We start from the raw sequence: 116553 nt of genomic DNA on the forward strand, positions 1-116553 counted from the left end.
AAAATACAGCTGAAAACTGAAGTTTTCACCTGAAAGGAAATCCAGGGCATGTTAAATAAATACATTTAATAATATTAAATAAATAAATAAATTTATATTAATTTATTAATTTAATTAATAAATCTAATTTAATTATTATTTATTAATATTTCTAAATTGATACTTATATTAATATTTATTAATATAAGTAATAAATAATTTTATTATTTAATTAAATAATAATTAATAATAATTAGTTATATTATATAATATTACATAATTATATCATGTGTAATGTAATTCTGTAATATATATTATATATTATATATTATATATTATATATTATATATTATATATTATATATTATATATCATATATCATATATTATATATTATATATTATGTAATGTTATTTTATTATATATTATATAATAGAATAATTATTACAATATAACTATTATAATTAATTTATGATTAATAATTATTATTAGAAAATAATGATAAATAAATTGATTTTAAATACATACATAAATTTAAAAATCAGATATCAGCTGATGCTGCTCTCCACCCCAGGCACTGCAGAGATGGACCAGGTTTGTTTTGAGCACCTTTATCCCTCACCTAGAAAATCCTGACCTTTTCCAAGCTGCTCTTTTTGGGATGATTGTGCCCTGTTCACTTCTCTCAGTAGGTAATGATTGAGTTATTCTGAGATCCACCGCTCTCTGTGCATTTCCCACCCACAATTATTGCCCAAAGAGCCGGAAAACAAAACAGAAATCAGGCACTGAGAGCTGCGTTGGGAAAAAACCTCAATGCTGGGATTAAAATCCAACCAACTCCGGGCTCAGTACATTCTGTACCCACTAGATGGGGCAAAAAAGCCGCATTCTGATAAAAAATCTCTGCAGGTGCTCCTGTCACTGCTTTCACCTGGCCCTGAGTGGAGAAAAGATTTTAGAAATGTTTAAAAATTCCAGAGAAACTTCCACTGAGCTCCCAAAGAGAAACTCGAGGTTCTGATACCCTGGGGTGGTTCTGTCTCAAACCCTTCCTAGAAAACACCTGGAGGGTGAAGCTCAGCCCTCAGGGAGGTTTGGAAGGCTGAAATCCCATTGCCAGCATCTCTGGAATTCCAGGGAGGTTTGGAAGGCTGAAATCCCATTGCCAGCATCTCTGGAATTCCAAACCTCACCATCCCAAAGCATTCTTTAGGAAAATAATCAGAAACCAGGGCTGGGACACAACAGCTGATGGAAAAATTCAGCGTTCTAAAAGAAATCAGGGAATTCAACCCTGCTTTGGGTTTGGGACAGAGCCTGAGTTTAGAACTGGTTTAAACTCTGTGGAGGGCAAAGGACAGGCAGGGCTTTTCTCTCTGGGGAGAAATCTGGTTTTTTATTCATCAAAATGTCACCATCTCACGGCAGCTCCTCTTCTTGCGGTCACCAAGCTGGGCAGAATTCTCTCAGTGCACAAAAACAGGGGGGAAAAAATTCAATTAAAGTGGGGAATTATTCAATTATCCCAAAAAAATCTTAGGGAAGGGGAGGATCAGGGGAAAGCTGCATTGAGCAGGGTGTGGGGAGGAGGCAGAGGAAATCCAGTGTGAGCAGCCAACAGCAGAGGGAAGGGCAGCACCAAAATCCAGCCCTGATCCAGCAGGGGGAAAGGTTTGGGGCATTCCCTGCTGGAGCATTCCCTCTCCCCTCGGAGCGCTGATCCCATTTATTTCACTCCAAATACTTAAGCAGAGGCTGTCATTTAAATCCAGACTGAAGTTCAAAGTCATGTAAATCCAGGTTTAAGTCCAAAGTAATTTAAGACCAGGTTTAAGTTAAGTTCAAAGTCATTTAAACCCAGGTTTAAGTTCAGTTGGACTGCATCAAGATCTATTTATAATCATCCACGTTTTTTCTCTTCTCAATTCAACTATTCCATCAGCTGCTCTTTGTCACAGTGCCCCTAAAATAATCCAGGTGTCAATTCTTAATTGGCTTTAAAAGGCCTTGGAACAAGAGATTGTTGCCATTTTGTGCCTTGCTGCAGAACTCATGGCTGTGAGATTGTTTCAATGATAAGAAATAATAAATAAACACCTGAGTGTGAACATGAATTATCATCTCAAGTGCCTTCAATCCAGACCTGACTCATTCTCCCAGTTTGAGGTTTTGGGATTTTTAGTGAGCTGTGGATGGCAGCGAGATGGAGGGCACAGGGTTTGTCCTGGGTTTTTCTTCTTCCTTTTTCTTGGGTTTGGGCGGCATTTTGTAATTGGGCAGAAAAGTCCACATTGGAGGCTCTTTGGGATCAGTTATTGGGTTAAAAGGGTGTCATTTCTTAATTGGATGGTTTAATCTTAAAAGACTTTGGAACAAGAGATTGTTGCCATTTTGTGCCTTGCTGCAGAACTCATGGTTGTGAGGCTGTTTCACTGATAAGAAATAATGAATAAATACCTGAGTCTGAACATGAGCTACTGTCCCAAGTGCCTTCAATCCAGACCTGACTCATTCTCCCATTTGAGGCTTTGGGATTTTTAGTGAGCTGTGGATGGGAGCGAGATGGAGGGCACAGGGTTTGTCCTGGGTTTTTTTTTCTTCCTTTTTCTTGGGTTTGGTGGCATTTTGTAATTGGGCAGGAAAGTCCACATTGGGATGAGTTATTGGGTTAAAAGAGGAAATAATCCAGGTATCAGCTCTTAATTGGATGGTTTAGTCTTGAAAGACTTTGGAACAAGAGATTGTTGCCATTTTGTGCCTTGCTGCTGAACTCAGAGAAGTGAGACATTTATACTGATAAGAAATAATAAACACCTGAGTCTGAACATGAATTACTGTCTCAAATGCCTTCAATCCAGACCTGACTCATTCTCCCAGTTTGAGGGTTTGGGATTTTTAGTGTGTTGTGGATGGCAGCGAGATGGAGGGCACAGGGTTTGTCCTGGGTTTCTTCTTCTTGGGTTTGGTGGCATTTTGTAATTGGGCAGGAAATCCACACTGGGGGCTCTTGGGGATCAGTTATTGGGTTAAAAGGGTGTCATTTCTTAATTGGATGGTTTAATCTTAAAAGACCTTGGAACAAGAGATTGTTGCCATTTTGTGCCTTGCTGCAGAACTCATGGTTGTGAGGCTGTTTCACTGATAAGAAATAATAAACACCTGAGTCTGAACATGAATTACTGTCTCAAATGCCTTCAATCCAGACCTGACTCATTCTCCCAGTTTGAGGGTTTGGGATTTTTAGTGTGTTGTGGATGGGAACGAGATGGAGGGCACAGGGTTTGTCCTGGGGTTCTTCTTCTTGGCTTTGGTGGCATTTTGTAATTGGGCAGGAAAGTCCACATTGGGATCAGTTATTGGGTTAAAAGGGGAAATAATCTGGGTGTCAGTTCTTAGTTGGATGGTTTAGCCTTATCTCTTGTACCAAGAGATTGTTGCCATTTTGTGCCTTGCTGCAGAATCATGGTTGTGAGGCTGTTTCACTGATAAGAAATAATGAATAAATACCTGATATACAGGTATACTCTGAGTAGTAAAATTAAACATATGTGTGCACTTTTGGGACTGTCTCAATCAGGAAATCGGATTTATTCTGTCTTTTTTTTTCTTTTTTTTTTTTTTTTCCAATGCAAGGTTTATGCTAAATATTATCAATCCAGATCAGAGTTTGGACTGAGAGTATTTAATTCTCTGCAGCACTCACATAAAGGAGAGAAGCAGCTGAAATCAAAGTTCTATGGAAATTTATGCTCCAAAGGATGAATGTAGCATTTGAGGAAATGATTGCAAAGAGTTCCACATGGAGCCACAGACGGGGGAATTGAATTTACACTGAGCAGCCTCTCGCTTTTAGCCACTCGTCTAATGAGGATTTAAATATGAAATAAATTGCAGACACTTCCAGCAGGAGCAGGATGTTGGATGATGCTCATTCATATTGAAATGGCAAATAAAAGTTCCTCTCCAGCTACAGAAATGTGTTTATAATGGACACACACGTACGTGGGGAATAATCCTCTTCTCTGATCATTGCTGAAGTGATGTTTTCCAGGTAAAAATCTTATCCCAAACATTAAAAATCTGCCTCCTATGTCTCTAAGCCTGTTTGGTGATGACATTAGAAATATTTCCTTTTCAAATTGTGTTTCATTTCTGCCATGTGCTGCTTTATTATTTCTGTTCCAGTGAACTTTGTGAAAGTTGGCTGAGCGTTTTCACAGGAGCACTTCCAGGCTCCAATCCATCCAAAGCCTGTTGTGCACAAAGAGAGGAAAGTTAAACTGCAAAAATAACTCAGGAAAAATGAGGAAAGGCCCCAAAGCTAAACTGCAAAAATAACTCAGGAAAAACCGGGAAAGGCCCCAAAGCTAAACTGCAAAAATAACTCAGGAAAAATGAGGAAAGGCCCCAAAGCTAAACTGCAAAAATAACTCAGGAAAAACCGGGAAATGCACCAAAGCATCACCCACTGATCCGAGCTGGTTCCTGTCTTTGCCATCAAATTAAATCAACCCTCGTATTATTTTAATATCCTCATATAATATTCTCATATTGTTCCGAACAATTCTACAATTTCAATTCCAATTCTACAATTTCAAAGAATCGGGATGATTTCAAACGACCACAGACACCCCACCCCCTTTCCTTTCCAATATTCTGTTAAACAAAAAGCAATTTATTATTTTATTTTTTTTTTCCTCCAGGGAATCCAACGAGGGCCCAGGAATGCAGCTAAAAAAAAAAACCACAAAAAATGAAATGAAATTAAATTAAATTTTAAATAAAATAAAATAAATAATTCCAAGCAAAAGCAAAAGGAGATTTGCAGACTTTGCACAACCTCCACACATTTCTCTGTGTGGGGGAGTTGGGGAAATCCCAGCAGATTTCTATTGTACCACGTTATTTCTTGGCTCAGTCCCCAGCAAATAAATGAGGGTGGAAATAATCTGGGTTCACACCAGGGATCCACGAGATAGCACAGCCAAGGTTCTGGATCTTTCTTCCACATGGGCTGCAAGTTGGGGCTTTTTTATTCATTTATTTACTCAGTTTTTCTCCTGCTAGCAAAGGGAGAAGCCCAGCTCAGAAAAAATGGATTTTATATCAATAAAAGTGGTTTTTCAAACCAATAAAAGTGGTTTTTATACCAATAAAAATGCATTTTTATACCAATGAAAGTGGTTTTTTACACCAATAAAAGTGGATTTACACCAATATTTTAATTGGCCTGTGGTTTTAGCTGAATCCACCTTGTCCCAGCTGCTGGGCCAAGCAGGAGAAATTCAAATAAAGATTTTTATACATAAAAAACCCAGCCCTGCCTGGCTGGGAGAGGGGAAAGCCTCACTTGGCAAAGCCTCCATGGCTTGCTTGGTTTTTAATGAGCAAAAAAGTCAAATCCTGCCCTCAGAACCAATCTGGGCTGAATCAGTGCCCAGCAACAAAACCCTTCCTCTCCCAGCAGCGCCAAAAAACAGCTGAAAATCTTTTAAAATTAATGTATTCTCTTATTTCCCTTTTATTTCTGTTTTATTTCTCTTTTATTTCTCTTTTATTTCCCTTTTATTTCTCTTTTATTTCTCTTTTATTTTCTGTCCTGCCCTGCCCTGAAATACCTGAAGGCCATTTTGCCTCTTTATTCCTGCTCAGCTCCATAACTCTAAAAGCCCAAATGAAGGAATTGCGATGAAATTAAAATGGATTTTTTTTTTATTTTAAATGGATTTTTTTTATTTTAAATGGATTTTTTTTTTTTAAATGAGGAAAACACACTCCAGAATTGAAGGAAACCTGAGCTAGAAAAGCGAATTCTCAGTGCCCTGCTAATGGAGATTGTGGTGCTTTTTTCGCCCCACACAATTCCACATCTGGAGCTCCAGATCCAAAATAAAATAAAATAAAATAAAAGCTGGAGATGGAGAAAAAATCCCCAATCCCGAAGCCCTGATAATTCTCCCAGAGCCCAAAATAAACTAAAATAAAATAAAATAAGAGCTGGAGATGGATAAAAAATCCCCAGTCCTGAAGCTCTGATGACTTTCCCAGAGCCCAAGACCCAAAATAAAATAAAATAAAATAAAATAAAATAAAAGCTGGAGATGGAGAAAAATCCCCAGTCCTGAAGCCCTGATAACCCTCCCAGAGCCCAAGACCTGAAATAAAATAGAATAGAATAGAATAGAATAGAATAAAATAAAATAAAATAAAATAAAATAAAATAAAATAAAATAAAATAAAAGCTGGAGATGGATAAAAAATCCCCAGTCCTGAAGCTCTGATGACTTTCCCAGAGCCCAAGACTCGAAATAAAATAAAATAAAATAAAAGCTGAGGATGGATAAAAAGTTATCAGTCCTGAAGCTCTGATAACTCTCCCAGAGCCCAAGACCTGAAATAAAATAAAATAAAATAAAATAAAATAAAATAAAATAAAATAAAATAAAAGCTGAAGATGGATAAAAAATCCCCAGTCCTGAAGCTCTGATGACTCTCCCAGAGCCCAAGACCTGAAATAAAATAAAATAAAATAAAATAAAATAAAATAAAATAAAATAAAATAAAATAAAATAGCTGAAGATGGATAAAAAATCCCCAGTCCTGAAGCCCTGATGACTCCCCCAGAGCCCAAATCTCGTGGCAAATTTTGAGGTGAGAGAGAAATGGGGGGAAATTCTCCTTTTCCATCCCTCTCTCCATTATCCACCTGCTCTGGGGACCCAAATTTTACCCAAATTTTGCAGTTCTGAGAGGAGGGCGGGAATTTTCCCTGTGGGAATAAAGGAATAAATTCCAGCCCCAACAGGTAGCAGAGCTGCACAAAAAAGGGATTTATTCCCCAATGCTCTCAGGAATGTTGTTCTGCCACTTCCAGCACCCACAGCCCAGAAAATGAGCTGCAGTTTGCGGTTTTTGGCTGCTCTGAATGTCACAAAAAATTCCGAAATAACAATGAAAATTATAATTTCCCCTCTGGTTTGGTGCTGCTGAGGCAGCTGTGGATTTTCCTCAGCCAGAAATCAAATTTCCTTGGCGCTTGGAAACTCAGGAAAATGGGGAAGAAAAATTAAAAAATTCAAAAAAGGAGGTGAGAGGGGGAGGGGAACTGCTGAGTTTAATTTTGAATTTCAATTTCTTTTTGGTTTTTTAGCTTATGTGGGCAGGGAAATCAACAAATGAGGGTGGATTTGGCAAGGATGGATTTGGGATAAGGGGAAAAGCAAAGGCCCTGCTCCATTCCCTGCTGCTGGGAATATTCCAGAATATTCCCATCGGTGGGGAGCAAAGCATTCCCATGGCAGCACCAGGAGGGAGATCAGGCTGGGAAAAAATGCTAAATGTGGCTCAAAAAGCCCTAAATTTGGCTCAAAAAATCCCTATATTTGGCTAAAAAAACCCCTAAATTTGGCTTTTAAAAACCCTAAATTTGGCTCAAAAACCCCTAAATTTGGCTTTAAAAACCCTAAATTTGGCTCCAAAAATCCCTAAATTTGTTTCAGAAAACCCCCTAAATTTGGCTCCAAAAATCCCTAAATTTGGCTCAAAAACCCCTAAATTTGGCTCAAAAAAATCGCTAAATTTGGCTCAAATTCCTCAGAAACCTGAGCTCTTTCTATGGAAATCTCCCCTCCCTGGCTTTTTAAAACTCTGTCCCCTCAATTCTGCCTTCAACCCAGGAAGAGAAATTTAAAAAAAAAAATTAAAATTTCCTAAAATAATAAAAATAATAATTAAAATATATACTATACATTATATACTGTACATTATATATCATATATTATACATTGCACATCATATATCATATATCATATATCATATATCATATATTCTATATTCTATATTCTATATTATATGTTATGTATTATATATTGTATATTATATATTATGTATTGTATATTGTCTATTGTATATTATATATTGTATATTACATATTACATGTTATATGTTATATGTTATGTTATATGTCATATGTCATATATCATATGTCATATATCATATATCATATATCATATATCATATATCATATATCATATATTATATGTTATATGTTATGTATTATATATTATATATTGTATATTATATATTATATGTTATATGTTATGTATTATATATATTATATATTGTATATTATATATTGTATATTGTCTATATAAATAACAAAAATAAATATACATAATTACATAAAAATAATAATAAAAATAATCCCCTAAAAATGCATTTTCCTGTAGGTAAAGGGATTCGAATTGGAGTTCACCCAGGAAAATTTCGGATTTCCCAGCCAAGGCTCTTGGGGCAGGAATTTGTGTTCCTTTTGTGGCTTTGGGCACCCAAAAGTTGTTGCCCTGAACAGGAAAATGCTGAGCAGCAATAAAAGAACACAAATGGAAATATCTGGGATCAGGCCAGCAACACAAGGCCATGTGAAAACAAAACTAAATTAAAAACCAAACCAGAAATGTTCTCTGTGAAAATCTGACAGCAGTTTAAACAAACTGAATATCACAGCTTTCACACCAGCCAAATCATTTTGTATATTTTGATTATTTCACTGAAATTATTGTTAATTTTAGAGGCTGCAACACATTTTTCTGGGTGCTTTCCTTTTTTAAAAATTTCCCTTTCTACTTTTACTTTCTTCCCTTTCCCTGTTTGATCCCTGTGGCAGCTTTCATTTTCAGCTTACAATCAAAAAAAAGAAATAAAAAGGTGGGCGGCAGCTTTATTTCCAGGCACACATTTGATAGCTGGGGGTAGAAAAAACCACAATTTTCCTAAAAAAATTAAGTTTCAATGTAAAAAAGCCCATCCAGGTGAAGTTAAAGATGCAAGGACATGATTTTGGCAGGCTTGGAAAATAATTTCCAGCCAGTCTTAATTAAAAAATAAATTTATTTCTGTTCCTTTTTTGATGCAGCAGCTCACCCAACCAAACCAACCTCAATAGTGCAACTTCCCTGGTGTGGATTTATTTCTGCTGGAATTTATTGTGTGAATCCCAGGCAGAGGGAAGAGATTCCCATCTGGGCAGAGTCCCATAGAAAAATCTCATTTTTATTGTGATTTCCTGCTTGAGTAACTCAGCTGGAGCACAGGAGGGAGGCCCAGGGAGAGAAATGCAAACATTTCCTGCTGCCTCAGATCCCTGCGCTGGGATCGGGAGGAATTTGGGATTTTTATTTCTCCTCCAGGGTCTTTGTGGTGCTCCCAGTGAGGTTGGGATGAGTTCGTGGGGGCCAAACCCTCCGAATTTGAGCCCAAAAATTGTTATTAATGCCCTTAATTCTCCTCCTGTGTTAAAATGGAATGGAAAATATTGTTATTAACACACTTAATTCTCCTCCTGTGTTAAAATGGAATGGAAAATATTGTTATTAATGCTCTTAATTCTCCCCCTGAATTAAATTGGAGGGCCTGATCCTGATTTCACAGCTGAAATCCACAGCTAAATTCATTTCACCTTCTGGCTTTAATAAAATCCTCACCAATTAATAGTGAGGGTAAATTAAAGAGTCTCAGCAACATCAGAGGAGTTAAAAGTGATTTTAAGAGAGGAACAAGAAGCATTTTTAGTTTGGTTTTGGTTTTTTGTGCTGTGTCTTTCCTGAGATGGAATTTCCAGGGTCTTTGTGAGGTTGGGATGAGTTCATGGGGGCCAAACCCTTCTGGGGGCTCCAAATTTGAGCCCAAAAATTGTCATTAATGCCCTTCATTCTCCTCCTGTGTTAAAATGGAATGGAAAATATTGTTATTAACACACTTAATTCTCCTCCTGTGTTAAAATGGAATGGAAAATATTGTTATTAACACACTTAATTCTCCTCCTGAATTAAATTGGAGGGCCTGATCCTGATTTCACAGCTGAAATCCACAGCTAAATTCATTTCGCCTTCTGGCTTTAATAAAATCCTCACCAATTAATAGTGGGGGTAAATTAAAGAGTCTCAGCCACATCAGAGGAGTTAAAAGTGATTTTAAGAGAGGAACAAGAACCATTCTTAGTTTGGTTTTGGTTTTTTGTGCTGTGTCTTTCCTGAGCTGGAATTTCCAGGGTCTTTGTGAGGCTGGGATGAGTTCATGGGGGCCAAACCCTTCTGGGGGCTCCAAATTTGAGCCCAAAAATTTGTTATTAATGCCCTTAATTCTCCTCCTGTGTTAAAATGGAATAGAAAATATTGTTATTAATACCCTTAATTCTCCCAATGTGTTAAAATGGAATAGAAAATATCTTTATTAACACACTTAATTCTCCTCCTGTGTTAAAATGGAATAGAAAATATTGTTATTAACACACTTAATTCTCCTCCTGTGTTAAAATGGAATAGAAAATATTGTTATTAACACAATTCTCCCAATGTGTTAAAATGGAATAGAAAATATCATTATTAAAACCCTTAATACTCCCCCTGAATGAAATTGGAGGGCCTGATCCTGATTTCACAGCTGAAATCCACAGCTAAATTCATTTCACCTTCTGGCTTTAATAAAATCCTCACCAATTAATAGTGAGGGTAAATTAAAGAGTCTCAGCAACATCAGAGGAGTTAAAAGTGATTTTAAGAGAGGAACAAGAACCATTCTTAGTTTGGTTTTGGTTTTTTGTTCTGTGTCTTTCCTGAACTGGAATTTCCATGGAATCCTCAGTTCAGGAATGGTTTTTCCCTGTGGATAAAGAGCAGAAAATCTCCTGGCACAGGAGCAGAATGAGCAGGGAGATGGGAGGGGAATTGTTTTATTCTTTTTTCCCCTTCATTGATACGACAAAATGGAAATGGGCTGTTGGTTTTCCCTAATGGGAAGAATAACAACTGCACTGATAGATTTGTCATTGCCAGTATTGATTTCCTTCCCCAACATCAACTATTTTTAAAAATGCCTCTTCAGGGCTTTTTATTTGCTGGCAGGGTTGGGATATCAGGCTGGGCCTGCAGGAGCAGGGTGAGGCTGGCCTTAAAAGTGAAAGGAAAAGTGGAAAAAAGGGAAAGTCAGGGGAAAAAATAAAATAAAAAAAAGTTTGATTTGGGTCACAGAGAGGATTTCCTAAAACAAGAAAGAAGGGAAATAAGAGAGAAAGAAAAAGAGAGAAAGGAAAGGAAAGGAAAGGAAAGGAAAGGAAAGGAAAGGAAAGGAAAGGAAAGGAAAGGAAAGGAAAGGAAAGGAAAGGAAAGGAAAGGAAAGGAAAGGAAAGGAAAGGAAAGGAAAGGAAAGGAAAGGAAAGGAAAGGAAAGGAAAGGAAAGGAAAGGAAAGGAAAGGAAAGGAAAGGAAAGGAAAGGAAAGGAAAGGAAAGGAAAGGAAAGAAAAGAAAAAAAAAAAGAAAGAAAGAAAAAAAGAAAGAAAGAAAGAAAGAAAGAAAGAAAGAAAGAAAGAAAGAAAGAAAGAAAGAAAGAAAGAAAGAAAGAAAGAAAGAAAGAATTTCTACATAAATAAATATTATTTCTATATAAATAAAAAAAATTCTATATATATTTCTATATAAATAAATTTCTATACAAATAAATATTATTCAATCATATTTCTATATCAATAAATATATTAAACAAATACATGAATGAACAAACGCAAAAAACATTGCAAGAAAGGCAGAGCGGACAAAAACAAACAAAAAAAATTCATTAAATCAAGAAGAGATTTCTAATGAAGGGAAAGCGAGCCAAAAAACCCCACCCTAAAGAAATAATAAATAAAAATAATAAATAAATAAATAAATAAACATAACGAGCATACTAAAGGGCAAAACAAACAAAAAAAAACCCGAACAAAAAAAAAAAAAAAAAGAAGAGAGAAAAAAAAAAGAAAGACCAAACCGCGCGTGCACGTGCTTTCATTTTCCTTTTTTTTTTTTTTTTTTTTTTCGCAATTTTTAAAAATTGTTTTCGGATTTTTTTTTTTTTTTTAAAGGAAACCTTCCTTTCTCCCGCCCGCTCCCGCGCATCATCCCCCACCCACCCTCGGCGGGGCGGGGGCAATCCCGGCCGCGCTCCCGCATCCCTCCCTCATCCCTCCCTCATCCCTCCCTCATCCCTCCCTCATCCCTCCCTCATCCCTCCCTCATCCCTCCCTCATCCCTCCCCTCATCCCTCCCTCCTTGCCCGCCCTCCCTCCCTCCCTCATCCCTCCCTCATCCCTCCCTCCCTCCCTCCCTCCCTCATCCCTCCCTCATCCCTCCCTCATCCCTCCCTCATCCCTCCCTCATCCCTCCCTCATCCCTCCCTCCTTGCCCTCCCTCGCTCCCTCCCTCATCCCTCCCTCATCCCTCCCCTCATCCCTCCCCTCCTCCCTCCCTCATCCCTCCCCTCATCCCTCCCTCATCCCTCCCCTCATCCCTCCCTCCATCCCTCCCCTCATCCCTCCCTCATCCCTCCCTCATCCCTCCCTCATCCCTCCCTCCCTGCCCGCCCTCCCTCGCTCCCTCCCCGCGGGCCGTGGGCGGTGTCGCGGCCGCTCGGGGCCGTGCGTGGCTGTGCCCGCGCTGCCCGCAGCCCCTGGCGTGCATGGCCGAGCGCGGGCGGCGATGGCAGCGCGCTGATGGCCCAGCTCGCCATGGCTGCCCGGGACGAGCTCTACAGCAAAGTCATCCCGCGCCGGGGCCGCCAGCACCGCGCCGGGACCATCAAACATGGCTCTTCGCTGGACATCCTGCTCTCCATGGGCTTCCCCAAAGCACGGGCGTGAGTCGCTGCCCCGCGGGGCTTTGCTGCTCTTTCCTCGCGTTTCACCGAGCGGGAGAGGCGGAGGAGCGGCGGGCGGCGCTCGGCTGAGCGGCTCCGGAGAGGAGCGGGGCCGGACGCGGGGAGGGAGAGCCGGGGAAACGGGGATCGAGCTCGGGGAGAGGCGGGGATGCTCGGCTGGAGAGAGGATGAGCTCCTGGAGAGGGGATGAGCTCTAGGAGAGGGGGATGAGCTCTCGGAGAGGGCTCCGGAGCAAGGGGATGCTCGGCTGGAGAGAGGATGATCTCTCGGAGAGGGGGGATGCTCTTCCGAGAGGGAAATGAGCTCCCAGAGCAGGGAGATGCTCTGTCGGAGAGGGGATGAGCTCTCAGAGAGGGAAATGAGCTCCCAGAGAAGGGAGATGCTCGGCCGGAGAGGGGATGAGCTCTCAGAGAGGGAAATGAGCTCCCAGAGAAGGGAGATGCTCGGCCGGAGAGGGGATGAGCTCTCGGAGAGGGAGGATGCGCTGCTGGAGCAGGGGGGATGCTCTGCCGGAGCAAAGAGATGCTCTCCCGAGAGGGAAATGAGCTCCTGGAGAGGGAGGATGTGCTGCTGGAGCAGGGGGGATGCGCTGCTGGAACAGGGGGATGTTCTCCCGAGAGAGAAATGAGCTCCTGGAGCAGGGGGAAGCTCTACCGGATCAAGGGGATGCTGTGCCGGAGCAAGGGGATGCTCTCCCGAGGGGGAAATGAGCTCCCGGAGCGGGGGAATGCGCTCCTGGAGCAGGAGGATGCTCTGCCGGAGCGGCCCGGACAGCGGGGGATGCTGTGCCGGAGCAAGGAGATGCTCTCCCGAGAGGGAAATGCGCTCCCGGAGCACGGGGAAGCTCTGCCGGAGCAGGGGATGCTCTCCCGAGGGAAAAATGCGCTCCCGGAGCACGGGGAAGCTCTGCCGGAGCACGGGGATGCTCTGCCGGAGCAGGGGATGCTCTCCCGAGAGGGAAATGCGCTGCCGGAGCCGAGGGATGCTCTGCCGGCAGCGGGCAGTGCTCTCCCGGATGCGCTCCCGGCCCTTCTCGGAGCAGCCAGGGAAGCGGGGAATGCTCTCTCGGCAGTGCAGGATGCGCTCCCAGAGCCGGGGGGATGCGCTGTCAGGGTGGCCGGGGCAGCAGCGCGATGCTGTCCCGGGCTGGGGGCGATACGGACTGGGGATGCCCTCTCGGAACGGCCTGGGCAGCTGGGAATGCTCTCCCAGAGCTAGGAATGCTCTCCTGGAGCTGGGAATGCTCTCCTGGAGCAGGGAATGCTCTCCTGGAGCAGGGAATGCTCTCCTGGACCAGGGGATGCTCTCCCGGAGCAGGGAATGCTCTCCCGGAGCAGGGAATGCTCTCCTGGAGCTGGGAATGCTCTCCCGGAGCTGGGAATGCTCTCCTGGAGGTGGGAATGCTCTCCCAGAGAAAGGAATGCTCTCCTGGAGCTGGGAATGCTCTCCTGGAGCTGGGAATGCTCTCCTGGAGCTGGGAATGCTCTCCCGGCGCAGGGGATGCTCTCCTGGAGCTGGGAATGCTCTCCCAGAGCAGGGAATGCTCTCCTGGAGCTGGGAATGCTCTCCTGGAGCTGGGAATGCTCTCCTGGACCATGGGATGCTCTCCCAGAGAAGGGAATGTTCTCCTGGAGCTGGGAATGCTCTCCTGGAGCTGGGAATGCTCTCCCGGAGCAGGGAATGCTCTCCCGGAGCTGGGAATGCTCTCCTGGAGCTGGGAATGCTCTCCTGGAGCTGGGAATGCTCTTCTGGAGCTGGGAATGCTCTCCCCTAGCAGGCTATGCTCTCCCGGAGGTGGGGATGCTCTCCCGGAGCAGGGAATGCTCTCCCGGAGCAGGGAATGCTCTCCCGGAGCAGGGAATGCTCTCCTGGAGCTGGGAATGCTCTCCCGGAGCAGGGAATGCTCTCCCGGAGCAGGGAATGCTCTCCTGGACCATGGGATGCTCTCCCGGAGCAGGGAATGCTCTCCTGGACCATGGGATGCTCTCCCGGCGCAGGGAATGCTCTCCTGGCGTGGCCTGGGGATGCTGCAGGGCTGTGGGACCCTCGGGATGCTCCGCTCGCCTCCTCCGGCCGGGCAGGAGCCCCGGGCACTCCGGGTCCCTGTCCCCACGTTTGGCATGGCCAGGGAGGCACCAGAAGGTTTTGCCGCCCAAACTGAAATTGCTTCAGCTCGGACACCCGGGGGATTCGCTTTAATGTGTCCAAATCACCCTGAAAGCAGCGGAGCGCCAGAAGCGGATTTCCATCCCTAGCCCGGAGCGGTTCGGTTTTTCTTGCCCAATTCACGCCCCGTGTGTGCTTAGGCTTTAAATTAATCAGGCAGCAAGCTAATGACACCTTAATGAGGGAACAGCGGCTGCTGAGGTGGGACTGCTCGCTTTGGGATGCAAATGAAACCGGTGGGGATCGGGATCCTTGAGCTCCCTAAGTTTTCAGTTTGGGGATCGGGATGGCTCCTTGAGCTCCATAAGTTTTCAGTTTGGGGATCGGGATGGCTCCTTGAGTTCCCTGAGTTTTCAGTTTGGGGATCGGGATGGCTCCTTGAGCTCCCTAAGTTTTCAGTTTGGGGATCGGGATCCTTGAGCTCCCTAAGTTTTCAGTTTGGGGATCGGGATGGCTCCTTGAGCTCCATAAGTTTTCAGTTTGTTGTTGGTTCCCATCAGAACTCCGGCGTTTTGCAGCTTCCCTCGTCACAGTTTGTTTTTATTTTAATATATATATAAATATAGACAGGCACATGCAGTTTAAGGGCATATGTTCCTGGTGGATTCGTGGGATTGCGTGGATCCACCAGCACATGCAGGAAATCTTATTTTTATTTTTTTGTTTTTTTGCTGCTTTGCACTCCTTCTGGCTGTCAGTTATCTACTGAGATCAGCACACAGCTTTCAGACACACTGAATGCAAATGAAGAGCAGGGCAGAGCGGTGACTTCATGCTTGGAAGAAAAGATGGTTGGGGAAAAAAAAAAGATGTGTATCTTTCATTGGAGCTGGGATTTTAAAATAAAACAGCTTGATCCTATGAATGAAAGTGGTTCTTACCTGCACAACAGTGCCATCAAGGCTGCCAGGCTCTTACTGACTCAGGAGCTGGGTCTGTGGGCCACATTCCTGCCCAGAAAGCTCTGGCATTTGTTAAAATGAACTCATTGTTTCATCATGCAAAACAGAGGAGGTTAAACACAGGCAGCAAGCCAGAAAAAGGAGCAAAATATCCTTAAATACAAAAAGTGCTTATTGGAAGTACAATCAGGCAGATGGGTAAAGCTGTATTGAGTTCAGGATAAACCTGTGTGACAATTCTGCAGAGCAGAGGTTAAACAGAGGGAACAAGCCAGAGAAATGGGTAAAATATCCCTAAATACGAAAAGTACTTATTGGAAATACAATCATGCAGGTGGGTAAAGCTGTTTTGAGTTCAGGATAACCCTGTGAGACAACTCAGCAGAGAAAGTTAAACATAAGGAGCAAGCCAGAAAAAGGAGTAAAATATCCCAAAATGCAAAAAAAAATAGGCAGCCAGGCAGGTGGGTAAAGCTGTTTTGAGTTCAGGATAAACCTGTGTGACAATTCAGCAGAGAAGGTTAAACACAAGGAGCAAGCCAGAAAAATGGGCAAAATAACCCTAAATACAAAAAGTACTTATTGGAAATACAATCAGGCAGGTGGGTAAAGCTGTTTTGAGTTCAGGATAACTCAGTAGAAGAGGAAAGGTTAAACATAAGGAACAAGCCAGAAAAATGGGCAAAATATCCCTAAATGCACAAAAAAATGCAGCCAGGCAGGTGGGGAAAGCTGCCTTGAGCTCAGGATAACCCTGTGTGACAACTCAGTAGAGCAGGGAAGGTTAAACATGGGGAACAAGCCAGAAAAATGAGCAAAATATCCCTAAATGCAAAAAGTATCTATTGGAAAAGCAGTCAGGCTGATGGGTAAAGCTGGGTTGATATTGAGTATTGTGTGATAGCTCAGCAGATCAGAGAAGGTTAAACACAAGGAGCAAGCAAGAAAAATGAGTAAAATATCCCTAAATACAAAAAGTACTTATTGGAAATACAATCAGGCAGGTGGGTAAAGCTGGGTTGATATTGAGTTCAGGATAACCCTGTGAGACAACTCAGCAGAGCAGAGGATGTTAAACACAAGGAGCAAGTCGGGAAAATGGGCAAAATATCCCTAAATGCACAAAAAAATGCAGGGTAAAGCTGCCTTGAGCTCAGGAAAACCCTGTGTGACAACTCAGTAGAGCAGGGAAGGTTAAACATAAGGAACAAGCCAGAAAAATGGGCAAAATATCCCTAAATGCAAAAAGTACTTATTGGAAATACAATCATGCAGATGGGTAAAGCTGTTTTGAGTTCAGGATAACACTGTGAGACAACTCAGCAGAGAAAGTTAAACATAAGGAGCAAGCCAGAAAAAGGAGCAAAATATCCTTAAATACAAAAAGTACTTATTGGAAATACAATCAGGCAGATGGGTAAAGCTGTTTTGAGTTCAGGATAACCCTGTGAGACAACTCAGCAGAGAAAGTTAAACATAAGGAGCAAGCCAGAAAAAGGAGTAAAATATCCTTAAATGCAAAAAAAAATGCAGCCAGGCAGGTGGGTAAAGCTGCCTTGAGCTCAGGATAACCCTGTGTGACAACTCAGCAGAGCAGAGAAGGTTAAACATAGGGAACAAGCCAGAAAAATGAGCAAAATATCCCTAAATGCAAAAAGTACTTATTGGAAGTACAATCAGTCAGGTGGGTAAAGCTGTATTGAGCTCAGGATAACCCTGTGAGACAGCTCAGCAGAGAAAGTTAAACATAAGGAGCAAGCCAGAAAAAGGAGTAAAATATCCTTAAATGCAAAAATAATGCAGCCAGGCAGGTGGGTAAAGCTGTTTTGATACTGAGTTCAGGATAACTCAGTAGAGCAGGGAAGGTTAAACATAAGGAACAAGCCAGAAAAAGGAGTAAAATATCCCTAAATGCAAAAATAATGCAGCCAGGCAGGTGGGTAAAGCTGCCTTGAGCCCAGGAAATCCCTGTGTGAGAGCTCAGCTCTCTGCTGGGACAGGCACCACTCGTCCCATCTGAAGGAGCAGCGAGCTACAAATAATTCATCATTAAAATTCAGGCAGAAAGCAAAACGAAAATAAACCCATTAAAATCCAAAGTGGTGCCACCAAGGGCAGGATGAGGATGGAGCACAGGTTTGGGAGCTTCAGAGGGAGCAGTGCATGGCAAAAACGCATTTCCTAAAGGCCCAGAGAATGGTTTTTAACACTCAGCATTTCTCTGGATGTGGAAATGAGAATACCACAATGACAGCGACATAAAATCATCATCTCCCTCCAGAGAGGGTAAGGAGAGCAAAAACAAAAATCATCATCTCCATACAGAGAGGGTAAGGAGATTAAAAACAAAAATCATCATCTTCATACAGAGAGGGTAAGGGGAATTAACCTTAAAGCCCTTGTGAGTTTTCCCCCAAAATCTCCCACCTGTGTTTGCTGCCCCAAAGCCACAGCTCCAGCAGGGAATTCAGTGAGATGGGAATTCAGTGAAATTGGGAATTCAGTGAGATGGGAATTCAGTGAGATGGGAATTCAGTGAAATAGGAATTCAGTGAGATGAGGATTCAGTGAAATTGGGAAATTCAATGAGATGGGAATTCAGTGAGATGGGAATTCAGTGAGATGGGGATTCAGTGAGATGGGAATTCAGTGAAATGGGAATTCAGTGAAATGGGAATTCACAGAAATGGGATTTCAGTGAAATGGGAATTAACAGAAATGGGAATTAACAGAAATGGGATTTCAGTAAAATGGGATTTCAGTGAAATTGGGAATTCAGTGAGATGGAGAATTCAGTGAGATGGGAATTCAGGGAAATGAGAATTCAGTGAGATGGGAATTCAGTGAGATGGGAATTCAGTGATATGGGGATTCAGTGAAATGGGAATTCAGTGAAATTGGGAATTCAGTGAAATGGGAATTCAGTGAGATGGGAATTCAGTGAGATGGGAATTCAGTGAAATTGGGAATTCAGTGAGATGGGAATTCAGAGAAATGGGAATTCAGTGACATGGGAATTCAGTGAGATGGGAATTAACAGAAATGGGATCTCAGTAAAATGGGATTTCAGTGAAATTGGGAATTCAGTGAGATGGGAATTCAGTGAAATGGGAATTAACAGAAATGGGAATTAACAGAAATGGGATCTCAGTAAAATGGGATTTCAGTGAAATGGGAATTCAGTGAGATGGGAATTCAGTGAGATGGGAATTCAGGGAAATTGGGAATTCAGTGAGATGGGAATTCAGTGAAATGGGAATTCAGGGAAATGGGAATTCAGTGAGATGGGATTTCATTGAAATGGGAATTCAGTGCAATGAGATTTCAGTGAAATTAGGATTTCAGCTCTGTGCACACAAACAACAGCCAGGCTGGTGCTTAAAAAGTGGTGCCCATCTGTTTGGGTGGCTTATGCAAAACAAACCCCCAAGCTGTCAGAGCAGTCTGTCAGGCGTGGCACCAAACACCATCGCTGCCCGGCTCTGCTGCACCTGGGGGCGCTCAGGGGGGACACACAGGGGGCTGAAATCTGAAATCTGCATTGCCAGGGTGAGCTCCTGGGCAGGGCTCACAGCGCCTGGCTTCACCCTCTAGGTGCTAAAATGATCAAAAGTGGAAGGCTAAATGTGATTTCCGAGTGTTGCTGATAGCTCAGGTAAGGCAGAAATTGTTAAAATAATGGAAGGTGAAAGGCTAAATGTGATTTCCAGGTGTTGCTGTCTGGTGTCCCTGCCCCCAGGAGTTTCTGGTTGAAGCAGGCAAGGAAGGCAAAGCTGAGGTTAAAATTCCCATTTTGCAATTTGGGCACCAAGGAAAACATTTTACCCTTGTTGACACAATCAAACCCCCCAGTGCTCCAATGCCCTAAACACAACAGGAGGATTCTTCCAGAAAGAGATTTCGTACAAATAATATTTCCCAGTCGCCCTGAAATATTATTTATCATCCTGTTATGAATTTCCCATCAGTGGTTCCACCTAATTGTCATCCAGTCTGCCTGCCAGCCCCTCTCACTGTTGTTTGTAATCCCTGAATAACCCTGAGAGCAGAGAGAAGAAAAGCACAAAGTAATTTACAGGCCATCAAACCCACAGGGGATCACTTACAACCCCTCTGCCTGCAGAAGCAATTATTAAAAAATCCATAATGTGTCTATAAAAGGCTGAAATTGAAAAAAAAAATTAGTGGTGGACTGCAGTTTCATTCAGGGTGGAAGGAGATCTTTGGCCAAACTTGAATTATTGAAACTAATTTCAATAAGTTTCAGTTATCCTGCATGGTGCAGAAATCAACGTGGCTCCAGAATCTGCAAGTTTTCAAAGTTCGATGTCGGCCTTTAAACTCCTCCAAAACATCCTCAAAACCAATTAAAGTTCTAGCATGAGGAAGGATAATCAATTCTGCTTTCTTTGTTTTAATTCTGGGTTCACAGAATGGGTATAGAAATGGATATAATGCGTGGATATATAAATTTAATTTACAGGCCATTAAAACCACAGGGGATCACGTACAACCCCTATGCCTGTAGAAAAAGTTTTTTAAAAATCCATAATATGTCTATAAAAGGCTAAAACTGAAAAAAAAATTAGTGATGGACTGCAGTTTCATTCAGAATGGAAAGAGATCTTTGGCCAAACTTGAATTATTGAAACTTTTTTCAGTAAGTTTCAGTTATTCTGCATGGTGCAGAAATCAATGTGGCTCCAGAATCTGCAAGTTTTCAAAGTTCCATGTCGGCCTTTAAACTCCTCCAAAACATCCTCAAAACCAGTTAAAATTCTATCATGAGGAAGGATAATCAATCCTGCTTTTTTTGTTTTAATTCTGGGTTCACAGAATGGGTATAGAAATGGATATAATGCATGGATATATAAATTTAATTTACAGGCCATCAAAACCACAGGGGATCACTTACAACCCCTATGCCTGCAGAAGCAATTATTAAAAAATCCATAATGTGTCTATAAAAGGCTGAAATTTTAAAAAAAAATTAGTGGTGGACTGCAGTTTCATTCAGGGTGGAAGGAGACCTTTGGCCAAACTTGAATTATTGAAACTAATTTCAATAAGTTTCAGTTATTCTGCATGGTGCAGAAATCAACGTGGCTCCAGAATCTGCAAGTTTTCAAAGTTCGATGTCGGCCTTTAAACTCCTCCAAAACATCCTCAAAACCAGTTAAAGTTCTAGCATGAGGAAGAATTATCAATCCTGCTTTTTTTTGTTTTAATTCTGGTTCACAGAATGGGTATAGAAATGGATATAATGCATGGATATATAAATTTAATTTACAGGCCATCAAACCCACAGGGGATCACTTACAACCCCTCTGCCTGCAGAAGCAATTATTAAAAAATCCATAATGTGTCTATAAAAGGCTGAAATTGAAAAAAAAAATTAGTGGTGGACTGCAGTTTCATTCAGGGTGGAAGGAGACCTTTGGCCAAACTTGAATTATTGAAACTTATTCATCCTGCATGGTGCAGAAATCAATGTGGCTCCAGAATCTGCAAGTTTTCAAAGTTCGATGTCGGCCTTTAAACTCCTCCAAAACATCCTCAAAACCAGTTAAAGTTCTAGCATGAGGAAAAAGAATTAATCTTGCCTTTTTTTGTTTTAATTCTGGTTCACAGAATGGGTATAGAAATGGATATAATGCATGGATATATAAATTTAATTTACAGGCCATCAAAACCACAGGGGATCATGTACAACCCCTATGCCTGTAGAAGAAATTTTTTAAAAATCCATAATGTGTCTATAAAAGGCTGAAATTTAGAAAAAAAAAATTAGTGGTGGACTGCAGTTTCATTCAGGGTGGAAGGAGACTTTTGGCCAAACTTGAATTATTGAAACTAATTTCAATAAGTTTCAGTTATTTTGCATGGTGCAGAAATCAACGTGGCTCCAGAATCTGCAAGTTTTCAAAGTTTGATGTCGGCCTTTAAACTCCTCCAAAACATCCTCAAAACATGTTAAAGTTCTAGCATGAGGAAAAAGAATTAATCTTGCCTTTTTTTGTTTTAATTCTGGTTCACAGAATGGGTATAGAAATGGATATAATGCATGGATATATAAATTTAATTTACAGGCCATCAAACCCACAGGGGATCACATACAACCCCTATGCCTGTAGAAGAAATTTTTTAAAAATCCATAATGTGTCTATAAAAGGCTGAAATTGAAAAAAAAAATTAGTGATGGACTGCAGTTTCATTCAGGGTGGAAGGAGACCTTTGGCCAAACTTGAATTATTGAAACTAATTTCAATAAGTTTCTGTTATCCTGCATGGTGCAGAAATCAACGTGGCTCCAGAATCTGCAAGTTTTCAAAGTTCCATGTTGGCCCTTAAACTCCTCCAAAACATCCTCAAAACCAGTTAAAGTTCTAGCATGAGGAAAAAGAATTAATCTTGCCTTTTTTTGTTTTAATTCTGGTTCACAGAATGGGTATAGAAATGGATATAATGCATGGATATATAAATTTAATTTACAGGCCATCAAACCCACAGGGGATCACTTACAACCCCTATGCCTGTAGAAAAAATTTTTTAAAAATCCCTAATATGTCTATAAAAGGCTGAAATTGAAAAAAAAATTAGTGATGGACTGCAGTTTCATTCAGGGTGGAAGGAGACCTTTGGCCAAACTTGAATTATTGAAACTAATTTCAATAAGTTTCTGTTGTTCTGCATGGTGCAGAAATCAATGAGGCTCCAGAATCTGCAAGTTTTCAAAGTTCAATGTCGGCCTTTAAACTCCTCCAAAACATCCTCAAAACCAGTTAAAGTTCTAGCATGAGGAAGAATTATCAATCCTGCTTTTTTTGTTTTAATTCTGGGTTCACAGAATGGGTATAGAAATGGATATAATGCATGGATATATAAATTTAATTTACAGGCCATTAAAACCACAGGGGATCACGTACAACCCCTATGCCTGTAGAAGAAATTTTTTAAAAATCCATAATGTGTCTATAAAAGGCTGAAATTGAAAAAAAAAATTAGTGGTGGACTGCAGTTTCATTCAGGGTGAAAGGAGACCTTTGGCCAAACTTGAATTATTGAAACTTATTTCAATAAGTTTCAGTTATCCTGCATGGTGCAGAAATCAATGAGGCTCCAGAATCTGCAAGTTTTCAAAGTTCCATGTCGGCCTTTAAACTCCTCTAAAACATCCTCAAAACCAGTTAAAGTTCTAGCATGAGGAAGGATAATCAATTCTGCTTTTTTTGTTTTAATTCTGGTTCACAGAATAGGTATAGAAATGGATATAATGCATGGATATATAAATTTAATTTACAGGCCATTAAAACCACAGGGGATCACGTACAACCCCTATGCCTGTAGAAGAAATTTTTAAAAAATCCATAATATGTCTATAAAAGGCTAAAATTGAAAAAAAAAATTAGTGGTGGACTGCAGTTTCATTCAGGAAGAAGACCTTTGGCCAAACTTGAATTATTGAAACTTATTTCAATAAGTTTCAGTTATTCTGCATGGTGCAGAAATCAATGTGGCTCCAGAATCTGCAAGTTTTCAAAGTTCCATGTCGGCCTTTAAACTCCTCCAAAACATCCTCAAAACCAGTTAAAGTTCTAGCATGAGGAAAAAGAATTAATCTTGCTTTTTTTCATGTAATTCTGGGTCACAGAATGGATATAATGCATGGATATATAAATGGATAAAATTCAAGATGTTCCAGCTGCTGCACACAACTCTGAGATGCTGTTTCAGAAGAGATCCAGGCCTAAGAAAATGAAGATAATTCCCTGGTCCATTACTCAGGCTGGGTAAATCACTGCCCAGAACACTTTAAATTAGAGATAATTTGCTTTTTCTGTCTCTGATAAGCAGAAGAGGTGACACAGGTGGCAAAGCTTTCCAAAACTAAATCTTCCTTCCCCTGATGTGGGCCTGGAAAAAGGTTTAACTCTGTGTCCATGAGGAGGAGAGAATTCCCCTGGACCTGGGCAAAACCAGGATTTGCCTTCTCAGGAAGGAGGAGAATTTACAAGCATTAAAGGTTTCATTCTTGCTGAAGGAACAAAGCTCAGTTCTCTGGTGTTTGGGAAGGGATTTTAGCCTGCTAAAACATGTTTTGCTTGGTAACAGACTTAGCAACACCACGGGATTTCAGCACAGCAAGGCTGGAGCTGGATTTGGGAAATGACGGTGTGAAAGCGAAGAGTTGCTCATAATTTTCGTTTTTCAAGTGGTTTCTTTTCCTTTCCTTCCCAGCTTTGCCTTCAGGGTGTTTGTTTGCTGCAAATATTCCTGGCTGAAATTCATCCTGTGCAAAGAGCCAGCCCGAAACCAGCCCCAAGCCCCTCTTGAGCCCAGGAATTTATAGGGTTTCCCTGATTCCCAGGATTTTCCTGGGAAACAAATGTGGAAGATTTTCTTGATTCCTAGGATTTTCCTGCAAAACAAATGTGAAGGATTTTCCTGATTCCCAGGATTTTCCTGGGAAACAAATGTGGAGGATTTTTCTGATTCCTAGGATTTTTCTGGGAAACAAATTTGAAGGATTTTCCTGGGAAACAAATGTGAAGGATTTTCCTGATTCCCAGGATTTTTCCTGGGAAATAAATGTGAAAGATTTTCCTGATTCCCAGGATTTTCCTGGGAAACAAATTTGAAGGATTTTCCTGGGAAACAAATATGAAGGATTTTCCTGATTCCCAGGATTTTCCTGGGAAACAAATGTGAAGGATTTTCCTGAGAAACAAAATTTGAAGGATTTTCCTGATTCCCAGGATTTTTCTGGGAAACAAATGTGAAGGATTTATTATTTATTTATCACTGTATTATCTATATTATATTAAAGAATACTATACTAAACTATACTAAAGAATACAGAAAGGATACTTACAGAAGGTTAAGAAATAATAATGAAAACTCGTGACTCTCTTCAGAGTGTGACACAGCTTGGCTGTGATTGGCCATTGAGTCAAAACAATTCACATGAAACCAATGAAAAAATCACCTGTGGGCAAACAATCTCCAACCACATTCCAAAGCAGCAAAACACAGGAGAAGCAAATCAGATAATTATTGTTTTCCTTTTTCTCTGAGGCTTCTCAGCTTCCCAGGAGAAAATCCTGGGCAAAGGGATTTTTCAGAAAATGTGACAGTGACAGGGAGAGCCTTGCACAAGTGACTCAGCTCTGTGCCCATGTCAGGGTTTAGGGGATGGAGCTGGAGCAGTCTGAGCTGCTCTGGGTTGTGTTTTGTGTTCCTTAATTTAGAGATCTAAAGTGATAAACCACAGAGGACTCTTTATTTCCACTGTATAATCTGAAAGCTGAGGCGCAGAGAAGCTCAGATATCAAACCCACAGTTGGGCTGAGACTTGCACCTGAATCTGCGGAGTTTCAGTCCATTCATACAAGACTTAGCACAGCAACTCTTTCCATGACACGGTACAACGTTATCAGAGGAAGGGAAACCTCTTATCAGAGTCAAAGGAGAATTTCTGTGATAAGATCTCACTGTAAAATGATAACGGCAGCAGCAGGGCTTGGTGTCGCCTCCTCAGTGATTCAGGATGCCGGACACAGAAGTGCCATTAATCAAAGGGACACAGAGCTGCCATTAATCAAAGCTGATGGCTGGGAGCCCTGGAAAAATCTGATATTTGGGGCTGATATCCACAGGGAAAGAGTTTAAGGACAGAGCACCCCTGTGTGTCAGTGTTCCCAGGGGTCTGAGGATGAGGGAAGAGACGAGGATCTGACTCCATGATCCAGAAGTCTTGATTTATTATTTTATGATATATATTACATTAAAACTATGCTAAAAGAATAGAAGAAAGGATTTCATCAGAAGGCTGGCTAAGAATAGAAAAAGAAGGAATGAATAACAGTGTCCAAGCCAGCTGACTGTGATTGGCCATTAATTAGAAACAACCACAGATGCACCTGTTGCATTCCACAGCAGCAGATAATCATTGTTTGCATTTTGTTCCTGAGGCCTCCCAGCTTCTCAGGAGGAAAAATCCAAAGGAAAGGATTTTCCATAAAAGATGTCTGTGACAGCCCTGCACAAAGATTGCTCAGCCAAGGTCAGGGAATCCCTGCAGGACTTGCTGGCCCAGAGAATGAGCTTGTTTGTGTATTCAGGAGGAAAACAAAAATCAAACAAAAATCAAACAAAAATCAAACTCCTCTGTGGTGCCTGCACACCCCACACTGCACAGGGACCCGGTGTTGGGGTGTTGGAGCAGCATCACCCCGTGCAGAGAGCAGCATTCCCGGCATTGCTGAGTTCCGCTTTCCAAGGCTCCCTGGCTTTGGCAAACGCTGACAGAGATGTCAGAGAGTTTCCTGCTCCCCGAGCACTTGGTTTGTTTGGGTATTAAAATTACATGGTGACAAGAAAACATTTCCCTGGGCTTCCGTGCCTCTGATGATTTCCTTGTCTCGGAGCCAAGGTCCTGAACTCGATCCTGCCCTCTGCTCCAGGAAGGAGCTCGGAAAGGGCAGCCCAGGCCTCACATGTCACTGAGGGAGCCTGAAAAACGGCTCTGAGCCTGCTGTGCCAAAGCCCCAGGCAGTTTAAAACCTGATCCTTAGCATGCAATTCCCTTTCAAGCTCCCTGTCAGCTTGCAGGGATGCAGATGTCAGTGTTATCTTTTATTTTATCCCTTTTTCTTTCTCTTCACCTATCTCCAGACCTGATAGCGCTGTCAGGAGCCAGCTCAAATGTACTGGTGAGATTCTCAAGACAAAGAGGGGCAGGGAGAAGTCCTGGATTTCAGGTCAGGGATTTCAGATATCCAGCATGTTTGAATGGAGCCTTGTTGGCATTAAATGCTGATTTTCCTTCCTCCTTGGGCAGTGTAAAGCCCTCTGGAAGTTCATCCCTGGATTATTGGTGCCACTTTCCTATGGAGCAGCCTGTGCTCAGAGGGTGCTGCAGGGCCCTGAGAGTGGTAGAAATAACAGAGCAATTGCATTGTTTGAAAGATCATGAGAAAAAGAAAGGAAAGGAAAGGAAAGGAAAGGAAAGGAAAGGAAAGGAAGAAAGGAAAGGAAAGGAAAGGAAAAAAGGAAAGGAAAGGAAAGGAAAGGAAAGGAAAGGAAAGGAAAGGAAAGGAAAGGAAAGGAAAGGAAAGGAAAGGAAAGGAAAGGAAAGGAAAGGAAAAGGAAAGGAAAGGAAAGGAAAGAGGAAAGGAAAGGAAAGGAAAGGAAAGGAAAGGAAAGGAAAGGAAAAAGGAAAGGAAAGGAAAAGGAAAGAAAGGAAAAGGAAAAGGAAAAGGAAAAGCAAAATACTTAAAAAACCCTACAACCATGGTGCTTTTAAATATCAACTGCTAACCCTGCTGGCTCCTGAGGACACTTTTGTGTTTTTAAGTCACTTCAGAAAGTGAATTTGGGCTCTCAGAGTTGAAAACAGCGCCCTGGGTTTTAACTAAGAGCTCATCGTGGATGCACAGCATGTGCAGTGCAACTGCAGGAAGAATAGAGACATCCGTGTGTGTGTCTGTGTGCACCAGCCTAATTATCCCCAACAAGCAGAGTCATCAAAGGAGCTGTGCCTCAGCAGCTGACAGAGATTTGGATTCCAGCTCCAAGGCTCTCTGCAGCCTTTGTGCTCCACAATGGGCCCCACTGCCACGCCAGGGCTCCCTCAGCCTGCTGCTGCCTCAGCTTTGGGGTTTTCTGTTTTCCAGGTTCTGTGCTGCTTTAGTGTGTGGGTCTGGGTTCACACCAGGGGATGGTGAGCTCTGTGCACAGAGCAGGGAGACAAAACAATTCCTGCTCCAGCTGGGCACCAAGGACAAATGATCCAAATCTCAGCCCAGGAGCACAAACACCGTGGGCTGGAGAGAGAAAAACAAGCAGGGTGGGACTGGATGGGCTAAAGCTGGAATGGGACAATGAACTGCAAGGTGCAAATGGAGCAGAGCTGATCCCAGGGAGAGACCCCGGGAGTGCTCGTGCATTTTGGGGCCATTTTGGGTCATCTTGGGTTCATTTTGGGACCATTTTGGGTCATCTTGGGTTCATTTTGGGACCATTTTGGGTTCACCTTGGGTTCATTTTGGGACCATTTTGGTTCATCTTGGGACCATTTTGGGACCATTTTGGTTCATCTTGGGTTCATTTTGGGACCATTTTCGTTCATCTTGGGTTCATTTTGGGACCATTTTGGTTCATCCTGGGTTCATTTTGGGACCATTTTGGTTCATCTTTGGTGCAGCCCTGGCTGGGCTCTTGTGCTGCCCAAGGTGCATCCATTGAGGTCTTTTAATAAATCCCTGCTTTATTCTGTAACTCTGCCCAGCCTCTGCTCTAGGGCAGCCTGCACAAGGCATCAAACCCCTCTAGAAACAAAGGAAAAGGAAAAGGAAAAGGAAAAGGAAAAGGAAAAGGAAAAGGAAAAGGAAAAGGAAAAGGAAAAGGAAAAGGAAAAGGAAAAGGAAAAGGAAAAGGAAAAGGAAAAGGAAAAGGAAAAGGAAAAGGAAAAGGAAAAGGAAAAGGAAAAGAAAAAAAAGAAAAAGATTCCTGGGTGTTTTTCTGTCCCCACCACATTCTGTGCTGCCTGGTGGTGCACAAAGGCTGAGACTGGGCTGCAGAAAAGTGGAGAGAAAATAAAAACAGTAAGAAATTGAGGGAATTGCTGGAATTGCTGTAACAGAGCAGCTGACAGCCTGCATAAATTGTATTTGAGACCCCTTGGATCTCTTGTCTGTGTGCTTCCCTTCAGACCCACTCTGAACATTTCTCCTGAAGTTTAGCAAGTCCCGGCAGCCAAAGGTGGGGTTTGAGGTTCTCCTGAGCCCACAGCTCATGGTACAGAGCTCAGAGACACCAACCTCACACACCTGGGAGCAGGAGTGCTCCTCCATTCCCTGGGAAGCCTCAGAATTCCCATTTCCCACAGAGATTCCCAAAAAACAGAGTTGCATGTGCAGGTATGACAATGATCTGCCAGGTGTGGTCAGGATCGGAATAAAATTTAAACCAGTAATTATAAACTGAGCCTGGAATGAGGGAGGGGAGATGGGTTTGATGTCTGTGCATTCCCCAGACACCAAATCTGTGCCCTTGGGGCTGAGATCTGGCACTGGCAGCTCCTGGCAGGCCAGGCCCTGTCACAGACATCTTTTATGGAAAATCCTTTCTTTAGGATTTTTCCTCCTGAGAAGCTGGGAGGCCTCAGGAACAAAATGTAAACAATGGTTATCTGCTGCTGTGGAATGCAACAGGTGCATCTGGGATTGGTCTCATGTGGTTGTTTCTAATTAATGGCCAATCACAGTCAGCTGGCTCAGACAGAGAGTCTGACCCACAAGCCTTTGTTATCATTCTTTCTTTTTCTATTCTTAGCCAGCCTTCTGATGAAATCCTTTCTTCTATTCTTTCAGTATAGTTTTAATATAATACATATAATAAAATAATAAATCAGCCTTCTGAACCATGGAGCCAGATCCTCGTCTCTCCCCTCACCCTGTGGACGCGGTCACACCGTCCCTGCCAGCAGAACACCCTGGGGATGCTGCTGGAAGGCTGGGGCTGAGCAAACCTTGGGATGTCTGCTAAACCCAGAGACTGGGAACTGTGACAGACACCCCCAGGCTGGCAGGGAAAGAGCTTTGAACTGTGTTTCACTCCCACCCATCACCCCTGGCAATCTCAAACAGGGCAAGTGCCACTTTTCACCCTTCCATGGATTACTGGCGGTGCTCGGCTCCCCATGACTGTGCAGAATTAATCACCTGGGGCTGCTGACTGTGACATCACTTGCTGGGGGTGTTTGAGGGAGATTTCTCATCCCCTGATGTGTAAAAAATGACAATTTTCCTTCCCCTGTGCTCAATGAAACCCAGCAAGCTCTTCCACGGCTCAATGGGATGAGCAAACCCTGGAATGGCTGAGAAACACCAAACATTTCCAGGCATTGAATGGCACTGGGCAGACCTGAAACAGATGAGGTGGTGCTGTTTTCCCTCTGAGCTGTTCCCCATTTCACCCCATTTTTGCACTTTCATGATGCAAATTTCAAGCTGAGGCGAAACCCCCCGCGATCGTTTCCCCCCTGTGAGCAGAAATCTGATTTTTATGCAGCATAAGGAGGGAAGGTAAACATCCTCCCTGCTCCAGGAGCCGACAAAGCTGACACAAACAGGAGCCAGAAAGAGCCTCTGGAGGGGAGGATGAGGAGAAGGAAGGGAGAAATCCCAGCATTGCCTCCAAAATCCCTTTTTTACCCATTGCTGCGTAAATCCACAGCTGCATGAGGAGCAGCAACTCCCAGATAAGCACCACTCCCATTTTCCAGACAAATAAATGCAGCTTGAGACAATCCATGGAGGCCCCTGATGCCAGAGAGGGCACCTGAATTAACATTTGCCATCCACAAAGGGCTGTCCAGAGCTGCAGCTCTGAGCGGTGTCAATGATGTCCTGCTCCCTTCTCCCACAATTTTATTGGATTTCTGCCTCAAAATCGATGGTTCCTCCTGAGAGGAGCCTGCCAAGCCCAGGAAGTGTCAGCTCACAATTCATCAGCCAGGGATAAGCCAGCTCCATTCAGAGAAATCAGCTAACCCAGATTTGGAGCTGCTTCTTACTCACATGGGCAGCAGGAGCAAGCCTGGCAGCAAATGGAGTTTACAGCTGCACCTTAAAAATCACATTTCTGTTCCTTTTACAGAGCTGTGTCACAAATGCATTCATTTCTGAGGGGCAAAGCCTTCCAGGAGTGTAAATCAGCCTGGCAGCGTTTCCTTTGTTGGAGCAATAATAACACCCAGCAGCTGAGCATCTTCCCCAGAAATAACCCAACTTTCATTCCTTTGAGAAATGGGGATTTTATACACTCAGGGAAAGCCTGGGCATAAAAAGAGTCAGCACCAAAGGGAAAATATAAACCTCAGGTGTTTCACTGCACATTTATGTGTTGGGGAAACGGAGGATTTAATAAATAATGACTCCAGATTCCTGCTTGGAGCTGGGGCACATCATCCTGCTTTTCCATTTTCATAATCCTGCTTTTCCAGGTTCATAATCCTACTTTTCCAGGCTCATAATCCTGCTTTTCCAGGCACATAATCCTGCTTTTCCAGGCACATCATCCTGCTTTTCCAAGGACATAATTCTGCTTTTCCATGCACATAACCATGCTTTTCCAGGCTCATTATCCTCCTTTTCCAAGGACATAATCCTGCTTTTCCAGGCTCATAATCCTGCTTTTCCAAGCACATAATCCTGCTTTTCCACGCACATAACCCTGTTTTTCCAGGCTCATAATCCTCCTTTTCCAAGGACATAATCCTGCTTTTCCAGGCTCATAATCCTGCTTTTCCAGGCATATCATCCTGCTTTTCCAAGGACATAATCCTGCTTTTCCAGGCTCATAATCCTGCTTTTCCAAGGACATAATTTTAAAGCGTTGCTTAGATTTGGTGAAAAGAGTGTGATTTGCAGGAGATTTGCTGCTCCCCCTGGAATTGCCTGTTTTTCCCCTGAGATAAAATTCTCAACTTGCAAGGGAAGGTTGGCCTTTATGAGGATTCTTAATTTCATCACCCAGCTTCCCAGAGAAGCTATCACAGAGAGGATTTAACTCCCTGCAAACATCCTGATTTTGGGGGATCAATGCATTTTCCCCATCTTCCTGCCCCAAACTTGCTCACAGGGAGGATTTAACTCCCTGATTTTGGGGATCTATGCATTTTCCCCATCTTCCTCTGATTCCTGCCCCAAAGCTGCTCACAAAGAGGATTTAACTCCCTACAAACTCCCTGATTTTGAGGATCAATGCATTTTTCCCATTTTCTTGCCCCAAAGTTGCTCACAGAGAGGATTTAACTCCCTACAAACTCCCTGATTTTGGGGATCAATGCATCTTTCCCATCTTCCTTCCCCAAAGCTGCTCACAGAGAGGATTTATCTCCCTACAAACTCTCTGATTTTGAGGATCAATGCATTTTTCCCATCTTTCTTCCCCAAAGTTGCTCACAGAGAGGATTTAACTCCCTGATTTTGGGGATCAATGCATCTTTCACATCTTCCCCATCCTTCTTCCGCAAAGCTGCTCACAGACAGGATTTATCTCCCTACAAACTCCCTGATTTTGGGGATCAATGCATTTTTCCCATTTTCCTGCCCCAAAGCTGCTCACAGGCAGGATTTATCTCCCTACAAACTCCCTGATTTTGAGGATCAATGCATTTTTCCCATTTTCCTGCCCCAAAGCTGCTCATCCTCACTGAGATCAGCCCCTGGGAATTCCTGGGGATGGGATGAGGTGCTGGAAATGCAGACTCTGCCTGGGATTCAGCTGGACTCACAAATTCCTGCTGGAATCTGCTAGCTTTTCTGGCACTTTCTGGGTTTACAGGAGTTTCTGTGGCTCCTCTGGAAGTGCCTCCCACGTGGAGGAATTTTCTCCTCGCCCTGGCTGTGTCCTGCCAGGTTTGTGCTGTGACTCAGCCTGACCAAGGGCACAGGCACTGCTGAGATCCTTCTCCATCTCCTCCTGGGCAGCCCCAGGGAGCAGCTGCTGATTCCTCTGCTCCTTGTGGGTGTTCACACAGCCCCATCTGCTGCAAAGGGAACGTTCAAAGGGCAGGGCCGAGGCTGCCCAGGGAAAATGTGACAGCAGGAAGGGGAAAAATGAGGAATTTTTCACAGAAAGCCCCAAAGAGCCTGAGGGAGGCTGGCAGGGCTGGGTTTGGCAGTAAATTCTGGGATCACAAGGCATGGGGACAGGATTGCCATGTCTTAATATTTCCTCCTTCTTCTCACCCCCACCAATCTCCGTGACAAATGCAGATCAAATCCTCCTGGAGCTGCTGCTCCTCCAAGCAGAGCAGCTTTGCTGAGGTGCCATGGGATTTCCCTGCATGACAGCTCAGGAATTTTACAGAATTGCTGTCAGCAGCTTGTTCTGGGGGAGAAGGAAGGCAGAGATGTCACCTCAGCCCCTCCCCACTGCCAGGGGGGCTGTGCAGGGGTCTTGGTTTGGAAAGCCAGGAGTCTGCTAAGGAAGGCAGGAGCCTCCCCTGAAATGGAGAATGTGAACCCTCCCCACCCCTCTGAATTGCTATAAATTTGAAATTAAGGGGCTGTTAGGCAAAAATATGGGAGCAGGAAATAACAATTCTTTAATAGGGAAGGAAAAAAATAAAAGGATAAAATAAACAATGCAGTGAACTAAAACAACACTGACAGAGTCAGAACCCAACCTGACACCCTGTGGGTCAGGCTGTTGGCAGCAGTCCCATTGGAATTGTGGCTCAGCCCTCCTGCAGTGTCAGGGCTGGTTCTGCTGGAGCAGGGATCCTGGAGAAAGGTGCAGTCTCTGCCTCTGGAGATCCAGGGGAAGAGGCAGCTGCTGTTCCTCTGGGGAATCCAGGGGAGAAGCTGTGCTGGTTCCAGAGTCTCCAGATTATATCTGGGTAGGAATGTTTGAAATCTCCAGATTATATCCAGGTAGGAATGCCTGGCTCCTCCCTCTGCCGGGAATAGGACACACAGAGCAGGGACAGCCTGGTGCCACCCCTGCCAGGGTCAGGGACACAAAACAAGGCCAGCCTGGTGCCACCCTGCCAGGGACACAGAGCAGGGACAGTGGAGAAGCCGTGCTGGTGTTCCAGAGTCTCCAGATTATATCCAGGTAGGAATGCTTGGCTGGTGTTCCAGAATCTCCAGATTATATCCAGGTAGGAATGCTTGGCTGGTGTTCCAGAATCTCCAGATTATATCCAGGTAGGAATGTTTGAAATCTCCAGATTATATCCAGGTAGGAATGCTTGGCTCCTCCCTCTGCCGGGAATAGGACACACAGAGCAGGGACAGCCTGGTGCCACCCCTGCCAGGGTCAGGGACACAAAACAAGGCCAGCCTGGTGCCACCCTGCCAGGGACACAGAGCAGGGACAGTGGAGAAGCCGTGCTGGTGTTCCAGGATCTCCAGATTATATCCAGGCAGGAATGCTTGGCTGGTGTTCCAGAATCTCCAGATTATATCCAGGCAGGAATGCTTGGCTGGTGTTCCAGAATCTCCAGATTATATCCAGGCAGGAATGCTTGGCTCCTCCCCCTGAGCTCCCATCTCCCAATGGGATGCTGTAGTTCTTATCAGTGACATTCAATAGCTGTTATCAGCAGGTGTGCCCTCAGAGGGAGGAGTGACTGTGGTCACTCAGAGAGAGATAAGGCAAACTGCCCACTTGACAAAGACAATCTGCCATACAGATGGTAACAGAACACATCTTGCGTTGCAATCTGGAACAGCAGGGTGGGGAGGGATGAGAGCAGGGAGTGCAGAGCACCCAACCCAAACCCAGCACCCAAAACTCTCTCATACCTCTGTGGGAGTGGGGAGGACACTCACGGGGCTGTTTTATCCCTTCTGACAGCAAAAAGTCACTTGGAAACCTTCTCAGATCTCACAGGAAGGTGAAATTGTTGCCCGAATGATAAAGGACACAAAACTCGGATAAGTTTTGTGCGGCGCTTTATTGAAGGGCCGGGGCCTGCGGACTAGCGTCCCCAAAAACAGAACCCCAAAATTCACACATGGGTGTTTTCCTTTTATACACAAGCAATTCATAACAAAGTCTCCAAGAAACAGTGGCCCTTCGCAAAGTCTCCAAGAAACAGTGGCCCTTCGCCAAACTACGGACCCTTGTAATACATTCCCTAGTTCACGAACAAAATCATAAATCTTCTACCTGTCCTATTGTATGCTATCCCCAAACCGGTTAGTCTTCTTACTCTCCTACCCTGGCTTAATGTTTATTAGGTTTCTAAAGCTACTTGCCAGGGTTACACAAAACTCAATCATCACATAATATCAACGGCTACAAAATTATTTTTACAAACCAATTCACACAAAACTCATAACTAAACTATAATAAAACATTTTGCTAAATTTCATTTCTTTTCCAACAAAATGAGCAACACAACTGAGCCACCAGAGCAGAAAAAGCACCTTGCCTGGTTCCTGGAGCCAGAGCCTGCTCCAAGTGCAGGGTGCTGCCTTCTCTTGGCTTCAGGAGGGCAGTAACTCCCTGACTCATGGGTGTTCTGGAGGATAAATCCATCAAAGATGTGAGCTGTGACAGGGATGGGGCACAGGAGTTGGGTCTGGACCACAGAAAGGGCAGGATTCCACAGAAAGGGCAGGATTCCACAAAAAGGACAGGATTCCCCCTTGGATCACCAAAAACCAAAAAAAAAATCCCCTAAAAATTTAACTTAGCAGTATATGGGAGGAAGTTGTGTTGCTGGGGTTTGGGTTTATTCACTGAAAGGAACTAAAAATTTCTGAAATCTGAGGGCCTTGCTGTGTGTGGAAGCCAGGGCCTTTGTGGAAGTGCAGGAGGGATGAGCTGAAGCCAGCAGCCCCTCTGGGAGCCTTGGCTCAGGGATGCTCGGTGTCTCTGCACATTAAGCACCTCCCTGAGCACAAAAGCATTTTAAGGTTTTTGCCTGAGGACACAAAGAGAGGCTCTGGCAGCACTGGGTGGTTTGGATTTGCCATCAGGCCATAAATAACCCCAAAATGTGCTCTTAGGTGGAAATTAGCTGCTGTTCCAGGCATCCACCTCAACCCTCCACCCACTGGATATTATTTCAGTTCTGCTGCAGCACATCCCCAAACCTTGCAGGACTTTTGATGTGACTTTCATTTCGGTAATAAACATGAAATTTTGTGGTTTTTCAGGCTGGATGTAAGTGATGGTGAGGAAGCAATCCTTTTTCCATGCTGCTTTATCTTCCCCTTGCTTGCAGCACATTAACTCTGAGTGTCAGGAGCACGCAGGGAGTTTATTTGTGGAATATCTCTTTAATCACTGAAGGATCTGAAGCAGCTGAACAATTTAGATGAGCTTAGGAAAACGGGATTGAGTGTTGTGATTAGATAATTGTCCCTTTGCTTCAAGGTGTGACTCAAAGCAGAGACAAGTTCTTGGTTGCAATGAAAATTCCTGAAAATTGTGACTTTTGTGGTGGTGGTGGTGGTAAAACAAGCAGAGAATATCGGCAGCATCCCAGCCAGGTTTGGGAGCTGCTGAGGGATGGTTAAGGGAAAAATATTCCTGTCATTTTTGCAGTTTGGGGCAAAGTCTTCGAGGTGTGAGTCAAAGCAGAGACAAGTTTGTGCAATGAAAATTCCTGAAGACTGTGGCTTTTTGGTGGTGATGATAAAACAAGCAGAGAATATCAGCAGCATCCCAGCCAGGTCTGGGAACTGGGATGTTTAAAGGGTAAATATTCCTGTCATTTTTCCTGCATTAAACATCCTGCTGAGGGATGGTTAAGGGATAAATATTCCTGTCATTTTTGCAGCTTGGGGGCAAAGTCTTCGAGGTGTGAGCCAAAGCAGAGACAAGTTTTTGCCATGAAAATTCCTGAAAATTGTGGCTTTTCTACTAGTGATGGTGGTAAAACAAGCAGAGAATAACAGCAGCATCCCAGCTGGGTTTGGGAGCTGGGGTGTTTAAGGGGTAAATATTCCTGTCATTTTTGCTGCATTAAACATCGTGCTGAGGGATGGTTAAGGGATAAATATTCCTGTCATTTTTTGGAGTTTAGGGCAAAGCTGGGCAAAGGGAATGCTCCCGGGTCCCCTCATGTGGATCCCACCTCAGGGAAGGAACCCAGGATGGATTTTGGTGACAAAGGATCCAGAGGTGCTGCTCAAGCTCAAACACACGAGCAGCTCCAGGGTCACTCAGCACAGCCAAATTCCAAAATTTGGAACAATTTTGGTTTTTAATCCAGTGCAGGGTGGACTCTGGTGCTGGAGTTACCATGAGCTGAGGGCCATTCCACAGCAGAGCTGCTCGATTCTCTTATCTGGATCAGAGGCTCTCATTTCATTTCCTCCTGGGTGTTGGCCAAGGTGTTGAGCTGCTGAGGGATGTTTAAGGGATAAATATTTCTGTTATTTTTGAAGTTTAAGGCAAAGTTGGGCAGAGGGGATGCTCCCAGCAGCCACAGAGGCCCCCACATGTGATCCCACCTCGGGGGATGAACCCAGGATGGATTTTGGTGACAGAGGATTCAGAGGTGCTGCACAAGCTCTGAGGTCACTCAGCACAGCCTTGGAGCAATTCTGTTTTCAGTCCAGTGCAGGGTGGGCTCTGCTGGGAGCCCTTTGGTGTTACTGTGAGCAGAGCTGCTCGATTCTCTTATCTGGATCAGCTCTCATTTCATTTCCTGGGCGTTGATCAGGGAGGGTTTTTCTCTGCTGTCTCGGTGCATCCTGTTTTGGGCTGAAATGTGCAATTCCATGCCCTGGCTCTGCTCACTGCTGGGCCCTCATCTCCTGCTGGAGGAGCGGGGTTTGAGCACAGGCATTGCCCTGGAGGAGCTGGGGCTGTTCTGCCTTCGCTGCGGGGTGAGGAAGGCACAGAAATTTCCAGCAGCTTTTCTGCCATCAGCAGGGTGATAAGCGTTATCTCCTTCCCCCTCCACGGCGAGGGGAGTGCAAGGACAGAAGGATGAAGCTTCTGTTTCCCAGACTGGCTGTCAATTTTTCGGGTTTCCACGTGGCAAAGCAGGCGTGTGTGAGCTCTGCCAGGTGCACCCTGCCCTCCTCCAAAACCCTTCCACGGCTGAAATGGGAGCATCCAAAATCTGCACCTGCTCCTGGCTCCTGAGCCTGCCCCTTGCCCAAAGCCAGACCCCCAGTCCCATAGAGCACACAGCCTGGGATGGGATGCCTGACAGAATTCAGGAGTTGTTTTGAGGGGTGGTTTGGGGCTGGATTTTAAAAAGGATTCAGGTTTCAGACAACAACTCCATCCCCTCCTTGGTGATTCTCTCAGCACTGTCTTGGCTGCTCCCACAGCCACGTTCTGTACTCTCCTGCCTGCCAGATTTGGCTGCATATCCGAACTGGCTCCTCTTGTACCTGTGGTGTTACAATGTCGCAGACATCTTTTATGAAAAATCATTTCCTTAGGATTTTTCCTCCTGAGAAGCTGGGAGGCCTCAGGAACAAAATGCAAACAATGGTTATCTGCTGCTGTGGAATGCAACAGGTGCATCTGGGATTGGTCTCATGTGGTTGTTTCTAATTAATGGCCAATCACAGTCAGCTGGCTCAGACAGAGAACGGAGCCACAAACCTTTGTTATCATTCTTTCCTATTCTATTCTTAGCCAGCCTTCTGATGAAATCCTTTCTTCTATTCTTTTAGTATAGTTTTAATATAATCTATATCATAAAATAATAAATCAAGCCTTCTGAAACATGGAATCAGATCCTCGTCTCTTCCCCAGTCTGAAAACCCCTGTGAACACGGTCATATTATAATGCATCTTATAATTCAGAAAAAAAACCCTAGGTTTATATTCAGCCTTGTTCAGGTTAACCTTTCTCTTTCAATGCTGCTGCTTAAGATCTGGAGGAGGCAGGGGGATCTAACAACCAGCACAAGAGCTTGCTTTCAAAACGCAGATTGCATTATAGGAAATGAGAGGCACTAATCAAAGGAAGTTCTTCATTCTCGTTATCAGCTCTCCCCGTCTCGTTGTCTCGTTTCTCACGGCAGAGCACTTCTGTGTCTGCAGCACAGCCCCTCTCAATTCTCCTCATCCACAGCCACAATCACCTTCCCTGAGCCAGCAGGGATTTTTTATTTTTTTGCCTTTACCTTTAAACAACTCATTTTCAAGCTGAGCCAAAGACGCAGCTCCTCTCCCTCAAAAATCAATGGCCATCAGAGCTTCCCTTTGTCTGGCCTCACTGCCTTGGAGAGGAATCATTCCCTTGCATTCAGGGAATTGATTTTCCTGCCTGCCTTGTGTGCTGCTGATATCCCAGGCAGCTCTGGAAAGGTGATAAGCCTGGCCAGGAGATTGGCAGTTGCTCAGGAGGCCAAGCTGGGCAGGGAAGGTGGAAATGCTGGCAGTGATCGGTGACAATGAATCTGTTGTGCTGGTGGCTGAGTGGGATCTGCTGGGGCATGCAGAGAAAGACTTGTAGGTTCTGATTTAAGGAAGCCCCAAACATGCATTTACATGGTCAGAAGGCCAGGCTGGGAAGGGAAGGTGGAAATGTTGGCAGTGATCGGTGACAATGAATGTCCTGTGCTGGTGGCTGAATGGGATCTGTTGGGCCTTGTGGGTTCTGATTTAAGGAAGCCCCAAACATACATTTACATGCCATTGATCTCAGTGAATGGCACAGACTGAGGTAAAGGAATATTTTGTTTCTGCCTCCCTGATCAAGCTGGTTAAGAACAGAATCATTTCCTCACTCTGCATGTGTGCACACAGCAAACACCCAACAAACCCAGTGCTCAGGCCTCAGGCCTCAGAGGATGCTGTGCTTTGCTGGCACTGCTCAAAGTTAGCAGGGAGCACTGAATTAACTTTGGGGTTGACTTTCAGGAGATTTCTGAGTCCTGAATGTCCTGTGCTGGTGGCTGAATGGGATCTGTTGGGCCTTGTGGGTTCTGATTTAAGGAAGCCCTAAACATACATTTACATGCCATTGATCCCAGTGAATGGCACGGTCTGAGGTAAAGGAATATTTTGTTTCTGCCTCCCTGAACAACCTGGTTAAGACCAGAATCATTTCCCCACTCTGCATGTGTGCACACAGCAAACAAATCCAGGCCTCAGGCCTCAGAGGGTGCTGTGCTTTGCTGGCATTGCTCAAAGTTATCAGTGAGCGCTGAATTAACTTTGGGGTTGATTTCAGAAGGCTCCTGAGTCCCAGTGAGCTCCTGTGTCACCCCAGCAGGCTCCCCACGCCAGGGGACACCTCTGCAGAGCTTTGGGGAACACAAAGAGCACAAGTGGAGGTGGCCATGGGCACTGGGAGCTCCCAGCCAGAGCACAGCCCGCCCCAGGGCTGGTTCAGCACACTGGGATCTATTAATTCATTATTTAGTTATTATTTCTTTATTAATTCATTATTTATTTATTATTATTCAGCTCACTTGGTGATTTATTAAAAAAAAAATATGGATATTGATCTAGTACTGATATCCAATGTGATGGACAAAAACTCTCGAACAGTTTAGAGTTAGAAAGTGTGTGTTTATTGTGGGATAACTCCCAAATACACACTGCAATTTACAGGTGATTACAGAGCCCTTTTATCTATACAAGTATGGAATTTATCTGTATAAGTACTGACTACCCAAAATACAAATGCATGTTCATAACTTTGATACATCCCATTCCCAATATGAATATTGATCTAGTACCAATAGCCAAAAACTCTCAAACAATTTAGAGTTATAAAGTGTGTGTTTATTGTGGGATAACTCCTAAATACACACCGTGATTTACAGGTGATTACAGAGCCCTTTTATCTATACAAGTATTGAATACCCAAAATACAAATACATATTCATCACTTTGGTACATCCCATTCCCTGCTTCCTATGGTAATTAGTTCAAAAGCCACTAAGCATGGTAATTAGTTCAAAAGCCATTAAGCATGCACAGTTTGTTCCTTGAAATGGGTCAGTGGTCCCTTTCATGGGGAGGGGTCCCAAAATGAGGAAGTCAATGAAGTCTTCCTCATTCTGACCTTTCTACCTTTTCAATGCAAATCTGACAAATGAACCCTTGGTAGAACTCCCATTCCCATCTTCAGTTGGTTTCAGAGCAGAGGAGGCCACAATTGTCTGATGTTCCTAAAAGCTCTTTATCAGTTTCTGTATTCTTCATTATAAACCCAGCTAACCCAACATTGTGCTGACAAGCAATCAATTATTAGTTAGCTACTAACTCTTAATTGATTTTAATTAACTCCAATAAAGCCTATCTCTAACAAAAATCTTAGCTTCTCTAAAATCTCTAAATTCCTTTATTTATTATTTATTTATTTAAGTTTATATAATTAGTAATTGTTTATTTTTATTATTAAGTTTATATAATTAATATTTATTTGTTTATTTATTTAAATTTATGTCTCTTTCCTCCCCACCCCATTAACACTTCCCAGCCCTGCTCCTCACCTTTGCCAGGGGGTTTTGTGCAGATATTTTCCCTTTTCGGGGTCTCTGCTTTTGCAGAATCTCACATTCCCATGGAGTGGTGGCTCAGAGCACTGAACACACCCCAGGAACATTCCCTGGCTTGATTTCCATCCCTTCCCTGTCCCAGGAGCACAGCAGGAAACTGTTCCTGCTCGGGGGCAGGAAACAAAGGTCAGATCAGAAAAGTGGAGCTGTAATTCTGCCAGCAGTGCTCATTCCTGGGGTCAGCTCTGTCACAGCTCTGCTCTGCCGACAGGTGACCTGGCTGCTGGCCCAGCCTAGGAGAAAAGAACTGTTGAAATACAGGATTTTTGTAGATTTTCGTGAATTTTTGTCGACTTTTTTGTGTCTTCCTCTCCCCCGCTCTTTGTGACGCGCTCAAAGGAGAGGAACAACAATTCTCCTTCTCCTGAAGTGTGCAAGTTTTGGAACTGCTCTGACCTTTCACAAGTCATGATCTTCTGTTTTTTTTGGATCATTTCTGACTTTTAAATACCTCCACAATCTGTACAAGCCATAAGAGAGGGGCAGAAGGCACTGCAGGTCCCTCCTCCCACCCCAGCGCTGATATTTGGGTTTTCTCCCTGCTCTGCCTCCCCCCAGTCCCAGGGAAGCTGCCAGCACCCAGCACTGGGGCAGTCTGGCTCCTGAACATGGGGAGAAAAAGGAAAATGCTTCTTCCATCCCTGCAGCACTTCTGCAACTCTCCAGCCCTCCCAAAATATCCTAAAAATCAATCCCAACACAACAGATCTGTAATGCCGAACATCCCCGAGGTTCCCTAGCTGTGAAAATACACAGAAAATTCCTTTTTTTCTGTCTGTATTCAGGAATATGCAGACATTTATCCACACAAACAAGGTTCCCACAACAGATATTTGAAGTGAAGCAGCCATTTGTGGCCAATGTGTGGTTTGCTTTCTTCTGTATTTCCCCCCCCCCCTCTCTACAGCACAAAGCGTCAGAATTAGAAGTAGAAATCATGAGACTTTGTTGGTTTGGAAAAGAACATGAAGCGTGACAGCAAACATCACGCAACAAAACTGAAAAATTCATCTGAAACCCCGTGAATTGTGGCGGAGGGTCTGTGGGGGGAAATGATTCAGCCACCAGGAAATTGTGTGCAAAAACTGCCACTGGAAACACAAACCAGGCCTACAACACGTTTGTAGGTCTTGCTGACCACACTTGTAGGAGCTTGATGAATAAAATCTCACCTTTGCACGTTTATTAACGTTTCTGTTGGCCAATCCTCATTTTAATTTCCCTCTCTTCATGCATTTGTGCTTTAATCACAATGCGTGCCAGTAAGTTCCACCGCTCAGTGCGTCATCTTCAAAGCACTCCAGAGGGTTTGCTGCTGCTTTTAACACAAAAACTCTTAAGCTCAGACCTCAGGCTGTCTGAATAAAGATCTGCATCAAGTCCAGAGGATGCCCAAAGCTCCTGAGCTTTTATTTTAGGTGGCTTAAGCCACGTCTAGAAGCATCTAAACCTGAGTTCTGGTTCAGCAGAGAGGACTGAGTTTTACTGGTAAAATAATAAAGACCTAAAACACACTTGTAGGATCTTGATGAATAAAATCTCACCTCTGCACGTTTATTAACGTTTCTGTTGGCCAATCCTAATTTTAATTTCCTTCTCTTCATGCATTTGTGCTTTAACCACAATGTGCCACACCATGCACCATCTTCAAAGCACTCCAGAGGGTTTGCTGCTGCTTTTAAGCACAAAAACTCCGACCTCAGGCTGTCTGAATAAAGATCTGCATCAACTCCAGAGGATGCCCAAAGCTCCTGAGCTTTTATTTTAGGTGGTTTAAGCCACGTCTAGAAGCATCTAAACCTGAGTTCTGGTTCAGCAGAGAGGACTGAGTTTTATTGATAAAATAGGACTGAGTTTTATTGGTAAAATAAAGTCAAACTTTCTGCTTTGTCTCTCTCCCCAAAGATAATCCAAATACTCAAACACCCGTGTGGGTGCTCTCTTATATTTTTATTAAGAGACCTTGCAGAAAGCATGGGCATGGCCTTAACTCTCCTCAATGCATTTGGAAGAGTTTAGTTATTAATCTTTGTGTAAGTTTTGACAGTTGGGTCAGACTGATTTAAACCCTGGCCTTCAGCAGGGATTAACAAAGCCATGGCTCATCTGGGCTGGGCATTTCCTTGGTGTGAGCTCAGGCTGGAGTGTAATTCAGATTTCAAGGATAATTTTACAAAGACACACGAAATCAACGGGAGCAGAGATCTGGTTGCAATTAAATCATAGCAAGCACAGTTTAAAATCTACAGTTCAACCTTGCTGATTTTTGAAGGGAAAGATCTGAGGACACAAGTTACTGCAAGCAAGACCTGGGTGGGTATTATGGAGCTCAATTCCCTCTTGATGGCAGGCCAAAAGGCATTTAGCAGAAGTGGGAAATCCCCCTTCCCCCTTTTGAGATAACAAACTTATCTCAACATCTCAGTGTGAGAGTCTTATCTGCCTGGTATTCCCCTGCCCTCCTGGCTGCCAGCACTAAACCCTGCACTCCCAACCATCCTGGCTCTGCTCTCAGCAGCCCTGGGAGGATGAATGGGTCTCAACTGAACACAAATCTGAATTATCCTGGCTTTTTCTTCCATCTCCCACCTCGGCTGAACAGCAATCATTATCATCTACAGCCCTAAACTCACCCTCCTCAACTTCTCCCTATACGCTGTAATAACTGCAACCGTTTTCCTCACCCTAAACACAATCAAAGTTTTAAAGCTATCGACCCTAATAACTGCATGTAAAACACTCTGAGCTCAGCCTTGCTGGAACAGCCCAGAAATTATCCAGGAGGAGCAGGAGGGATCCATTCCCAGGCAGAGCAGGGATGTGGCTCTGCTGAGGTGTGACCGCGCTCACAGGGCTCTGAGGATGAGGGAAGAGACGAGGATCTGGCTCCATGTTTCAGAAGGCTGATTTATTATTTTATTACATATATTACATTAAAACTACACTAAAAGAATAGAAGGAAAAGTTTCATCTCAGAAGGCTGGCTAAGAATAGGAAAAAAAATGATAACAAAGGTTTGTGGCTCGGACAGAGAGAGAGCCAGCTCTGCTGTGATTGGTCATTAATTCCAAACATCCACACGAGACCAATCACAGATGCGCCTGCTGCATCCCACAGCAGTTGGGTAATGTAGGTGGTGTCATTTTTAATATTTTTTGTTGGTTTTCTTTTGCCCAGTCCCTCGCCTGTCGGGTTTTTAGTGAGGATGGATGGTTTGCTGCTGTGGACAAGGATGGAGAAAACATCTGAACAAAAGTCAGGGCATCTCCCACCCTGCACATTTCAGAATTCCTGGCTGTGAGCAGCGCAGAGTTCAGCTTTTAAACTGACAAAAAATATGAGAAAATATAGTAAACTGCCCTGTTTATTTGGCAGGGGGTTGGGTAATGTAGGTAGTGTCATTTTTAATATTTTTTGTTGGTTTTCTTTTGCCCCCAGTCACATTTCAGTCCCTCGCCTGTCGGGTTTTTAGTGAGGATGGATGGTTTGCTGCTGTGGACAAGGATGGAGAAAACATCTGAACAAACATCAGGGCATCTCCCACCCTGCACATTTCAGCATTCCTGGCGCAGAGTTCAGCTCTTAAACTGGCAAAAAATATGAGAAATTATAGTAAACAGCCTTGTTTACTTGAGAGGGGGTTGAGGTATGTAAGTGCTGTCATTTTTCATGTTTTTGGGGATTTTTTAGCCCCAGTCACATTTCAGTCCCTTGACTGTCGGGTTGTGTGTGGTTCAGTGAGGATGGATGGTTTGCTCCTGCAAACATCTGAACAAACATCAGGGCATCTCCCGCCCTGCACATTTCAGCATTCCTGGCTGTGAGCAGCGCAGAGTTCAGCTTTTAAACTGACAAAAAACATGAGAAAATATAATAAATAACCCTGATTATTTGAGAGGGGGTTGGATGATGTAGGTGGTATATTTTTATTTTTTTTTTTTTACCCCCAGTCACATTTCAGTCCCTCGACTGTCGGGTTTTTAGTGAGGATGGATGGTTTGCTGCTGTGGACAAGGATGGAGAAAACATCTGAACAAACATCAGGGCATCTCCCACCCTGCACATTTCAGCATTCCTGGCTGTGAGCAGCGCAGAGTTCAGCTTTTAAACTGGCAAAAAATATGAGAAAATATAGTAAACTGCCCTGTTTATTTGGCAGGGGGTTGGGTAATATAGGTAGTGTCATTTTTAATGGTTTTTTGTTGGTTTTTTTTTTTACCCCCAGTCACATTTCAGTCCCTTGACTGTTGGGTTGTGCGTGGTTTAGTGAGGATGAACAGTTTGCTCCTGCAAACATCTGAACAAACATCAGGGCATCTCCCATTGTGCTTATTTCAGCATTTCTGGCTGTGAGCGGCAGAGTTCAGCTCTTAAACGGACAAAAAACATGAGAAAATATAATAAATAACCCTGATTATTTGAGAGGGGGTTGGATGATGTAGGTGGTTTATTTTTTTTTTTTTTTTTTTGCCCCCAGTCACATTTCAGTCCCTCGCCTGTCGGGTTTTTAGCGAGGATGGATGGTTTGCTGCTGTGGACAAGGATGGAGAAAACATCTGAACAAACATCAGGGCATCATCTCCCGCCCTGCACATTTCAGCATTCCTGGCTGTGAGCAGCACAGAGTTCAGCTTTTAAACTGACAAAAACCATGAGAAAATATAGTAAACAGCCCTGTTTATTTGGCAGGGGGTTGAGGTATGCAAGTGCTGTCATTTTTCATGTTTTTGGGGTTTTTTTAGCCCCAGTCACATTTCAGTCCCTTGATTGTTGGGTTGTGCCGTGGTTTAGTGAGGATGAACAGTTTGCTCCTGCAAACATCTGAACAAAAGTCAGGGCATCTCCCGCCCTGCACATTTCAGCATTCCTGGCTGTGAGCAGCGCAGAGTTCAGCTTTTAAACTGACAAAAAACATGAGAAAATATAGTAAACTGCCCTGTTTACTTGGCAGGGGGTTGGGTAATGTAGGTAATGTCATTTTTAATATTTTTTGTTGGTTTTCTTTTGCCCCCAGTCACATTTCAGTCCCTCGCCTGTCGGGTTTTTAGCGAGGATGGATGGTTTGCTCCGTTGGGGAAGATGGAGCAGTGCAAGAAACGCCACCGTGTTGGCTGTGAGCAGATTGAACAGCCCTGCCAGGCTTCCATCTGCACCCAGGAGGGGAATGGGGCTGCCAGGGCCCCTCTGCCTCCCTGCTTTGTTCCAGGCGAGCTGCACTGTGAGCTCACACCCTGCAGCTATTATTTAAAATATTTTTAAATAATAAAATTATTATGGGGCTCAGTGATTTCAGCTTTCCAACCTGAATGATTCAGGGGGATGGGGAAAATGATGCCAGAAGTATGAGCTGAAATCCCCTCCCTTTTTTGGGGTGTTTTTAAATTTCTAAAAGTGACGGCAGATTGGAGGGTGACAGTGCCACCTCTCCAATAACACTTAGGCAAACCAACAGTCCATCAAATTTCTCCTCCTCCATAAAAGAATACAAAACAATAAGTTATTTACATAAAGTGTGTAAAAAAGTTTGTTACAAAAAAAAAAAATCTTAAAAAAATAAAAAGAATTTCAAAACAACAAAAAGTCCCTGTGGATGTGACATTTGGGGACATGGTCAGTGGTGGCCTGGCAGTGCAGGGGGGCTCAGTGATCTCAACTTTCCAACCTGAATGATTCAGGGGGATGGGGAAAATGATGCCAGAAGGATGAGCTGAAATCCCCTCCCTTTTTTGGGGTGTCCCGTCCCCACCAAGCTGTGAGCACAGAAACCACCAAAGAAGTTTGTTGGGTCTTTCAGCTCGTTTTCTCTCAACATTCAGTCATGATGGGGTGGTAAAAACAGCAAAAACTCGGTTTTATCAGCTCTCCTGGACATTTGCAAGGTCCAAATGAGTGAAGCCCATTAAAACAAAAAGCCTTCAAAAGAGCATCTCGGTGACTCCACAAAAACGCAAAGCTCTGGGTTTTGTCTGGGTGTTGGGGATTGTCAGCCTGGGGGCTGGAATTGCAGTTTTTTTGTGCTGTAAACAGGGGGAAGTGGCGCTGCAAAGATCAGGAGATTCCTTCTGGTAGCACAGCGCGGTGCCATGTGCTGTTTGCTCTCTGCTGAGGCTCTCGGCGCTCAGAGAAAATGCAAAACTCTCATCAGCTCTCGCCGTGGCCCCGCTGACAGCACAGGAAGTGGTTCTTTGAGTGTTTCCTACTCAGCTGCACGGAGGAAACGCTCCCAGGGCAGGAGTCCCCAAATGTCACAGCTCAGGTGCACAGCATGGGCTGGGTTTGGCAGTAGATTCTGGGATCACAAGGCATGGGGACAGGATTGCCATGTCTTAATATTTCCTCTTTCTTCTCACCCCCACCAATCTCCATGACAAATGCAGATCAAATCCTCCTGGAGCTGCTGCTCCTCCAAGCAGAGGAGCTTTGCTGAGGTGCCATGGGATTTCCCTGCATGACAGCTCGGGAATTTTACAGAATTGCTCCCAGGGCAGGAGTCCCCAAATGTCACATCCCAGGTGCACAGCATGGGCTGAGGAGAATGATCAGCACAGGGGGACACCCCCGGATCATCCCACAATCTTCTGAACCAGAATCATGGGATCATTTGGGCTGGGAAGAGCCTTAAAGATGATTTTTTCCAAGCCCTGGATAGATGGCAAGCACTAAATCATTATTTTATTCCGCTGGTGGAGGCGGAATTATAAAAGAGAACTCCTATAATATTTCGTGCCACTATAGGACACAAAATAACACGGCGTGGACACACTGCTCTTTTCAAAGTAAAAGAGAGTTTTTAAATTCTAATTCTAACATTTATAAATTTCTAAATTATAATGCTAACGTTTATAAATTTCTAAATTATAATGCCAACGTTTTTAAATTTCTAAAAGTGACGGCAGATTGGAGGGTGAAAGTGCCACCTCTCCAATAACACTTAGGCAAACCAACAGTCCATCAAATTTCTCCTCCTCCATAAAAGAATACAAAACAATAAGTTATTTACATAAAGTGTGTAAAAAAGTTTGTTACAAAAAAAAAAAAAATCTTAAAAAAATAAAAAGAATTTCAAAACAACAAAAAGTCCCTGTGGATGTGGCATTTGGGGACATGGTCAGTGGTGGCCTGGCAGTGCAGGGGGGCTCAGTGATCTCAGCTTTCCAACCTGAATGATTCAGGGGGATGGGGAAAATGATGCCAGAAGTATGAGCTGAAATCCCCTCCCTTTTTTGGGGTGTCCCGTCCCCACCAAGCTGTGAGCACAGAAACCACCAAAGAAGTTTGTTGGGTCTTTCAGCTCATGTTCTCTCAACATTCAGTCATGATGTGGTGGTAAAAACAGCAAAAACTCGGTTTTATCAGCTCTCCTGGACATTTGCAAGGTCCAAATGAGTGAAGCCCATTAAAACAAAAAGCCTTCAAAAGAGCATCTCGGTGACTCCACAAAAACGCAAAGCTCTGGGGTTTGTCTGGGTGTTGGGGATTGTCAGCCTGGGGGCTGGAATTGCAGTTTTTTTGTGCTGTAAACAGGGGGAAGTGGCGCTGGAAAGATCAGGAGATTCCTTCTGGTAGCACAGCACGGTGCCATGTGCTGTTTGCTCTGTGCTGAGGCTCTCGGCGCTCAGAGAAAATGCAAAACTCTCATCAGCTCTCGCCGTGGCCCTGCTGACAGCACAGGAAGTGGTTCTTTGAGTGTTTCCTACTCAGCTGCACGGAGGAAACGCTCCCAGGGCAGGAGTCCCCAAATGTCACAGCTCAGGTGCACAGCATGGGCTGGGTTTGGCAGTAGATTCTGGGATCACAAGGCATGGGGACAGGATTGCCATGTCTTAATATTTCCTCTTTCTTCTCACCCCCACCAATCTCCATGACAAATGCAGATCAAATCCTCCTGGAGCTGCTGCTCCTCCAAGCAGAGCAGCTTTGCTGAGGTGCCATGGGATTTCCCTGCATGACAGCTCGGGAATTTTACAGAATTGCTCCCAGGGCAGGAGTCCCCAAATGTCACATCCCAGGTGCACAGCATGGGCTGAGGAGAATGATCATCACAGGGGGACACCCCCAGATCATCCCACAATCTTCTGAACCAGAATCATGGGATTATTTGGGCTGGGAAGAGCCTTAAAGATGATTTTTTCCAAGTCCTGGATAGATGGCAAGCACTAAATCATTATTTTATTCCACTGGTGGAGGCGGAATAATAAAAGAGAACTCCTATAATATTTCGTGCCACTATAGGACACGAAATAACACGGCATGGACACACTGCTCTTTTCAAAGTAAAAGAGAGCTTTTCATTTCTAATTCTGACATTTATAAATTTCTAAATTATAATGCTAACGTTTATAAATTTCTAAATTATAATGCCAACGTTTTTAAATTTCTAAAAGTGACGGCAGATTGGAGGGTGAAAGTGCCACCTCTCCAATAACACTTAGGCAAACCAACAGTCCATCAAATTTCTCCTCCTCCATAAAAGAATACAAAACAATAAGTTATTTACATACACACAAAGTGTATATGTATTTTTACACACAAAGTGTGTAAAAAAGTTTGTTACAAAAAAAAAAAATCTTAAAAAAATAAAAAAAATTCAAAACAACAAAAAGTCCCTGTGGATGTGGCATTTGGGGACATGGTCAGTGGTGGCCTGGCAGTGCAGGGGGGCTCAGTGATCTCAGCTTTCCAACCTGAATGATTCAGGGGGATGGGGAAAATGATGCCAGAAGTATGAGCTGAAATCCCCTCCCTTTTTTGGGGTGTCCTGTCCCCACCAAGCTGTGAGCACAGAAACCACCAAAGAAGTTTGTTGGGTCTTTCAGCTCGTTTTCTCTCAACATTCAGTCATGATGTGGTGGTAAAAACAGCAAAAACTCGGTTTTATCAGCTCTCCTGGACATTTGCAAGGTGCAAATGAGTGAAGCCCATTAAAACAAAAAAGCAAAACACATTCAAGGATTTTCCTCTGCTGATAAAACCCAAATTAATGTTACAAAGGTGCTGATATGCTAAACACATGAAAATCCGAATTTCCTGGGAGCAGCTGGGCCAGAGTGTGGCTGCAAAATCTTTGGAGAAAAGGAGGGACAATTCCAGGGGTTTGAACTCTTCACCATGTTAATAATATTCAGAAAAGGAGAGACAATTCCAGGGATTTGAACTCTTCACCATTTTAAATAATATTCAGAAAAGGAGAGACAATTCCAGGGATTTGAACTCTTCACCATGTTAATAACATTCAGAAAAGGAGGGACAATTCCAGGGATTTGATCTCTTCACCATTTTAAATAATATTCAGAAAAGGAGAGACAATTCCAGGGGTTTGAACTCTTCACCATGTTAATAATATTCAGAAAAGGAGGGATAATTCTAGGGATGTGAACTCTTCATCATGTTAATAACATTGAGACAAGGAGAGACAATTCCAGAGACAATTCCAGGGATTTGAACTCTTCACCATTTTAAATAATATTCAGAAAAGGAGGGACAATTCCAGGGATTTGAACTCTTCACCATTTTAAATAATATTCAGAAAAGGAGAGACAATTCCAGGGGTTTGAACTGTTCCCCATGTTAACAACATCCAGAACGTGACTCAGTCAGATGCTCCCATCCCCAGTGAGCCTGGATAATTCCAACATGAAATTTTCCTGTGTGTGCTCTTCCTCCTCCTCCTCCTCTTCCTCAGTGATGTCCCCACCATCCTGCCACAAACATTTCTGCTTAACTCCTTGCCCTGAGTGCATTATCCTCCCCAAAAAGACAATGCCTGAGGCAGCAAACAACAGGAGCAGAAGGAAAATTAGATGTATTTTTATTTCTTCTAATATTCAGCGAGCAGGATGGGAGAATTGCCTCGTTCCTTGTTCTCTCACTGAATTACTGAGTGCTAACTTTAGCTGCTGAACCCGTTTGTGCTGTGGTTTTCTCTCTCTCTTAATGAGGGTAATGACAACCTGGAGTTCAACACACCCAGAGCTGCAAAGCGTTCAGGGAAACTCAGGAAATTGGGCGCAGGAGCTCTGCTTCCCCTCCAACCATGGAAAATCCACCTTTACTGCCGAGCGAAATGCTCTCCCTCGAAGTCATTAAACGCGTAACTGCAGCCCAGACGCGCTCAAAGGAATTATTTCGGGTTATTTCTGGTGCTGTGTGGGAGGCGGACGGGGGACGAAGTTGATGCTTGGTGGTTGGAGCAGCCTTGAGCCTTTGCATCTCCCCCTGCTCTGCACAGGAACTTTTGGGCTCTTTTCAGCCCCTCTCTCTGTGCACAGCCACTTTTTTGGGGGTTTTTTTCAGCTCCTCTGTGCACAGGAACTTTTTTTTTTTTTGATATTTTTTCAGATTTTTTTTTGATATTTTTACAAGAACTTTTGGGATTTTTCAGCCCCTCTGTGCACAGGAACATTTTTTTTTTTTTTTGGTATTTTTTCAGCCCCTCTGTGCACAGGAACTTTTTTTTTTTTTATATTTTTTCAGATTTTTTTTTTATATTTTTACAAGAACTTTTGGGATTTTTCAGCCCCTCTGTGCACAGGAACTTTTTTTTTTTTGATTTTTTTTTTATATTTTTACAAGAACTTTTGGGATTTTTCAGCCCCTCTGTGCACAGGAACTTTTTTTTTTTTGATATTTTTTCAGCCCCTCTCTCTGTGCACAGCCACTTTTTTTGGGGTTTTTTTTCAGCCCCTCTGTGCACAGGAACTTTTTTTTTTTTTTGATATTTTTTCAGCCCCTCGTGCACAGGGACTTTTTTTTTGTATTTTCAGATTTTTTTTTAATTTTTACAAGAATTTTTGGGATTTTTCAGCCCCTCTGTGCACAGGAACTTTTTTTTTTTATATATTTCAGATTTTTTTGATATTTTCAAGACTTGGATTTTTCAGCCCTCTGTGCAAAACTTTTTTTTTGGTATTTTTTCAGCCCCTCTGCCCATGCACAGGAGCTCTGGGGTCTTTTCAGCCTTTCTGTCTGTGCAAAGAAAGAAAGAAAGAAAGAAAGAAAGAAAGAAAGAAAGAAAGAAAGAAAGAAAGAAAGAAAGAAAGAAAGAAAGAAAGAAAGAAAGGAGAGAAAGAATTTCTACATAAATAAATATTATTTCTATATAAATAAACAAATTCCTATATATATTTCTACATAAATAAATTTCTATAGAAATAAATATCGTTAAATAATATTTCTATATCAATAAATATATTAAACAAATACATGAATGAACAAACAAACGCAAAAAAACATTACAAGAAAGGCAAAGCGGACAAAAACAAACAAAAAAAATCATTAAATCAATAAGAGATTTCTAATGAAAGGAAAGCGAGCCAAAAAAACCCACCCTAAAGAAATAATAAATAAATAAATAAATAAATAAATAAATGAACATAACGACCATACTAAAGGGCAAAACAAACAAAATTTGGGAAGCTGAGGTGCTCAGGGAGAAAAGAATCACCAAGAATTCACCGAGGCACCTCCAGAATGGAGCTGTGGGCACAGCAGGGAAAACGCAGAGCTGCCCTGAGGGAATAAAGGGAATAAAATGGGAATTTTGAGTGGCAGGGCTGCGATCCCAGACCTGGGTGCTCCCCACATGATGAGGATGATGATGATGATGATGATGATGATGATGGTCCCTGCCAGATCTCCCTGCTCCCAGCACTCTGCCTCCAAACCCTGCTTTCAATCCATGCGAAAATGAAAGAGAAAAAAACCAAAAATCCCTTCCCTGAGCAGGCAGGAGGGAATGCAATTAAAGTGGCCCCGTGAAGCCCATAAAGGCGAATGCATGGAAATTAAGCAGCCAAATGAGGAGGGAGCATTAGGAAGAACATTTCTAATTGTGAGGTCGGCTGGCCCCGTTCCTTCAGCTGGGCTGGAGAGGGAAATCAGAGGATCCTACTGGGAGCAATTCTGGGCAGGATGAGGAAGATGGAAACTCCTTCTCCACAACATAATGCGCTTTTGCAGCCTTTCTCCAGAAACCCAGCCACGGTTTCTGGCTCTTTATTTGTGGAGCTGTGTCCTTCAGGAATTAAAATCTTCTTTTGTTTTGGCTGAGCTGTTTTCTCTCTCCCCTCTGGATGTTTCCTGAGCAGATTTCATGCAGGGTTCTGATTCAGGAGGAAACAGGGATATCTCCCATCCTGAAACTCTCAGGCGCTGCTGGGATTGCTCTCCAGCTCCTACTGACATATTTGGCTCTTCTTTTGGGTTTGTTTTCAGAGCTTGGCTGCTGCTGAATTACAGAAATACCACATGCACAGAGGAAAAAATACAAAAACCCAGCACCTTGTTCTCAGTGTTTCCTGCCACAAGTCAGATCTTCTGCCTGTCCTGACCTTCTTTCCATGCGGCTCTTGGAGTGAAATCTGGGAAATTCTTGGGGTGAAATCTGGGAATCCATCCCTTGGGATCCATCCCCACTCTTTGGGTTCTTAGGATCACCCAGCAGCTGCCTCTTTTCCAGGCTGTAAATCAGGAATATCCCATTGGTGACCCAGCAAAAAAACCCGGCGGAGATTTCCCATGGGAAAAAGTGTGGGAATTGGGGTGTTTGTCACAAATGGGGCAGAGATTAAATCTGGCCCAGGGTTTTCGTGCCTCGGTGGGGAATGTGAAATGAATATGAAAATATGAATATGGATACCAAAGTGCATTTTTATTCTGGATTTTGATTCTCATCTCTTGCAAGGCAGCTGCAGGGCAGAGGGATGGACAAATAGTAGCATTATTCTGGAGTGTGTGTGTGTGAGTACATCTCACACGCTCGGGCACAGGGAAGGAATCATGAGATGCTGCTTAAATAAGCCTTTGTGCAATTTTTATCTACGATTTTCCACTATGACTCACCGTCATTTACATGTTATCTAACACTGAGAGTCGCAGGTTTAGGTTCCTTTCTGCTCTTCGTGGGGAAAGAAAAAAAAAACCAAAATTAAAAAAAAAATAAAATTAATTGGAATGATTATTAATATAGCTGGATGAGATGAGCCTGAGCTTGTCTGGTTCTTGATGCTGAATTAAATAGTGGCAATTGTGGTGTTTTACCCTAGAGATACTTTTGGCTGGTTGGATGTTGGTGTTTCACCCCACAGACACTTTGGGCCGGCTGGATGTTGGTGTTCCAATTGGGCAGAGGGAAAATTTTCCAGAGTAGAAATCCATTCTGATTTAAGTAGAATATACATCTTTAAGTCTGTAGCTTGCTGTGTAGTCTGACTGCAAAGCCCAGGCTCAGAGAAACTGCTCCAGTGAAGGACAGAGATAAGGGAGAGAGAGGCAGAAGGTGATAGGGAGAGACAGAGACTGCTGTGAGAGCGGCTCAACCTGACCTGGGAATTCTTCCTGAGAAAGAAGAACTAGCCGCAAATGTCATGCAAAATTCATAAAAATGGATATAAATGAACCTATTGTGAAATTGTATGCATATGTGTTTGAGAGGGGGATAAAAAGAGACCTGAAATTCCCAAAAGTACACGTGTCACTTTAGGGGAATGATTCCCACATGCGTCCAGCGCTGCAATAAACATAGCGGCTTTACAACTTCCACAAAAGTTGTGGAGTTTTGATTATCTCCACAAAACATCACCTCAGAGAAGCTTTTGGCCAGCTGGATCACCCCACAGACACTTTGGGCCGGCTGGGTGTGTGGTGTTTCACCCCACAGACACTTTGGGCCGGCTGGATTTCTTGTGGAAACAAGGCCAGGCCTGCAGGAGCTCTGCTGGTGCTGGGATGGAGCTTCCCCCGTGGAAGTTTTCCCTCTGTGGAGAAGCTTTAAGGTGATGGTGAAGGAAAGGAGTTGGTTCTGATGGAGGGTTTGGATGCAGAGCTTTATTCTGGCCCACAGGCCTCTGAGTGCAGCACCAGCTCCAACAGAACTCCCTGAGCCCGTGGTTGCTGCTCCTTTAATCCAGGGGAGGAGGGAAGGGGTTGGGAGGCACCAATTGTGGAATTTTTCGTCACTTGAGGTCACCAAACGAGGGAAGAGATGAGAATCTTGACTCCGTGTTTCAGGAGGCTGATTTGTTATTTTATGATATGTTAAAAGAAAATGATATACTAAAACTATACTAAAAGAATAGAAGAAAGGATTTTATCGGAAGGCTGGAATGGAATGGAATGGAATGGAATGGAATGGAATGGAATGGAATGGAATGGAATGGAATGGAATGATAATAAAATCCTGTGACTGACCAGAGAGTCTGAGCCAGCTGGGCTGTGATTGGCCATTAATTAGAAACAACCACATAAGACCAATCCCAGATGCACCTGTTGCATTCCACAGCAGCAGATAACCATTGATTTAATTTCATTTCTGAGGCCTCTCAGCTTCTCAGGAGAAAGGATTTTCCATAAAATCTGTCTGTGGCACCCAACCATGTACAGGAGGGGAGGTCTCAAGGCACCAAGGACACCTGGATGTCCCAATGTCCCCTCAGGGGTTGAAGGCCCAATCACCCGATTCTGGAATTCCAGCATTGTCAGGGGAAAGGAGAGGTGACTGACACACCTGGCAGGGAATTATCAACGGAGAGGTTCTGGAATAAACCCTGAAATCCCACCACAGCACTTTTTGGAAGGGGTTCCTGCAGCTGGAAGGAGTTAAGGCCGGGCTGGGATCGCTGTCAGCAGCCGGCGGTGTTGGGAAGAGCGGAGTTACCAAAATACATTTCAGCCTGGGGCTGCAGGAACAATGCCTGCATTGTGGCGCCGGCACAGCGCTTGGCACCCAGAAAATCAGGTTTTGTTGGTCAGGAAGCGATGGAATCCACTCAAAGGTTATTGTTTGAGGCCCTTTTGAAGCCAATTCCAGCCCTTTGGGGCAGCGGTGTTACCTTTCCTATCCAAAGCCAACCTGGTGACCTCCCAGCAACCCATCCCAAAATCGGCCACTGGTTTTTAATCATTCTGGGGAACTGCTACAAAGTTTTAGGGTTGGAGTTTCTGAGCTTTTTTTCTCTCCATCCTGCACCTACTCCGACAGAAATCTGCAAAACTCAGGGTCTGACTAAGGACAGAAACTCCTAGGCCTGGCTTAAACATTGAGATTTAATTATTAATACTTCAGATTTGTTTTCGTTCCTGTAAGGATTTAGGACTGAACAGAAATCTGCAAAACTCAGGGTTTGACTAAAGTCAGAAACTCCTAGGCCTGGCTTAAAATGGAGATTTAATTAATTATTAAAACTTAGATTTGTTTTTTTCCTGTAAGGATTTAGGACAGAACAGAAATCTGCAAAACTCAGGGTCTGACTAAGGACAGAAACTCCTGGGCCTGGCTTAAAACACTGAGATTTAATTATTAAAACTTGAGATTTGTTTTCATTCCTGTAAGGATTTAGAACTGAACAGAAATCTGCAAAACTCAGGGTCTGACTAAGGACAGAAACTCCTAGGCCTGGCTTAAACATTGAGATTTAAATTTAATTATTAAAACTTAAGATTTGTTTTCGTTCCTGTAAGGATTTAGGACAGAACAGAAATCTGCAAAACTCAGGGTCTGACTAAGGACAGAAACTCCTAGGCCTGGCTTAAACATTGAGATTTAATTATTAGAACATTAAAATCTGAGATTTATTTTCGTTCCCATAAGGGTTTAGGACAGAACAGAAATCTGCAAAACTCAGGGTCTGACTAAGGACAGAAACTCCTGGGCCTGGCTTAAAGAAGGGAGATTTATATTAATTAAAACTTAAGATTTGTTTTCGTTCCTGTAAGGATTTAGGACAGAACAGAAATCTGCAAAACTCAGGGTCTGACTAAAGTCAGAAACTCCTAGGCCTGGCTTAAAGACTGAGATTTAATTGTTAGAACATTAAAATTTGAGATTTATTTTCGTTCCTGTAAGGATTTAGGGACACAGAAATCTTGCTTAAATCGGTTGACAGTCAGAACTCAGGCTGGCTTGCTGGTTTAATTGTAGAACATTAATAATCTGAGATTTAGTTCTGTGCCTGTAAAGCATTTAACAACAGAACCAAAATGAGGTTGATAAGGACAGAATCTGGGGCTGCTTAAAAATACAAATTTCATTATTAAAACTTGAGATTTGTTTTCATTCCTGTAAGGATTTAGGACTGAACAGAAATCTGCAAAATTCAGGGTCTGATAAGGACAGAAACTCCTGGGCCTGGCTTAAAGATTGAGATTTAATTATTAGAACATTAAAATTTGGGATTTATTTTTGTTCCTGTAAGGATTTGGGACACACTGAAGTTGTTTTCTTAAGATTTTCTTGCCAGGCAGGGAGGACATGGATTGACTTTGCCTTTTCTAATGGAACTCGTGGATTCTGAAATAATCACTCGATATCAGGAGCTGTGCCATTCAAACAACAGCAAAAAAGAGGTGAAATTACAGGAGTGGGGAGCTCGAATAATACAAATGTGAAAAGGCTTTTAAAATTCTTCAAAGGTGATTATGTCCTCCACACTTTGCTGATTTTTTTAAGTGCCTGATTTCATTTGAAGCACTTCCCTTATAAATTACACACTTAAAAACCTGCTGATGTTGCCTGCAATACTTACAAAAACATCAATTTTTTTTAATTTTTTTTTTCCCCATTCCCCATTTTATCTCAGTTTTCCTTGGACAGATGATTTCAGGCAATAATTTCTTCTTTTTAACCCCAGGAGCAGGAGATTAACTGAGTTAAAATTTAAAATTACTGGGGCACAATGCAGAGCCTGCAGAAATCCTGGGTTTTTTTGCAACAGAAAGTTTATTTTCTGTAATTTTAATTACAGAAATTTCACCCACTTGTCCAAAATTCTCAATATTTTTTATTGGAAATATTCAGGAATATTATTCCTTCCGCCGTGGAGGGGGAAGGAGATAACGCTTATCACCCAGATTTCAGGCAATAATTTCTCCTTTTTAACCTCAGGAGCAGGAGATAACCTGAGTTAAAATTTAAAATTACTGGGGAAAGGCTTCTAAAATTCCAGGTATTTTGCCCACAACATTTGATTTTTTAATTATTTACATGAAATTTTTCACCACATCTTGTGCCAAATTCACATATTTTTTGATTTGTTTTTCCATTCCCATAGGGTAGATCTCGTTTCTTACAGAGATTTCAGGCAATAATTTCTTCTTTTTAACCCCAGGAGCAGGAGATTAACTGAGTTAAAATTTAAAATTACTGGGGCACAATGCAGAGCCTGCAGAAATCCTGTTTGTTTTTGCAACAGAAAGTTTATTTTCTGTAGTTTTAATTACATGGAAAATTTTCACACTCACATTGTCCAAAATTCTCAATATTTTTATTGGAAATATTCAGGCCAGAGACATTTGGAAGCCAGTGGGATTTAATTTTTTTTTTAAATAAATTCTATGGTAACCTAAAGGAAAGCAGCAACAGGCAAAGACCTCCCTACCTCTATTTTGAGCAGAGGATAAAATGCACCCAAAAATAAATAGATTTGTCAACATCAAGCAGCAGAATAGGAGATTGAGTTACTCCAGCCCCCTCAGGACTTTAATAATCCTGCTTTTCCTGGAGAGTGTTGCAAGGGAGAAACTTCTCCATGAGAAAAAATCAAATTGATTTCATTGCTTTTTTTACCCCATCCACCCATCTGGGGATTTCAGGCTGCAGATGATGGGAAAGCTCGCCCTGATCTTGGCGAATCAGCCAACAATGGAAGTTCTGTGTTTGTGTCAACATCCCAGAGACAAAAATAGGGGAAAACTCAGAGAAGCATAAATGTGTTCATACCCAGAGCAGCCTCCACAAAGAATACTTTGTGCAGGCTTTTTATTGTTGTTGGAACCTTTTATTTTATTTTTTTTTCTCTTTCCCAGAAGCATCAGCAGTTCCTTAGGCGTGTAATTTATGAGAGGCTAAAATCTAAATTATGCATCAAAAAAAGGGAGAGATGCAACTTGAGGGTAATCACACATTGCAAAAATAACTTCAAATGCGTTGTTCAGCCTATAGCAGTGCCCAGTCAGAGAAGGAAAAATTCCTCTTCCTTACATAAAAAAAACTCTTGTGGAGATTTTTATTTTTAAATCTGACAGCAGCAGAGCTGGATCCTGAATCCACTGGGAGGGGCGATCCTTCAGAAATGCACTGAGCGTTATTAAATAATGCAGGAAATTGTGTTTCAAAAGGAAAAAATTCTTTTTTTTTCGGTTTAGCAGACAGAAAAACTCTGCCACAGCCCAGGGCTGGTGTTTGTACAAATAAAAGTCCCTTGAGAAGTTTGAGATCCCTTTTTGTCCTCCTTGAGCTGCTCTAGAGCAGGGATGGACCTTCCCTGAATTTCACTGCACTTAGGGGTGGCTGATCTTTCCTTGATAATTTTGAATCCAAAAATTTAAAAAATCATTATATTTTATATACAATTTAATATTATTAATTACAAAATAATAAATATTTTCGATTATTAAAATAAATAATAAAGAATATATATAATGATACATATGACAATAATAAACAATATAAATTATTTAAATTATATATATAATTATATATTAATAATAAATATAGATTATATATTTATATCATAAAAATATTAAAATATAAAAATAAATGCATAAAATAGACATACATAAATATACATAAATAGATAAATATAAAATATATAAATATAAATAATAAATATGTAAATAATGTAATATAATGTAATGTAATGTAATGTAATGTAATGCAATGTAATATAATATAATATAATATAATATAATATAATATAATATAATATAATATAATATAATATAATATAATATAATATAATATAATATAATACTATATAACATAACATAACAATAAAGAATATAAATTATTTACATTATATAAATAAATAATATAAACGATTGTTATCAAAATTATTATAAATAAATTATTAGAAATTTATTGCTCTAAAACCCTTATTTTAAGCTTTAAAACTTATTATTTAAAACTTATTATGAATAACTTAATTATTTAAAGTTATTTCATAAAAATATTTTTTACAAAAGCTATTTAGTTGAAAATCAAGAAAACGTGAATTAGACTCACCCTGGGGAGTGCAAAGACCAGGCTGGCAATAATTTACCTCTCACAATAATTTATTTTCTGCCTGTTTGTATTAATTAGAGAGGTTTGCACTGGGATTTTTGTGAAGGATCACCCATGGCAGGAATTGGCAGTGCCAGGGGGAATCTGTGGGTTAAAAATGCAGGAAAAAAAAAGGCTGGGGCAGGGAAAAGGGAGAAATTTCACAGAAATTGAGGTGGCAGCAGGTGAAATTCAGGTCTGGGTTGCATTTCATTCCTGGGGCTGGGGACAATCAGGTTTCCTCTCAAAATTCCCTCCAGGAAAAATCTCTGTCCTTGCTGGAGCAGGAGGATTTTGAGCTGTGCCAGAAAAGGAAAGGATTCAGCTTGAAATGGCACCAGGAAAGGGAAAATGGGGAAATCTGGATATAATCCACATAAAAGGAGGGATCCAGACTGATCCCTCAGAAAGGGAAAATGGGGAAATCTGGGCATAACCATGATAAAAAAAAAAAGGATTCAGCCTGAAATGGCACCAGGAAAGGGGAAAATGGGGAAATCTGGGCATAAGCATTATAAAAAGGAAAGGGAATTCAGCCTGAAATGGCACCAGGAAAAGAAAATAGGGAAATTTGGGCATAACCTAACTAAAAAGAAAGAGATTCAGCCTGAAAAAGCACCAGAAAAGGGGGGAAATGGAGAAATCTGGCATAACCAAGTTAAAAAGGAGCGATTCAGCCTGAAATGCCTCCAAAAAAAGGGAAAAATGGGGAAATCTGGGCATAATCCACATAAAAGGAGGGAACCAGACTGAAATGGCACCAGGAAAGGGGAAAATAGGGAAATCTGGGTATAGCCATGATAAAAAGAAAAGGATTCAGCCTGAAATGGCAACAGGAAAGGGGAAAATGGGGAAATCTGGGCATAACCATGATAAAAAGGAAAAGGAATTCAGCCTGAAATGGCACCAGGAAAAGAAAATAGGGAAATTTGGGCATAACCTAACTAAAAAGAAAGGGATTCAGCCTGAAATGCCTCCAAAAAAAGGGAAAAGTGGGGAAATCTGGGCATAATCCACATAAAAGGAGGGATCCAGACTGAAATGGCACCAGGAAAAGGAAAATTGGAGAGATCTGGGCATAACCCAGCCATAAAGGAAGGGATTCAGCTTGAAATGGCACCAGAAGAGGGGGAAACTGGGGAAATTTGGGCATAACCGTGATAAAAAGGAAGAGATCCGGACTGAAATGGCACCAGAAAAGGGGAAAAATTAGGAAATCTGGGCAAAACCCTGCGACAAAGGAAGGGATTCAGCCTGAAATGGCACCAAAAAAGGGAAAATGTGGGCACAGAAATGCAGAGCTCAAACTCTGCAGCTCCCCTCAGCTGTCCTGGTAGACCCAAAAATAAAATTCTTTTTTGTTTTTGGGAGTGCTGGATACAGAAAAACAGCAATAAGGAGAGTGATAACTCTGGGAGATGACCTTGCACATGCAATTTCTTCTGTGAGCTTTTGGTTTCTCAGCAGGGCTGTGCTGGAAATGAAAGCCTTGATTGTCACAGCGAGCAAATTTTTATCTTTCACCAATATCAGGGTTCCTGTTAAATGTCAGGGCCAGGGAAATAAATTTTTCCTTCTCTCCTTCTCCTCTTGTGGGGATGTTTGCAGCTCCCAGTTGTTGAAATAGCACCAGAATATGTGATCACACTGTCAGGAGATCCAACAATAATCTCTGATTAAAAAGGAAGAATGAGGAGAGTAAGAGCTGGTGGCAGCATTGCTAAATGCTGATCAGCGCTGCAAGACAGCCTTTGATTTTTTAAATTAATTATACATTCCCTCATACTTTGTGCTGCTGTAGGTTTAATTGGACTCCTTATTTTTAGGCAACTCCAGCAGGAGGAAGATGGGATGCAGCTTTCAGCAGCTCAGCTCCAGCCTAATTCTGCCTCATTCAATGCCACTGGGAGCAAAATTAGGCTGATGCTGAGCTGCTGTGAAAGGCTCTGTGCTGCTCTGCACGTTCACCTGCCTGGGTGGAGGCCGTTCCACAGCAATCCAGGCAGGCCTGGGCCAAAAACATCCCCAAATGGCACCAAGGTCTGTGTGCTACCCACAGAATTTGCCCTGATCCTTCACTTCAGCCTCACTCCATGGGATTTATTTGCATTTGCTTGCCAGATAAACTGCAGAAAGAGGATTGCACCAAGAAAAGAGAGGCCTCACTGCACAGGAAAGGTTGAAAGGTGTCCAAGGCCAGGCCGGATGGGGCCTGGAGCACCCTGAGACAGTGCTCAGGGCAGGGGATGAATTAAATTATTTTTATTAAATTATTTTTAAGGTCCCTCCCAACCCAAACCATTCTGTGATTCCATGACTCTGTCACTTACCAGTCCCTGAAATTTACTACAAAGAATTCCTCTTTGAATTTGGGAGAACCAAACCCTCAAATGGCACCAAGGTCTGTGTGCTACCCACAGAATTTGCCCTGGCCGTTCACTTCAGCCTCACTCCATGGGATTTATTTGCATTTGTTTGCCAGATAAACTGCAGAACAAGGAGGATTGCACCGAGCAAAGAGAGGCCTCACTGCACAGAAAATGCTGAAAGGTGTCCAAGGCCAGGCTGGATGGGGCCTGGAGCACCCTGAGACAGTGCTCAGGGCAGGGGATGAATTAAATTATTTTTATTAAATTATTTTTATTAAATTATTTTTAAGGTCCTTCCCAACCCAAACCATTCTGTGATTCCATGACTAAGGCAAACCTTGCTGTATCAGCCCCTGAGGTTTACAGCAAGGAATTCCTCTTTGAATTTGGGAGCACCAAACCCTCAAATGGCACCGAGGTCTGTGTGCTACCCACAGAATTTGCCCTGATCCTTCACTTCAGCCTCACTCCACGGGATTTATTTGCATTTGTTTGCCAAATAAACTGCAGAACAAGGAGGATTGCACCGAGCAAAGAGAGGCCTCGCTGCACAGAAAATGCTGAAAGGTGTCCAAGGCCAGGCCGGATGGGGCCTGGAGCACCCTGAGACAGTGCTCAGGGCAGGGGATGAATTAAATTATTTTCATTAAATTATTTTTATTAAATTATTTTTAAGGTCCCTCCCAACCCAAACCACTCTGTGATTCCATGACTAAGGCAAACCTTGCTGTATCAGCCCCTGAGGTTTGCAGCAAGGAATTCCTCTTTGGATTTGAGGGCCTGTGTGCTACCCACAGAATTTGCCCTGATCCTTCACTTCAGCCTCACCCCACGGGATTTATTTGCATTTGTTTGCCAAGGTGCTTTGCTGAAAGCATGAAATGTTAAAATGCAGAATAAAGAGGATTGAATTGGAAAAACAGAGGCCTCAGTGCACAGGAAAGGTTGAAAGGTGTCCAAGGCCAGGCTGGATGGGGTTTGGAGCACCTTGGGATAGTGCAAGGTGTCCCTGCCATGGAGGAGATGAATTAAATTATTTTTATTAAATTATTTTTAAGGTCCCTCCCAACCCAAACCATTCTGTGATTCCATGACTCTGTCACTTACCAGTCCCTGAAATTTACTGCAAAGAATTCGTCTTTGAATTTGGGAGCACCAAACCCTCAAATGGCACCGAGGTCTGTGTGCTACCCACAGAATTTGCCCTGATCATTCACTTCAGCCTCACCCCACGGGATTTATTTGTATTTGTTTGGCCAAATAAACTGCAGAACAAGGAGGATTGCACTGAGAAAGAGAGGCCTCACTGCACAGAAAAGTTGAAAGGTGTCCAAGGCCAGGCTGGATGGGGCCTGGAGCACCTGAGACAGTGCTCAGGGCAGAGCATGGAGGAATGATTACATTATTTTTATTAAATTATTTTTGTTAAATTATTTTTAAGGTCCCTCCCAACCCAAACCATTCTGTGATTCCATGACTCTGTCACTTACCAGTCCCTGAAATTTACTGCAAAGAATTCCTCTTTGAATTTGGGAGCACCAAACCCTCAAATGGCACCAAGGTCTGTGTGCTACCCACAGAATTTGCCCTGATCCTTCACTTCAGCCTCACCCCACGGGATTTATTTGTATTTGTTTGCCAAGGTGCTTTGCTGAAAGCATGAAGTGTTAAACTGCAGAATAAAGAGGACTGAATTGAAAAAACAGCGGCCTCAGTGCACAGGAAATGCTAAAAGGTGTCCAAGGCCAGGCTGGAGCACCCTGGGATAGTGCAAGGTGTCCCTGCCAGGGCAGGGGATGAATTAAATTATTTTTATTAAGTTATTTTTATTAAATTAAATTTTTTTAGGGTCCTTCCCAACCCAAACCATTCTGTGACTCCATGACTCTGTCACTCACCAGCCCCTGAGATTTACTGCAAAGAATTCCTCTTTCAATTTGACAGATAAACCGTTTTGCTAATTTTCATCTACTACCTCACCCAATATTTACCCAAAGGAATACACAAGGTTTAGTGTCCTTTCAACCACTGACACCTAGGAGGTCCCTGCACAGAGAATAAATCTTTTTAAAAACAAATGAGCTTCCAACCAACCTTTGACTCATGCTCTGCCACATCTAGTTTATCAGATTTCTAACATTCTGTTCTTGCTTTGCCTCCAAGACTCCCAGGAGCTCACCTGACAGAGTGAGAGGAGAGGAAAGCAAACAGGATATTTATTATTTGGAAGTATCGAATATGCTTTATTTTATTTTATTTTATTTTAGTTATTATTTTATTTTGTTTTATTTTTTATTTTACTTATTTTTATTTTATTTTGGTTTAATTTATTTATTAATTTATTTTATTTTGTGTTGTTTGTTTTATTTTACTTATTTATTCTATTTTGAAATGTTGCTTTATTTTACTTAATTTTTTTATTTTTTTTTTAATTTTATTTTTTATTATTTTATTTATTTATTAATTATTTTGAACACTGCCAGGTGTTCTCCTCCTTCCTGATGCTGCCAGTGCCTGGAATTGTCCCTGGATCAGTGATTCCCTCCTAGGGCAGGCCGCCTCCTCAGCAGGATGGAAAGAGAGGCTGCAACAGATGGGAAAAGCGGCTCCTTGTGTGTTTAGGAAAGGAAATCTGCACTTCTCAGGCTGCTTTCTAGATATCAGAAACCCAGAGGAGATGGGGCTCAGCTCTCAGTTGTAAAAGGGGTTTTTGGTGGTTTTTTTTTTTTTGCTTTTTTTTCCCCCATGAATAATTTTAGCAGCACACCCCCACAGCAGCAGCGCTGCCGAGGTGCGGGGGAGAGCTGAGCTCTGGAAATGAGGTGCTGCTCATGGGGGGGGGGGGATGTCTGCCTGTCTGTCTGTCTGTCTGTCTGTCTGCCAGTACCTGCCTGCAGAGCTCAGCCTGCATATCGAGGGCTCCGAGGCGAGCATCCATCCCACACAGCCCTGGCGTGGCAGGGAATGTGTCCCCGGTGCTGGGATGAGGTGTGACATGTGGGAAAGGAGGGAAAAAATAAAATAACATGGGAAAAGCCACTTCATGCTCAGGCAGCACAGCTCAGCTCGTGGGCAAAGGTCTGGAGTGAAGGGAAACCCCAAATCTGTCACTATTTAGTGTAGCCGTGATATTTTCTGAAAAATCCTTTCCATAGGATTTTTCCTCCTTAGAAGCTGAGAGGCCTCAGGAACAAAATGTGAACAATGGTTATCTGCTGCTGTGGAATGCAACAAGTAGATCTTTGATTAGCCCACGTTGGTTGTTTCTAATTAATGGCCAATCACAGCTGGCTTGGACAGAGAGCTGAGCCACAGCTCATTTTCTATTCTTAGAAAAGGAATGATAACAAATTATTTTCTATTCTATTCTATTCTATTCTATTCTATTCTATTCTATTCTATTCTATTCTTCTGATGAAATCCTTTCTTCTATTCTTTTAGTATAGTTTTAATGTAATATATATCATAAAATAATAAAGCCTTCTGAAACATGGAGTCAGATCCTCCTCATCCTCAGACCCCTGTGAACACCATCACACCCAAGCAATCCCAGAACACCCATGGAAATTTTGCCCTGAAGGACAGGCCAGGCTGTGTCTCTGAGCTCACACTCAAGTTTTCGTCAGGAAAAATTAATGAGGGCTCTGCTCCTATCTGTCCCCACCCCATCTCACACCTCTTAGGTGTCAAAAATTAAAATTATAATGGTGAGAGGAGGGGGGAAAGGAGATTTCATTAGATTGTAGTGTAGCCACATTTCTCCTCACAGAGAAATTGGTGGAAAGTATAACAATGAGTAGATCTGTAGATTTATAGATTTCAGTGATTTTTCTGTCTATAATGTTGTCTGGCACCGTTTACATTGTAGAGGAAGAACAGAGAATATGTATCTCATGGCACACTGTTCAGATAAGCAGAAATGTATTTTTGAACTAGAAATTCTAGGCAGAGAGGATTAAGAGAGTATTGTTTGATGAGAATTGGATAACATTCTTTGATAGTTCAGGTAGAAAGGACTTCAGGAAGTCCCTGGCTGAAAACAGCCATGATATCAGATTACTGAGGGGTTTATCCAGCCTGAATGTCCGTATGCAAGACACAATTCTTCCCAAGAATATTTCTGGGTTTCACATACTCTGAACCTCAGAGAGAGGAAAAACAATTGTTGTGCCTGTGTTTGTGCAAAGGTAGAATGCAATATGGAGATTGTTTACCCACAGTGAATTGTGGTTTGGTTCCCTGGCCTGTCAGGGCCAAGTGTGCAGCCTCACGTTTCTCTTCACAGAGAAAAGCAAGGCACAATTAATTCTTCCCAAGAATATTCTTATCTCATTTGCTGGGCCCCTGTTTATGCAAAAGTGGAACACAATATGGAAATTGTTTACCCACAGAGATGGCATTTTGGTTCCTTGGCCTATCAGGCCCAAGAGTGTACCCCCACATTTCTCTTCACAGAGAAAAGCAAGGCACAATTTCTCCCAAGAATATTTCTGGGTTTCACATTCTCTGAACCTCAGAGAAAGGAAAAACAATTGTATCTGTGTTTGTGCAAAAGCAGAATGCAATATGGAGATTTTTTACCCACAGCGATGGTGTTTGGTTTCCTTGGCCTGTCAGGGCCAGGTGTGCAGCCCCACATTTCTCTTCATAGAGAAGAGCAAGGCACAATTCTTCCTAAGAATATTTCTGGTTTTCACATTCTCTGAACCTCAGAGAAAGGAAAAACAATTGTTGTGTCTGTGTTTGTGCAAAGGTAGAATGCAATATGGAGATTGTTTACCCACAGTGAATTGTGGTTTGGTTCCTTGGCCTGTCAGGGCCAGGTGTGCAGCCCCACATTTCTCTTCACAGAGAAAAGCAAGGCACAAATCTTCCCAAGATGTGTCAGAAAGTCTCTTTTCCCAGCCCAGAGGTCGAAGAAGGAGTCAGAACTCTTCATTTCTCTGTCTCAAGGTTGTTTATTGTTTCTTATCTATAAAATTCTTTCTCTGCCCAGCCAAGGTCCATCCAGCAGGACAGTTCCAGGCACTCTGCCAGCCCCAGGGCAGCGTTATCTTTTTATTCTAAAAACTACATGTACAATATTTACCATAACTTCCCAATATCTATCACCTATGTTAGACAGTGAGCTTCTACTCTAAACCAGTCTAAAAGTGCCACCATCACAGCAGAAGATGGAGGCCAAGAAGAAGAAGGAGAAAGGCTGGACATGCCCAGTTCCCTCCATCTTGCCCCCTGAACCTCCATTCTAAAAACCCCAAAAATCTATTTTTCACCTTGTGATAAATTCACTATCATTCTACCTAAACTTTTGTGGCTTGTAATTCTTCATATAAGGTTGGTAATTTTTTCCATGGGTCAGAATCAGAGTCACAGGGGTCTTGGGCTCTGTGCCAAGGTCTCTGAGCCCCCTGACAGGGTCTGGAGTCCTTCAGAGCAGCCAGAGGAATTTCCTGGGTTCCCACATTTTGCCAGACTTTTGTTCCTTTAGGGGATTTTCGTGAGCAAACACACCAGCAAAAACCACACCCCTGTGTTCGTGCCAGCACCAAATCCCCAGGTTTTCAGGCAGCTGAACAAAGTTCCTTTTATCACAGCAAACACTTGGTTTAAAATCCTTGGAAATTGTGCTGGAAGGAAGAAGAGCCCCAAAGCCTTGATGATTTTTAATAACCTTGCAGCACCTGCTTTGCATAAGAGCAAGGCTGGAGTCTGTAAGTACATGCTTGGAGTTAAAGAGATGCATAAGTACTCTTTGGTGTAGGGATAATTACTAAATCCAGGTCTCATTAAAGTCTTCCTATTGCTTTTTTTTGTAATTCACTGACAGATTCTGCAGGATCAGATAGAGGAATAAAAAGGCTCCACACTTAGAGCTGACAGGCCTGAACAAAATCAGGAAAGTATGCAGGGAAATCTTCCCAGTCTGTGGTGAAGTTTTCTCATTAAATTCTTAGATCCTTCTTTATCTCATTGTTTCTCACTTTATCACAATTCTTCATTTCCTGTTCCCTTTTAGGCTTCAAACGTATTTATTTTTAATGTGGGGTTTTTTTAACCCTTTCCTAGTGAGGATTGAAACTGTTTGGAGTCTCTTGGTTAGACTTCATGTAAAAAAAAAAATCCAGATTACTGAGCCAGACACTGCAGGGTCATTTTTAATATTTATTCTGGTATTAGAGTTTATAGTGTGGCCATGAGTTTACAACTTATCATGATTATAACAGCAAAATAATTGTACATTTTTATAGCTTGAGGACTCCAAAGTGACCTGAAGGAGACAAAATTCAGCTCCCCAAACTGAAATTCAGAGCAGAGCTCGCTGCCTCGCTTGTTTTCTCTTTCCCCTGGTGGAAACTTTGACTTCAGCTGCAGCTCAGTGCTGTAACCACACACTTCAAACCCTCCGAGGCCAGAGCCTGAGCCCTGCGAGTGTTTTCTCACCCCCACATGGGGACTCCCAGCCCCAGCTCTGTTCTGGGGGTGTTTTACTCAGTGGCAAATGTCCCTCATCCTCTGCTGATTAACCCCTTCTTGCCCTTTTCCTGCAGCAGTTTGGGCTTCTTTGGCCAGATCTCCCATGTGAATATTGATAAAATTAATATTGACATAATTATTATTGACATAATATTGATATAATGAATATTGGCATAACATTGATATCATGAATATTGGCATAATTATTATTGACATAATATTGATATAATGAATATTGGCATAACATTGATATCATGAATATTGACATAATATTGATATAATTAATATTGACATAATGAATATTGACATAATGAATATTGACATAATGAACATTGATACAATATTGACATATTGAATATTGGCATAACATTGATATAATGAATATTGACATAATATTGATATAATGAATATTGACATAATTAATATTGCCATAATTATTATTGAGATAATTAATATTGGCACGATTAATTTTGACACAATTTGACATGATGAATATTGACGCAATATTGACATGATGAATATTGGCATAATATTGATATAATGAATATTGACATAAGATTGACATAATATTGACATAATGAATATTGGTCTTCTCTAGATGACACATAAAAAAAAAAAGTGAGAAATCCTAATTTGGAATATTGTGAATTTTGTGTATTACTGAAAACAACAAGGCTTCCAAAATTTCCTGAACAGAGCTGTCTAGAGCACGAGGCTATTTTGAGTCTCTCTTTTTGCCTTTGACCCAACTATTTCAGCACCCCACCCTTCTTCTTCCTTCCACCTTCCTTAATTTCTTAGACTTCCTTCTTGCTGCTTTGCCTGAGTCTATTTTGGGTGTGAGAGCAGCCTGAGCTTCTTGCCAGGCCTCCACTTCCCATTTTCCCTCCCTGGGCTTTGCCTTTTCAGCAGAGCTGGGAGCCCACAAGCACGCAGGACCTCTGAGATGGGCACACACTGCCCCCAAAGAAGGGAAAATCAGCATTTGAGGGGAAAAGAAGGGCTCAGAATGAACAGAAAAATGATGAAAATCAAATTAGGCTGAGTGCAGATGTTGGGGTGGGAGTGGCTGAGCTCCCCCAGTTTTGGCAAGCACAGGATATTCCCTTCTTCACTGGGTGGAGAGAAAATGAAACAGTGAGTGGATTTATGGGAGAAATTCTCAGCAGAGACTGAATGGATGGAGGAGAGACCTTCTGAGCTGGTATTTTATGATCCCCACCGTGGCTGTGTCCTGTTGAGATCTCTATTTTGGTGTTAAACAGACATTTAGGGGCATGGGAAGGTGAAGATTTTACCCCAAAACCACGAGAATTAAGCCCTACAAAGAACACCAAATTAGGCTGAGTGCAGATGTTGGGATGGGAGTGGCTGAGCTCCCCCGGTTTGGGCAAGCACAGGATATTCCCTTCTTCACTGGACGAATGGATTTAGGGGAGAAATTCTTCCCCATCAGGGTGGTGAGGCTCTGGGAGAACTTTCCAGAAGCTGTGGCTGCTCCTGGTTCCCTGGAAGTGCCCGAGGCCAGGCTGGATGGGGCTTGGAGCATCCTGGGGTAGTGGAAGGTGTCCCTGGTGGAACCAGACGATCTCCAAGCCCCATCCAACCCAAACCACCCCAGGATTCCATCATTTGGTCGTGCAGGACCCAAACTGACAAAGTTTTGACCAAAACCAAACCAAATTTCAAGCAGAGCAAATTCAGAGCACTCTGCCTGTCCCTGTGAGGTTGTGCAGCACTCAAAGCCCTGGAGTCTCACCCAGGAGGGGTTTTACACCCCAGAATTCCTCAGCAGATCCAAACCAAGCAGCTCAGGGCTCGGTTTGGGGTTTGGGCTGTGTTATCTCTGCTCACTCCCTCTTTCAAAAAAGAAAAGCTGCCCTGAGCACAGCTCTGCGCAGGACAAGCCAGCTCTGCACTGCAGCTCCCTCCAACCCAGACCACCCCAGGATTCCATCATTTGGTCATGCAGGACCCAAACTGACAAAGTTTTGACCAAAACCAAACCAAATCTCAAGCAGAGCAAGTTCAGAGCACTCTGCCTGTCCCTGTGAGGGTGTGCAGCACACAAATCCCTGGAGTCTCACCCTGGAGGGGTTTTACACCCCAGAATTCCTCACCAGACCCAAACCAAGCAAGTTTTGGGGTTTGGGCTGTGTTATCTCTGCTCACTCCCTCTCTCATCATGGGAAAAGCCCCCCTGAGCACAGCTCTGCCCTGCAGCTCCCTCCAACCCAGACCACCCCAGGATTCCATGATTTGGTCATGCAGGACCCAAACTGACAAAGTTTTCACCAAAACCAATCCAAATCTCAAGCAGAGCAAGTTCAGAGCAGCACTCTGCCTGTCCCTTGTGAGGTTGTGCAGCACTCAAAGCCCTGGAGTCTCATCTAGGACAGGTTTTACACCCCAGAATTCCTCAGCAGATCCAAACCAAGCAGCTCAGGGCTCAGTTTTGGGGTTTGGGCTGTGTTATCTCTGCTCACTCCCTCTTTCAAAAAAGAAAAGCTGCCCTGAGCACAGCTCTGCCCTGCAGCTCCCTCCAACCCAAACCACCCCAGGATTCCATGATTTGGTCATGCAGGACCCAAACTGACAAAGTTTTGACCAAAACCAAACCAAATCTCAAGCAGAGCCAGTTCAAATCAGCTCTGCCTGCCCCTGTGAGGATGTGCAGCACTCAAAGCCCTGGAATCTCATCTAGGACGGGTTTTACACCCCAGAATTCCTCAGCAGATCCAAACCAAGCAGCTCAGGGCTCGGTTTGGGGTTTGGGCTGTGTTATCTCTGCTCACTCCCTCTTTCAAAAAAGAAAAGCTGCCCTGAGCACAGCTCTGTGCAGGACAAGCCAGCTCCCTCCAACCCAAACCACCCCAGGATTCGATGATTTGGTCGTGAAGGACCCAAACTGACAAAGTTTTCACCAAAACCAATCCAGATCTCAAGCAGAGCAAATTCAGAGCACTCTGCCTGTCCCTGTGAGGGTGTGCAGCACACAAAGCCCTGGAGTCTCATCTAGGACGGGTTTTACACCCCAGAATTCCTCAGCAGATCCAAACCAAGCAAGTTTTGGGGTTTGGGCTGTGTTATCTCTGCTCACTCCCTCTCTCATCATGGGAAAAGCCCCCCTGAGCACAGCTCTGCCCTGCAGCTCCCTCCAACCCAGACCACCCCAGGATTCCATGATTTGGTCGTGCAGGACCCAAACTGACAAAGTTTTGACCAAAACCAAACCAAATCTCAAGCAGAGCCAGTTCAAATCAGCTCTGCCTGCCCCTGTGAGGTTGTGCAGCACTCAAAGCCCTGGAATCTCATCTAGGACGGGTTTTACACCCCAGAATTCCTCAGCAGATCCAAACCAAGCAGCTCAGGGCTCGGTTTGGGGTTTGGGCTGTGTTATCTCTGCTCACTCCCTCTCTCAGCCTGGGAAAAGCCGCCCTGAGCACAGCTCTGCCCTGCAGCTCCAGCAGGAGCTCACACAGGGCTCCTCCAGCACATCCAAACCTGCTGGGGATCGGTCCCACAAGGTCACAGCCTTGGTGGCCGCCAGGGCTGGGGTTCCTGGTACAGCCCCGTGTCACCAGCTTCACAGAACAGCAGCTTCTGGCAAATTGTGCAACTGCGCCGCCCCCAAACTTCCTGTTTTGAAACCCCAAGAAGCTGGAAAATGTTAACACTGGCACTTTAAAGTGCTACTTGTGGCTTTTTTTTTTTTTTTCTTTTTCTTCCTAAAGATCTACTTAGAAAAAATTCAGTGTACAGAGGGGTAAAGTGGGGGCACAAAGGGGGCACAGGGAGCTGATCCCCCTCCCCAAATTAGGGTGGGAGGGGCTGTGCTGGGCAGTGGGGACAGTGCAGGAGGGCTGTGACAGATGGACAGGCAGGAGGTGGCAGTGGGACATTGGTGACATTGCAGCAGCCACCTGGCCCTGTTCCTATTCCTCAGCAGCTCCACCAGCCCAGACCTGTCGCAGTCGAGGCGGTCACGACATAAAGCAGAGACCACAAGCAGTCTCAGTTGGTAACACTTGGCAACAATTTATTAATGAAAATGGCTGATCTTTTATACACTTTCCAGTTGTTTACCCTTCTTCTACCTTAGCTATTGGCCACAATAATTCAATATCATGCCATTGGTGAAAAGTTACTCTGACTCCACCTAACTTTCTAAAATCGCTTCATCCAGCTGCAGAATGCTCTTATCTTCCTTCTCTCGATCTCCTTGGTTACGGCCTTGGAGAAAGCTCCTTATCAGCTTCTTCTTACTTCTTGCTCCTTTAGCTAACAGGCCCGCTGCTAGCCCCTTCCACACAGACCCAGTTCTGGTGGGGAAAAAGGGGCTGTGGGAATAAGGAAAAAACAGCAGAGCTGTGGCAAATCTCATTCTGGATAGGGAGAGGAACAATTTGGGGAGGGAAAAGTGCCATGTTTGCCTTGATGGAGAGGCAGGAGGTGGCAGTGGGACATTGGTGACGTTGCAGCAGCCACCTGGCCCCGTTCCTCCAGCCCAAACCCACTCCTGGTAGGAGAAAGGGGCTGTGGTGAAAAGGAAAAACCCCAGAGCTGTGGTAAATCTCATTCCTGGATAGGGAGGAGCAATCAGGGAGAAAAGAAAGTGTCGTGTTTGCCTCGGTGGACAGGCAGGAGGTGGCAGTGGGACATTGGTGACACTGCAGCAGCCACCTGGCCCCGTTCCCATTTCTCCAGCAGCTCCACCAGCCCAAACCCCACTCCTGGTAGGAGAAAGGGGCTGACCCAAACCCCAGAGCTGTGGCAAATCTCATTCCTGGATAGGGAGAGGAGCAATTAGGGAGAAGAAAGTGTCGTGTTTGCCTCGATGGACAGGCAGGAGGTGGCAGTGGGACATTGGTGACACTGCAGCAGCCACCTGGCCCCGTTCCCATTTCTCCAGCAGCCCCACCAGCCCAAACCCCACTCCTGGTGGGAGAAAGAGGCTGTGGTGAAAAGGGAAAACACCAGAGCTGTGGTAAATCTTATTCCTGGCAAATCTCATTCTGGATAGGGAGAGGAGCAATCAGGGAGAGGAAAGTGCATAGGCAGGAGGTGGCAGTGGGACATTGGTGACACTGCAGCAGCCACCTGGCCCTGTTCCTCCAGCCCAAACCTGGTAGGAGAAAGAGGCTGTGGTGAAAAGGGAAAACACCAGAGCTGTGGTAAATCTTATTCCTGGCAAATCTCATTCTGGATAGGGAGAGGAGCAATCAGGGAGAGGAAAGTGCATAGGCAGGAGGTGGCACTGGGGACATTGGTGACACTGCAGCAGCCACCTGGCCCCGTTCCTCCAGCCCAAACCCACTCCTGGTGGGAGAAAGAGGTTGTAGCACAAAGGAAAAAACAGCAGAGCTGTGGCAAATCTCATTCCTGGATAGGGAGAAGAAAGTGTCGTGTTTGCCTTGATGGAGAGGCAGGAGGTGGCACTGGGGACATTGGTGACATTGAAGCAGCCACCTGGCCCTGTTCCTCCAGCTCAAACCTGGTGGGAGAAAGGGGCTGTGGTGAAAAGGAAAAACCCCAGAGCTGCAGCAAATCTCATTCCTGGATAGGGAGGAGCAATCAGGGAGAAAAGAAAGTGTCGTGTTTGCCTTGATGGAGAGGCAGGAGGTGGCAGTGGGACATTGGTGACGTTGCAGCAGCCACCTGGCCCCGTTCCTCCAGCCCAAACCCACTCCTGGTAGGAGAAAGAGGCTGAAAAAGGAAAAATAAGCAGAGCTGTGGCAAATCTCATTTCTGGATAGGGAGGAGCATTTAGGTAGAAGAAAGTGTCGTGTTTGCCTCGGTGGACAGGCAGGAGGTGGCAGTGGGACATTGGTGACACTGCAGCAGCCACCTGGCCCCGTTCCTCCAGCCCAAACCCACTCCTGGTAAGAAAAAGGGGCTGTGGGAATAAGGAAAAACAGCAGAGTTATGGCAAATCTCATTCCTGGAGAGGAAGAGGGGGAACTAAGGAGAGGAAAGCGCCGTGTTTGCCTCCAATGTGGGATTTCATTTCTTCCCAATCAGCTGCCAACTGCTTCCCTTCCTGGCTATCACCGAGCCTCCAGATGGTGCCTTGGAGCATCCTGAAACCTCCAGCTTGGCTCCTTGCAAAGACATTGTCATCCTGGTTAGCTAAAAATGGATTAATGGCTTTGGGATGAAAGCTGTGAGCTCATGGTCAGTTCTGGCTCCTGTTAAAATCAGGTTTTGCAGGGGATGAGCCCCTGCTGAATGAGCTGCAGCTGTGTGTGAATTTATTTGTATTATTAACCCGAGCTGGCTGCTTTGCTGATGACCACAGCTCTGCAGAAGCTTTGACAGCAGCAGATATTTCTCACCTTCCCTCCCCGAGCCCCCAGTGCCCTGCAGCCACAGGTTTGAGGCTGAAGCAGGCAGCTGAGGTGCTGTGGGTTTATTAGAGAATTGTGAGACATCATTCTCTTAAATTCCTCCAGCCTCAGGCCTCCTGCTATTTTCAGAGCTTGTCTGTGCAGCACTTTTAGATTAGCACATGGGGAGAGGAGCTGAAGGAAGTGAACCAGGAAGCCAGACAGCAAATATCATCCAAAACAGAAATTAAAAACCGAACCAATAGCGGGATTATGAGCAGAACTAAGGGCAGAGCTGAAGGGGAGAATGAAAGGATTTTGATGGGGTGTGACAGATTCAAATCAGCCCAAAAACCTGAGCCTTGCTCCTCCTGCATCCTGCAGGGCCCTGGAGGGGCTGCACAGCCAAGCCCACGCCTCACAAAAAGCACAGAAAGAAGCACAGAAAGAAGTACAAAAAGAAGCACAAAAAGCTGCTGTGTTGTTGTTCTCAGGAAGGGAATATCCTGCTTCCTCCTCCAGCCCCGTGCCTCTGGAATCGGCGAATGGCTGCCACATTCCTGCCTTTATTCCAGCCACTTTTACAAGCCTGGACTTCCCTCTGCTCGTGCTTGAACGGGCTGGCTGAGCAGGGGATTGGGGAGCGCCTTGGTGCACGAGTGGGGACAGAAATCCGCCTTCAGAACCTTACAGAACTCCAAAAAGGAGCAGACTCGTGCCCAGGCCTTCGTTCTTTGCACATAAAAATCATCATTTCATCCTCTTTTGCACATAAAAGTCATCACTTCATCCTCCTTTGCACATAAAAAATCATCATTTCATTCTCTTTTGCACATAAAAATCATCATTTCATCCTCCTTTGCACATAAAAAATCATCATTTCATTCTCTTTTGCACATTAAAAATCATCATTTCCTCCTCATCCTCCTCCTCCTGTGGCCAGGCTGCAGTTTGCTTGTCCTTTGAAAAAAAGGAATATTTGAAACTGTGGATATACAAACTAATATATTATTATAGAAATATATATTTATATTATATTATATTATATTATATTATATTATATTATATTATATTATATTATATTATATTATATTATATATATTACATTACATTACATTACATTACATTATATTACATTACATTATATTACATTATATTATATTATATTCATATTATATTATATTATATTATATTACATTACATTACATTACATTACATTACATTATATTATATTATATTATGTTACAAATATATTATTAGATATATTTTCTGCCAGGTTGCAGTTTGCTTGTCCTCTGAAAAAAAGAATATTTGAAACTGTGGACATACAAACAAATATATAGATATATAAATTTATATATATATAAATAGTATATATAAAAATAATATATATATATATATATATATATATATATATATATATATATATATATATATATATAATAATCATATCATATCATGCCATATCACATATCATATAATAATATATCATTTCATATTTCATATATCGTATGTCATATATCATATATCATATCATATTATTAGATATATTTTCTGCCAGGTTGCAGTCTGCTTGTCCTCTGGAAAAAAAGGAAACTCTGAAACTGTGGATATACAAACACACATTATTATATATATTTCCCATTTCATGCTCCTTTGCACATAAAATTCATCATTTCATCCTCCTCCTCCTCCTGTGGCTCCCCTGCAGTTTGCTTGTCTTCTGAAAAAAAGGAATATTTGAAACTGTGGAGACTACAAACACACTTTATTAAATATATTTTCTGCCAGGTTGCAGTTTGCTTATCCTCTGAAAAAAAAGGAACATCGAAACTGTGAAGAGACAAACACAAATTATTATATATATTTCCCATTTCCCTCTCTTCCCTGCTAGCAGAGGGGAAGAGAGGGAAAAGGGAAATTTATATAATAATTTACTATTTACTCACTATTGCAGAGCTGGGGATAAGCAGAAGAGGGAAAAAGGGAATTTCTATCCCTTGGGAAGAGGGAAAAGGGAATTTCTATCCCTTAAACTCACTAAATTCAATGTGAGCAGGGATCTCTCTGTGCCACCAGGCAGGAAAACAGAGAATTTCAGAGGTTATTGAAATTTTAAGTACAATTTTCTGCAAGTGAAATCTGTCTTTTGCCGAGTTTTAACTTTTGAAGGTGGTCAGACTTCCGGGAAACATTAAACTGTGCTGAAGATGAATGGAAATCACAGACTTTTTACACTCATTAAATTCTATTTTGCTTAAAACGAAGGGAGAGAAATTAATTAATTAATTAATTAATTAATTAATTCCCCTGCCACGCTCTCATATCAGAGCCGCTCTCCTCACAAAAACACCGCGGGGGTTTTGTTGTTTTATTTCCTTCCCAGATGCAGAAAAGGAACATCCCCAACCCCCTGGCCCAAACAGGAACTGCATCCCTGGTGATTTCTTCCTGTCCTGGCCCTATTTATAGCGCCAAGGTCACCCAAATCAGAACAGAAACAGCATCATATGATTTTTTTTTGGGGGGTGGCTGAGTGAATTGTCACAGCACATTTTGGAGCACCTCAATGTGGCCGTTTCTGGGTGCAGAATAATTCAGAAATTATGGCACCCAGGAATTTGGGTGTTTTTTTTCTACTTCACTGTGGCCATTTCTGTGTGCAGAATAATTCAGAAATTAATGGCACTCAGGAATTTGGGTGATTTTTTTCCTACTTCACATAACCAAGTCATTAAATGCACAGAAATTTTCCTTGCAAAACTCAATGTGCAGTTGTTTAGTGAAAGCACCAAGGTCACCCAAATCAGAACACAAGCAGCATCATATGATTTTCTTTTTGGGGGTGGTGAAGTGATTTGATCACAAGCACATATTTAAGAGCACCTCATGTGGCCGTTTTGTGCAGAATAATTCAGAAATTCGTGCACCCAGAAATTTGGGTGTTTTTCTATTCCTACTCATATGGCTATTTGTGTGCAGAATTAATTCAGAAATCCGTGCACTCAGATTTGGGTGATTTTTTTCCTACTTCAATAACCAAGTCACATCAAATGCAAATTAAGCAAATTTTCATTGCAATTTCCTTCCTCAAGGTGCAGTTTGTCAGTTGAAAGCAGCAGGTCACCCAAATTTAGGAACACAGCAGCTCATTATTTTTTTTTGGGGGCTGAGTGAATTGTGCACGTTGAGGATTCAGAGGAGCACAGCACATTTAGGAACACCTCACTGGTTTTTATGTGCAGAATAATTCAGAAATTATGGGAACCCAGGAATTTGGGTGGTTTTTCTTTCACTGGGCATTTCCCGTTGCAATCAAGTTTCACAAAAACACCAGGATTTGTGTTGTTTTTTTTCTCCTTCCCACATGAGAGAAAGGAACATCCTAATGGCACAGAACTGCATCCCTGTGATTTCTTCACTGTCCATTTGGCCTATTTATAGCGCAAGGTCACCCAAATCAGAACACAAGCAGCATCATATGATTTTCTTTTTGGGGGCTGAGTGAATTGTCATCAGCACCATTTGGAGAATCCTCAATGTGGCCGTTTCTGTGCAGCAAGATAATTCAGAAATTATGGGAACCCAGGAATTTGGGTGGTTTTTTTCTACTTTGCTGTGGCCGTTTCTGTGTGCAGAATAATTCAGAATTCTGGCACCTCAGGAATTTGGGTGATTTTTTTCCTACTTCACATAACCAAGTCATTAATGCATAAGAAATTTTCCTTGCAAAACCTGAATGTGCATTGTTTAGTGAAAGCAGCAAGGTCACCCAAATCAAACATGAATCAGAATCATATAATTTCTTTTTGGGGAGAGTGATGTGCATGTTGAGGATTGGTCACAGCACATTAGAGAACACCTCAATGTGGCCGTTCTCGGTGCAGAATAATTCAGAAATTCTGGCCCAGAAATTTGGGATGTTTTTTTCCTACTTCACATGACCGTTTTAAATGCATAATTTGCAAATTTTCCTGGCAAAACCGGTCGCTCTTTAGGGAGTTTCCTGGCCAAGTTCACCCTGTTAACCAGAATTCATGGGGAAAAGTTTTCCTTGGGCCTGAAGTGAGAGTGTTGGACAGCTTTGAGGTGAAGAACCAAACCATTAATCTCACACTTTGGACACCCTCACATTTATTTTTCTGCTGTGCATTGGGAATACATTGCTGAGATTTTCCTTCCTTTCCCAGAGCGGATTTCTTTCCTTCCCATTCTTCAACTGCATTGCACAGAACTTCTGTTCAAAAGATATACCATGTGTGGTGCTTAAAATATTTCCTGCGCTCATCCTATTCCCGGAATATTTGGGGCAGCTCTTTAGCTGGATGTTTCCTGGCCATATTTCACCCTGTTTAACCAAGGATTGAGTGGGGAAAGGTTTTCCTTGGGCCTTGAAGTTGAGGAGTGTCATGGGGAGAACTTTGAGGTGCAAAAACCAAACCCAATTAATTCTCCAACACACTTTGGTGTCTCCCACCTCAAGTGGAAGAATCAAACCCATTTATTTCTTCCTGCTGTGCATTTGGAAGTCATTGCTGTAAGGATTTTCCTTCCTCTTCCCCAGAGGCGGAATTTCTTTCCTCTTCCCCCCGAATTCTCCAGATCTGCATTTGCACAGAACTTCTGTTCAAAATGATTATTCCATGTTGCTGGGTGCTTTTAAGTGATTTCCCTGCGCTTCATCCCAGTTCTGCTGGAATATTTTGGGGTCAGCTCTTTAGCTGGGATGTTTCCTGGCCATATTTCACCCTGTTTAACCAAGGATTCAGTGGAGAAAGGTTTTCCTTGGGCCCTGACATTGAGGAGTGTCATGGGGAGGACTTTGAGGTGGAAGAACCAAACCCATTTAATTCTTCACTTTGGTGTCTCCCCTCAATGGAAAATCAAACATTATTTCTCCTGCTGTGCATTTGGAAGTCATTGCTGTAAGGATTTTCCTTCCTCTTCCCCAGAGGAGGAATTCTTTCCCTTCCCCCAATTCTCCAGATCTGCATTTGCACAAACCTCTGTTCAAAATGATTATTCCATGTTGCTGGGTGCTTTTAAATGATTTCCCTGCACTTCATCCTCAAAGCTCTGGAATTTTGGGGTCAGCTCTTTAGCTGGGATGTTTCCTGGCCATGTTTCACCCTGTTTAACCAAGGATTGAGTGTGCAAATGTTTTCCTTGGGCCTTGAAGTTGAGGAGTGTCATGAGAAGGGCTTTGAGGTGGAAGAACCAAACCCATTTAATTCTTCCTGCTGAATAAAATACCTGCTGTGCATTTGGAAGTCATTGCTGTTAGGATTTTCCTTCCTCTTCCCCAGAGGCGGAATTTCTTTCCCCTTCCCAAATTCTCCAGATCTGCATTTGCACAGAACCTCTGTTCAAAATGATTATTCCATGTTGCTGGGTGCTTTTAAGTGATTTCCCTGCGCTTCATCCTAATTCTCTGGAGATTTGGGGTCAGCTCTTTAGCTGGGATATTTCCGGCCATATTTCACCTGTTTAACCAAGGATTCATGGAGAAAGGTTTTTCCTCGGCCCTGACATTGAGGAGTGTCATGGGAGGACTTTGAGGTGCAAAAACCAAACCCAATAATTCATCAAACACTTTGGTGTCTCCCGCCTCAAGTGGAGAATCAAACCATTTATTTCTTCCTGCTGTGCATTTGGAAGTCCATTGCTGTTAGGATTTTCCTTCCTCTTCCCCAGAGGAGAATTTCTTTCCCCTTTCCCAGAATTCTCCAGATCTGCATTTGCACAGACCTCTGTTCAAAATGATTATTCCATGTTGCTGGGTGCTTTTAAGTGATTTCCCTGCGCTTCATCCCAGTTCTGCTGAATATTTTGGGTCAGCTCTTTAGCTGGGATATTTCCTGCCTAGTTCACCCTGTTTAACCAAGGATTCAGTGGGGAAAGGTTTTCCTTGGGCCCTGACATTGAGGAGTGTCATGGGGAGGACTTTGAGGTGGAAGAACCAAACCCATTTAATTCTCCAACACACTTTGGTGTCTCCCACCTCAAGTGGAAGAATCAAACCCATTCATTTCTTCCTGCTGTGCATTTGGAAGCCATTGCTGTAAGGATTTTCTTTCCTCTTCCCCTGAATTCTCCAGATCTGCATTTGCACAGAACCTCTGTTAGAAATGGTTATTCCATGTTGCTGGGTGCTTTTAAATGATTTCCCTGCGCTTCATCTCAGAAGCCAAGAGGAACTGGGTGCCCCAGGGGACCAGCAATGCTGCACAAATCTCCTGAACCCATTTTGCCTCACCAGAAATGGTTACTCAGTGATACCATCCAGTAAATTCCGAAAAATAAGTCATTTTCTTACTTTTTCCTCTTTTCTGGTTCATCTGAGTCATAATTTATTTTTTTTTTCTACAATGCTGCAGCCAACATTTGCTGCCCAGCGTGAGGAAATGTGAGCACCTAAGCCATAATTTGTCACCTAATTAAGTGACCTGGTTTTCTCAGGAGCAGGATGTGTTTTCCAGCTCCCACTGCACTCAGCAGTTGTGGAAATCAGGCCACTTTTGCATGGCTGGGACCAGTTTTGAGGAACTCAGCTTTCTAAAAAAGCTGATTTTGGCCTGGCAGCTGGAGGATGGGTCCTCTCCAGGGTGGGATTTTCAGAGACTTACCAGTTATCAGCATCATTTCAGAGACTCATTCATGCATGTTTAAAAATCATAATGCAACTGAATATAAAAATACAACAAGAAAATAAAAAAAAAACACTCAGTGGGTCATGGAAATAAAATATCCTACAGAAAAAAATAAACCCAAGAGAATCACTCTTTGAGGGTCCTTATCTTAAAATATCCTCTGTCTCTGTATCCTTTTAAGAGATCCCCCCTCTTTTAGAGAGATCCCCCCTTATCTTTTAGAGAGTTTCCCCTTCTCCTTCAGAGAGTTCCCCTTTATCTTTCAGAGAGGCCGCCCCTATCTTTTAAAGAGGTGCCCCATATCTTTTAGAGAGGCCCCCCTGTATTTTAGAGGGATTCTCCTCATCTTTTAGAGAGATCCCCCTTCTCTTTTAAGAGAGATCCCCCCTTATCTTTTAGAGAGTTCCCCCTTATCTTTTATACAGGTCCCCCCCTGTCTTCTAGAGAGTTCCCCTCTATCTTTTAGAGAGTTCTCCCCTCTATTTTAGAGAGCCCCCTCCCATCTTTTAGAGAGTTCCCCATCTTTTAGAAAGCTCCCCCTTATCTTTTAGAGACTTCACCCCTATCTTTTAGAGAGTTCCCCCTTTATCTTTTAGAGAGTTCCCCCTTTATCTTTTAGAGAGTTCCTCCTCCTGTTTCAGCTCCTTTGCCTGAGCTGCTTTCCAAACCAAAGCAGTTTCTGCTTTGCATAGAACATTTTCCAGAGCAGAGCAAGGTCAGCCAGGCAGGAGCCCCAACCCACAGCGTCCACCACCCCAAACCCACCAAATCCATCCTCCCAGAGGGCCCAGCCCTGCTGATCTCCAGGGAATTCTGGCAGCAAAACAGCTTGGGGAGGAAGTGTTTTCATCATCACGCATTTGCAACACAGCCTTTCAGTTTTTCTCTTCTTTTTTTTTTTTTTTTGGTTGTTTTTTTATCATTATCAGCACTATCAGCATTATCTCTCTGCCTTCCTCTTACCCCTCCAAACGAACCAAGCTGTGTGTGCTCAAGGGGTGGGGAGGGCTGAGCACAGCTGAGTCAACAGCACATGCCAGGGGCTGGGGGTGACGCTCAGGGATGTCCTGGGGCTGGGGGTGACGCTCAGGGGTGTCCTGGGGCTGGGGGTGACGCTCAGGGGTGTCCTGGGGCTGGGGGTGACGCTCAGGGGTGTCCTGGGGCTGGGGGTGACGCTCAGGGATGTCCTGGGGCTGGGGGTGACGCTCAGGGGTGTCCTGGGGCTGGGGGTGACGCTCAGGGGTGCCCTGGGGCTGGGGGTGACGCTCAGGAGTCTGGCTGGGTGAGTCAGGTGCCTGGCGGGACGTCAGGATGTCCTGGGTCTGGGGGTGACACTCAGGGGTGCCCTGGGGCTGGGGGTGACGCTCAGGGATGTCCCGGGGCTGGGGGTGACGCTCAGGGGTGCCCTGGGGCTGGGGGTGACGCTCAGGGGTGTCCTGGGGCTGGGGGTGACGCTCAGGGGTGTCCTGGGGCTGGGGGTGACACTCAGGGATGTCCTGGGGCTGGGGGTGACACTCAGGGGTGCCCTGGGGCTGGGGGTGACGCTCAGGGTGCCTGGGGCTGGGGGTGACGCTCAGGGTGCTCCGGGGCTGGGGGTGACGCTCAGGGGTGCCCTGGGGCTGGGGGTGACGCTCAGGGGTGCCCTGGGGCTGGGGGTGATACTCAGGGGTGCCCTGGGGGTGTCAGGGCATTGGGAAAGGCTCCACTGCAGGCACGAGGGGTGACAAAGCCCAGCCACAAGTGACAGAAGGGGTGACAAAGCACAGCCACAAGTCCTGGAGGCTCCCTGACCCCAAACCCACAGGCTGGAGCTTGGATCTGCTCCCTTTCCCTTGGGGAAATGGGCAATTCTGCACCCTCACCAGCTGAGCTCCTGTCTCTGCCTCATAACCCTGAAATTTCTGTCGTTTTCTGCTTTTTTCACTCATAATTCTTGCTCCATTTGGGTTCTGGGTGGATCCCTCCCTTTGGCTGTCCCAGGTGCCACAGCTCCTTTCCCTGCTGGTGTGGAGCACGTGGAAAACACAATTCCGTGTTAAAATCTGTGATTTGGGCTGGTCTGCTCAGAAAACTCACAGAACAGGAGAGCTGGGTGCTCCCAGCTGGAGGGAAAAGGGATTTAGAGGCATCCTGAAGGGAAAGAAGCAGAAGAGCTTTTTGGACTAAAGGGAACTTTTCTAAGATGGAAAATCTCTGTGTGTGCCCTCTCGTGGCTGTTGAATTTTTCTTCCCCTCACTGCAACTCCTGCACTTTCAGACCCAAACTTTTAGGGTTTCATGCTGAAATTGCCAGCAAAGACACCATTAAATGCTGGTGTTTCTCTACTAATTGCTAATTTTTAGGACCATTTCTAATTTGATTTGCAGTTGTCAGTGAAGGGCTGCATTGTTCTGCACAGAATTCTGTCTGAGCTTCATTTTTGTGAGTGAGCTTGTGGGGCAGGCATTGCATGTCCCCAGAATGGCATATTATTGCAATGCAGATAGATTTATTATAGATTTATATTTAGATTTATATGTAGATTTATATTTATATAAATAAAACATAGTCCCTTAAAAGAAACCCCAATTCCTCCATGCTTCTGTGCATGGAAGAAAAAGTGGGGAAGTAGGAAAACCCAGAGGTGCATAATTCATATTTTGTGCTGGTTGCCTGACTTTGCCCTTCAGTTTATTGGGATTTCACAGGTGGCATATCCAAAAAAAACCAATAAAAACGCCTCAGGGGTTGGAGAATTGGAAAGAGCATCTCACAAATGTCCAAACACACAGTAATGGACTCAGCAGCACTGAAATTCTCTTTTTATTTTGCTCTCTCTGCAGACAAAAAGCGCTGGCATCGACAGGAGGAAGGAGTGTTCAAGCAGCATGCGACTGGTTGGTATGAAGTAATAAATGTTCAAAAGTAGCAGAAATGGTGAATTTGGGGTTTAACCATTAGAATGTGGGATGTTTAAACAGGGGTGTTGTGTGAAAAGCACCTGCAAATAAAAACATCCTTTTTATGTGTTACTGAGGTGCTGTTTAAGTGCTGGAAATGAGCCTGGATCTGCAGCAAATGGGTTATAATAATGTTGGGGTTTTTTGTTTTTTTAATGACTAAGCAGAGGTGACTGAGTCAGCAGAGGGTCGAGGCAGTTTCTGTAATTGCCTGTCACATTTTAGTCCCCAGGGTTTTGGCCAAAGTCCTTGAATATGTGGGAATAAGAGCTTTGTTCAGAGGGACCATCATTAGGCAGGGCCCTGCAGGGAGAGTGGGCTCTGTTAAATCCCTTTGGTGCCCTTAACAGGAGGCACTGGGGGGAATAAATTCCCAAACAGGTGGGAAAGGGAATAGGGGAGAGAAGGATCCCCCACCCTCTGCAGCTGATTCCTGTGCTCTCCTCCCTGTGCTTTGCGCTCTGAAAGGCACAAAAGGCAGAAGCAGTGACCTGGCTTAGATCTTCAGAGCATCAGGCTGAAAGTAAAACCCAATTTTCTGTATTACTGAGCAGTGCTAATGGGCTGTAAGTGAGGCAGAGCAGCTCTGCCTGACCCGCCAGAGCTGCATTTTCCCATGGAGGGACAATGAGTGGCAGCACAGGGGGAGCTGGTTTGGTTGGGGGAAGAAAATCTGTGATTATCTCTCAGAATCTCTGCTGGTCACAGTGACTCTGAGATACGTACAAGCTTCTTTTCCCCAGCCCAACAGTCGAAGGAGGAGTCAGGATTTTTCAATTCTCATTCTCAAGGTTGTTTATTGTTTCTTATCTATAAAATTCTTTCTCGGACCCACCAAGGTCTGGCTGGCAGGTCAGGTTGAGGCACACTGGTGTTATCTTTCATACTAAAAACTACGTGTTCAATATTTACAATTACTTCCCAATACCCATCACCTGTGTTAGACAGAGATTCTATTCTAAACCAATTCAAAAGTGCCACCAGCACGGCAGAAGATGGAGTCCAAGAAGAAGAAGGAAGAAGGACAAGGCACGCCCAAATTCCTTCATCTTGGTCAGGCCATGAAGGAAAAGAGTCCCTGAGGGTGGTGATGGAACCTGGAGAGATCCTCCAGAGCTCTGGGCTGGGATCTGGGCAGAGGAAATCCCAGAAATTGCTCATTGCAGAGCCAGAGCGTCTCTGGGAGGGCAGGACTCACTGCCACACCTCAGGGGACAGCTCTGCAGAGTCACATCTCCCTTTTAGAGCGCAGAAACAACCCAGACAGAAAAATCTATTTTTCACCCCGTGACAAACTAACTATTATTCCACCTAAACTCTCTTGACTTGTAATTCTTCATATAAAGGCTGGTAATTTTTTCCGTGGGTAAAAACCAAAGGCACAGTGGTTTTGGGCCCTGTGCTGAGGACTCTGAGCCCCCTGGGCAGGGCCTCAAGCCCTCCAGGGCAGCCAGAGGAATTTCCTGGGTTCCAATGATTATTTATTGATTCAGGAGCTCTTTCTGCCCGCCAGGCTCTTCTCCCACGTGGGTGACCCGTTCCTGGACGACTCGCTGCCCCGCGAGTACGTGCTGTACCTGCGCCCCACCGGGCCCCTGGCGCAGAAGCTCTCCGAGTTCTGGCAGCAGTCCAAGCAGATCTGTGGCAAGAACAAGGCCCACAACATCTTCCCCCACATCACCCTCTGCCAGTTCTTCATGGTAAGGCACAGCTCCTCTCCCCTCTCTCCCTCAGCCATTCCTTGCCGGGCTCGGCCTGGAGATTTCATCCTGGTTTAGGGGGTGCTGGAGGAGGGAATTGGTTTTTTAAGCTGTTGTTTTCAGGGAAGAGCAGCAGCAGAAGACAGAATTCTCATCCTCTGCAGTGATCCTCGGTGTGAGAATGGGTGGGGAGAGCTTGAGGAGGTTACTTGGGGATAGCTGATCCTGCTTTGAGGACAAGGGAGGGGCCGAGGATTTCTAAACATAGATTTCTCTTTTGTTGTTGTTTTATTTTTGTTTTCCATGCCCCTGTGCTTTTTCTCACTGCATGGGGGGAAAGCTAGGCCACTGCCACCCACCCTCATGCCCTCCTGTGCTGCTTCCTTGGCAGTGTGAGGACAGCAAGGTGGACGCCCTCACGGAAGCCCTGCAGGCCACGGTGATGCGCTGGAAATGCAAATTCCCCGCGCCCCTGCCCCTGGAGCTCTACACGTCCTCCAACTTCATCGGGCTCTTCGTCAAGGAGGACAGTGCTGAGGTGCTCAAGAAGTTCGCTGCAGACTTCGCTGCAGAGGCGGCTTCCAAAGCAGGTGAGGGACTGCTCTGGCAGCAGAACAAACAAAGCTTGGATGCCGTGAGAGCACAGCCTGGGCACTGTCAGAAAAACAAAGTTTGGGGTCATGAAAGAGCCCAGTTTGGGCATTGATAGAAAACCAAAAGTTTGATGCCATGACAGCCCAGTTTGGGAATTGTCAGAAAAAATAAAGTTTAGATGCCATGAGAGCACAGCCTGGGCCTTGTCAGAAAACCAAAGTTTGGATGCCAAAAGAGCTCAGCTTGGGCACTGATAGAAAATCAAAACTTTGAAACCATGAAGTAGACCAGTTTGGGCATTGATAGAGAACCAAAACTTTGAAGCCATGGAGGAGCCCAGTTTGGGCATTGATAGAAAACCAAAATTTTGATGCCATAACAGCCCAGTTTGGGCATTGTCAGAATTGCCAAAGCTTGGATGCCAAAAGAGCTCAGCCTGGGCATTGTCAGAAAACCAAAATTTTGGTGTCATGAAGTATCTCACCCTGGGCATTGTCAGAAAACCAAAGTTTGGATGCCAAAAGAGCTCAGCTTGGGCATTGATAGAAAACTAAAACTTTGATGCCATGAGAGCCCAGTTTGGGCATTGTCAGAAAACCAAAACTTTGAAGCGTGAAGGGCATTAGAAAAGCAACTTTGTTTCTATGAAGGAGGACATTTTGGGCAGTGTCAGAAAAACCAAACCTTTGGTGTCATGAAGAAGCAAAGCAGCTTCCAAAGCTCATATTTTGGCCTTTTCAGAGCCCCAAAGCTCTGCTGCCACCAAGAAGCAAAGCTCAAAAGCAAATCCCCGATTTTTAAGTGAAAACTCGAACACCCCAGCGGGTGCTTTGCCTTTTCACCTGGGAGATGTCTCACCCTGAGTTTGCAGCGCTGTTTTGGAGGGGAAGCTGACATTTGGTGGTTCTTTACCCTTTCACAGCTGCTCTGAGCTGTTTCCTGCCCCTCTCGCCGCCTCCAGCCACCGCCACAAAACTTTCCTCGGCCATTTCAAGGCCGTGGTTGTTTTTTCTCTGCATTTCTGAGGTGTGAGGAGGGCTCTGGGGGAAGACCCCAGGTTGGTTGGTTGGTTGGTTGGTTGCTCTTTCCAACCTCAGAGCTCACAGGTCCTCCATGATCCTCTCCTGCTTCTGGAGAGGGAATAACCAGAACCTCATCCTCTCCACTGCTGAACAACCTCTGAATATCCTCCAGTCACCCCCAAAATGGGAAATCACAACACCCTGGCAGCACTGGGACATCTCACTGGACAATCCTCCCACCCTCCATCACTGCTTGGCCTGGTTTAGTCCTGCTCCATTTAATCCCAAATTTATCCTGGACTTTAAATGCACAACTGGTTTATTCCTCCCCAATTTAATCCCAGGTTTATCCTGGAGTTTAAATGCACAACTGGATTAGTCCTTCCCCATTTAATCCCAAATTTATCCTGGACTTTAAATGCACAACTGGATTAGTCCTTCCCCATTTAATCCCGGGTTTATCCTGGAGTTTAATGCACAACTGGTTTAGTCCTTCCCCATTTAATCCCAAATTTATCCTGGACTTTAAATGCACAACTGGATTAGTCCTTCCCCATTTAATCCCAGGTTTATCCTGGAGTTTAACACACAACTGTATTGGTCCTTCCCCATTTAATCCCAGGTTTTTCCTGGAGTTTATACTCCAGGAAAACACTACTGGTTTAGTCCTTCCCCATTTAATCCCAGGTTTATTCTAGACTTTAAATGCACAACTGGATTAGTCCTTCCCCATTTAATCCCAGGTTTATCCTAGAGTTTAAATGCACAACTGGATTAGTCCTTCCCCATTCAATCCCAAATTTATCCTCGACTTTAAATGCACAACTGGTTTATTCCTCCCCAATTTAATCCCAGGTTTATCCTGGAGTTTAAATGCACAACTGGTTTAGTCCTTCCCCATTTAATCCCAAATTTATCCTGGACTTTAAATTCACAAGTGGATTAGTCCTTCCCCATTTAATCCCAGGTTTATCCTGGAGTTTAAATGCACAACTGGTTTAGTCCTTCCCCATTTAATCCCAAATTTATCTTGGAGTTTAAATTCATAACTGGATTTTGGGCCTTCCCCGTTTAATCCCAGGCTTTTCCTGGAGTTTATACTCCAGGAAAACACCACTGGTTTAGTCCTTCCCCATTTAATCCCAGGTTTATCCTGGAGTTTAAATGCACAACTGGTTTAGTCCTTCCCCATTTAGTCCCAGGTTTATCCTGGAGTTTAAATGCACCAAAATGCAGCAAATTCTGCATTCCTGGGCTGTTCCCATGCTGGGCAGGCACTCAGAGCTCTGCAGGGATGCTGTGGGTCTGTCCCTGCTCCAGGGCAGGGAGCCAGAAGGGTCCAGAACCTCTGGAATGTGTTGCTTTCACCTGATCTAGAACATCCCTTCCCTTTAGAAAAGGAATTTTATCTTTAAAAAGAAGATTTTGGAAGGCAGACTTTGAGTGGGTCCAAGGACACTGCAGCCAGCGAGAGTGGGATCAGTGTTTCCCTCCAGCACAGCCAAAAATGAGATTTTTATCCAAAAAATCCCCCTGACCCAGAATAAAAAGCATTGGTGGCTTCCAACAATCTTCTGCCCCAAGACTGCTCCAATTCAGGCCAAATTGGGGCTTTTAGGGGAAGGCAATTGGTGCATTGCAGCCACAGCTTGGTCGGGTTATCACATTAAAGTCTCTGGGTTTGTTTTTTGAACATATTTTTTATTGCTGATGAAAAACAACAACAACAAAAAAGATGGATGAGCTTGCAAAGCTGCCCTGGCTGGCGCTTGGAGCCAAGCCTCTGAATAGCTGCAATTGTGACTGAATAATCAGTCAAATCTAATTGCAATTTTTGCTTGAATAAGCATGAATAAATTACGTGCAAACAATGTATCCTGTGATTTCCACATCGACTGGAAGAGCCCAAATATTTCACATCTTTTCACCTGGAATGATCCCCTGATGCAGATTCTTTTTTTTCTGCAGGATCAGTTTGAATCATTATTACATTTCCACATTTTGGGAATACCTCACCCTCAGTGGCTAAACTGATAATCCAACCAATGTCCAGGGAAAAGATTTAATGAACTTGCACAAGCCTGCAAATTCCATGGGTTTGTAATTCAGTGCAGCAGAGAGAACAATGGAGGGAGAATGAAAATCATGCTTTTGAACCTGCTTATTTTGGAAAGATCCTCAGCTGCTCATTAAAGCCTCCTGGATTTCCTACCTGGAAAAAATCTCTTTTTTTTGGCAGGACATCCTGCATGTCCAGAGCTGCAATAAGGATTGTCACATCTCTGATAATTTTCATTATTAGAGACCTCCTGTGGATGCTGGCAGCCTGGTCAGAGAGAAAGTCAGATAAACTTTCAGAGAGAAAGATAAATTTTCAGAGAGAAAGTCAGATAAATTTTCCCAGGCATTTTTCTGAGGGAGCTTTGAGAAAGCTCAGAGAAAGAATTAAAATAATCTTTAATCTTAGCAGCTGATGTTTTGAGCTCGTTGTTTACTCATTTGATGTTTACAAGAAGGGTGTTGTTCCTAATTAGCCACTGAGGTGAGGGGTGTTGATTGAGGACCCACCAGGTCCAGCTTTCTCAGAGCAGTCTATAAAAGAATGGGATGTCTAATAAAATTTGCTGTTGCCTTCTGAGAAGACCTTGGAGCCTGTGTTGCTTTGTTCAGCTGTCCCCAGTATGATAGCAACAGCCTCACACTCCCAATTTCCAGCTGAGCTCTGGTTTGTTCCACTTGAGCGTCTTTGCACGTCCAGCTCTGTTAGAGGCCGCAGTCACTCACCTGGCACAAAGGGGTTTTCAACCCTCATCTCTGCAGGACTCCGGGCAGCTCTTCAAAATGCAGTTTATTGTATCCAAAATGCAGTTTATTGTATCCAAAATGCAGTTTATTGTATCCAAAATGCAGTTTATTGTATCCAAAATGCAGTTTATTGTATCCAAAATGCAGTTTATTGTATCCAAAATGCAGTTTATTCCATCCAAGATGTTACAGGAGCCCAGGGTTGGGGGCAACAGAGCCTGTGCCCACAGTGTCAGCTCCAGCTGCAGGCAGGCCTGGAGACCCTTTGGTTTTGGTCACAATGCATTATTTACTTTTCTTTTGGTTACAATGCATTATATATTTTTCTTTTGGTTACAATGCATTCTATACTTTTCTTTTGGTTAATTGCATTATACATTTTTCTTTGCTGAGCATTTTAACACAGCAGAACCAATCTATACCTTAACTTTTATATCTAGCCTATCATAACTGCTGTAATTTCCATATTCATGTCACTGTTCTCCAATCACTAACAGTCAGTACATTACAGTTGAAGCTAGAAGTTGTTTATCAGTTTTCTTGCAGTGGAAAATTCTGAGACCTTTTTTCTACTTGCCACATTTGCTGCCTTGTTTGCCTGTGCTCTCTTTCTGCTTGGCAAAAACATCTTCTTGTTTGGGGTGGGTTTATCCTTTGCTCTAAGCCATAAAAACCCCTTCTAACTAACACACCCTTTGCCTCCTTGGTTATCCAGCGAGACTGGCTCAGCAATTCTTTCCTTCTCTATCAAAATTTGCTTTCAAATGAAATCTTCAGGCTCCACATTCAAAAATCTTTCTGCCAAGCGCAGACATCTGTGAGACTTTCCTGCCAAACTTTCACCCCACGCCTCTCCCCACTGCAGATGTGCACGTGGAGCCCCACAAGAAGCAGCTCCACGTGACCCTGGCCTATCACTTCCAGAGCAGCCACCTGCCCACGCTGGAGAAGCTGGCCCAGAGCATCGACGTCAAGCTGGGCTGCGACTGGGTGGCCGCCATCTTCTCCCGCGACATTCGCTTCGTCAACCACGAGGTAAAAGCCCTGCAGCTCCTCCCAATGAGGCACAAGCTTTGGGGAATTTAGGGGTTTTGGAGGAGCTGAGGTTTTAGTTAGAGATAAGCTCTGTTGGAGTTAGTAGAGCCCTGCAGCTCCTCCCACCGAGGCATAAGCTTTGGGGAGTTTAGGGGTTTTGGAGGAGCTGAGGTTTTAGTTAGAGATAAGCTCTATTGGAGTTAATCAATGGGTAGGCCTTGATGAAGTTAAGAGTTAATAATTAGCTAATAATTGATTGCTTGTCAGCACAATGTTGGGTTAGCTGGGTTTATAATGAAGAATACAGAAACTGATAAAGAGCTTTTAGGAACATGAGACAATTGTGGCCTCCTCTGCTCTAAAACCAGTTGAAGATGGGAATGGAAGTTCTACCCAGGGTTCATTTGTCAGATTTGCATTGAAAAGGTAGAAAGGTCAGAACGAGGAAGACTTCATTGACTTCCTCATTTTGGGACCCCTCCCCATGAAAGGGACCACTGACCCATTTTGAGGAACAAACTACGAATGGTTAATAACTTTTGAATTAATTACCATAGGAAGCAGGGAATGGGATGTACCAAAGTTATGAATATGCATTTGTATTTTGGGTATTCAATACCTGTATGGATAAAAGGGCTCTGTAATCACCTGTAAATTGTGGTGTGTATTTGGGAGCTATCCCACAATAAACACACACTTTCTAACTTTAAACTGTTAGAGGGTTTTTGTCCGTCACAGTTGGATATCGGTACTAGATCAATATCCATATTTTAATGAATCATCACCGCAAAAAATTGCCCCTCTGTTGAAGGGTGGCATTGCAGCAGCTTTACACAACTTTTCCAGGTTTTGTCCTGGGAAGGGCTGTGAGATCAGAGAAAAGAATGAAAAACAATTCTTATCTCCACTTGCTGCACCTGGTGTTGTGCACGCATGGAGTGTGTTATGGGAATTTGTTCACCAAATCCTTTGGTTTCTTAATTAGCCAGTGGTGATGGTGTTTTAACTAAAGCACCAATCAATTCCACCTGTAGCAAACCAGAATATAAAAAAGAGCAATGAGTTTCTTAATAAAGATTAATTTTCATTGGAGTATATGCTAATTATTACCCAGCTGATGGTATGGAGATTTGTTCACCAAAGGGTGGTTTCTTAATTAGCCAATGGTGATGGTGTTTTCACTAAAGGACCAATCAATTCCACATGTAGCAAACTAGAATATCACAGAATCACAGAATTTCTAGGTTGGAAGAGACCTTTAAGATCATCAAGTCCAACCCACGTTCCAACACCTCAATTAGATCACAGAATCACAGAATCACAGAATTTCTAGGTTGGAAGAGACCTTTAAGATCATCAAGTCCAACCCACATTCCAACACCTCGACTAAATCATGGCACCAGTTGAGGTGCAAATATATATATAAATATATATAAAAGAGCAATGGGTTTGTTAATAAAGATTATTATTTATTGGAGTCTGTGCTAATTATTACCCAGCTGGGGGCCCGTTTGACGCGACATTAACAACATTTTGTGCTTTTTCTCCCCCAGACTCTGCAAGTGATCTACCCCTACACCCCCCAGAACGACGACGAGCTGGAGCTGGTCCCAGGGGATTTCATTTTCATGTCCCCAGTGGAGCAGAGCAGCACGAGCGAGGGCTGGATTTATGGCATTTCCCTGGCCACTGGCTGCTCGGGGCTGCTGCCTGAGAACTACATCACCAAGGCGGATGAATGTGGCACCTGGGTGTTCCATGGGTAGGTCAGGCTGCTCCTCTCCTTTCCATGGCTGCAAAATGGGCTCAGGGATGGCTTGGGAAGCTCCCTGGAATGAAGGTTGGGCAGAGTTAAAGAATAAAATAGCGATTTATTAAAAGGGTTTTAAAGATACACCTTGGGTAGTACAAGAGCCTGGCCAAGGCTACACGCAAGATGGACCCCAAGTCATGAGTTGTCACAATTTTAGAAGTTTTGGTCCATTTCCATATTGGGGTTAATTGTCCAATTCCAGCTCCAGGTTCTACAGTCCCACCCTCCCAGTTTGCTCTCTGTTGTTCAATTTTCTGTTGTTTGTTGCTCCATTCCCTGTTATTTGCAATTTTTGGGGCTGAAGCTGCAGCGGTGTCCTTGGTTTTGGGGCTGGACAAGGATTGTTCTGGATTGTTCAAGGATTGTTCAAGGACTGTTCACAAGCTGTGAGGAGAACTTGAGCTGACACTTTGTATGAAGTTCAGAGTCACACACTAAGGCAGAATCCAGAAAATGTGTGGGTTTTATATTTTTCCAGAATCTGGAAAATAGAAACTTATAATATAAATATATAATATAATATAATATAATATAATGTAATGTAATGTAATATAATATAATATAATATAATGTAATGTAATGTAATGTAATGTAATGTAATATAATATAATGTAATATAATGCAATGCAATGCAATGCAATGCAATACAATACAATACAATACAATACAATACAATATAATTATACTCAAAGTTAAGGCATCATCAGCAGCTGGGATTTCAGCTGGGGCAGGGATGCTGAGAAGGGCACTGAGGGGAAGGAGCTGGCACACAGAGCCTCATCTCAGCCAAGCAGCAGCAGATGCTCTCCCTTAGCATGGGGCTGGAGGACAAGGTGAATTTCGCCGATTTTTGCAGCAGCTCTTTGTGGCTGATGGAGCTGCAGCAGATGGCTGCTGAAAGCACTGCTGTGCAGGCACCTCTGGCTGGGCCTGCCATCAGCAAGGTGTAAATTTGAGAGTTAATTTGGGAACAGACATCTTCCCCCTGCTGGGGAGGACTTTGGATCAGCAACATTCTTTGGGATATTCAGGAAGATTTTTAGGATCTTGTTAATAACTTCAGTGAGAATGCAGCCCTCATCTTTTAAATAAGGTTATGCCTCTTGATTTTGGTGGGAATTCATGAAACAGAATGCTGATCCTGAAATCATTAACTCACCCCTCATTTATCCCTGCCAGAGCAGGGGAGACAAGGCACCATCTGGAAGGCAGGAGATGGATTTTTTCCCCCAAAACCCCAGAATTTTGGGGAAAGGCCTCCAAACAATGAGCTGTCCTTAGGAGATGACTCAGCTGGAGCAGCCTCAGCAGTTTGTGTTTTCCAGCAGCACTGGGGACAGGCTGGTGGCTCTTCTCCAGCACACTGAGAGTTTGCCTCTGCCTCATCACCATTCCCAGCAAATCCTGCCTCTATAAATAGATGGTGAAGCCTTTGTGGCCTTTATTAAAAGAGAAAGAAAGGCTCAGAAATTGTGTGGCAGCTCCTGGGGGCAAAGGGAAGTGGGGTAACCAAAAAAATCCTTGGCATTCTCCAGACCAGTGTCCTTAAAAAATGTCATATGGGTAAAGGCAGGAAAGGGATGGAATGGGAGGAAGGGCTGACAGCTGGGACAAATTCACTTTGTGCAGAAATATGATTCTCTATTCTGTTCACACAAATATTCAAGTTGTGGGGTCACTGAGGATGGATCAGTGCTGACCCCAATGCTCCCCCTGCATTTGGACAACGGGGGGAACAATTCAACAGTGCCAGCCCCTGCTGGGAGCTCAGGAATAATCCAGCAGCTCAGTGTCATCCTTGCACCCTGATTCAGCAGATAACAGATCAGGACCAACATCATAATGGGTTTTTTCCTCCTTTAAATCATACAACTCACGCAGGTGACCTATTTCTGTCCCACTGGCAGAGTCACTCGGGGCTATTTTACCAGCTGTGACACCCCTGTGAGATTTTATCCCAACTGCTGCTATCAGGAAGCAGCTCCTGCTGCATTTAAGGCACTGAAAAGTGCCAGCTCTGGCAACTCTCTCTGTCAGAGTAAATGACCACATCCATTACCTGATAATGTTCTTTTTTTAATGACTAAGCAGAGGTAACTGAGTCAGCAGAGGGTCGAGGCAGCTTCTGTAATTGCCTGTCACATTTTAGTCCCCAGGGTTTTGGCCAAAGTCCTTGAATATGTGGGAATAAGAGCTTTGTTCAGAGGGACCATCATTAGGCAGGGCCCTGCAGGGAGAGTGGGCTCTGTTAAATCCCTTTGGTGCCCTTAACAGGAGGCACTGGGGGGAATAAATTCCCAAACAGGTGGGAAAGGGAATAGGCAGCACTGAAAATTGCAGGAGCAACAGGGGGAGAAGCTGTTTTGGGCACAGAAACCCTGAAAACTGCCCAGGGAGAGGCCCCAGCTTCCTGCTGAAGCCACAGCTTGTGCCAGAAATGAGTGCAAATTCCCTGCAGGCATTAATTCCCAAATTTGGGATCACAAATCCACGGTCAGTGACATGGGCAGGTCCCCAGGTGATGTTAGTGAGCATCCTGTGGTCACCAGGAGGGTCCTGGTGTTTTCCATGAGGACATTCCAGGGTGGAGAGAACCTCCCAGGGCAAAGTTCGGGAATTGTTCTGTGAGTTGTTCCTAAGGAAACAGCCCATGGAGATGGAATTGTCTCCTCACGTGTGTGCATCACCTGGCAAGGTGCTCTCAGAGCAGCACTAAACCCCAAATAATAATAAAATAGTTACAACAATAATTACCACCGGCTCCTGGAGGCTACAGAAACATCCTGAGAGCACAAAAACCATTCCCAAAGACAATGTTTTTCTATTTTTGGCAGGTCCTACTCCATCCTGAACACCTCATCCTGCCCGTCCCTCCAAGCCTTTGCTGATGGAGCTCTGGAGAGAAGGCAGCAGGAGGACCAAGGGCCAGGGGACGCTGGGCCTCTCACCATCATCTGCCAGAACGTGCAGGTAGGGACCCACAGCCAGAAATCATGAGGGACAGCCTTCCACTGAATGGATTTTCCCCAAAAAATTTATCTTTTCACTCCCTGCAGCACAAGTTACAGAGTTTTTAATGACACAACCCTGTCCCCAAACTGCCCCTTCAGCTGCAGGGTCTGCTCTGACCCTTGGGCCTGTCTGCAAGCAGAGGGTGTTGTTCCATCAAAAGGGGATCACCTTCAGCAGCCACACCATTGTTTCCCAGTTGTTCAGTAACTGAGGGATCTCAAAGCTTGCTTTCATTTCAATCTCGCTTATAGTTTCCAAATTCTCAAACTTTTGTGCCAGACAATGATATTGATAAGGTGGTGGGTACTAGGGTAGCTATAGATCCAATGGTTTCAGGAACTTACGTCTTAAGAGAGGAACTCACTTGCTGCGGCAAAAGTCTAAATATGGACTACACTGGACAAATTTAGACTAGCTTTTTTTGTTTATTAGTATATCAGCTTCAGAACATTGTTAGATGTTAACAGCATGCTGGCTTAAAGGAAAATGTCTCCGAAGGTGGGGTAAAACGGAATGACATAAAACCATCTCAGTTTAGATTTCAACCAATCACACCAAAACAAGACATATTGACAAGCTTTCTATCTAATCTTATAAAACATACGTAAGAGTAGTTAAAACAAAGACTGGTTCATAAAAGACAAAGAACAGAGCTCTATTCATGGTAACCTTCTAAAGATATAGATTAAATAAACTTGTTGCCATCCTAAAGCCAAATCTACAGAGTCCTATTGTTATTTGTCACGTTTACTGCTTGGGAAACTTTTCTGCTTGCTTGGGAAACTTTTCTGCTGTAACAGAACTTCGGGCCACATCTTGAGGCCTAAATACTCTTTGTTAACCATTTCTTATAAACCCTCTAACTTTATGGATTCCCACACTTTCCTGTTTCATCTCCCCCAACATCAGCCCCTGAGGATAAGCAGCCAGCCGGGCCCTCAGAAGCGCTGCCTGTTCGTGTGCAGGCATGGAGAGAGGATGGATGTGGTGTTTGGCAAGTACTGGCTGTCCCAGTGCTTCGATGCCAAAGGTGAGCCCAGCGTGCCGCATATCGGGTAAAAACTTATTCCAAAAATGCCTTAAAATGTCATAGTTGAGATGGTCACAACCATAGATTGGTCACAACCAATCAATAGATTCCTCTATTCAAAACCTTGTGGTGAAAGGATGATTTCACAACTCCCTTCTTTCTAAACTCTGATATTCCAACCTCCTGTAAAAGTGGAATGTTTGTTGTGGGATAGAAATGACATTCCCTTGGGGAAATCAGTCCTAAAAATAAAAAATAAAAATAAAAATTTGAGAACCTTAGCAACATTCTGTGCCGACTTTGAGCTGGTGAGAGGTGTTTAATTTAATTTTGGGAGATTCCTGATGGATTTACATGGGGAAAAAAAACCAGCTTATGAGCCAGGCTTAGGCAGGACAGCACAGCTGAGGTGGTGGGAGAGGGGAAAATCAGGTGTGATGTTCCTGCCTTTGTCTGAGGGAATAATTGCAGCTCGGCACCTCTCCCTGCAGGCAGGTACATGCGCAGCAACCTGAACATGCCTCACAACTTACCTCAGAGGAGCGGTGGTTTCAGGGATTATGAAAAGGATGCTCCCATCACCGTGCTGGGCTGCACCCAGGCCAGGCTCGTGGGTAAGCGCTGCTCAGCAGGCAAAGCTTGCAGCTGGACTGGGGGGATTTTGGGGGGGATTTTTGGGAAGGAATTGTTCCCATGAGTGTGGCTCATTCATGGAAGTGTCCAAGGCCAGGTTGGACAGGGTTTGGAGCAACCTGGGGTGGCGAAAAGTGTCCTTGTCCAGGGGGGTTTTGGTTTTTTCCAACCCAAATAATTCCATGGTTCCATGAAAATCTTGCCCAGGAAGGTTTGTTATCTTCCTCCCACTTCCTCCCATTATCTTCCCCCCATCAGAGACAGGAAACGTTCAAGGCAGGAAAAAAATGGATTGGATGCTCTGAGCTAACAGGATTTAAATCTTTCAAGGATTTAAAGGAATTGTTCCCATGAGTGTGGCACATTCATAGAAGTGTTCAAGGACAGGGTTTGGAGCAACCTGGGGTGGTGAAAAGTGTCCCTGTCCAGAGATTTTGGTTTTTCCAACCCAAATAATTCCATGGTTCCATGAAGATCTTTACCAGGAAGCTTCATTATCTTCCACTTCCTCCCATTATCTTCCCCCCATCAGAGAAAGGAAATGTTCAAGGCAGGGAAAAATGGATTGGATGCTCTGAGCTAACAGGATTTAAATCTTTCAAGGATTTAAAGGAATTGTTCCTCATGAGTGTGGCACAGGTTGTTTATACACAGAATTGTCCAAGGCCAGGTTGGACAGGATTTGGAGCAACCTGGGGTGGTGAAAAATGTCCCTGCCCAGAGATTTTGGTTTTTCCAACCCAAATAATTCCATGGTTCCATGAAGATCTTGCCCAGGAAACTTCATTATCTTCCACTTCCTCCCATTATCTTCCCCCCAGATAAAGAGAAAGGAAACGTTCAAGGCAGGAAAAATGGATTGGATGCTCTGAGCTAACAGGATTTAAATCTTTCAAGGATTTAAAGGAATTGTTCCCATGAGTGTGGCACATTCATAGAAGTGTTCAAGGACAGGGTTTGGAGCAACCTGGGGTGGTGAAAAATGTCCCTGCCCAGAGATTTTGGTTTTTCCAACCCAAATAATTCCATGGTTCCATGAAGATCTTGTCCAGGAAACTGCATTATCTTCCACTTCCTCCCATTATCTTCCCCCCACCAGAGAAAGGAAATGTTCAAGGCAGGAAAAATGGATTGGATGCCCTGAGCTAACAGGATTTAAATCTTTCAAGGAGCTTTTCAAAGTCCCTTCACCTTCCCCAGCAATTTCCCTCTTCCAAAGGAAACCTCATCTCCCTCAGCTGCTGCAGCTGAGGAAAAGGCAAAGCAGAAATGTGGGACATGGGGAGAATCAGAGCCGTCAAAGGATGAATGCATTGGGAAAATTTTGTTATTATCCACATTATGGAGCACTGCAGCAGTGTGGCTGTCACCTCCTGCAAAATCTGCTTTTTTCCCCCAGTTTGCCACACCAGCATCCTTTTATCAGCCTGCCTGGCTTTATGTTGTCACCAATCATTTCCAGCGCTCTCCCACCCTCCCCATCCTCATCCCTGAGCCTGTGCTTTGTGCACAGATGAAATCCTTTGTCAGTGAAGCAGCACATCTTGGGAGCTGTGATGGGAGAGCCCAGCCCTCAAACACACAGCTCTGAGCATTTCAGCTCAAATCCTTCCAGCGCTCCTTGCTGGGCGCAGCCAAACTGGGGCAGCTAAAATTATCCTGCCTTGTTTGAGCACAGATAAATCACAGGGCAGCTGTGGGTGCTCAGGCTCCACATGGAGCAGGGACAGAAGGGACCCTGTGAGTGTCACAGCACTTTGCTGGTGGCACTCAGGGGACAAGGACACACTTTGGGTGGCATTGAAGAGCTCCAAGGAAGAGCTCCTTGTCCCCTGAGTGCCACTTTGCTGGTGGCATTCAGGGACAAGGACACATTTTGGGTGGCATTAACAGCTCCAAGGACACTTTGCTGGTGGCATTTGGGGGACAACGACACACTTTGGGTGGCATTAAGAGCTCCAAGGACACTTTGCTGGTGGCACTCAGGGGACAAGGACACACTTTGAGTGGCATTAACAGTTCCAAGGACACTTTACAAAGTGTTATCTTTTAAACACATTTTAAATTGGTGGCATTCAGGGCACAAGGACACACTTTGGGTGGCATTAACGGCTCCAAGGACGCTTTGCTGGTGGCACTCAGGGGACAAGGACACACTTTGGGTGGCATTAACAGCTCCAAGGAAGAGCTCCTTGTCCCCTGAGTGCCACTTTGCTGGTGGCATTCAGGGACAAGGACACATTTTGGGTGGCATTACATGCTCCAAGCACACTTTGCTGGTGGCATTTGGGGGACAACGACACACTTTGGGTGGCATTAACAGCTCCAAGGACACTTTACAAAGTGTTGCATTTTAAACACATTTTAAATTTAAATTTTAAATTGGTAGCGTTCAGGGCACAAGGACTCACTTTGAGCGGCATTACCAGCTCCAAGCACACTTTGCTGGTGGCATTCAGGGGACAAGGACACACTTTGGGTGGCATTAACAGCTCCAAGGACACTTTGCTGGTGGCACTCAGGGACGAGGACACACTTTGGGTGGCATTAGGAGCTCCAAGGACACTTTGCTGGTGGCATTTGGGGGACAATGACACACTTTGGGTGGCATTGAAGAGCTCCAAGGAAGAGCTCCTTGTCCCCTGAGTGCCACTTTGCTGGTGGCATTCAGGGACAAGGACACACTTTGGGTGGCATTAACAGCTCCAAGGACACTTTGCTGGTGGCATTAATGGGGTCTGAGGACACAGTGCTGATGGCATTAAAAGGGTTCAAGGACACACTTTGCTAATGGGGTCCAAGGACACACAATTTGTGACATTAAAGGCATCCAAAGACGCTTTTCTGGTGGCATTTACAGGGTCTGAGGACACTTTGCTGGTGGCATTAACAGGGTCTGAGGACACACTTTGCTGGTGGCAGTAAAGGTGTCCAGAGACACATTTTGTGGAGAATTAAAGGAGTTTGAGGGCACAACTTCCTGGCAGCAATAAATGGTTCCAAGGACACTCAACTGGTGGCATTCAGGGGACAAGGACACACTTTGAGTAGCATTGAAGAGCTCCAAGGACACTTTGCTGGTGGCATTAATGAGGTCTGAGGACACTTTGTTGGTGGCATTAAAAGGGTTCAAGGACACACTTTGCTAATGGGGTCCAAGGACACACAATTTGTGACATTAAAGGCATCCAAGGACACTTTTCTGGTGGCATTAACAGGGTCTGAGGACACTTTATTGGTGGCATTAACAGGGTTTGAGGACACAATTTGCTGGTGGCAGTAAAGGTGTCCAAGGACACATTTTGTGAAGAATTAAAGGAGTTTGAGGGCACACTTTCCTGGTGGCAATGAATGGGTCAAAGGACACTCAACTGGTGACATTCAGGGGACAAGGACACACTTTGGGTGGCATTAACAGCTCCAAGGACACTTTGCTGGTGGCATTAAAAGGGTTCAAGGACGCACTTTGCTAATGGGGTCCAAGGACACGCAATTTGTGACATTAAAGGCATCCAAGGACACTTTTCTGGTGGCATTAACAGGGTCTGAGGACACACTTTGCTGGTGGCATTAAAGGGGTCCAAGGACACATTTTGTGGAGAATTAAAGGGATTTGGGGGCACACATTCCTGGTGGCAATGAATGGGTCAAAGGACACTTTGCTGGTGGCATTCAGGGGACAAGGACACACTTTGGGTGGCATTAACAGCTCCAAGGACACTTTGCTGGTGGCATTAATGAGGTCTGAGGACACTTTGTTGGTGGCATTAAAAGGGTTTGAGGACACACTTTGCTGGTGGCAGTAAAGGTGTCCAGAGACACATTTTGTGGAGAATTAAAGGGATTTGGGGGCACACTTTCCTGGTGGCAATGAATGGGCCCAAGGACACTCAACTGGTGGCATTCAGGGGACAAGGACACACTTTGGGTGGCATTAACAGCTCCAAGGACACTTTGCTGGTGGCATCTGAGGCTCTGAGGGGACGCTTTCTTGCAGGTGAAGCCTTGCTAGAAACCAACACCATTGTAGATTACATCTACAGCTCGCCCTCGCTGCGCTGCGTGCAGACAGCCCACAACATCCTGAAAGGTAAGGGCCACAGGGACAGGCTGGGCTGTCCTCATGTGCTGCAAAAAATCTGACAAACAGGGAAAAAACATGGACCTAAGTCCATGCGGAGTGGTAATTAGTATTAATTTTATTATTGAATTAATTACTATATTATTATATATTATTATATTGGTATACTATTATATTATATAATTTTTATTTATTATTTAAATAAAATTAATTTATTTAACCTATTTAAATTTATTATTTATTTGTTTAAAATGTCTTTATTAATATATAGGTTATAATTGATCTATTAATTATTAATTTATTATTATTTACTTTATTGTTTTATTTGATTGTTCTATTCTATTGTATTATTATATTTTATTTTATTATAGATAATATTATTGCTATATATATTATTCTATTCTATTATTCTATTATAATTAAATTAATTACTATTATCTATTAAGTGAATGCTAATCATCATTTCCATAGCAATATATTTTATATCAGCACAATCCATAAGGAGCCCTTTTCTAATTGCACCAGCTGCCAGCCAGAGCTTGACATTCCCTACAATAAATTGTATACAATGTATGTATTGTAGGGAATGCATTAAATGAATTATTTTTGATTTTCATAATTAATATATTTTTGTTTTAATAATTATTTACAATACATTGTATACAATGTATGTATTGTAGGGAATGCATTAAATGAATTATTTTCGATTTTTATAATTAATATATTTTTGTTTTAATAATTATGTAATTATTTACAAATCAATTGTAGGGCATACATTAAATAATTTAATTTATTTTAATACTTAATTTCCTATAGAGAACAGGAATAAGCAATACTTAACAATAGGAAAATAGGAATAGTGATACTTAATTTCCCATAGAAAACCAATAAATTAACAGATACCTGAAGCATTAAATCTTCTCTCTTCTTTCTCACTGCTACCTGGCCTCATCTCCCTGTTTTCCAGGTATGCAACAGGAGAATACCTTGAAAATCTGGGTAGAGCCCGGCTTGTTTGAGTGAACCATATACATGACATACATTTAATTAATTTTATTTCTTTAATAATAACTCAAATTACATTTATTTTTTAATGAATAAATACCTGAAGCATTAAAGCTTCTCTGTTCCTCCCCACTGCCCCCTGTCCGTGTTCTGCAGGCATGCAGCAGGAGAACAGCCTGAAGATCCGGGTGGAGCCCGGCCTGTTCGAGTGGACCAAGTGGGTGTCGGGGAGCTCGCTGCCCGCCTGGATCCCCCCCGCAGACCTGGCGGCAGCCACGCTCAGCGTGGACACAACCTACAGGTACCGAGGCCAGGGGCTGCTGGGGGCACCAGCACCTAAAACGGCTCGGGGCACCCAGCACCCAAACCTGCTCTGGGCACCCAGCACCCAAACCTGCTCGGGGCAGCGGCGCCCAAACCTGCTCAGGGTGGGGCTGCTCTGGGCACCAGCACCCAAACCTGCTCTGGGTGAGGCTGCTCGGGCACCCAGCACCCAAACCTGCTCTGGGCACCCAGCACCCAAACCTGCTCTGGGCACCAGCACCCAAACCTGCTCAGGGTGAGGCTGCTCTGGGCACCCAGCACCCAAACCTGCTCTGGGCACCCAGCACCCAAACCTGCTTTGGGCACCCAGCACCTAAACCTGCTCTGGGCTCCCAGCACCCAAACCTGCTCTGGGCACCCAGTACCCAAACCTGCTCGGGGCACCCAGCACCCAAACCTGCTCTGGGCACCCAGTACCCAAACCTGCTCTGGGCACCCAGCACCCAAACCTGCTCTGGGCTCCCAGCACCTAAACCTGCTCTGGGCACCAGCACCTGAACATGCTCTGGCACCCAGCACCTGAACCTGCTCAGGGCACCCAGCACCCAAACCTGCTCTGGGCACCAGTGCCCAAACCTGCTCGGGGCACCAGCACCCAAACCTGCTTTGGGCACCCAGCACCCAAACCTGCTCGGGGCACCCAGCACCCAAACCTGCTTTGGGCACCCAGCACCCAAACCTGCTCTGGGCACCAGCACCCAAACCTGCTCTGGGCACCAGCACCCAAACACTGCTCAGCTGGAGCTGCTCTGGTGCACCCAGCACCCAAACCTGCTTGGGCACCAGCACCAAACCTGTCTGGGCACCGGCGCCCAACCTGCTCTGGGCACCACAACCTAAACATGCTTGGGCACCCAGCACCTAAACCTGCTCTGGGCACCCAGCACCCAAACCTGCTCGGGGCACCCAGCACCTAAACCTGCTCTGGGTGAGGCTGCTCTGGCACCCAGCACCCAAACCTGCTCTGGGCACCCAGCACCCAAACCTGCTCTGGGCACCCAGCACCCAAACCTGCTCTGGGCACCCAGCACCCAAACCTGCTTTGGGCACCAGCACCCAAACCTGCTCTGGGCACCCAGCACCTAAACCTGCTCTGGGCACCCAGCACCCAAACCTGCTCGGGGCACCCAGCACCCAAACCTGCTCTGGGCACCCAGCACCTAAACCTGCTCTGGGCACCCAGCACCCAAACCTGCTCGGGGCACCCAGCACCCAAACCTGCTCTGGGTGAGGCTGCTCTGGGCACCCAGCACCTAAACCTGCTCTGGGCACCCAGCACCCAAACCTGCTCGGGGCACCCAGCACCCAAACCTGCTCTGGGCACCCAGCACCTAAACCTGCTCTGGGCACCCAGCACCCAAACCTGCTCAGGGTGAGGCTGCTCGGGCACCCAGCACCCAAACCTGCTCTGGGCACCGGCACCCAAATCTGCTCAGGGTGAACGTCACCACAGGCTGGGAGAGCTGCTGAGGGTGTCCAGGGAAATTCAGAGCAGGCTCCAGGCTGCTGTGCTGGACATGACCTGAAAATGATATCTTTTTTATATATTTCTATATATTTTCATCTATTTTTTTAAATTTTTGTATGTATATATGAATATATATATGTGTGTATATATATGTGTATATATACATATGTGTATATATATATGTGTATATAGATCTCTTAAATAGTATCTATAAATATATATAATATATATTGTATATGTGACCCAAAAATTATATATAAATATATATTTATATGTATATATCTGTGTATATATGTGTGTATATATGTATGTATATATGTATGTGTATATACATTTATTAATTAATATCTATATATATATATGACCTGAAAATGCTATATAATATATATAGAATATATGTGACTTGAAAATGATATAATATATATTATATTAAATATATAGATAAATATATGATATTGATATAGAAATTATATAAACATATGATTATATAGAAGATCTATACACTGCATCTGAAATACATAAAAATATATAATATATATAATTCTAGATATTGACATATAAATTATACAAATATAATTCTATATAAAAATATGTATAAAATAAATTTTGGCTTATTATCAACCAAATTTCCCATATCACTGGCGATTCCTCCTGATCATGGAGGTCGCACAGACCTTGCAGTTAGTTAGAATTCTTTATTTTTATTCCCTGGCTGTGTTTTTCTCCCCTCAGACCTCATATTCCTGTCAGCAAGTTGGTGGTTTCTGAGTCTTACGACTCCTACATCAGCAGGAGCTACCAAGTGACGAAGGAAATCATCAGTGAATGTAAAGGCAAAGGTGAGTGAGCGCTGCAGAGGGGGTGGCAATTCCAATATTCCTGAAAAATTTCCCTCTAAGGGGATGAATTTCCCATCCTTTCTCCCAGAAGCATTGGAAAATCCTGAGCTATAATTTCAGATAAATTCCTCTTACAAGAGAGGGCCAGAAAGTTAAATAGCAGAATTATTTTAGGGATCCTGACCCATTGGAATGGTAAGAATTTATTCCCAAGGGAATAAATGGAAATTCCCAAGAGAATTAATTTATTCCCAAGGGAATAAATGAATTATTTTTCAGATACATCACCTCACAAGAGAGGTCCATAAAGTCAAATAGCAGAATTATTTTAGGGATCCTGACTCATTGGAGTAATAGGAATTTATTCCCAAGGGGAATAAATGAATTATTTTTCAGATACATTACCTCACAAGAGAGGTTCATAAAGTCAAATAGCAGAATTATTTTAGAAATCCTGACCTATTGGAATGATAGGAATTTATTCCCAAGGGAATAAATGAATTATTTTTTAGATACATCACCTTACAAGAGAGGGACAGAAAGTTAAACAGCAGAATTATTTTAGGGATCCCATTGCAATGATGGGAATTTATTCCCAAGCAAGTAAATGAATTAATTTTCAGATATATCACCTCACAAGAGAGGTCCATAAAGTCAAATAGCAGAATTATTTTAGAAATCCTGACCTATTGGAATGATGGGAATTTATTCCCAAGGGAATAAATGAATTATTTTTTAGATACATCACCCTACAAGAGAGGGACAGAAAGTTAAACAGCAGAATTATTTTAGGGATCCCATTGGAATGATGAGAATTTATTCCCAAGGGAATAAATGAATTATTTTTCAGATACATCACTTTACAAGACAAGGCCATAAAGTTAAATAGCAGAATTATTTTAGGGATCCCATTGGAGTGATGGGAATTTATTCCCAAGGGATTAAATTAATTATTTTTCAGATATACTCCTCTTAAAAGACAGATCCATAAAGTTAAATAGCAGAATTATTTTAGGGATCCCAACCCACTGAAATGATGGGAATTTATTACCAAGCAAATAAATTAATTATTTTTCAGATATATCATCCTATAAGAGAGGGCCGTAAAGTTAAACAGCAGAACAATTTTAGGGATCCCATTCGAATGGTGGGAATTTATTCCCCAGGGAATAAATGAATTATTTGCCCTCTGCTGTGTGTTCTCAGCACTAAATGGGGCATTTTCCCTCCCCTGTCCAAGCTCCTCCTCTACATTATATTCCCATAAAAACCTTAGAACATTTCCCCAAACACAAAATTAATTTTTTGTAAAACCCCTAACTGTTATTGTTGATCCACAACATTCTGAGAATCCCTAAATTCTGTCGTTTTCACAATTTCCTCTCACTGACCTGACTCTGCATTCCAAGCTTTGATTTTAATGGTTTGCACACCAAAATTCAAAAGCACAGTGGGGCATTGCTTGTGAAGGATCTCAGAAATGGAAATGCAGAGCTGCCACTGTGCAAAGCCAGCAAGTGAAATTAAAGTGTTTGTTGTAACAGGAATTAATTTTTGCGTAGGCAAAAAGCATCTGCTTCCCAACACAGCTGAAACCTCACTGGAATTCTTGTTTGCTCCAGAAAACATTTTCAAACCAAGTAGGAATGAAAGCACTATCCTGAAAATGGAGAAATGCTCTGAACATGTAACAAATCTCATTTTCCCCTTCATTCACTGTTGTATTTGTGGGGTGCCTCGTGGAGGAAAGATGAATCTGACTCCATGTTCTCAGAAGGCTGATTTATTATTTTATGATCTATATTATATTAAAGAATACTAAACTATACTAAAGAATACAGAAAAGATACAGACAGAAAGCTAAAAAGATAATAATGAAAACTTGTGATTCTCTTCTGAGTCCTGACACAGCTTGGCCCTGATTGGACAATAAGTTAAAACAATTCCCATGAAACCAATGAAACAATCTCCAACCACATTCCAAAGCAGCAAAACACAGGAGAAGCAAATCAAATAATTATTGTTTTCCTTTTTCTCTGAGGCTTCTCTGCTCAGGAGAAAAATTCTGGGAAAAGAGTTTTCAGAAAATGTGACAGCGACAATTCACAGCTTGATGTGTTGTTATAGGATAAAGTGTTTTAAAAGGCTGCTTGATCTGGGGCACCAGCCCCTAAACCTGGCTTTGGGTCCCTCCTCAGGCTGTGTTTTGTAGGAGTGACAGGGGTAGGATGGTTGGGATGGATGGAGATGGGAGATCTCTGCAGCCAGGGCTTGGAATTTGGGGTTCATTGCAAAGGATGTGGGTGCAGGGCCCTGCTGGGAGCTGCCAAACACAGCTCAGAGCAGGCCCCAAAGAGGGAGAGAGAGGTAAAGAGAGTGGTAAAGAGAGAATGAGAGAGCAAGATTCCCGTTACAATACAATAAATCTTCTTCTGGTCCTGGAACTTGGGGTTCATTGCAAAGGGCCTGGGTTCAGTGACCTTTTGGAATTTGGGGTTCATTGCAAAGGGCCTGGGTGCGGTGACCTTTTGGAATTTGGGGTTTATTGCAAAGGGCCTGAGTGCAGGCCCTGCTGGCAGCTGCCAAACACAGCTCAGAGCAGGCCCCAAAGAGGGAGAGGTAAAGAGAAAGAAGGCAAGAGTGTGGTAAAGAGAGAATGAGAGAGTGAAAGAGAGGATCAGAGAGTGAGGTTCCCATTACAATACAATAAATCTTCTTCTGGTCCTGGAACTTGGGATTCATTGCAAAGGGCCAAGTGCAGGGCCCTGCTGGGAGCTGCAGCCACAGCTTGAGCAGGCCCCAGAGAAGAGACAGGGAGAGATGGTGAGAGGGTAAGAGAGTGAGGTTCCTGTTACAATAACATAAATCTTCTGTGTTGAATATTCTAATTCTCACTCACCAATCTAGTACAAGATACAAATCCTACAGCATTTCCATACAGCCTATAAGAATCATTACATTACCATCCTGTGTTACATTTTAAACCCTAAAAACTCCTCTTTGGGCCCCTTCTGCCAAGCTGCAGGGTCTGCTCTGACCCTTGGGCCTGTCTGCAGGCAGAGGGTGTTGTTCCATCCAAAGGGGATCACCTTCAGCAGCCACACCATTGTTTTCCAGATTTTCAGTAACTGAGGGATCTCAAAGCTTGCTTTCATTTCAATCTCACTTATAGTTTCCATATTCTCAAAATCTTTTGCCAGACAATGATATTGATAAGGCTTTCCTGCTTCACCTTCCCCAACAGTGTTTCTCCTTTTATTTCAGGAAATAACATCCTGATCGTGGCTCACGCCTCCTCCCTGGAGGCCTGCACCTGCCAGCTCCAGGGGCTGTCCCCCCAGAACTCCAAGGATTTTGTACAGATGGTCCGAAAGGTGAGGGCCAGCAGGGACAAAACCAAGTTGGAATCTGCTGGAGCAGGGCTTGGTCTGGGTTTTTGACTCATTTCAGGAGTCAGGAGGGTGAGGGAGAAGGGTTTGAGAGGCTGGGGCAGAGTGTGGGGTCAGGGGCCCTCCTGAGATGGGTGTGCAAGGAGAGTTGGTGCTTTGTGGGGTCAGATGTCCATCTAAGATGGGTTTGCAGGGACAGTTGGTGCTTTGTGGGGTCAGATGTCCATCTAAGATGGGTGTGCAGGGACAGTTTGTGCTTTGTGGGGTCAGGTGCCCACCTGAGAAGGGTTTGCAGGGAGCCTTTTGGGTTTGTGGGGTCAGATGTCCACCTGAGCTTGGTGTTTTGTGGGGTCAGGTGCCATTTAAGATGGGTTTGCAGGGACAGTTCAGTGCTTTGTGGGGTCAGGGGCCCACCTGAGCTGCAGGAACATCCACATTTCCCCCAAAGCTGTGCTGGTTTGGGACCACATTTGCTTTGAGCTGGTCCCTATTTAAACCTATATTCCCTTTAAACCTACATCCCATTTAAACCTACATCCCATTTAAACGACATCCTTAAACCTAAATTTCATTCAAACCTACATTCTTAAAAGTACATTCTTAAACTTACATTCTTAAAGCTACGTTTCATTCAAAACCACCTTTTTAAAACTGCATTTCATTCATAACTACATTTTTAAAACTACAATTCCGTTCAAAGCTACATTTTTAAAACTACATTCTTAAACCTACATTTTTAAACCTACATTTTTAAAGCTACAATTCCATTCAACACTACATTTTTAAAACTACATTCTTAAAACTACTTTCCATTCAAACCCACATTCTTAAATCTACATTTTTAAAACTACATTCCTTTCAAAACTACATTCTTAAACATACACTTTTAAAACTACATTTCATTCAAAGCTACCTTTTTAAAACTACATTGCATTCAAACCTACATTCTTAAAAGTACATTCTTAAACTTACATTCTTAAAGCTACGTTTCATTCAAAACTCCCTTTTTAAAACTACATTTTTGAAACTGCATTCCATTCAAACCTACATTCTTAAACCTACATTCTTAAAAGTACATTCCTTAAACCTACCTTCTTAAAACTACATTCATTCAAAACTGCTTCTTAAAACTACATTTTAACTGCATTCCATCAAACTACCTTCTTAAAACTACATTGCTTTCAAACTGCCTTCTTAAACTACCTTCTTAAACATACACTTTTAAAACTACATTTCATTCAAAGCTACCTTTTTAAAACTACATTTTTGAAACTACATTCCATTCAAACCTACATTCTTAAAAGTACATTCTTAAACATACATTCTTAAAGCTACGTTTCATTCAAAACTCCCTTTTTAAAACTACATTTTTGAAACTGCATTCCATTCAAACCTACATTCTTAAACCTACATTCTTAAAAGTACATTCCTTAAACCTACCTTCTTAAAACTACATTGCATTCAAACCTGCCTTCTTAAAACTACATTTTTAAAACTGCATTCCATTCAAAACTACATTCTTAAAACTACATTGCATTCAAAACTACCTTCTTAAAACTACATTGCATTCAAACCTGCCTTCTTAAAACTACCTTCTTAAAGCTACATTTTTAAAACCACATTCCATTCAAAACTACATTCTTAAACCTACATTCTTAAAAGTACATTCTTAAACTTACATTCTTAAAGCTACGTTTCATTCAAAACTACCTTCTTAAAACTACATTTTTAAAACCACATTCCATTCAAAACTACATTTTTAATCCCACGTTTCAAGGGTATAATCTGTTTTTTTCGTGGTGCACAGTCTGTCAATCACCATCTGAAAATGGACATTTGGAGAGGGAAAGAGAGGGGAAAAACGGGTGAAATGCTGGAGTGGCCCAGCGGGGTCTCACCCCTGGGGTGGGTATGGATCCCTTGGCATTGCCCAGCTCAATTCCTGCTTTTTTCCTGAATTTCTCGCAGATTCCCTACCTGGGCTTCTGCTCCTGCGAGGAGCTGGGGGACACGGGCGTGTGGCAGCTCACGGACCCGCCCATCCTGCCGCTCACCCACGGCCCCACCGGGGGCTTCAACTGGAGAGAGACGCTCCTGCAGGAGTAGGGGCAGCAGCAGGGACAGCCCTGCCCGGCCGGACAATGCCTCCTCTTCCTCCTCTTCATCACCTTCCTCACCTTCCTCCTCGTGTCTTATTGCCAGCAGGAAAAACCCTCCTCGCCTGTTCCGCGCATCCCACAGCCCCGCAAAAATTTTTTTTTAATTTAAATAAACTGCAAATCAGCTCGTTTACAACAAAACGGGCCGAGTTGAGGAGGGGGAGAAAAAAAAATAAATTAAAATACAGCTGGAGTGCTGTTGCACAGCTCGGGGTTGGTTTCCTCACCTTTGTCACCTCACCTGGTGACACTTTGGCTGTGGGGACAATGAGAGTGGGGCAGGCAGGATGCTGGGGTTGTTTTCTCACTGCTGTTTTTGTTCAGCACCTCGTGCTTGCTCCACTCGCAGCCCCCAAACCCTCAGCACCTCGCAGGAAAATCCAAAAATTCAAAATAATCCTTCCCCAAGGCTGGAAATGAGTCCAGGGTTGTCCTGCAGGCTGCACTCTCCTCTGAGTGCTCAAAATGTGCTGGATTTGTGCAGAGATTGGTTGATATTCAGGAAAATAAGAGATTGGTTGATATTAAAGAAGAGATCTGGTTGATATTAAGAAATAAAGATGGTTGATATTCAGGAAATAAGAATTGTTGATATTAAAGAAATAAGAGATTGGTTGATATTAAGAAGAATTGGTTGATATTAAGGAAAATAAGAGATTGGTTGATATTCAGGAAAATAAGAGATTTGGTTGATATTAAGGAAAATAAGGTATTGGTTGATATTAAAGAAAATAAGGGATGGGTTGATATTCAGGAAAATTCTGTACGTGAAAAATTCCGAATTTCACATCAATTACAGGTGAGGTTTGAGCATCAAAAGTCAGCACAGCCAAACCCTCAGCACCTCGCAGGAAAATCAAAAAATTCAAAATAATCCTTCCCCAAGGCTGGAAATGAGTCCAGGGTTTCCCCTGCAGGCTGCACCAGGATATTCCTGTCCTCTGAGTGCTCAAAATGTGCTGGATTTGTGCAGAGATTGGTTGATATTAAGGAAAATAAGAGATTGGTTGATATTAAAGAAGAGATTTGGTTGATATTAAGGAAAATAAGAGATTGGTTGATATTCACGAAAATAAGAGATTTGGTTGATATTAAGGAAAATAAGGTATTGGTTGATATTAAAGAAAATAAGAGATGGGTTGATATTCAGGAAAATTCTGTACATGAAAAATTCCGAATTTCACATCGGTTACAGGTGAGGTTTGAGCATCAAAAGTCAGCACAACCCCCAAACCCTCAGCACCTCACAAGAAAATCAAAAAATTCAAAATAATCCTTCCCCAAGGCTGGAAATGAGTCCAGGGTTTCCTCCTCAGGCTGCACCAGGATATTCCTGTCCTCTGAGTGCTCAAAATGTGCTGGATTTGTGCAGAGATGGGGTGATATTCAGGAAAATAAGAGATTGGTTGATATTCAGGAAAATAAGAGATTGGTTGATATTAAAGAAGAGATCTGGTTGATATTAAGGAAAATAAGGTATTGGTTGATATTAAAGAAAATAAGGTATGGGTTGATATTAAAGAAAATAAGAATGGAACAAAACCCAAAAAGAGGAGAAAATTGGGATGGGGTAAACCCCAAAAGAGGAGAAATGGTTGGGATGGAACAAATCCCAAAAAGAGGAAAAAACTGGGATTGCACAAAACCCATAAAAAGGGGAAAATTGTGATGGAAATAACCCCAAAAGAGCAGAAACAATTGGGATGGAATAAACCCCAAAAAGAGGAGAAATTTGGGATGGAATAAACCCCAAAAAGAGGAGAAATTTGTGATGGGATAAACCCCAAAAGAGCAGAAAATTTGAATGGAAAAAACCCCAAACGAGGAGAAAAAATTGGGATGGAGAAAACCCCAAAAGAGAAGAAAATTGGGAGGGAGCAAACCCCAAAAGCGGAGAAAATTGGGATGGAGAAACAATTGGGATTGAACAAACCCCAAAAAAAGGAGAAAATTGGGATGGAAAAAAACCCAAAAAATGAGAAAATTGGGATTGAACAAACCCCAAAAAAAGGAGAAAATTGGGAAGGAAAAAAACAAAAAAAGGAGAAAATTGGGATGGAAAAAAACCCAAAAAATGAGAAAATTGGGATGGAAAAAAAAAAAAAACAAAAAAAGGAAAATTGGGAGGGAAAAAACGCAAAAAAAGGAGAAAATTGGGAGGAAAAAAACCCAAAAAAAAGGAGAAAATTGGGATGGAAAAAAAACCCAAAAAAAGGAGAAAATTGGGATGGAAAAAAAAACCAAAAAAAGGAGAAAATTGGGATGGAAAAAAAAAACAAAAAAAGGAGAAAATTGGGATGGAAAAAAACCCCAAAAAGGAGAAAATTGGGATGGAAAAAACCCAAAAAAATGAGAAAATTGGGAGGAAAAAAACCTCAAAAAATGAGAAAATTGGGATGGAAAAAAACCCAGAGGGGCTGAGCTCAGTTTGGAGCCCATCCTGGCCACGGTCCCAGCTATTCCCACAATCCACAGGATGAAAATCCCATTATTTCTACTTTTAGGACTATTTTGTGACACCCCTTAGGCCACTCGTAAGTGCTTCATTACAGCAGGGATGGAACTGAAAAGTCAGGGAGAAAATTCAGGACAGGGAAAATAAAAACCCCAACCTGCTCCTGTGTGGTTTTTTCGCTGTCAGGTTCATTTTTAATTGTCATTTAAATTATTTTTTTTGCTGTGCACAGACATTCTGAAGAGCATTTCTGGCTTGTTGTCCTCCATGCAAAAAAAATTAAATTAAATTAAATATTTGACAATCACACCAAAAAAAATTGAGAAAAAATTTGGTTGCTGAGGCGTGTGGATTCTCCAGATTTTTTTGTTTTTGTGTAAAAATTTGGGGCAGGAAATATTGCTGTGTTTTAATATTTATTTATCAGATCCTGCTGGAGCTGAGTGATTTTAAAAGGAGATTTTTAGGAGCATTAAACAGAGAGGGAGGAAAAGCTGAATGTACAATTTGAGTGGTGTCAGCTGCTCTTTGATATAGAAAATAAATAAAAAATATAGAAATAAATAAAAAAGGTGTTCTGGTTGAGGAGGTAGATGTTAAAATACTCTTCTTTAAATATATATATATATATTTTTGGATGTTGGGGAAATATTTTGACAATTTTGGTCTTGTCTCGAATTTGGTGTCAGGGAGAAAAATCTTATTTTCTTCAGCTTTTTGAGTTTTCTGGGGGGTTTTGTTGAGCAGTGCTGAAAGGGCTTTTTGGGTGGAAAAAAGAGAGAAAAAAATGTTCCTTTTAAATTTATCATTGAGAGTTGAGAAGACAAAAGGATTGCTGCTTCATTTTCACCCCATTAATGTGGATTTAATGCTCATTAATGTGGATTTAATGCTCATTAATGTGGATTTAATGTCACTCCCATGACATTAAATTTCAGCACTCCAAACTCTTTCCCTTCACTGTGAGCTGCATCAGATCCCAACTTTTATTCTTTTATTCTCACATCCATTCCCAGGTTTTTCCTTCTCTCCACAATTAAGGAAAAAAAAAAGAATAAGGTTAATTTTTATAATTTGCAATGTACGGCTTAGGAAAAAAAAAACCAAAAAAAGGAATTAAATTGAGATTTAAATGAACAGAGCTTTGCTTGTTTATGCAAAATGAGGATGCAGACCGTGGTAATTTCAGTAAAAATTGGTATTTCCCTTTTCACAGTTTCAGACAGGGGCTGTGAAATCCTGGTGAATTTAAAGAGATTGGTAAATTTTATCCCCAAATAATTCCTTGGGTTTGTGGTTTGGTTTAATTTCTTTCAAAAGAGGAAGTCACAGGTAGGAGGGATGGTGTCGCTGAACAGGAGAAACGCAATTAACAGCGGCTGTTAATTAACAGCCTGGCTGCAAAATCACTTCTGGCTGCTGCAACTTCCTCAAATTCATCCCCAGGGACTCCTCATCGCCCACAACAGAAATTCTCACCCAGCTCCTGAATTATTTCTCATTATTTCAGTGTTTTCTCAACTTTCATCTCCTCAGACTCGATGTCACCAACATCTCCTTTTCCTTTTGGTTTTTAATTTCATTTTCACCTTCTTGTATAATTCTGTTTATCAAGGATTTTGTTCTTTTATTTAGTTGTATTTATTTGAGAGAAAAAAAAATAAGTTTGCTGTTAAAAAACCCCAATAATTGTATTGCCAAAACCGGCTGTAATTACCTGTGACATCTGTATTTTTTATTTTAGGGCTGGGGCAGGCAGGGGAGGGCGGGTGGTTGTTTTTAATCTCATTTTTTGAGTGCCAACTGTTCGAACAACCACGGCGTTTTCATTTGCTTCTCACATTAAACTTTGAGTTTGAACTCTCCGAATTCAGACAAAAACATCTGGTAGGTGATTTAATAAAATTTACTCAATAGGAAGTGCCGAGCACCCTTCCTATTTCACATTTCCTCCGGACTCTGGTGGGGTTTTGAGCTGCATTTTTATTTTTTCCTGAGGCTGAAATTCACTCACTTGACAGCAGATGGCACAAAATCCTCCCATTCCTGCTCTCAGCAATGGGATTTTCCCTCTGAATTCAGATTTTCCCCGGAATTATTTCACTCTCAGCTCTGGATGTGTGGAATTGAAAGCACAACTTTCACTTTTCCAACCAAACTCAATTTTAATTTTATTATCTTTTTTTCTTTCAACCCAATTTTATTTCTTTTTTTCTTTCCATTCCGTTTTAAATTCACGACCTGTTTTCCAGTAAAATTGATTCATGATGAACACCAAAAACCACAGATTTATCAACCAAATTCCCACTGAGTGATGCACCTGAAATTCCGTGGAAATAGATCCTAATAAATGAGGAATAAACACACCATTGGTTTATAATTAATTTTGTCCATTTCGCTCAAGCACACACAGCTTTTAAAATAAACAATTATCTTATTAAATTCAGTTTATTTGGACTGTAATAGTTCACACTAAATTTTGAGCAGTTCCAAAGGAGGATCTGCCACAGTGCCACAAAAGTGACTTTTATTTTAATCCAGGCATTTTAAATGGATTTTCAACCTGTCTTGCCACTTCCACAAATGTCATTTTTATAATCCAGGCATTTAAAATGGGTTTTAAGCATCCTTACCTCATCCAGGAGT

At 43.3% G+C, this 116553-nt stretch overlaps 1 protein-coding gene across 2 annotated transcripts; it reads left to right on the top strand.

Moving 5' to 3' along the window:
• The first annotated feature begins 12367 nt into the window (after positions 1-12367).
• UBASH3B (ubiquitin associated and SH3 domain containing B) lies at positions 12368-111645 on the top strand. Of its 2 annotated transcripts, none has more exons than XM_064731954.1 (14): positions 12368-12646; positions 84427-84480; positions 86057-86243; positions 86635-86833; positions 91530-91699; positions 93253-93461; positions 96347-96482; positions 97434-97554; positions 98046-98168; positions 102185-102277; positions 103430-103574; positions 105798-105904; positions 109169-109278; positions 111262-111645. In XM_064731954.1, exons 1-14 carry the CDS (start codon positions 12504-12506, stop codon positions 111397-111399), a joined length of 1935 nt encoding a protein of 644 aa, XP_064588024.1. In that variant the 5' UTR covers positions 12368-12503; the 3' UTR covers positions 111400-111645. The 2 variants fall into 2 exon arrangements, with proteins under 2 accessions (XP_064588024.1, XP_064588025.1); XM_064731955.1 differs by having other exon boundaries at positions 12452-12646; positions 84427-84484.
• The last annotated feature ends 4908 nt before the right edge of the window (positions 111646-116553 follow it).

This window comes from Zonotrichia leucophrys, chromosome 24 (assembly GCF_028769735.1).
Source record: "Zonotrichia leucophrys gambelii isolate GWCS_2022_RI chromosome 24, RI_Zleu_2.0, whole genome shotgun sequence".
NCBI lineage: Eukaryota > Metazoa > Chordata > Aves > Passeriformes > Passerellidae > Zonotrichia > Zonotrichia leucophrys.

What these genes read in the sequence shown, in the direction of transcription:
- UBASH3B (XM_064731954.1), top strand. Translation starts at nt 12,504, where the DNA reads ATGGCCCAGCTCGCCATGGCTGCCCGGGACGAGCTCTACAGCAAAGTC. An exon ending in TTCGCTTCGTCAACCACGAG is followed by an intron (nt 91,700 to 93,252) that starts GTAAAAGCCCTG and finishes TTTCTCCCCCAG; the next exon opens with ACTCTGCAAGTGATCTACCC. An exon ending in TCATCTGCCAGAACGTGCAG is followed by an intron (nt 96,483 to 97,433) that starts GTAGGGACCCAC and finishes CCCCAACATCAG; the next exon opens with CCCCTGAGGATAAGCAGCCA.